Below are 120,487 nucleotides of genomic sequence, written 5' to 3'. Positions count from 1 at the left end.
CCATTTGCAGTTACAGAGAAAGACCCACCTCATCCCCAAGAACATATATATTCAAGGTGAGAGACTGCTTAGATTTCCAGTTTGGAGGCCAAGTTCACCTGCCCTGTCCTTTCCCAGCCAGCTCCACAGGCTCCATTGGCTGAACGGAGTTATTTTTCCCTGTGACTTCAGACAGAGCTGGACCCACCACTGTAAATAGTGGCTACAGGAGTTCTTTTCTCCAGGGCTTTCCCCTCCCTGTCTCTGCCTTTTATAGCCAATATAACTGTTTATTTACACACCTTTTGTTGTGGTTTTCTATTGTAACACCATTTTTCTTTCAAACTATTGTATTTAAAGTAAGTTTCATATAATGTCAACAAGTAATTAAATTATGTTTGAAAAGCGGCCATGTTCTGTACCGAAAGCTGTTAACGTTTTCCTCCTAGCTGGTAAAAGTAGGATTTTGCATGATCTCACTCCCTTTTGTTCTGTGGTTTGTTCTGCTGTTTGATGGTGTGAGTGTGTGTCTTGGGGACTGTCATGGATGCACTAGGTTTCATGCATTCTCGTTTCGTTGAAAATAAATATCAACCAAAGGAGGGTCGCCAGTAGCAGGTGGATTCATTGATCACAACGAGAAATCCCTGCTTGGCGTTCCTGCCACTCCATGTCACCCAGCTTCCCTCCATGTGAAACACCTGGATGCCCGCTCCTTACCCAGGTCCTCCTGCATCGCGTCCCTTAAAGCATGGGCTTGTCCTAGTAGAAGAGTCACTAAAAGGAATTGTGTTACCATTGCTTTATCGCCCGAGGGCATGTCCCAGCACCCAGCACTTCAGATACCCACACGTTTCACTTCCAATTCAGAATCAACCGCAGAATGAAATCTTAGAATCTTCACTGAGAAAGACAGCTACCTGTTATGGAGATGTGAGTTCTTTTTCTTTCTTTTCTATTTTTGTGCTTTTTTCTTGTTTTGTTTTGATTGTGACTCTCCATGGTGTCATCTTCTTGCCGAAACAAAAGCGAGATGGAATGAACTGCTGTAGACAAGTCATGAAGCAAATGTATTTCTCTCTCTTGCACTTCTTAAGTTCCAGCAATAATGAAGGGTCACCACTACTCAAAACCCAGATCCCGCTCCTTCAGTCCAGTGTGTGTGTGTGTGTGTGTGTGTGTGTGTGTGTGTGTGTGTTTTACTTTAAAATGAACCAAAATTAGAGTTATTTAAGAGATACAGACATCAGAAAAAAAAAAAAGCGCATAGGCTGTTGGCACCATAGCATTCACTGTGAACCCGTGTAACCAGGTATGAATATGCAATCTTGTTTCCAATCCTTTCTGATATACTTTTTTACAATGTTGTGTGTGATGACTGTTCAGGGTTCAACTTGTTTGTATCTAATGCAGCTTTAGGTGTTCGGCTGCCTTTCTGGCAGTTACGTGTACAGGATTGTAAATGGGAAAATGCAGTTGTATTTCCAATCTGCCTCTATGACGATGTTAAATTATTTCTGTTTTGCTGTGAACAAGGGGTGTACCCCTGGAGGAATAGAGTATCCTTTTGTACACATTTTGAAAAGCTTCCTCTGTAGTGATAGAACAAATAAATGCAACCAGTACTCTGTCTGCCCTATCCTGTGAAGCCCACGCTAGTCTGAGAGAAGGTCCTGCAGAGCTGCTGCCTGCTACAGACCCCCTCCGGGTCGGAGGAGACAGAGGTGGGCTTGGGGGCGGGTACAGTACAAGTTGGAATCATATGTGATCGTCTGCGGACGACGTTCCTGCCAGTGCATCAGTTCACTTCAGCAGACTGACACCCCGCCCCCGCCCCGGGCCTAGCTGTGCTGGGCTTAGGGTACTTGTGGGTTTGAGGGTAGGTAGAAGTCGTGAGCGGCAAGACATACATCCCTGGCTCTTCGTAGAGCAGTGCTTAATGCCGCATGCAGCAGGCCCGTGGCCTGGGGAGCCCAGAGGCAGTGACCGACCGCAGTGACCGCCTGGTGGCACTCTCCCTGCACAGCTGCACACTTAGGGCAGGGGCGCTTCAGCTCTGCTGCAGACCCGCACTGCTGCAGACACTCTCGGTGGTGAAAACCCTCTGGTCCTTTTGGACAACTAGCCAGACATCCTATGGGTTCAGGTCTACTAAACAAGATGAAGTGACTAAGTTTCCATGGTCCAACATTTGACCCAAATGGGGCGAAACTTTCATGAAATCCATAGACTGTACTGTTTCACATCAGGCTCTGGCACCAGGGGCTTTTCGTCAGTGGTGTTGGCAGCATCCTTCAAAGGAAGTTCTCACGGTGAATGCCTCCTTCGGTTACAGCACCGACAGTGCGCGTGAGTTCTGAAAGAGCGTGTGGCTTAGAGAGACGTGATGACACACCCATTGCCAGATCCATCCCACCGTTTCACAGCTATGTCCCGTCATTTCTCAGTGATCACAGGTCCAAAAAAGAAAGACGGCTTGCATTAACTCAGAAATGACCTAGGCTCAACCTAAGGAGAAAAAGTGACTCAGAAGTGTGGGGTTAGACCGTGAGAGTGAGGACGTGACTGTGTTTGTGTACATCTTACAAAGCCTAACGACTGTGTGTGGAAGGGGTGTGAGGGGAGCAGCTGCCTGCCCTCCTCTCTCCAGCCTCCCTGGTGCCCGTCGACCGAGCATGGTGGGTGGGGGCGGTGGCGTCCGTCCTGGATCCCGGGACGTGGCGACGCGTGAGGGTGAGTTTTCAAACACCCCCTTCGAGAGCCACTAGCAAGACGAGACTTCATTCCTTGGTTTTCACTACCTTTTATTCTATTTGAGTCCTCCTAAGAATGATTATTCTCAGCATGTCTTTCTGATGCTGTAAACCATCGTTCCCATTAACCTTCCTCTGGGCCCCTGCGAACTTGTAGTGAGTCAGTGGTATATCCACTCCATGCGCCCAACCCGGTGGGCCCCACTCTGGGGAGGCTGACCTGGAGGGTGTCACCTTCTTGAGGTGACGGTGAGGACCAGAGCGTTTCACCTCCACACCTGGGAGGGAGCGGAGTCAGCATCGGTCTGCCTGGTTGGCCCCAGGAGGACTACGCCTGATTCCAGGTGGACGCAGCAAGGTTCGAAGAGCCGGTGGCCGGCACGGAGGGCCGGGAAGGGGCTGAGTGGAGGAAGCGAGGTATGGACGCAGCTCTCACACCCGACACTGTTCCCAGCGCACCTGGAACAGCCTGGCGCGTGCTGGACGTCTCCCTCTCTGGTGGTGCCCCTGGGGCAGCCCTGGAAGTTTCCTGCACGCGGTTTATCATCCCCCACCCACCCTCTGAAAACAGCGGCTCACCTGCAGTCCAGTTCTATTCCTGATGAGTGCTGTGCTGTACTTTAAATATTAGTGTGAAATCTGGGGAGCTAAACATCAGAATTCGGGGTTCAGATGCCAAAGGTTTCTGATCCCATTTCCAATTAATTGGTCATCTTTGCTATCAAAATAAGACGTCTTGGTGGTTCTGTGACTCCTTGGTGAGGTTGTGCATTCTCATTAAAAGCACGTGCATTCTCAAGGAACAGGATCCCTTGGACATTGCCAAAAGTCTTGTTTTTTTTGTATGGCCACCTCTCAACTCCAAACACAGAGCAGAGCTCAAAACAGACATCTAGGAGCTGGACAATCTGTTGAAGACTCGGAACACGTTCTCAGACCACTGACACAGGAGTTCAATTCCTCCAAAGCCCAGGGCATCGCTCTGAACCCTGCTGGCCTTTCTCTGCCACCAGAACCCAGAGCAGCAACCCTGGGTGGAGCCCGAGTACTGCCTATGTAGCATTGATCTTCTCTGCCTTTCCCCAGAGAACCCAGGAACGAGGGGGAAATGGATTCCCTTGGCTCCTGGAATAACAATTCTGCCTCACAGCCAGGCTGCTGTCCTCCCACTGGCCTCTCCCAACATTAACCCAAATTCCCAGTTCCTGGCTCAAGGCTGCTTCTGGACTCCCTAAACCACGCCACCTTCCCCAAGCCCCAGGGCTTCCAAAACTCCCCCATGACCCTGGTTCTCAAAGGCGACTCAGAATCACCTGGCTGGTTCTTTAAAATGCAGTTTCCAGAGACTCACTCCTGACCGTTCTGGAGCTGGAGGTCTGCATGGAGCCCCCCACACCAGGTGTGGGACCAGCTCCCCAAGTCCGGATAAGCTGACTCCCCCCAGCCCCTTTGCTGTCAAGGCAGGTACAGCCTTCACCCTCTCCTCCAGCTCAATAACCCCCCTCTTTTTTGACAGAGGAAGAAAATTAATAATTATTAATAAAAAGAATAATTATTAAAAATTAATAATGTCTCTCTCTTCCCCCTCTTAAGTTTGAGACAACTCAGATATAGACAAGAGAGTCAGAGAGTAGGAAGTCAAAATCCTATCCGTGCTACCCATAGAAACCTAGATTAGAGGACATGGCTTCAGTGCATGGACCACAGCGGGCTTGCAAACCTCAGGCAGACTTGCTCTGCTGGATGCAGACAGGACTTAAACTCAGGCACCCCCTGAAGAGGCTCAGCCCCTACCCTGCAAGAAAGGGGAGGGGGACCAGAGCCCACATCCTGCAGGCAGCAGACCCCAGGAAAGCAGCAGAAAGCAAGCTCAGTTCCTGCAGCCAGACAAGTGTGGAAAGGTAGAGAACCAGGCGCAGGCGAGCCACTGGAGACAGAGAAGAGAGTGATGTAGTGGGAACCAGGGAGAGCGATGGGAGGACCAGGCAGCAGTCCTGGCAGGAGAGACACGGCTGTAACCTGTACAGCAGCGGGGCTGGAGCAGAAGCAGAGAGGGGAGGACATGAATCTCTGCCACTGGAATGCAATCTCCAGGAACAGGGACAATTTTTTACTGTCATATCCTCAGTGTCAAGAAGAGTACCTGGCACATAGTAGGTGCTTGCTATTGTCTGAATGTTTGTGTCCCCCCAGAATTCAGATGCAGACATCCTATGCCCCCGAAGGTGATGGTATTTGAATGTGGACCTTTGGCGGGTGATGAGGTCACATGGGTGATGCCCTTGTGATGGGATTAGCGCCCTTATAAAGAGGCTTCAAGGAGCTCCCTCACCCTTTCGAATGTGAGGACACAGTGAGAAGTCTGCCACCCGGGAGGGGGTCCTCACCCGACCCTGATCTCAGACGTCCAGCTTCCAGAACTGGGGGAAATAAATTGCTGTTGTTTATAAACCATTCAGTCTTTGGCATTTTGTTATAGCAGCTCACAGATGGAGATGGAGGTCAATAACCATGCATGCATAATCATCTACTGAAGATGATTAAAGTGATTGTACATGAAGGAATCATGAGGCGTTGACCCCAAGTCTCCGGTCCTATATGAGCAGTTAGTAGGGAGGCTGGGCAGTGGGATTGGCGAAGGAAGCTCGGTTTTGTTTAATTGAAGCCATTGGATGACAAGAGTAGGTCAGCTGTGAAGACAGGTCAGAGTTTGAGAGTCATGTGGACAACAGCAAGGAAAGCGGGATGGACACAGGAAGGTGCCCAAGGGGAGAGCCAGGTGGGAGGGTGGGAGACGCTTTGGAACTGCAGAGGGAAGAGGGCGATTGTTCCAGACAGGAGGAAAGCATGCTGAGTCCAGCACCTGGGTCTCCTCTATGAAGAAGAGGCCAAAAAGCAGGTGGTCAGGCAGGTGGGTTCAAGAGGCAAGGATGGGCGGAGGACGGCTGGGACCCGAGACGCTGGCAGAGAAGAAATGGGGACTCCCTGAAGCACGGGCCTCAGGCCTCAGCTGGGACCTGATGCTTCAAAAATGCCAAGTACTGGGCTGAACTTTCCTAAGGAGGAAGGTGAAAACCTCAGTGTGAAGTCCCCTCACTTTTTCTGCTTTTTGGCAAAGCCAAGGACGGGAACAAGGCACCATCCCTGTGCGATGTCTCCTGTGGCCACCCTTTTCTGGGGCCCTGGGCACCCCTGGGGAGCCGGCCCCACATCCCTCCCCAACTCAAGCAGCCCGTGCCCCCCTTCCCTGGCAGCGGGGTGCCGCCCCGGCAGAGCAGATGGGCTGTGGCTGCCTGGGGGATCGCAGGGCCGGAAGCAGATGCGGCCACCGTGGTCCCCTGCGCACAACTGGGACCCAGCCGCCTGGGGAGGACATTTGCATAATAAGGATAATTTGGTACCAAAGCTGTCCCCTGAAGTGAACTGCCTGGATCTCGGTACAGTTAACAAATTTCACTTCTTCTTTCCCATGTTTTGTCAAGCCAACTAGATACGACATTGAGTGTGTGACTTGTCCAAAGATGTCTTCTTTCTCCCTGCGTGAGTCAGGCCTCCTCCCTCTCCCCCGATTTTACTCTCCCAGGGTCCCCTCCCCGGCTGGTCCACGGCCCCTGTGGGCAACCCAGCAGTGCCCCCTGCCCAGGCAGAACCCCGCTCCCTCTCAGAGGGACCCCGTGGCAGGGCCCCAGGCTCCTGGCAGCAGCTCCTCCCGGACACCTCACCCCATCCCCACACCTGCGGCTGCATCAGCCCTCCCGCTTCCTGTGGGCAAGGGCAGGCGAGGCCTCACAGCAAGGGGGCGTGCGGTTTCAGGCCCTCAGTTCGATTCCCCTTTCAGGGCCCTCCTCCCTTCTGGGCACTGCCCTCCACAAAACCCGCCGTGGCTCCCCCTGCCCACACCCGGACCCCACCCCTTAAGGCATCACAATTCCTTTGCGAAGTTGCCTTTGAACCATCTTACAAGAAAGAAATCATACGTGTATATCCACTGCTACAAAAATAAAATAGGCACGGGTATGAGCTCAGGGGTCTGTTGCCATCACCGAGGGCCTGGGGGTCAGGGAGACGGGTCTGGGGTTCAAGTCCACCCCCTGCAGAATGGCATCCAGCCTGATCAAGACCTGACCCCCGGCCTCTCTCCAGGCTGCTTCCAACCTTCAAGGCAGCCTGGTACCCAGGCTCCCTCTCACCACGAGCCCGCTGGCCCTGGGATGCCCCCCGAGCCTTGCCGGCTGCTGAACTAGGCGTGTGACAAGGCTGAACCCTTGTCGCTGGCTAATTTTTGGAGTTTTCTCAAGGCTAGTTCTCTGGGCTCCTGGAGCAGCATGTTTAAGTCTGTGTCAGGGCCCTCACGGTGCTGTGTTAAGTGCCAACCTCCCCTGTCGGACTATGAGTCAGGGGTCTTACCTCATCACCCCCAAACCTCCAATCCAAGCTGGCAGGGTCATGCCCCTGTGGCCCCAGGAATGGCACGCGGCATGTAGGATGGACTCTTCTCCCCTGCGTCTGGAAGTCTGTGAGGTCTTATCTCACCCAAGATGATGGCCTGGACCCCAGCCCACGGCTCTTCCTTCTGAAGCCCCCTCGCATCTTTCCACTTGCTTCAGGGCCAGCGTCATCTCCCCAGAGAAAGGCAGGAGGCAATGGGACACAGGGCCCAAGCTCCCGGGGTCTCCAGGAGGGTCCTCTCTCGTGGGTCCTGGTGTTCAGGCCCTGGCAGGGGGGTCTCGTCCAGGGGACAGGCTGAGCAGCCCTGGGGGTGGGGTTGGGGGCTGCTGCTCAGACAGCAGCAAGGACTGAAGGCAGGGCAGCCAGGTTCCACTGACCAAGTGTGTCTCAGCTGAGTCAGGAGAGACAGAGGCAGAAACACTCGATTCAAACCAGGGAAGGCAGAAGGAGTGGAAGACAATTAAGTTTTACAAAAGAAGAGGAACAAAGGCCACAAACAGAACAGTAACAAATGTGGTGGCTACCGATCCAGCTGTATCGATCCTTAGTTTAAATGTCATTGATCTAGAAGCACCAATTAAAACACAGAGGCTGTCAGGGTGGATCCACAGACAAGACCCAACTACACATCGTCCATGAGAAGTTCACTTTAAACATAAGACGCATAGATTGAAGTGAAGGGATGAAGAAGGACACACCCTGCCAACACCAGTCGGAAGAAAGCAGGAGCGGAGCCTATACTGTGTTCAGACACAGCGGACTTCAGAGCCAGGGAAGTTACCAGGGGTAAAGAGGGCCCTGTGTCACGATAAAGGGGTCAGTCCTCTGGGAGGACGTAACAATTCTTAACGTGTATGCACCTACAAACAGAGCATCCCAATATGCCATAGGACCACGAGGAGAAATAGACAAATCCATTCACGGTTGGAGACGTCAACACCCTCCATCAGAAACAGACAGATCCAGCAGACAGAAAACCAGGAAGGACGGGGCTGATGGGAAAGACAGAAGGTGTTTGGGTGAAGAAAGGTGTGAAGGCACTTGGGGCAGAGGGACAGGTGAGCACGGGTCCGGAGGCCAGAACATGGCCATGTGTTTGGGGACGGCCATGCCATTGAGTTTGGCCAGAGGGACCCGGAAGGGCTTTTGGGGTCTGCAGCCTCCGTGGTGCTGAGGGGCCAGCCCACTGGGGGGTCCAGCAGGAAGGGGGGCATCCACACTGAGCCTGAGAAGGGCCTTCTCAATGCTAAGCAGAGGCTTGGGGAAAGAGGCAGGAAACGAGCCCCCGTCCTGGTCCTGGAACTGCCCGGCTGTCAAGGGACCTTGGAGGAAGGGCGGGGAGGGGCGTTATCAGCAGCTTCAGGTAGTGAAACGAAGGCCAGGGAAGCAGAGACACTCTTCAAGGTGACAGAGAGTCACCCTTGAACCACACTTCCTGACGCCCCTTATGCCCAAGGTACACAGTCCCTGAATGAATATTTCCCTGGGTCAGACACATAGGAAAAAGAATACTACTGCACAGCAATGCAGATAGTAATCCTGAAACAAAGGTGTCGCTATCCCTGTGCCCTAGAGACGATGTGAAAGAGGCTGAGAGGGTCCCCACCTGGCCTGGGGTCCCCCAGCTGGGGGGAGCTGTCACCACACTACGAGGCCGTGGGGCAGCTCAGACTCCTGGTGACCTGGGCAGGAACTCGCGTGCAACAGGATCGTGTTAAACCACCAGAAAGGAAAACAGGTAACAGTGTCTTACCCTGAGGATTACCTAGTCACTGCCACACACTCTGGGTGCGCGCCCAGCCCCACGCAGGCTGTTCTGAGAGATTAAACACAGAGCAGCCGAAAAGGCGCACGGAAACAAAGGCGCGCAGAAACAAAGAGCAATTCTGCTTCTCGCCTGTTTGCTTTGAGAAACAGGGCATCCTTTTCCACACCTGCAGCTTGGAAATGCCGGAACAGAGTATTGAGATCCTTCCCCAAAGAGAGATCCTACACAGAACGATGCTGTCCCAAACGTTAACTGCCAGCCACCCCCGGCGATTTAAACTTAAAATCATCAGAACTATATAAATTATAACATTCAGCCTGTCTGTTGCAATAGCCTCATTCTAAGTGCTCCATAAGCCACGTGGGACTTCTGGCTGCCATGCTGGACAGAGCAGATAGAAAAGCTTTCCATCGCAGGGGCAGCTCTGTCCCAGGGTGCCAAGCGGCCCCTCAGCGTCCAGCGTCTGGAGGGGGACACCTTAACCCCCTCCCCCGAGAAGACCATGGGCTCGCAGCTTGTTCCTGAGGAAGCCTGCCCTGGGGTACCGAATCCTGAAGGCTGCCGCCAATATTCAAATTATGCAGCAACTTTCACTTCCCCTTGGGGAATCAGGCCTTCCACTCTGCCAGCAGGGACACCGCATTCGCCTGAGACCATGTCCCTTTAATAAAGCAGGCTCGCAGGCCCTTCAAGGTGTCTCTGGGGTAGGGCTGCTCTTCCCCGATGCCCCACGGGATCTCCCAGACTTTCACCCTGCTTCCCCTGGGTCTGTGCCCCGGCGGCTCCCCCTGTGACCTCCAGTTCCCTCCTGGCAGTGGCGACCTGCAGAGCAGCCGCGGGAGGGTGGGATTTCCAGCAAATAGGGAAGGACTCTGACGCCCTGCTGGTAGATTCTTGCAGGACCATTCTCCTCTCAGGAGAAAAAGAGGAAAAAAAGGCAAATCACTTTCCTCTTGCTTCTGCTTCTCCTCGATAAACTGCTTGTCTCATTTCCTTTGCAGTTAGAGAAATGTTCCTCGTGAAAGCGATTTCCACACATCCACATGCTGTGCCACCCAGGCCTCCAGGAGGGATTTGCATGGCAGTTTCCTCCCCGGGTCTGGCTCCCCCATCCCTGGACTTTGGCTAAAGTCCTTGCATCTCTGTCGGAAGACAAACAACAGCTCGAAGCATCCAGCTCTTCCTTTGATGGTGTGTGCTCATCTCCGCTGGACTCCAGGGTGGGACGGGATGCACCTCTGGGAGCTCTGGAAGGTTTCCCCCGAGAACTGGGGGCCTCCCAGGGTGGACGGCGACCTCGTCAGCCAGCAGCAGCCTCCCGAAGGCCCAGGCCTCTCCGCGGCCCTGCTGCAAATGGACAAAGTCCAGGCCTCTGTGTGTGCTGGGGGGCTGGGGGCCCCTCGGTTAGCAACTCACTCTAACCTGCCTCCTCTGTAACAAGCAAGGTTGAACATACTCGTCCTGAGAGCAGGGGGAGGGGTTCAGGAGACGCTAGACGTCAAGAGAGTACGTGTGCACTGCCCTCCCAGGGAGCCATTCCGTGTGTGTGTGTGTGTGTGTGTGTGTGTGTGTGTGTGTGTGTGTGTGTTCAGTGTCTGGGCTGAGGACCTGGGGACTCTCTGGCAGGCGACCGAGCTGGGAAAGCACAGAGGCTGGAAGGGTGGAAGGAACCGACTGCCCGCCTTCCCCCATCTCCACCAGTTCACACGTCTGCTTGGCCCAGGAAAGAACAGGTCCCTTGGAAGGGACTCGAGGCTCTTTCTGTGTACACAGAAGCCAGCATCAGTAAAGCAATCCAGCTGGAAAGCTCCCAGTAACACTATAGGCCAGAGCATTTTTAAAAGCCAATTCAGTAAGCACAATTTGTTTTTAGTTTAAATACAAAAGTGAAGAAACTCAATATTTGAGTTGTGTGGCAAACTAGCTGAACATTCTCTAACATCTGAGTTGGAATTCCTTAAAATAGTATCAAACTTCAAATGGAAAGACAAATACCATATGATATCGCCTATATGTGGAATCCAATTTAAAAAATGATACCAATGAACTTATTTACAAAACAGAAATGGACTCACAGATCTCAAAATCAAATTGATGGTTACCAAAAGGGAAACGTGGTGGGGGGGGAGTGATAAATTAGGACATTGGGGTTGACACATACACGCACTGCTATGTATAAAATAGATACCTAATAAGGACCTGCTGTAGAGGAGCAGGTCAATACTCTGTAACAACTTATATGGGAAAGGAATCTGAAAAAGAATAGATACATTGTATACCTATAACTGAAGTACTATGCTACACACCTGAAACTAACACAACATTGTAAATCAACTATACTCCAATAAAAATTAAAAAGTAAAATAAAACAAAAAAGAGCTCACAAATGAAATTAAAAAAAAAATGTCAAAGGGCTGGCTGGATACAGGCAACTCCAGAGCCCACCCAGAGCCCCAAGGAAAGCGGGAGACGCGCGCCCCCTAGTGGTGAAGGCAGAGAGTGCAGCCGCCAACCCCCTGCTTCCAGGACCGGGTCTCACAGCACCTACCAGGGGAGAGCGTTTCTGCACCCTGAGCCCAGCTCGCCACTGCGACAAGGACAAACGGAGCCCTGAGGCAGTGAAAACTGAACTGGTCACTTAGCATGTTAAGGCTGGAAATGTGTTCTCTCAGTATCATTAGCTTATAGTTTGATGTTCAATACCCTTAAAATCCGTTATTCAGCTGTTATGCCCCCTGAAAGCAGTTCTGGCATAAACTCTGTCAACACCAAGCGCAGGAACCTCCCCCACCCAGAGGGGGTCCTCACTCTAGCCCAGAACCCTTCTAACTTGATGGGTGCTCCTCTCCGACCCCTACCTGGGATCCCACCTCGACCTCTGTGGAGCTTCCCCCTGGCCTGAGCAAGGGGTCTCGGGAGCTCACCTGCTCAGGAGCGATTCTTCTTTCCACTGGCCCTTAACCCGGGGCCTCCGGGTCCCTGGAACCAAGATGCCTGATGTCTGTAGGGAAGGAAATTGGCCTCTACCCAAGTAAGTTCAGTGGCTGAGTCTGCAAACTAAGCCAACAGTAGGTCAACAGGAGAAAAGGCACACAGTTTTATCTGGTGTTAAAAGTTGTACGTGGCACAAGGGCTTCATGGAAAGGAGAGAACCCCCCCCCCCCCAAGAAACAGTGAGGCTTGGGGGCTGTTGAACCATCCAGACAAAGAAAGATCAATTTAATGAGAAGGGCCGAGACCGAGGAAAGTGACTCGATGTGCGGGGCTGGTAGTTTCTGGAAAGGCAACGGTACATAAGGGTTGGCTAGTAAGGTTGGTGCGGGCACTGTGATATTGTGACTCATAAGAAACACATATATGCTTTTGCTCATTGACCTGAATCACCACGCACGTTTCTCCTATATGATTGGCCTTCACGCACCATCCCTGGCTCACAGATCCTGAAACACTTGGGCTGTCCTGAGTGATAAAAGCAACGGGATCAGCTCCAGAAAACCCTTCAGGGAAGGTGGCTTTTGGGGTCCCACCTAAGGATGGGGCTGGTTGCCAGGAGAACCAACCATGTTGGTTCCAACCAACCAGTTGGAACTTTCAGTCCTACCCCTCACCCTCCCCCCAATTTCCCAGGAGGAAAGAGGGGCTGGAGGTTGAATCTATCACAACAGCCAATGATTGACTCCATCCTGTCTGTGCCATGAAGCCTCCATAAAATCCCAAGAAAACGGGGTTCAGAGAGCTTCTGGGTTGGTGACCACGTGGAGGCTGAGGGGATGGCAGCACCCAGAGAAAGCATGGGAGCCTCACAACCTTTCCCCCACCTTGTCCTGTGCATCTCCGCCATCTGGATGTCCATCTGTATCCCTTATATCCTTTTATAATAAGTCAGTAACTCAGTCAGTAAATGTCTCTGTGAGTTTTGTGAGCTCTTCTAACCAATGAATCGAACCCAAGGAGGGGTTGTGGGAACCTCTGATTTATAGCCAGTTGGTTAGAAGCACAGGTAATAGTCTGCGTTTGGGACTGGCCCCTGAAGTGGAGGGTGGTCTTGTGGGACTGAGCCCTTCGCCTGTGGCATCTGATCCTGCCTCCAGGTAGAGTGTCAGAGCTGAGGTAAACTGTAGGACCCCCAGCTGCTGTCCGAGAAGTGCCTGGTGCTGTGGGAATTCCCCTGCCCCCAACATGCTGGAGTTGGGTCCAGGGTCTTTACGGAGGTGCCCACGTGCTTAAGAAAGGGCAACCCCACCATGTGGGGGGGATGGGAGAAAGTGCTCGGGAGATCCCGGCCCTGGAGCTCTAGCCCTCATGCGTGAGGTCTGTTGGCCTCCAGACGGCGGGCTCCTTTAGGTCAGGCCTCACGTCCCGTTCATACTTGTACCCCACTGTCACCAGCAACTGTCCCTATGTGTTTATTGAATAGATGTCTGTGAAGAAGGGCTGAGGCCAGACAGGAGGCTGCAACAATGCACGGAAACCCAAGGGTGGGAGACAACCTGCCAACAGCAGGAGATCGATTGCTGAGGGTTGTGTCCGACGGCCTGGGAACTGACTGCATTCTGGTCCTTGGAGACTGGGGGATCCCCAGAGCCCTGGAAACCGGGAGGCTCCCTGACGTTTACGGATTCTTGGTCCATGCTAGGATGGACTATTTGGGAAAGTGTGAACGTCAGAGCAAACCAGTGACCTCTGATGCCTGGCGGGCAGCCGTGTCCTAGAGCAGATCGGACCCTTGACATTCACGAGCAAATTTGCCTCAGGAGACTCGTGGGTTCCCAGCTTCACAAGGTCCTCCCAACATGCGTGAGGAAGACTGACAAGCCCGTGGTGTCCTTCACCCCAGGCTCACCTTGGGGCCGGGAGACCGGCCTCCGTATACAACGCATCCATTAGGATCCAGTGCAGATAACATCACCGCCCGTCCTGGCATCTGGGACCCTTGCAAATTGTCAAGATCACAAATATTTAACCCCATATGTAGGATTTGCTGGAAACAGGGTCGCATTCCTTGTATTTAGTAGTCATTCTAAAGGTAAAAGGGAAATGATAGCCCTTCAACTTATTTAACTCATTCTGCCTCACTCTGTTAATGGCACAGGCAACAATAAATAATAAACCGCTATTGTGAGAAGTCTGAAAACTGAAGAATTGAAGGAAGATGTTGGCTCTAAAGTCAGACTCACCTTGAAATGGGCTTGGATTCACTGGCTGAGTCGCTGGTGTGGTCACGGCAGCGAGGTGACCTCATCTCGCTAAGTGTGCCCCCTCGTGTGTCAGACAGTGACTATTCAGGAAAATGATCCAAAACGTGGGAAAAGCAAAGGACGGTGTGTCTTTTGAGGATCACACCGGGGCCCAGGCGCACAGATCCACCAAGGCTCACTTAATTCTCTAGGAGAGACTATTTGTGTTTAACTTATTATTTATGCTATTGCTGTGGATTCAGCCCAGGTTCTGGGAAGTTGTTTGTCCACTTGTGCATCTTGTCCAGCCCCCGATTGCTTTTGGTACCTTTGTACAGGGAGCAGAGCCTGAACCCCATAGCATCTCTGTGGGGATCTGTGCTCGTCAGCAAAGGTAGAGCAGCATCAACCTGGCCTACCTATTGCAGCCCTGATGAGCCCGCCCCACAGAAGGCGCTGGGCTCTCGGGAGAGCTCCTGAGAGGGGCCCAACAGCCCTAGGCTTCAGGGGAAAGCCACACCACCAAAATAACGGCAGCGGCAGCATGGTGATATACACCACAGATTCCAGGAGGAAGGGGGCGCCGCCATTTGGATTCAGGCAAGAGCAAGCATCACTTCAGTCCTGGCTCTGGGCACCTAAGTGTGGGACTTCACAAGACCCTTTCAGCTAAATGACAGACCTGTTCTTGAGTCACACCTCTCAGGACAGGCAAGGGCTCTTGTCAACAATGTCCAAGTTTAAAACCCTGTACGTGTTTCATTTAAGAGGAAGTGTGGAATCAACCTCACAGTGCAGCCCCCAGCAAAAACTCAGAACATTAATGTGGCAAAGCCATTAAATAAGTAGAGACCATTTAGGAAATGATCTGCTCAGGAGACACAGGGTAATAAACAGTTTTTCCAGTGGCATGTAGACCTGTGCTGTCTCAAACAGCAGTCACCATCCACATGTGGCTTTAACTTTAAATTAATTAAAATGAAATGAAATGAAACATTCAGGTCCTTAGTTACACTGGCCACATTTCAAGTGCTCAGTAGCACACATGGCCAATGGATTTTGTCTGGGACAGTGTAGACACAGAACATTTCCAGCATCACAGAAAGATCTTTGGGACAGCTGGTCTAGACAATGCAAGGATCTGGAAGGAAAGAAAACATGGGATGTGAGACCAGATGTGACGTGGCATGTGAACGGCAGCATGGTCCTTTGATGCTGTTAAATGTCATAGGGTATTTAGATGGATGTTTCCAAATAACTCACCAAGTATCTGCAAAATTTTTGAGTAATGTTTCTTCCCCACTGATATTTCTAGTTCCTCCTTTTCCAGGCTCAGGAGACTTTGGGCAAGTGGACGCTTGGCCATTCACCATGGGAACGCCTTTCTTCTTTGAAGAAAAGATGGCCTTGGAAAGCTGCCCTAGGAAAGCACGGCCCTGCGAGCTTGGGTCCTTATCTTCACAAGAAGCACTCTCTGTATAGCAAGAATAGAACAGAATAGAAGAGAATGAAGATCAAATAAGGTAAAGCGAGATAAAATAAAAAGCACGAGATGGTCTTCACTTTTCCGTCCTGCTCTCTGAGGACAGAGGTTTCTTCCTTCTCCTGCCCTGTGACGTCCCTCTGGGCGGAAGCAGGAAGCCTGAGGACCCCCCACTCCACCCCTGCCCATCCTGAGACCCTCCCCACGCCAGCGACTATTCTTGTACTCCATCATCTGTCTTGATGGCAAAGCGTTTCCTTTCACCAGCCCATTACGAATATTACTTCATCAAGTTTAAACAATATGCTATTTCATATACCACATTATAATTTATATTAATAAGTGAAATTCAGTTATAGAACTTCTTCTAATGTTTCACATGTAACTGGTACTGTGTACTTTTAAGCATGTCATTTCAGTTGGTTTTATCACAGTGCTACGAGTGAGGCACACACAGTAGGTACAATCAGACCCATTTTACAGATAAGGAGACTTGGTTCAGAGCAGTTAGGTCGCATCCAGAGTCATCACTGGGACTGAGTCGGGGTTAAAGCCCAAGACTCATTCCAAAGCCCCACTGAGATGCAAGTTGCCACTTTAAAACTTTATCTTTAAAAAGGCAAAATTTTAGTTCATTAAGATGCAGATCTTCCCCAAACAAAGTGCAACATTTTGCCACACAAAATGTGGTGGTGAAATTCGGTTGTGCAATTTCAGAACTTGCAATCCAGTGCAAAAACTCACTCCTAGGTCATTTCCCTCCGTGTGCATGAGCGCCAGAGTGATCTGAGAGCAGCAGGTCTAACCCTAAGTTTACAGGAAAGAGCTGTGATATAGCGAAACAAGAGAAAAGTCCATTAAAACACCGAAGTTTGCGCGGTCTGGTACATAAACAGATAGGAACCAAGACTAGAGAGGAAGAGGGCAAGGAGACCCATTTGCTGGGCATCTGGGAACAGGCTTTTCCTTGTAAGGTGGGCACGTAGGAGTCTCTCTCTGCGTCTCCCTCTGTCTCCGTCTCTCTGTCTCTGTCTCTCTCCCCCTCCCCAGCTCTCTCCTGTCTCCTGTCTCTGTCTCTCTCCCCCTCCCCAGCTCTCTCCTGTCTCTCTGTCTCTCACCCCCTCCCCAGCTCTCTCCTGTCTCCCTCTGTCTCTGTCTCTCACCCCCTCCCCAGCTCTCTCTCCTGTCTCTCTGTCTCTCACCCCCTCCCCAGCTCTCTCATGTCTCCCTCTGTCTCTGTCTCTCTCCCCCTCCCCAGCTCTCTCCTGTCTCTCTGTCTCTGTCTCTCTGTCTCTCACCCCCTCCCCAGCTCTCTCTCCTGTCTGTCTCTCTCCCCTTCCCCAGCTCTCTCCTGTCTCCCTCTGTCTCTGTCTCTCACCCCCTCCCCAGCTCTCTCCTGTCTCTCTGTCCCTCCCCCCCTCCCCAGCTCTCTCTGCTGTCTGTCTCTGTCTCTCTCATTTAACCATGTAAAACCTTCACATAACTCTGCTCCCTGTACGAAAGTACCCAAAGCAATCAGGACGCCGAATGAGAGACACACTGAGTCTGGATCTACGGCTGGAAAGCCAAGGCTGACAGAGGACTGAAAGTCAATAAAATTGTGAAGAACCCGGGAACTCTGCTCTAGAGCCTCAGCATAAACACTGACCTGGAACAGCGAAGTCGTTCTCCCTTCAGCCTGGAAGGACACAGTGCCAGGAAGTGCTCCTTTCACTGGGCGCATAAACCAGAGACCCCAAGATGGAGAACCTGCTGGAAACACCATCCATGCCCGGTTTCCTCCAAGAAGCATCCTGCTTGTGAGGGTCACGGGGGTAGGGGAGACCCGAGAGCAGGTTGGAGGCTGAGGGTGGGCATATCTAGCACCACTGACCAGTGATGACCTGAGGCCTGGGAAGTAGCAGAATCATCTTCCTATCAGCTTGTACCCTGTGAAGTTCCATGGTTTAGGTGGTCCAATGTGGTCCAAAGAGTGGTCCAATGTGGGCAATTGTGTGGGATTCAGCCTAGTGTAAGGCCTGCACGGAGGTATTGGTTCCCATCAATCTTTGGAATAATTTCTGTTAAACAAGAGAAGAATGACGATCTGAAGCCACATTTAGGGGAAGGCTCCAGTGACAGAGACTTTCCATGGAGGGTGAACTCCTACTTATAAATCTGCCAAATAGACTTATTCTTCTATTCAAAAAATAGAGCAGATGATGTTTATGATGAATTACAGTTATGTATGATGTTATCACAGGGGAAACTGGGAGAGGGTACAAAACCTGTACTATTTTTGCAACTTCTTGTAAGTCTGAAATTTTTAAATAGGAAGTATTTTTAATGAATAAAATAGGAGATGTTTTAATCAGAACAAAAAAAAAAGTGGGTGAGCTAGCAAGTTTCAAATAAGGAGTGGGATCCCTGAGTTTTTAAATAAATAGTAGCTATGGGAAAGACACCATGGAATCTATGAAAGCAAATCATAAGTCTTCCTTTTACTGCAAGGGTTTTAGGGGTAAACATATATGGTTAGCAGTGAAATTATGCATACTATTATATGTTTGAATTTCAGGCCACAAACTCAAGTGTGCAAGAAATATCATTTTACAGGCCTTATTGGTTACCTATTGCTATACACACCTTATCCCAAAACTTAGCAGCTTCAAACGGGAAACATTTGTTCTCTAACAGTTTCTGGAGGTCAGGAATGCAGGTGCAGCTTAGCTGGGTTTTCTGGTTCAAGGCATCCAACAAGTCTGGAAACAAGGTTTGCCTGGGCTGAGGTCTTGTCTGAAGGTTCAAATGGGGGAGATTCACTCAAATTCATTTATGGGATCGTCAAGATGCAATTCCTCTCGGGATGTTGGATGGAGAAACCCAGCTCCTTGCTGACCATGGGCTAAAGGTCTCTGTCCTTGCTGTGTAGGTCTCCACAGGGCAGCTCACACATGGCAGCCGTCCACCCACAGAGTGAGGCAGCAAGAGAGGAGTGAGCTAGAAACCAGCCCTTGAGAACTAATCATGGAGGTGACATCTGATCAATTTTGCTATGCAGTAAGTCCCCTACATGTGAACGAGTTCCATTCTGAGAGCCCATTCGTAAGTCCAATTTGTTCGTTAAGTCCAACAAAGTTAGCCTAGGTACCCAACTAACACAATTAGCCTAGGTACACACTAACAGTGCTATACAGTACCATACTGTAATAGGTTTATAATACTTTTCACACAAATAATATGTACATAAGAAAACAAACACAAAAAATAAACACTTTTAATCTTACAGCACAGTACCTTGAAAAGTACAGTAGTACAGTACAACAGCTGGCACACAGGGGCTGGCATCGAGTGAACAGGCAAGAAGACTTACTGACTGGTGGAGGGAGAGGAGGTGGGAGATGGTAGAGCTGAAGGGTCATCAGCAACAGGGGACGGAGGGCCAGCTGCAACTTCACTCATGCCTGACGTTGATGGAACGTATGTTTGCATCTTTGAAAGTTCGCAACTTGAAGGTTTGTATGTACTGGACTTACTGCATTGTATTCATGGTTTCCTGTAATCCCCCTCAAGGAGAGGGGGATTACAGGAAACCATGAACAAATGAAGTCAGGATCCTGGGAACTGCCTTGTAGTCCATCCACCAGAATCCACCTACTGGCCCCAGTGACTCTATCCTGACACCTGTAAGATACAGTCACCCCTTGAAAAGTCTCATCCCATTCAACTCAAAGTCCAAACTCTTATCACCTAAGTCAAGTCCAGGTCCAGATGTGGCCCCTGAGCAAGTTCCTGGGGTTCAAAATCTCTTGATCTGAGAGCCTGCAAATGAAAGAGACAAGCTGTCTACCCCATCACAACCTGAGTACAATGGTAGGAAAGCAGCTACCCACACCCTCACGCCAAATGGGGACCCGGGAGAGGCACTCAGGTGGGTGGCACTGACCCCGAGAGGTTCTGAAATTCCACCAGGCTAACGCCGGGAGGGGCTTTAGTTTCAAGGCCTGAGTACAAGATCCCGTGGCCCTGGCTCTGCCTTCCGAGTCTCGGGTTCTGCCCTCTGAGCCATCCTTCCTTTCTCATGGAAGGTACTGGCAGGTGAGCAGTTTCACCCGCCAGTTTTCTGCCGGAAGTGTTCGAGAGTCTGCCATCCACCTTCGTCTTTATTCGTTGTCCCTGTTAGTCTAAGCTGACAGTGTTTCCACCAAGACGGTTTTTCTCAGATACTGTATGAGCCTTCTGTGGATTTGGGTGGGTTGACCCCATCAGACATCTGAGGGATGTTGATGCCCTCAGACCATCCCTCCTGTTCCATGGCCCCTGAGCACGGCCAAGGGACAGAGGCCAGCCAGCTGAATGGGGAGGGTCTGTGGGGCACCAAAGTGTCTTTTGTGTGAGTGAGTATTCTGAACTTTTCATCCTTCTGAAGTGACACGCTCTGCTTTTCCTTGAGACATTTTCCTGACAATAAATCTCTTAATTTTAGCACCTTTGCCATCTGGAGAGGCTGAGGATTTTGAGAATCATCAAGCCCTGGTTCTGTTTTGTCTGATGGTTCTTCTATCGGTACCCAACTCTCCTCCTGTGTTTCACTATGAGCAGGAACCAGTTAGCACCTTCCACACTATGCTTGGAAGCCCCGTGTCTGGTCACAATGACGAGTTGGTCACTTACAAGTCCTGCTTTGGGGCTTCCCTGGTGGCACAGTGGTTGAGAATCTGCCCACTAATTCAGGGGACACGGGTTCGAGCCCTGGTCTGGGAGGATCCCACATGCCGCGGAGCAACTAAGCCCGTGAGCCACAACTACTGAGCCTGCATGTCTGGAGCCTGTGCTCCGCAGCAAGAGAGGCCGCGATAGTGAGAGGCCCATGCACTGCAATGAAGAGTGGCCCCCACTTGCCACAACTAGAGAAAGCCCTCACACAGAAATGAAGACCCAACACAGCCCAAAATAAATTAATTAATTAAAAAAAAATTCAACACCCATTTATGATAAAAACTGTCCAGAAAGTGAGCATAGAGGGAACCTATCTCAACATAATAAAGGCCATATATGACAAACTCACAGCCAACATCACCCTCTATGGTGAAAAACTGAAAGTATTTCCTCTAAGATCAGGAACAAGACAAGGATGTCCACTCTCACCACTCTTATGCAACATAGTTTTAGACGTCCTAGCCACAGCAATCAGAAAAGAAAAAGAAATAAAAGGAATACAGATTGGAAAGGAAGAAGTATAACTGTCACTGTTTGCAGATGACATGATACTATACATAGATAATCCTAAAGATGCCACCAGAAAACTACTAGAACTAATCAATGAATCTGGTAAAGTTGCAGGATACAAAATTAATGCACAGAAATCTCTTGCATTTCTATACATAAAAACAAAAGATCAGAAAGAGAAATTAAGGAAACAATCCCATTCACCACTGCAACAAAAAGAATAAAATACCTAGGAATAAATCTACCTAAGGAGGTAAAAGACCTGTACTCAAAAAACTATAAGACACTGATGAAAGAAATCAAAGATGACACAAACAGGTGGAGAGATATACCATGTTCTTGGATTGGAAGAATCAATATTGTGACAATGACTGTACTACCCAAAGCAATCTACAGATTCAATGCAATCCCTATCAAATTACCAATGGCATTTTTTACAGAACTAGAAGAAAAAATATTAAAATTTGTATGGAGACACAAAAGATTCCCAACAGCCAAAGCAATCTTGAGGGAAAAAAACGGAGATGGAGGAATCAGACTCCCTGACTTCAGACTATACTACAAAGCTACAGTAATCAAGGCAATATGGTACTGGCACAAAAACAGAAATATAGATCAATGGAACAAGATAGAAAGCCCAGAGATAAACCCATGCACCTATGGTCAACTAATCTATGACAAAGGAGGCAATGATATACAATGGAGAAAAGACAGTCTCTTCAATAAGTGGTGCTGGGAAAACTGGACAGCTACATGTAAGAGAATGAAATTAGAACACTATCTAACACCATACACAAAAATAAACTCAAAATGGATTAAAGACCTAAATGTAAGGCCAGACACTATAAAACTCTTAGAGGAAAACATAGGCAGAACACTCTATGACATAAATCACAGCAAGATCCTTTTTGACCCACCTCCTAGGGAAATGGAAATAAAAACAAAAATAAACAAATGGGACCTAATTAAACTTAAAAGCTTTGCACAGCAAAGGAAACCATAAACAAGATGAAAAGACAGTCCTCAGAATGGAAGAAAATATTTGCAAATGAAGCAAGTGACAAAGGATTGATCTCCAAAATATATAAACAGTTCATGCAGCTCAATATTAAAACAAAAAAAAGAACCCAATCCAAAAATGGTTAGAAGACCTAAATAGACATTTCTCCAAAGAAGACATACAGATGGCCAAGAGGCACAGGAAAAGCTGCTCAACATCACTAATTATTAGAGAAATGCAAATCAAAACTACAATGAGGTATCACTTCACACCAGTTAGAATGGGCATCATCAGAAAATCTACGAACAACAAATGCTGGAGAGGGTGTGGAGAAAAGGGAACCCTCTTGCACTGTTGGTGGGAATGTAAATTGATACAGCCACTATGAAGAACAGTATGGAGCTTCCTTAAAAAACTAAAAATAGAATTACCATATGATTCAGCAATCCCACTACTGGGCATATACCCAGAGAAAACCATAATTCCAAAAGACACATGCACCCCGATGTTCATTGCAGCACTATTTACAATAGCCAGGTCATGGAAGCAACCTAAATGCCCATCGACAGACAAATGGATAAAGAAGATGTGGTACATATATACAATGGAATATTACTCAGCCATAAAAAGGAACGAAATTGGGTCATTTGTAGAGATGTGGATGAACCTAGAGACTGTCATACAGAGTGAAGTAAGTCAGAAAAACAAACATCGTATATTAATGCATATATGTCGAATCTAGAGAAATGGTACAGATGAACCAGTTTTCAAGGCATAAACAGAGACACAGATGTAGAGAACAAACGTATGGACACCAAGGGGGGAAAGCGGCGGGAGGTGGTGGTGGTGTGATGAACTGGGAGACTGCGATTGCCGTATATACACTAATATGTATAAAATAGATAATAAGAACCTGCTGTATAAAAATAAATAAGAATTTTTTAAAAAGCTCCTTATGTATCCAAATACTAATCAGAAGGCTTAAATTAACACTTGAAGAAAAGATAAAGAATGGGGGAAAATGGAAGAAAGAAAAGAAAAAAATATTTTAATGTCTATTGAGCATGTCTCTGATTATCCTTATGAAAAATAAAACATAAAACATCAAGAAGAGACAAGGAGAGCAAATATTCTTAAATCCCAGTACCTAGAATTTTATATTCTTGATTTTTATGCTTGAACGACCCAATTTCAGTTGTTTCACTTTTTGACCCTGGACCTGTACATACTTTTATGGTTTCCTTAGAAAATGTGTTGGGCTTTTTTCTCAGGCAAAATTCAGCTTCGTCTTTTTAATATACTTTCTCCTGTTTCAAGTTGATAACTAAACTTAGAGGAGTTCATTTATCATAAGTGGATAACACTACTTATAGAATTTTATCAGGGAATTTGTTTCTTTGCCTTTAAAAAAAAGTCTTATTTTCTCTAGGACATGATAAAATGTGTACTATTTTTTACATAAATTAGCAAATTTAATATAATAAAGGAAATATTATACTGAATTCCCCATTTCTTAGGATAAATATCTATGAATTGATTTCTCAACTTAGGTAGAATTTTAGGAGAGTTTGGAATCGTAAAAGTTTACTTAGACTTTTAGGTCCCCTTCTTAATCTATCTGTTGTGTTGGCTGCAAGAAAGACAAGCCTCGCTCATGACTTAATCACATTGCTCAATAAACCAAGAGTTACCGAATTGGAAGGTATCACAGCCTTTTGTGTTGGGCTCATCCCCATTTGCCCTTTTGTCTGGTACTGATGACAGGCAGCTCTTTCTGTCCAATTCACTAACCTAAATTTTGCTGAATGAAAATACCTTAGAGTCCAGAGAGACTCACTTGACCCGAAGGGCATTTGTGAACTTCTTTCAGTGGTGAGCCTAGGTAATGTGTGACACAAAAAGAGACATAATAGATCACGTAGTGGAGTTGCGTCAGAAAGAGCCTCTGAGATTAGTTATACAGTAGGATTAAGTGTCTCCAAAATACTAAAATGGTTTAGGGAAAACAAATTGTTTTCATTTCTGTGTACCATTGCAGGCTGGATATTGTGTGCATTTTCCACTCTAATTTAGGCCAGTGGAGAGGAATAAATAATGAAGTCCTGACATATTTATTTTGCATCTACTAAGCTTATCCACTAAAATAGATTTATCTGCACCATTTCCCTTAAATTACAATTGTGCCCTAGTTTCATAGCAATTTCCTATATTTTGTGAAATTATGTCTCAAAAATTCATACATTCAGGCTGCCATGTCCCACAGGGTCAGAAGCATATTTATGGCCATGCCGTTTCTTCCAGATGTGAGGCCCCAACATTATCTGCATCCCAAACTCTGATAAAATAGAATTTAACCACTTCTGTGGTCATTGTTGTGATGTTATGCATGTATGTTGCTTTCTCAAAGATTCCTTTGTATAATGGGTTTCTGAGCATTCAGTTTCTTAAAATGCAGATGAAATCTGTATTTGTCTCACAGCTACTTTTTAAAGCAATTTTGATGGTCCTGCTCAATTTGGAGTTGGATGAATGATATTTGCTACAAATTCTGATTCTGAGAGGTTTACTTCTAAATACAATTATATGTATGTGCAAAACGGGGAGCCTTCCACCCTGGTTTTTAAAGATTTATTTTCTGTTTGGTCATCATCTTTTCAGGCTCATTTTCCATATGAAATGCATAATATTTTCTAAAAGGAATTTATGATAGGGTTTTCAGTTCTCACCCCTTGCCTCTTCCTTACTAGCAAACTTCATGGCTCCTCTAATTAAAAAAAATTAAAACTTTCATTATTCAACAAAGCCATGTTCAACACCTTAAAAATACTATTTCACTGAGTTTTTAAAAATTACAAAAAGAGTACATTATTGTTGTCAGATATGGAAATTGGCCACCTCCTCCAACCTCACTCCAAGAGGTAAGCAGTCTTAATGGTCACTGCATACCTTCTGGAGCATTTTTGCATTCCCTTGCTTACACAGAGACACATGATTTACCGTGCAACTTGCTCGTTTCAATGAACAATGGAGCCTGGAGCTCTCTTCCCATCAGTGTATATGCAGACATCGACTTGATTCTTAAAAACCACTACTAAAACCCCGTGGACCAGATTAACGATTCTCCATTGGTAGATGTCTGCACTAGTTTTCACATATTAAAATGTTTCCATGAACGTATTTATGTAATACGTACCTAGCAGTGGAGGCATTTCTAGGCAGCTGTGACCAGACTGCCTTCCTGCAAGGCTGGACTCACCTCTCCTCTCCCCCAGCAGTGTGCGCAATGCCTGCTCTCCAAAGTTTTACCAGCGCGGAGCACCATGGATATTTCACATTGCTGCTGGTGCTTTCATCATTTGTAGTCGTTAATTGTTGATTTTGATGCTTTTGCCTCTACGTATAAAGGTTCACGAATGGTGTGAAAGGTAGGAAACTTTTATTAACATGAAATATTTTTCCTCACCAAGTTTACTGCTTTTGACCCCGATTCCTCTCTCCTTGGGAGTAAGGGTGCCCCTCCCGCTGTTGTCAGCACTTTCCTGCTTGCATCTCTCTCCATCCCTTTATTGTCACCGTTCTTGTTTCACTTCATAAAGAAAATATCATTGAACTTTGCCTTTTTTACCTCATCTATGAGGCTTTGTTTATTAATCAAGTTCTTCCCATTTATTTTGAACCTGAAGTATTTAATCTTTTTTCTGACATCTTACTTAAAATGTTCTGTTATTAAGCTTTTGTTCTTTTTTTTCTTCATCCTTTTTTAAAAAGTCTTTTTTTCTCTTTCATTGGATTGATCAGGTTTCCCTTGCTTTTATTTTTCTCTGGTGATTTGGAGGTTTTATATCTCATTTCTTATCCTTGTCCTATTTCTTACTATCATTTTCACTTACATTTTAGACAGATGTATTTAAAATATATATACAAACATATACACACATATATCATATATATATATTAGTTTTGTTTTTACCTTAATTTAGATGGGATATATATTTAAATATGCATATATATTCATATATTACATGGTTAGATGTTTAATCAGTGCTGATTGAATAATAATTTGCCATTTATTCTAAAGGAGTGATTTAATATGAAACATTCATCAATATTCAGTCATCTACCCCAAGTATTAAAGAGAACATAAGAACATGATACAAGAAGTTAAATGCAATATTAAATACACACTACTCTGTGAGTTCCGAACTTCAATATCAACAATTTTAGAGACATTTTTAAATGAAAATTTATGTCAATAAAAGCATTATTGTTTTTAAGCATTTCTATTTTTATATACCTTCTCTTTTTTATAGTAAGTACTTACCTCTGACAGTGATTTTGGATGACAGAATGAGCCTGGGCTACAACAAAATGCCTGACAATGAAGCCTGGGAAAGTTTAAAGATCATTGTCACATTTGCTGCAGTACTGAGGTAACATGATGAGGAACTGTTTGCCCAGAAGCCGACATTGTATGAAGTTCACCAATTCCTGAAGCCAGATTCTTAACGTTAGCTTTAATGGTATAGAAATTACTTCCTACAAGGCTGACTAACACAACAATGTAAAACAATTATACTCCAATAAAGATGTTAAAAAAAAAAAAAAGGCTGACTGCATATATACAACACAGAGTTTAAGAGAACTCCTTAATTACAAATATGGCGCTGAATATACCATCTTTGGACCTGCTCTGTCCAGTGTGGCGGCCACTGGTCACATGTGACCATCTAGTATTTGGATGTGGTCACTTAGATCGAGATGTGATGTGAATGAAAAATACTCACTGATTTCAAAGACTCAGTACAAGAAAAAGAAAGTAAAATATATCATGAATAATTCTTACATTGATTGCATGTTGGAATGACAATAATTAGATATTAATTTCACCTGGTTCTTTTTAACTGTTGTTACTGGAAAATTTTAAATTACATATGTGGTTCTCATTATATATATATATTGAACAGCCCTGTTCTAGATGTCCTGCACCCATTCAACAGATGAAAGGCTGGGAAAAGTGTGATTACAAAGGAAAAACTATTCCCATGAGCTGCTGACATAAGGATTGCAGGAAGAGCATCAATTCTTGGTAGGGCCCCTGGCTCATTTACAGTAGGCGCTTTACAACCCCACGTGTTGCTTTACTGAATCATGTCCGCTCTGCCTGGAATTGGTGGGTTGGTTATCAGTTTATTAAAACACCAATAATTCTGCTTTGGCAACATCTGTGATTGTTTCAAGCCTGCTTAGTTTTACTTCCATCCCAAGGATTTCAGCAGGAACTTTAGCAGGGATTCTCTGAAAACACAGGAAACAGTTTCCTCTCTTTCATGAGACAAATGTCTACTGACACGATCTTCCTAGCAAAGGTGGAGCTGCCTTTATTCGGTCTATTAGCTTAGGTCCCAAATTCATCATGTGGCCCAGGAATGGGACCAGTGGCTGAACTTCTGACTCTGGATTCATTTCAGTTTTGCACTATGTTAATCCTATCTCTCTTTTTTTTTTTGACTGAAGTATAGTTGATTTACAATGTTGTATATAGCACAGAGGTTCATAGATATATGAATGTCTTTTCCCTTATAGGTTATTACAAAATATTGAGTATAGTTTCCTCTGCTATACAGTAGGTCCTTGTTGTTTATCTGTTTTATATACAGTAGTATGTATCTGTTAATCCCATACTCTTAATGTATCCCTCCTCCCTCTTCCCCTTTGGTACCATAAGTTTGTTTTCTATGTCTGTGAGTCTGCTTCTCTTTTGTAAATAAGTTCATTTGCATCACTTATTTTAGATTCCACATATAAGTGATATCATGATATGTCTTTTTCTGACTTACTTTACTTAGTATGATAATCTCTAGTCCATCCATGTTGATGCAAATGGCATTATTTCATTCTTTTTTTTTTTTTTTTTTTTTGCGGTACGCGGGCCTCACTGTTGTGGCCTCTCCCGTTGCGGAGCACAGGCTCCAGACACGCAGGCAGAGCGGCCATGGCTCACGGGCCCAGCTGCTCCGCAGCATATGGGATCCTCCCGGACCGGGGCACAAACCCGTGTCCCCTGCATCGGCAGGCGGACTCTCAACCTCATTCTCTTTTTAAAGCTGAGTAATATTCCATTGTATACATGTAGCACATCTTTATCCATTCCTCTCTTGATGGACATTAGGTTGCTTCCACGTCTTGGCTACTGTAAATAGTGCTGCTATGAACACAGGAGTGCATGTATCTCTTTCAAATTAGAGTTTTTGTCTTTTCTGGATATACGCCCTGGAGTGGGATTCCTGGATCGTATGGTAGCTCTATTTTTAAAGAGACCTCCCTACTGTTCTCCATAGTGGCTGCACCAATTTACATTCCCACCAACAGTGTAGGAGGGTTCTTTTTTCTCCACACCTTCTCCAGCATTTATTTGTTGACTTTTGGATGATGGCCATTCTAACTGGTGTGATACCTCATTGCAGTTTTCATTTGCTTTTCTCTAATAATTAGCAATGTTGAGCATTTTTTCATGTGTCTGTCAGCCATGAGCTATATGAGCTGTTTGTGTATTTCAGAAGTTAAGCCCTTGTCAGTCACATCATTTGCAAGTATTTTCTCCCATTCTGTAGGTTGTCTTTTTGTTTTGTTTATGGTTTCCTTTGCTGTGCAAAAGCTTTTAAGTTTGATTAGGTCCCATTTGTTTATTTTTGTTTTTATTTCTATTGCCTTGGGAGACTGACCTAAGAAAACCATTGTATGACTTGTGTCAGAGGATGTTTTGCCTATGTTCTCTTCTAGTTTCATGGTGTCATGTCTTAATGTTTAAGTCTTTAATCATTTTGAGTTTATTTTTGTATATGGTGTGAGGAAATGTTCTAATTTCATTCTTTTACATGTAGCTGGTCCAGTTTTCCTAGCACCACCTGCTGAAGAGACTATCTTTTTTCCATTGTATATCCTTGCCTCCTTTGTCAAAGATTAATTGACCATAGATGTGTGGGTTTCTTTCTGGGCTCTCTGTTCTGTTCCACTGATCTATGTGTCTATTTTTGTGCCAGTACCACGCTGGATTAAGGTAGAATTAAGAATAATAAGATGGAATAGACAATCACATGAAACAGTTGAAAAGAAAATGATTCTTCAAAGCAATGAAGGCAGAATCGAGCTGGATGGGCAGAGGAGGGTGCACAACTGTTGAGCAGTCAGACTTTTCAAACCTGTATTTTACTGTGTCATTCTCATTCTCTAACAAGATAGGTACAGACTACTCTAATTTCATAACTGAGACTGAACAAAGAGGTAGGCTACAGTCCCAACTAGTAAATGACAGAGTCTAACATGCCCATTTTGTGCCAAAGTCCACGCCCTTCACACAGATTCCACCCTAACAACTTGTCGACAACGTAGAGGCAGACTTGGTATTTTGAAACTGAGAAAATGAATTAGAATTTCAAAAGAACGGCAAATACCGTAAATTGGAATCGAATTTCCCAAAGAATACACATCTAAAGAACCAGAAACTATAAGTAGATGTATAACAAAAACATTTAAAAAGTCCTGACATTAAAAACTCAGATAAATTTCTGTATTCCTACCAACATTTTTAAGCATTAATATATAAACAAGTTACATGTGTTGGTAAAATGTGTGTGTGTATTTCTACAAAGGAAGTGTATCTTTCAATGACATAAAAAAAACAACAACAAAACAAAAAACAGGTAAATATTCCCTTCTCAAAAACAATGGCTAAAGACAGTGCAGCACAAAACACTTGGGAGGAAAGAATTCAACCCAAAATTATCATATTCAATCAAGAGAATATTCATAATGTAGAAATAGAAAGAAATCTCAAGTCTAAGTTTCAGGAAATTTCCTACCCAAATGCCTCAGAAACATACTGCAAATCACAAAACGCTGAGAGAAAGGATGCTTCTAACGTGGTATAACACAGAAGAAACGGCCAAGTGACTCCCTATCTCCTATTTTCTCTCCAGCTTTAAAATATCCTACTTGCTTATTCCTTTCAGGCTTAGAGTCTCACCTGAACAGAGAAGACCTTAATTCAGGAGGGGCCATTTCACAACCTAACAAGGACATGGCTCTGCCTAGTCCAAGATAAGCTGGGCCAATGGGATTTTTTTTTTCTCTTGGTCAAAATCTAAAAGAAGTACAGCTGATTCACTCTGCTGTACAGTATAAACTGACACAATATTGTAAAGCAACTATACTCCAATAAAATTTTTTTTTAAAAAAAGAAAAAAGAAGTTCTACAGAGGGACATGGCCCCATGGTGGGTGATCAATGGAGCTGAAAGTCAGAACTGGCAGAAGTTGCTGTCGAGAAAAAACTGCTAATAAACATTAAGACCAAGTTACAAAGTTAAATAAAACACTAACACCTCCTGGGCAATTGATGATAAATCTAAATAACTACAGTAATTGTAAGATCCAACTGGGTGGAAGTGATCTGTAAAGAAGATAGCAATGAATATGGTGAAATGCTTTAAGATTTTAAAAGATACAATAAAAGATTAAGAGATTTAACATCCAAATTCTAATAAAAGATAATTTCATATTTCAAAGGGAAAAACTAAAAGTTGGAGAAATAAAGCTTTTAAAAGAGCATAAAAATAGCAGACAGACCAATAATAAAAATTAAAACAATATATAAATTGCTTAAATTCATCTACTAAAAGTTTCAAATTCCATTTCTTAAGGTGAATTGTTCTCAAAACATTAGAACTTGAACGTAATCTCCAAGAGACCAAGGACTTCTGTCTGTTGTTCACTGGTCTACTTTCAGCGCCTGGAACACTGCCTGGCACCTAATAAATATTTTTTGAATGGATGGATGGATGCAAAACCTGTGTACTGTCCAATTGGCAGCTGGACAGTGTCCATGACCACCAGGTTCAGGTAAACAGGCACTTTGACTCAGTGCAGATAGGAATGCTACACAAGTACCACTGTTCCAGAAGACAATTTAGAACACATGTCAAAAGCATTAAAAATTGTTAATCCAAGAATTTTACTCAAGAAATGTATGTTTTTTAAAAAGATAACTAAGGCATTTAACATATTTTATTTACTATATACAAAAGGTGAACCTAAGGAACTGCCCTGAATGCTGACTAAATTATAGGCCCCCTCATGTCACGGAATCCCAGGCACTCACGTACGGGGAGATGCAGAAGTACGTCAATGTGGATGATGATGATGAGGGACTTTAAAGAAAACAGCTGCAAACGAAAAGGCGCAGCATAACCCCACTCCTGATAAAGCATCTGGAAGAAGTGATGCTGCAATGTTAACACTGTGTTCCTCAAAGTGGTAGGGTAACTGACTTTTATTTTCTTCCTTTTGTTCACCTCTATTTTCCAATGTTTCTACATAGAACATGCACTATTTGGAAAACAAAACAGTCCGTTTTTAAAACCTGGAAACATTTATTTCTGAACGAGACCAACCCTACAGGTTGTGAAGTAGAGCCAAATAAAATACTACTTTCAAACATCACCCACCCCCTGGAGAAACACAACATTCTTCCCCTTTCAGTTCTGCGGACCTGTCTCTGATGTTAGATTACACTTTGCTATTTCTGAACATGTTCTGATTAATTAGTCTTGGGGAGGAAAGAAAACCATAAGCAGTTACAAGCCAGGACAAAGTAAAAACGGGCACTTTCACTTTAGCTTTGGTTGAGATTTTAAATCTATTAAACAACACTAAGCAACACTCAGTTTCAAATGCAAACCACTGTACTAGCCAATACTAAGAATTATGTGATCCTCAGAAGAAACTTTCTTCAATAAAAGATACATGTAAGTCAGATACATCCTCATATACAAATCAGATTTTCGGTTTCAATTTGAGTTCACTGTTCATCCTATACATCTTGAAAAGACCTCTTAGGAACAAAACAAAAAAAGTACATTCCCATTTCGCATGAATAGGCTTACGTATCAGGTGGTGACTGGAAGGAAAATTGAGCTTATATTAACACAGTCTAAGTCAATCAATTGTAAAAGTTGAGCTACTGTTACTCTATTTTATTTGAGGTACAGAATTCAGAATATACCTTTGATGTACACTTAATCAATGTCCTATGCTAAAAAAATGGAAGACTGGGCTACAAAAATGCCGTCTTTTAATTTCAAGCGTCCCATTTACTTTCCACAACCGAAAGTCCTGTTCCAGTTTTCATAAAGCTCCAAATCTTCTGGAGACACACTAGGTCGCACAGTTCTGAAGGCATCTTCAAAGTCACTGTAAGCTATTGGTCGAACTTGATCCGGCGTTACCGTGGCAATGTCGGCAGCCTGTAAACTGCGAATAGGACCCAGAGACGCTTCCCTGCAGAGCTGCGTCATGTCAGCCCCCGAGAACCCACCAGAGTGCCGCACCACCAGGTCGACCTCCTCCTCGCTGAGGCAGCAGTGCTCCTCTGACATCAGATTAATGACTATCTGTTTCCTGGCTGAAGCCTCTGGGAGGGGAATATACAGCCTTTTCACCAACCTTCTCCGGGCAGCCTCGTCAATCTCCTGGGGCCGATTGGTTGCTCCTACCACTAGAATACGATCTTCAGAAGATGTGGCTGCTCCATCCAGCTGAACTAGAAATTCAGTTTTTATCCTTCTAGAAGATTCATGCTCGCCATCTCCCCGCTGAGATAATAGGGAATCGATTTCATCAATAAATATCACAGCTGGTTGCTGGCATCGTGCAACAGCAAACAATGCACGGACCATTTTCTCTCCCTCGCCCACCCACTTAGAAGTCAAGGAGGAAGCAGAGATACTAAAGAATGTTGCCCCAGACTGACTAGCGATGCACTTGCCAATCAGAGTTTTACCAGTCCCAGGAGGACCGAAGAGCAGAATTCCTTTAGGGGGTCCTCGTAAGCCAGTGAAGATGTCTGGCCGCATCATGGGCCACACAACTATCTCCTTTATTGTGGTTTTGGCAAATTCCACTCCTGCAATATCTTCCCAATTTACTGGCGGTCCCTGGTCCATAATCTCATTCATAATAAGTTCAATCATTTTGGGCTCCAAGTTCTTCAGACGCTCATCCACGGGATGTGCTGGGTCTGCAGCTCCTGCGCCATGAGGCTTATACTGTGTCCCCCCGCCCTGACCTCCCCCATCTTGCTTAGGTACAGGGGGAACAAACTTTCCAAATATCCCTCGGGATCTACTAGCTCCCAGAGACTTTTTGACACTACCATGTGAAGACCCTGATGCACGCTGGGGCTGGTGGTACTTTTTCTGCTGATCTACCCATAGCTGTTCTTTTGCAGTTTTAAAAGTAGGCAGGCCGCTCTCCTCTCTTTGGCCATTATCTTCCGTTTTACTAAAAGCCTTATTCATTACTGGAGTGGAAAGTGCATCAATGGTGCCAGAGCCATAAAAAGCTTTCATTTCCCGTGGATTTTCAAAGCCAGAAGGAAAACAAGACTGATTAGATGAGAACACACTTAGTCCTGTGTTGGCTTTCGGGAAGTTGTAATTTTCCTTTTTGACATTTCCAAACAATGGTGTGGCATGGAATTTTGCGGTGGCTGACTCACCGAAAGGTCCTGAGACCGTAGGACACGTCTTAGTGGTGTCAGTGACCAGAGGTGGCTGGGCATTCTGAAGGCACTTCAAAGGACTGCCCTCTGGGAAGTCTTTGGTCCTATCGGCACCATGGGCTGAGTTAGTTAATGGGTCACTCTCCCCAGAACCACCACAAACACTAAATTTAGGAAGATCAAAGACAGCGGCTGCTCTGTGGATGACTACTGACTCATCTGCAGGTGCCAACAGAGAGTCTCTGGATTTTCTGCCAGCGTGCATCATTTCCTGCACATTACTCATTTGGAACACGTTATTTATTGACAATCCAGACTTCCACTTGTCACTGTCAGTTTGCCGAGATCTTGCTAGAGTTAAAATGTTTTCTGCATAGTTATTCAAGCCAGTTTCAACACTGTCAGAATCAATAACTGCAGAATATTTCTCTGCATATATTCTGAACAGTCTGGCAGCACAGACCTGGGAGATCTCAGAGTTTGCCCATGCATACTGAATGCGGAGAATCTGTGCTCGGTATGCGTCTGCCTTCTCTCCTGATGGACACGTGCCAGACGTAATTGCAAAGTAATTCTTCTGCCATTCACTCAAGTGTACAGACCTGGAGCCAGAGACCTGCATTTTAGAGGTTCTATAACAGACGACAAAGATGAAAAAGATTCAGTATCCAGAAGGAAACAAAGACATAATACTTTAAACATACTTTTAAAATCTCTGCCTATCTGAAGGAAGGTACACTGGACTTTTCATTTATAAGGTAAATTTATAAGGAAAGATCGTTTATAGGGGAACATCTAGTTAACCATAGCTTTCAGGCATTCAAGATATAAAAGATTAAAGACTTGACTTAATAATGCTCTAGGGACTTCCCTGGTGGTGCAGTGGTTAAGAATCTGCCTGCCAATGCAGGGGAAACGGGTTCAATCCCTGGTCCCGGAAGATCCCACATGCCATGGAGCAACTAAGCCCGTGTGCCACAACTACTAAGCCTGTGCTCTAGAGCTGCAAGCCACAACTACTGAGCCCGCGTGCTGCAACTACTGAAGCCCGTGCACCTAGAGCCCATGCTCTGTAATAAGAGAAGCCACCACAATGAGAAGCTCGCGCCCCGCAACGAAGAGTAGCCCCTGCTCGCTGCAACTAGAGAAAGCCTGTGCACAGCAACGAAGACCCAATGCAGCCAAAATAATAATAATAATGCTCTATTATGCGTTAAACTGTTTTAGTTATATAATAATTTTTCCCTGTGATTAGGGAAAGGTTTAAATGGAGAGGATTTAAAATTAATCAGCAAACGAAAGGCAACATGGAAGAACAAGGGATCTAGAGACAAAGCAAAGCAAAACAAACCAAGCCAAGCTCCGTCCCTAGGAAAATCAGACGAATGATCTCACGGAAGCCTCTTCACGTCGCTGGGCCTTCAGTTTTATCTGTAAAATGAGAGAAGTCATTATGAGAATCAAGTCAAACAATGAACACGAAAATACCTAAAAATTACTAGTATAATCTCTACTGCACAAATGTAGAAACTGAGGCAGACAGCATTCAAAAGCTTGGTTGAGGTCACACAGCCAGTGAGCAATGGTGCCAAAATTCGCACACGAGCAGTTTCACTGCATTTAGTGTGCACTTCACCACATAAATGCCCCTTCATACTGCCACCAAAGGTCACTGCAGGATGGATCACAAATACGAACAACAGTATTTAGTCATATACTAAATGTTTTCAAGGATTTGTAAATGAGCACTTAAAACAGGATGCCTCAGAATCTCACAATTTCCCAATTTCACAGGAAGCATTAAAAAGTGAAGCTGTCATGATAAATGAAATGAGAACAAGTGTGTGATTGAAATGGTTTATTTTAGATTTTTTTCCTCATGTTACTTTTATAAGCCTCCTTACATTAAGTTAAAATGATTTTAACAGGACTGCAGATGGATGTATCATGTTGACAGATGTGTAGAATTTACCTGCCAATCCAGAAGAAAAATTTGTAAGAAAACTATGAAGCTTCCTAAGGGTATTGAAGTCAAGTAAAAACCAAGAACTATGTTAAAATTTACCTTCCAAATTACCTATAAATATAGCTTAATAATCAGCAGCTCTTTTGGTGCAAGACCCATGCTTAATACAGCTTTGTTTCTCCCATAAACCCTACAAAGAATCTGTCACATTGTAGGTAGGTGTTCATAAATCTTTGTAATTATTTTTGAAAAAAATAAACTTAAGGCCTAGTGAGATCCTAATTTGCTGAAAGCCATAAAACTAGAACTGACATCTCCTGACAAACAATTCATCCCTCTTTCCACTATTCCATTTTACCCTATTTTAATCTTTTATGCAACAGCTGAAATGAGAAATTGCAAATGAGGTAACTTGGAAACCATTTATCACCAACTTTCCTGTTACTATGAACATCCTGTTCCTCCCCACGGCTTCATCCCATTTTATCATCCGCAAAACTGGGATTCCTACAAAGGCTCAGACAGAGTTCTAGTCACTGTTCCCTAAATACCCTGCTCTTTCCTTTCCACCCTCTCCTGTTTGCTCAACATTCACCTCCCAAGTCTTACTTCGTCCTTTCAGCGCATTCACCCCAAAACTATGGACACAGGTAACCAAGGACGGCTTGGCCACGCCCGTCAACGGCACAGCCGGGTCCCGAGTACCACTTCCTACGTCTGTATCACTAAAGTTACTCGGCGGCAGCGATGCACGAGCTCCAATCCCATCTTCTGGGGTTTTCCCTGCCTGTTGTAGGACGTGGCGTTCGTCCAGACCGTACATGCTCCCCGCCATACTGACTGTCTCCCCGCACCCGGAGCGGGGCAGCCCCGGGGACAGCAGTCACCGCGCTGACAGGGCTGTGGACCCTGCGGCGCTCACGAGGCGGGACGGCCCACCGCCCGGGACCCCGGGTGCAGTCCCTCCCCTCCGGCCTGGCTCCCGGTCCAGGGCTCGCCCGGCCGCCCCCCCGCGGAGCCTCCGCGAGGGCGGCGCCCGCCCGCCGGGACGCCCCTCCCCACAGGCCGCCTCCGAACCCGACGCCGCCGGGAGCGCGCCCGCCGCGAGAACACATTCCCGGGCCGGTCTGCCCGTTCGCCCGCCAGCGAAGCCCCTCAGCCCTCCGGCCCCGCGCCCCGCCCGGGCCTCAGCCCCCGTCGCCGCCCCTCTGCAAACACCCGCCCGCCGGCCCCCACAGCCCCCACAGCCCCCCCACATTGCCCGCCGACCTGCAGCTTCCGAAAAGCGCGCGGAGCGCGTGCGCCTGCGCGCTGCTGCCGGCTCGGCCCCCGCTGTGCGTGCGTGCGTGCATTCATACGTCTGTACGAGCGTGAGCGTGCGGCGGGGCGGAGGAGCGCGGCGGGGCGTGAGCGCACGGTGGGCGGGGCGCGAGCGCACGGTGGGCGGGGCGCAGGGGCGGGGCAGCGCTGCTCCCCCGGGAGGGGTCCGAGCCCCAGGCTCGTCCCCCCCCAGACACGCCCCCAGGCACGCCCCAGGCACGCCCCCGAGGCTCCGCGGCCGAGCGCCCCTACAGGCGCGTACGTAGGTGCGCGCTTGCCCCTCGGGAGGGGCTCCTCCCCCACACACATTTTTAAACCATATCGGGGAATTGAAATCTGCATCTCGGTGCCGGAGCGTCCCTTTCCTCCCTGCTGCCCTGGGGACACGGTCCTGGAAGACCGGGAAGCGCGCCCTTCTTCCAGCGGACTGTGTCCTGGGGCAGGACGAGGAACGGAATAGCCCTCACAGCGGCCTACGGGTCGTTCGTGTCACCGCGTCACCTGGGAAATGTGGAGGTCTGATGGCGTGACCTGAGGGGGTCCCGAAGGACCGTCTTCCCACCTTGTCACCCTGCCGTCTTCCTCCCCGGCTGGTCGCCTCCGTGTCCCAAGGGCGCCCCCAACAACCCAGGGAACCAGCTCACACAACCCTGTTTAAAGCGAGAAGGAGAGGCCGGACTGGGGAAGAACCTTTCCCCTGGGAAAAGGAGGAGCCATTCCTCGGAAAGCCGCAGTGCCTTCTCTCCTTGGCTCCCGGGTCCTGTGGGTACCCCTTCCCCGGAAAGCGAGTGGCACCGGGCATGGAGAAAATGACTGTCCAGGAGCAATTAACAGCACATGACATTGAAATGCAAGACCTAAGAAGTGTGAGGCAAAACATTTAAGACCTTTCTTTTAAGATTTTTTAAAATGGGCACAAACTAAACAAAAGGGAATGATTGGACAATACCTTTTTAAAAATAGACAAGGGAAAATGACAGCTTACAATTCATCTCTTGGCTTAGTAATAAAAGACTTTTTTATTCTAATTCTTCATAATTTATTAATTAATTTGCTAATTATTATAATTACCCAGAATAAAAATAAAAGAAAATGAAAACGAAAACCATTATTATCTCAAGACCAGTTCAGTTGTATGCTTGCTAGCTATTTTTATTTATTTATTTTTTGTAGTACGCGGGCCTCTCACTGTTGTGGCCTCTCCCGTTGCGGAGCACAGGCTCCGGACGCGCAGGCTCAGCGGCCATGGCTCACGGGCCCAGCCGCTCCGCAGCATATGGGATCTTCCCGGACTGGGGCACGAACCCGTGTCCCCTGCATCGGCAGACGGACTCTCAACCACTGCGCCACCCGGGAAGCCCGCTAGCTATTTTTTTTTACTTGTATGTTTAGAAATCACCATATAAATAATCTTTGGGTAATTAGCAATTTTGGGGTTTTTTATCACCAAAATTTTAGTGATAGCATTTTGGAGAATTCATGTAGACCACCGTCTTATCCTCCTAAGAGTACTGTTCACATACTGAAGTACATTTATTGTTGCCGGTATTAAAATTTTTCCAACAAGTGACACTAGCGTTGCCACTTTACTTTTGTGTATTTGATAGAAAAGCATTTCCCAATCCGGCAGTTTTTTGTTCCTGCGTAGCTGGCAAAATCAAACTCAATTCCATACCCCCTCTGAACGTCAACCTCCTCCTCATCTATGAAACAGGAATAAGCATCTCTAACTCAGGATGCTATCGTAAGAGTTATGATTAATATGAGATCTAATGATTAAATTATCAAAGCAGGAGCTGGCACATTGCAGACATTCAACAGAAGCTGTGATGCTATATTTATTGCTACTATTAATGCTATTTGGGGGATCCAAACCCTTAAGCCATAGCAAGACTTTTTCTTCTTTTACAAACGGGATATTTTAGAATAATGTTATAACACTTTAGCATAATTTGTAGGAGTTTAGCACTTGAACTATGCAGGTCTTAAACTTTCCTTCTGAGACCATAGGTTGTTTTGTTTTGTTTTCTCCTGGGGAGAAATTTTTGAACCTGCAAGGGAAGAAGTTTTCACTTACAGCAAACAGAGCGCCAGTTCTTGGCGTAAGGGATTCTGGGAGCTGGCTGCTCATTTCCATATTCATGAATATTATAAACATGGTCTCCAACAAACGCCAATGCACACTTCAGTGATCTCATTTGTTTTTGAGCGGAGGGAGACTATGGCCCTAAATAATGTGCATCCCCGTGTACAAGGAGAGTCACTTTAATTTTAAAAGAGGTGTGTTTGTAGGTCCAAGGAGGTGGATGGGGTAGAGGGGATGTGGAAGCAGACAGGACAAGAGTAAATTCCTTCTTGGTGGGACTCCTGAGTGTGGCTAGACTCTGACTGATGTACAGCGTTAAGGAAGAAGGCAGAATGAGGATGGAGGACCGAGGGGATGGGTTCCTGCCTCCATCGGAGGAGTAAGGGGTGTGTGGACATGGAGTGACTGAGATATGCAACGCCAGCAAAAGGTTTTCCCTGACTGCACTGAATGACCCGCGAGGGCTCTGATGGGCTCCCTGGCATCACCATCATAAACAGAGCTGGTGAGTGGGGAGATGGGCCTCCCCTGAAATGGGGAGGGCAGAGCCGGGAAGGAACCATCTGCTTCGGTTGTTTTCCTCCAGAGCGTCACTGCCAACCTGAGTCCGTACTTCTGGTGCTTCCGGTTTGATACCATATGTTGTGAGTTGAATCGTATCCCCCCAAAAGACATGTCCACGTCCTACCCTCCAGTACCTGTAAATGTCACCTTGCTTGGAAACAGGGTCTGTACAGATGTAATCGAGTTAACACGAGGTTATACGGGATTGAGATGAACTCTAATACAGTGTGACTGATGTTTTTATAAAGAAGAAGAGTAGATACACAGAAGACAACCAAGTGAAAACAGAGGCAGAGGTGGAAATTATGCAGCCACAAGTCAGGCAACATCTGGGGTGCCAGAGGCTGGAATAGGAAAAGAGGGATCCTCCCTGGAGGCTTTGGAGGGAGCATGGCCCGGCTGACACCTTCACTTCCGGATCCTGGCTTCCAGAACTCTGAGAGAGTAAATTTCTGTTCCTTTTAGCAGCCCTAGGAAACGAACACAATGTATTGCTATGGCAGAGGGGTGGTGGAGTCAGCTTTCCAGAGTTCAAATCCTGGCTCCACTACTCATGATCTAATTCCAAGGGCAGCTGGGAGGATAAATGGACTTGACATCTGAAGGGCATTCAGACCAGAGCCTGGCCCCCGGAAACACCACCCAAGTGTCAGGCGTTGTTATCGCAGGGCGAGCCCTTTGCTCAACACGGGTTGCCCAGATTAGAGCTTGTCACTGAAAAATAACCCATGCTGATGGTGGTGTTTCTGCTTTGTAATTTAGCCAGATTCTCTTATTTTCATAGACTGTTGGAATCTCAGATACAGAAGAGAGCTTAATGGTCATGTACTGTAGGTTTCAGTCCCTTGGAGATGTTTCCTGCACCATTTCTCAACAGTTGACTTTCCTGTCACCAATGAACACCCACAGTGGTGGAGAATTTACTGCCCTGTAAGAAAACACATTCTGTTTGACGACTGACTGATTTTCACGTTGGAAAAATCTGTCTCCCTCTGTACCACTTGCTCTTTGGAGAGGCACAAAGTCCCTTCAAGTCAGAGTGAGTGTAAAATTTGAAGACAGCTACCAAGTAAGGCCTCTCTGTGTCTTTCCCAGTAGACATCCTGCGTTTTAACCCTCCTCATGTGACTTGGTTCCTCTGTGACACCCGGGGATATTGCCATCACTTACCTGTGGCGGGGTCTGGATTTGACTTCAACCTTCTGGGTGTTTTGGGATCCATCCAATTTGCATCTCTGCCTGTATCACACTCAACTGTCTCTGAAGTGGTAGTTCCAAATTTATCCAGTTTGTGCAAGCAAATTACTCTTACTGCTTTCTTATTAATTTTTTCTATTACTTATTACAAGTATAGGTGATGATACTGAAGAAATAGATTTCAATATCAAATTCAGTAAAAAAAAAAAAAGCAAAAAAAGATTTGATATTTAGGGATTTACATGATTCAGAGAAGCAATAAAACAATCCTTAGCTCAAAAAGTCATCGGGCAATTTCCATTCCTTGCCTCAAAAACAGGCTTTCTGAAGAAAAGATCAGCAATATTTGTTGCTAATTTGCTGAGTCTGTTGGACTCCCAGGTTAAGGGGCACAGGTGTGAAGTCGATGGATGACTGATACCCGCTTCCTCTGGGGTCTTCCTCTGTTTCCCCTGTGATGATCAGGGGGCCACCCAGTGACAAACTGCCTCTTCTTTTTAAAATTTATTATTTTTTAATTGAATTCTTATTTTATATTGTGGTAGAGTTGATGTACAATGTTGTGTTACTTTCAGGTGTACAGCACAGTGATTCAGTTATGTTAAGTTATATTCTTTTTCAGATTCTTTTCCCGTATAGGTTATTACAGAGTATTGAATAGAGTTCCCTGTGCTATACCATTGGTGCTTGTTGGTTATCTACTTTATCTATAGTAGTGGGTGTGTGTTAATCCCAAACTCGTAATTTATCCTCCCCCCACCCCCACTTTTACCCTTTGTTAACCACAAGTTTGTTTTGGAAGTCTGTGAGTCTGTTTCTGTTTTGTAAATAAGTCCATTTGTATCATCTTTCTAGATTCCACATATAAGTGATATCATACGATGTTTGTCTTTCTCTGTCTGACTTACTTCACTCGGTATGGTGATCTCTAGGTCCATCCATGCTGCAGCAAATGGCATTATTTCATTCTTTTTTATGGCTGAGTAATATTCCTGCTTCTCCGTTTTATCTGGGCTTTTCTACAGATTCCTCTTGTGACTGGCATGGAGTCAGCCGCCTGGCAGTCTCTGGTTTCAGGAAGTTTGGCTGTTTGCTGCACGTCAGGGAGGACGCATATGATTCCAGGAGATCCCTTAGGTCTGATACTATAAGAACTATGTATTTGGTCTGTGTCCCGGTTCCTGACACAGAGCTCCTAAATCCCTTGGGATCTGTGGGTAACAGGAACCTCTTTTGTTCTAAGGAGGCTACTCTTGGCAGGTCCCTAGAGAAGGTAAGGCTGGAGGCGGTCACCATGGTGAGAGGGTTGGAACGTTTAGCCCCATCCCAGCCCCAACCTTGGAGCAGGGAAGAGGGGCCAGAGACTGAGTGAATCACAATGGCCAATGACTTAATCAACCAGTGATTTACTGGAACCCCCATAAACATCCCTAATCGACAGGGTTTGGAGCACAGGTTGGTGAGCACATCAGGCTGCTTGGAGAGTGTGCCCTCTGGGAGGGCATGGGAGCTCCCCACCCCCTCCCAATGCCCTGCCCTATGCCTCTCTTCTTTCTGGCTGTTCCTGAGTTGTATCCTTCATAATAAACTGGTAAACGTAAGCAAAGTGACTTCCTGAGTTCTGTGATCTGTTCTGGCCCATTGTAGACCCTGATGAGGGCATGATGGGAACCCCCAGTCTATAGCGAGTCAGTCAGAAGTACAGGGGGTCCCGGGCTTGTGGTGAGGTGAGAGTGTCTTGTGGGACCAAGCCTTTAACCTGTGCAGTACGACACTCACTCCAGGCAGGTGCTGTCAGACAGATGGAGAAGTGATGTTAGAAAAGACTCCATGTCTTTGGTGCCAGGAGGGAAAACCCTTTCATTTGGTGTCAGAAGTGTCATAAGTAAAAACTGTTTTGTTGGTATCAAGAGGTTAGTTGTGTCCAGATTGATCTGGGATTTTCCCAGCACTAACTGGAGGTGCCTGTTATTGGGAGATGCTATCTGGTTCCAGTACCAGTGGTGGTCTGTGTGCTACATCATGACACTAGATTGAATATAGGCTTAGATGAAGATGCTGCACAGATGGATTAGGCTGTGTAATTCAGACCCTCAAAAACTTCCCCCCATTGGGCTATTTGGGGATTGTCTGGTTAGGGTCAGGGTCCAGGACTGTACCCTGGGAGGCGAAGGCGGGCTTCTCCCAGAAGGAAGTGAATGTCCTCACTGCCAGTTATCCTGAGAAAAGGCTCATCCCAGGGAGCAGACAGCACACTTGACAGCAGAGGGGGATGGGGAAGGGTGCTGCATTCCAGTCCTCATGCGGACAAGTCACTAGGCCTCTTGATGTCTCAGTTTCCTCATCTATAAAATGGGAAGAATAGTTGAGGACCTTAAAATAAGTATTAAATAAGTTAATATTACAAATATTTACAACGGTGCCTGGCATAGAGCACATGGCAGGAGGATGTGTGTTAAATAAACTGGGGGGAAGTATGTGCTCCTGTTTCTAGGCTGAGTGGTTTGGGGTCTGATGGCTATGTTATGGAGATGCCTAGAGAGGTCTGGAGGTGGGGTGAATTGTCATGAGTTACCTAGAAATGAGCCAGAAGTCGGGCAAGCTTCTATCCCTGCTGGGTCTACACCTGAGCTGATGTCTGAGAATCCCCGACAAAGTAATCCAGCCCGTTCAGAGAGGGGCTCTTCATCATTCAACTAACTTCCTGCCCCCTGTCTGTGCACATCTCCCAGCAGCAAACCTACTGTCATCTGCCGCCTGGTCTCCTGCCTCGAACTAAATCTCAGTCCTCACAAAGTGCATGTGTGGATGGGCTGGGTGGAGCTGCTCCCAAAAGGCCGAGGGCTGCATGGGTGACTCTGTGGCTCCATCTGGGGGCCCTGTGGTGATCTCAACTCAAGAGCACACTCAGGTGCAGACAACCTCACTGTAAAATGTAGGCACCTCAGCCCCGACGCAGTGGCCTGATCACTCGGCCTCCTACAGCTCCTAATGCGGGGGCCCCAGTGGGTCCCAGTGGCCCGTCCCCCATCCCCGCACCGTGCTGGAGGTCAGGTCTGCTCCACTGATGGGTAGAGAACAAACCACCTGACCAAATGAGATGGGGACCACATGGCATCTGACATATTTCCAGATTTCCGAAAAACAGATCATTACATCACAGAGATAACAGAGGTCTTTGAAATTCACATATCCATATTAATAATCCAAGGACGCATTCTGAGAGTGTTTTTGATAATTCTATAGTTTCCAAATGACAAGAACTAGTCTTGGGACTAAAATACACGTTTCTAAGAACAAAAATGATTTCACATAAAGATTGGTTATTTGGATAAAAACTGCATTTTCTTGGTATTTATGTGTAAAGAGCATCTTCAGGTGTTTATTAGTCATGATACCACAGGGCAGGTGCACTGATCAGATGAAGAAACCAAGGCTTCCAGAAGCCTTTTCCATCACACCAGCAGAACTTGCTCTCTGGCTGTGTCTTGGTTCTGAATTCATTTCTTTAGAAGTTGGAGTCATCTCCAAATAAAACTTGTGTATTGTTATTGCATCAGGAGGAGTGCCTGACATATACTAGGCACTCCATAAACATTTGCTGACTAAATGAATACCGTTTAAAAATATCCAAGAATGCCGCTCAATTTGCTACAATGTAGAACAGGATGCTTACCAGACACAATTACCGTTACACTTCACGTTGTTTATTAAGCATTAAGTCACATGACAGAACAATTTAAAGACCATGGATATAATCTCAAGTCCCATGATTATAAATCGCGCCGGAAAATATTTCAATAAGCCTTTACCACCACTGACAACTTCAGGGGCACAGAAACTGATGATTTTTTAATCAACAAAAGTCACAGCCAAATAATGAATAAAAGCTATATCCACTGGGGTTAACTTATAGCAAATATTTCTTCATTGATGAGAGGCTGAAAAGGTGTAATCACGAGGTTCTTTCTGGATAACTTTGGAGAAAGAAGCATGGGCCACATTCAGACTTGGTTCCATGGAGCTGGGATGATACATCTTTTCCTCTCATTCCAGTATTCAGATCACTTCAGGTTTTGATCTCTACAGGGAAAAAAAAGAACATGAATATATGGCTGTATTCAAAAAAATGCAAAAATCATTTCTGCCACTGAGATCAGCAAACACTACAAATCAGGCTTTCTTCCCCCGGGAGAGGCTTTTACCAGTACAACACTGATTACATGCAATAAACATTTGGAAGACTTAGCACTGTACATAACACAAAATAAAACGAAAATTAAGTTAAATACTTTTAATTGTTTACTGAGCTCTTAATATGTGCTTATGTCTCTTTTAGGCACTGTATAATGTACTGCTAGAAGAGGACAGGCTGCTAAATGAGAGAACAGCTTAGACTGTGTCCAGAGGACGTGGAGAGAAGGCGTTTGTCACTGCATTCATCAAAGCTGTAGCAGTGGTTACTGCGACCATCTCCATCTCCATCAGACTCTTATTCATCTTTATTTCCCCCAGATTTTGCACAGTTCCTGGCAGAATGGATGCCTGTTGGCTAAATGATTGAATAGATTAGTTTGATCATGCTGTAATAAAGTAATATATATATAATAGGTTATATATCACATTTAAAAAGTGATTTTTAAAGGATTCAACCGACTGGTTGATTGAATCAGGCTACTGTGGGTAAACTTGGCCAAAATACTCATTATCATCTTTTTCGTTTTCTCCGAGCTTGTACCTTTAACAATGAAGCAAATAACACCTAATTTTAAAATACTAAATAAAATAGTGTAATTGCACACACACACACACACACACACACACAAAATGGAAAAATTAGAACTTTGTATACTCCTCATTTGAACACAGAGAAGGAGTATACTCTTTCTCCAACTGTACAATGGAAAAGAGTTTGAACTGGAAGAAATGAGTTTTTATTGCCAATCTGGCTTCTCTATGATAAATTTTATTAATGTCAACTAGAATCTTGGTCCAATTTCCTACCTTTTGTCAAATAGAAATAGTTCCTTCTTTCTCTCAGAACTGTGACCAGTGGATTTGACATAGCCTTACATAAGCACCAGTAAAACCAAGGTGTTAAGATGTTCATCACTCTAATTAATCTGACCAAAACAACATACATGCATGGCGATTTACTATTGTATCCTACATTTTTAAAAAATTAAATCCTTTCATTTTTAGCTCTGCAATTCATAGCAAGTATAATGACTCCACAGTAATTGTGACTTCTGTTGGAAACGTGCCTCTGTTTCTGATCATTTTTCTGAGCTACAGTCTCTTTCTGTGTTGTTTGGGGCATATGGGAATAAGATATGATGAGATACACAAACAGAGGGCTGCAGAAATGTTCCTCAGCAGCGTTTGCCTGATGCAATTCTGTTTTGAATATATCTTATTCCCCTCCCCCACACACACACACCCACCACACACACTCATGCTTATTGCGGAGCAGTGGAATAATCTGGAACTACGGGCCTCTCCCCAACACCTTTCAGAGATGCTCAAGCTTGAACTGTGGCATTGCTCTGGGAAGGGTGGCCCCTCAGCTTACGAGCATCCGACCTTTAGGAAAGGGCTTTGCCGAGCCAGGAGGAGGACCTGGTGTTTCAGGACATGTCCTGACAGAGGAGGTGGGTCTCTGACCTCACAGGTCAGAAGCCTGGATGGACCTCTCACATAAACGTAACAGTATTTAGCTTTTGATTTTTTTGAGCACTGTAGTATCTCAGATATTCGCAGTTAAAATTAAGAGCCCAGAAGATCAAGTTGTATGCAGTCAGTAGACTAATCCCATTGCACACTGAAGTTCTGCATCCCCCGTGGGTGACGACAGATGGGCAGTGAGCAGGAAGAGAGAGAAAGAGAAGCAGAAGTTCCCACCACCTGCCTCCTCAATTTGCTACAATGGGGCGAAAGGCAAAAAGACAGAAAGCAAGACGGTGGACAAACTCTAGTGGAACGATTCCTAAGATAGCTTAATGCCGAGGCTCTGAAGACTCTTATGGTTCAATAGACATCATTCCAACCTGTTGCCAACACTGCCTTTGTGCAGATATTTTCCTTAGAAGTCGCCTGCCCACTGTCTTCAGGGTTCCTGTAACTGATGCCCAGTATTCTAGACATTTCCTTTCTCTGAACCATCATGAATTTGGTCCTAGCCAGCAGTCACGTCAAATTCCTTTTTGAATGTTTTCATTCATTTTCAGTTATCTACCGTTTGCCAGTTTAATGTATAAGCTTGTTGTGATCGTAAGTTGCCTCAATGCAAACTGAAGAAAGCTGAGGGGAAATCATAGGCATATGTGATTGACGGTCTCGAATAAAAGAATACAAAGCAGAAATCTATCAGAGTTACTAAAGCTTCACTACAGGCTATGTTCCTTCCACTTCTCCGGACCAGACAGGGCCTGGTTGTTGTTTTTTCTTTTTTAATGCAGAGTATTTTATTTTATTTTATTTAGCTTTTGGCCGCGCTGTGTGGCACGCGGGTTCTTAGTTCCCCAACCAGGGATCGAACCCGTGCCCACTGAATTGGAAGTGTGGAGTCCTAACCACTGGAGCACCGGGGAAGTCCCGATAGGGCCTGGGTTTAGCCCCCTCTTTATATGGTGGAGGAAATCTGGCCCCCGCAGCATGGCTTACCGCCTTTTTCCTCCTTCTGTGCTCCCAGCAGGTCGGTCGCCAGCCCTCGGATGTGCTCCCAGGCCAGCTGCACGTGGGCCGACTCCACCGTGCGTGAGCAGATAGCAAAACGCAGCACGAACTGGTCTCTCAGGTGACAGGGAACCAAGTGGATTTTCCTGGCACTGTTTATTCTTTCCAGAAGAGCTTCGTTCAGTCTGTTGGAGCCCTGCAGGGATTGAGAGAGAGGGGCAGTGCTCAGATCTGCGGGGACCCAAACACTCACCACCAAGTGAGGCCCGGGTGGGTGACACAGCCCCAGATCAGTGAGGGAGTCACCTCACCACTGGCCTTTCCTCTGCAATGGTAGAAAATTCAACTAAGTAATCATGACATGGCCCTGAAAGACGGCAGCCCTCCCACAAGACAACTTCTTCATGTTCTAGTGTGCTGTCAAAAGATGAGCCTTCCGTGATCCAGGTTTTTAAAGAAAAATGAAGATTCCTAGACATGTTATCTACAAATTCATGAGCTTAAAGAGCAGAACTGTTTAACGGCACCAGTGAAGAGAAAGCTTCAGAGGAATTCTCAACAATACAGTAAGTCCCCTACATACAACTTTCAAAGATGCAAACGTGCACGTCCAATCACGTAAGTTAGCTCACGTGTCTCGCGTACGTCGTCAAGTGCGTGCATCCTCTACAAGTGGTTGTGCGTCTGTGTACTTTACTGTACAGTACTGTCCAGTGTACGGTAGTACAGTATCTTTACTTCAAGCCCAGGATGTCTGCAAGCAAGCCTAAGAGCAGTGGTATACAGCCAGCTGTGTTAGTCGGGTGCCTAGGCTAACTTCGTTGGACTTACGGTCAAATTGGACTTACGAATGTGCTCTCTGAACAGAACTTGTTCCTATGTAGGGGACTTACCTGTATAGAAAATGAAGCGTAATAGCCAACTGCTTGCTAGGATCTGGGAAAACTGTCCATGAACTATGGACCAAAGGACCACTGGTGGATCTCCCTCTGGAAAGGAGCAGCCCAGCAGCCTTGGGCAGGGAGACGGGGGGCCCACGCCTCACACTAACTGGACCAGATGGGAGGCGTGTGTCACACAGAACTGGGAGCCGTCCCTCTCCTGCCCGGTCAGCCTCGTTGTTCCTCATAGCTACCCCAGCCCTCTCGGTCTCCATTCTGTTCCCAGGCAGTGACTCCACCCCCACACGCCTTATAGTTGCTGCAGAAGGGCCTGGAAGTGGGGCCGAGTCCTGGGTCATGTGACCCTCAGTGGGTTACACTGTTCCTGTTCTTGCTTCATCTCAAGGGCAGGGAGGATTGTGGGAAGGGAAGCGTCCTGGTCGTCCGGATGCCAGACACCGGCCTCGTGTCCGTGCAGGGCCTCCAGGCCGCTGGATGATGGCCTGCACGGGACTCCAGCTGATGCCCCGTGGACAGTGCATGAGCCAAAGGCCACTCAGAAACTGCTGACATGCACCGGGTCCAGACAGAGCCAGACCTGCTCGAGGATGAGGATGAGAAGGTGGTACAAAAGGATGGAATTTCACCAGGAAGTCTTCACAGGAGAGCAAACACCTGAAAATTACGTATGTAGGAAGTAAAAGCAAGTCACTTGGGAAAAATTTGCTTGCCATTTTCTAATGGATTGGACAAGATATATTTTCTACGAGCTAGAGGCAAAGAGCCCAGCAGAGAAATCCGTCTGAGATGTAACAACAGAAGTAACGGCAAAGACGGACTGAGCAGGTGCAGAGTGGGATCAGGGAGGCTGGCTGAGAGGAGGCGGAGGAAGGAAATTGATGCCATGGCAACAGCTTATCCACTTCAGGTCAGATAAAGACCACGCACACGTTGAGCCATGGATGATGGAGAGGACTTGACATCCAGAATGGGCAGCCACGGGGCAAAGAAGAGAATAATGAGATAGCAGATGTGGGGAACAGAAAAGTGAGCCAGGACGCCTGGATAACTTCCTCCCTGAGAAGAAAACTGGATTCGTGGAATGGAAGTAACAAGTTTCACAAAAGACATATTTCGCTTTCTGAAAAGCCCCTGGGCGGGAGGGCACACCATGCTGCCCAGGAGAAGAGTGGGAAGGGCACACACAGGTGGCTTCGGTACCCTTGTAAATGAGCAGGAGAAAATAAAAGCCTTGACTTTGACACATTTCACGCAGTGAAATAAGCCATTCACAAAAGACAGCATATTGACGATCCCGTGGATATGACTGTCCAGAGCCGACAGATGCATAGGGACAGGAAACGGGTCCGTGGACCGAAGGATGGAGGCTGGGGTGGCTGCTGGTGGGTGTGGGCTCTCTTTGGGGGAAAATGAAGATGTTCTGAAGTTAGCTTGTTGTGAAGCCTGTGCAACCCCGTGGATAGTCTAAAAATCATTGAAATGTATACTTTGTATGGACAAAGTGTATGTCACGTGGATTGTATCTCAATAAAACGGCTAAAAATTAAAGAATTTAAATCCTACAGGAACACTGGCAGTAGAAGCAAAAACAACTGATTGATGGCTAGCAAGTCAAAGCACACTTGCCCCCAACGCCAGCGCGGACGGAACTGCCCCATCCGGTCACCCTGGGGACTCTGCGCCAGCCTCTGCACACCTGTGCTCAGGCGTCTCTGAGTGACGCGCTGCAGGGACCTCACGTCTCCCTGCCAGCTCTTGTGTCAGGACTCTGCTCTCTCTCTCCTGCTTCCAGGCTTTTCCATGGCTGGTTCCTGCCAGCATTCAAAGCCCCAAGAATCGCTGAGGGGAAAGGAAGGGGGAGCGAAGGGCCACGTTTGGATGGGCAGCACCTTGCCAAGGCGACTGAGCCCGTGGTTCCTTCTCCTGCTGCCCTCTGTGGACTCGGACAAGAAGGCCTGTGGGTGGCGTCAACTCTGCAAACAGAAAGCTAGCCGGAGAGCAGGCAGGGCGTTAGGCCCCAACCCGGCATCCTTCACACAGGGCAGGTTACTAAGGGGCCTGTGCGTGCAGCTCCTCTTGGGGTCTTCGGAGCAATGTGGTCATGATTCCCAGCAAAGGTGGCTGAGGCCCTCAGGCAGCAGAATTACAGAGCCCCAGGGACCAGCAGTCCTCCAGCCCCTGTATAAGCACCGGCAGCCTGAGGGCCATGTAGGGGTCAGCGGGTCCCGGGTGGGCCCGAGACTGGCTTCTCACAGGCTCCCAGGTGATGCCCATGCTTGTCTGGGGACCATGCTAGGACCAGTGAGCCCGTGGGTGGGTCAGTCCTTGGAGGGTTCCAGTGGCAGGGATGGATGGATAGAGAAGATGGCAAGCATCCTCGGGCCGGGTCTACACAGGCAAGAAGTCTGAACACCAGTGAGAAGAGTAGGTGTCCCGGCAGGGAGGTGGGAACAGCAGGCTGGAAAATTCGGGGGGAATCCACGGTCTCTGGGGAGCTCGGGCGGGTTTTGGAGCATGGACATAACGAATGAGAGTTTCCTCTCTGTCCTACTCAAAGAAAATTCAGACAACTAAGTCGACTTAGACGTACCTTTAGCCGGAAACAGACCAGCCCCAGAGTGACTTCCGCACAGATTTCAAAGCGGGGATCCTGGTGCACCAAAGCCTCGAATTCGTGGGACAGCTGGACGTGCTGCAAAGGGAAGGGACATCTGTCTGAGTTTCTCATCACCGCTTGGTTCAGAGCTTAGCCACCTAAAACACCATATCAGACCACACGTGGAACATGATTCGTTGATAAGCTGTGGCCATTTTCCGCAGCACTGATGTCACCCACTCCCAGCTTTCCCCGTGCAGCTTGAGAAACTGGCTGCCAGGAGAAAAGGGCGGAAGTCTTCAGAGAAACACCCCTTGTCATCTTCTGCTCAGGGGAGCCTTTTCACCCCACCAAAGAATCTTTTGTAATTTTAGGATAAATGCTGTCAAGGGGGATTTAAACTTTCCAGAAGAGAAACAGCGGCCGACGTTGGCTGGCCAGCTGAGCGCTTCACCGGCCAGCTGTCGAGCTGACCCGCGACACAGGGAGTGACACCGCAGTCTCGCCCATTCTGCAGACCAGCAGACTGAAGCTGATTCCGATACCAGAGCTCCAGGTCTGCCGCTGTCTGTTAGGCCGCAGCACCTGCCACCGGAGGTGAGAACCTCATCCGTCCAGGGCTGCCTGCTCTCCCTGAACCCACCCCCTTACTAAACGTCTCGATGTTTACAGAAACCAAAAGCTGCTTCACGCAGTATGTGATCTGAGAGCCAGCTGGCCCGGGTCTCGGCACACAGGGAGCACGTCCTAAACGCCGGTATCCAGCGCGGGGTCACTGGCAGGGGCCCCGGGAGCGTCTGAGCAGAGATCGTGCCGCTCCAAGTGTTGGGACAGACACACCGTTTGAATGAGTGGTCCCCGGGCCCGGGACGAACTAGAGGGCTCCAGAGACTGTGCTGGCAGCGGTGCCCTCGAGCTGGGTCCTGAGGAGCTGCCCACCTGCCGGGGTGTATCCGGCTCCGGCCACTCAGTCCCCTCCTGGGAAGGCAGGGCCGGTCCCTCTCAGGGAGGCTTGCAGGGTTTTTCAGGAAGCAGCGATGTGATCACACCCAGCTCCCCCTGAGCTTCCAGCTGGAATCAAACCACCTGTGCTTTGCCTCCTTTCCCCAGAGCAGCTGCATCCTCCTTTCCCCAGAGCAGCTGGGCGAGAACTCGTGAACTCACGCACACGTCCCTCCTCGTTCGCTTCCCCACGGAGAGCCTCCAGGAGCGTTATGGCCTCCAGAGCAGCCTCGTAAGACAGACGGATGCTCATGTGTGCGGCGCCGCAGGGGCCCGGGGCCATGTGCCCTGTCACAGGGGAGGGCACACCTGAAGCTGCACTGTCACCAGAATGAGACACTGCAGGGTGCCCCATCCCCGTGATGTCTGAGGACCTCTGTCCTTCAAGGTGGGCCCACAGGTGAGGAAGGACAGCCGGATGGGAGCGCCTGGCTGGAAATCGGCAGGCCTTCTGTAGCCAGTTAAGGGAGGCCTCCTCTGGACTGTGTCCTCGATTGTTAAAAAAAAAAAAAAAAGCAGGGTATACACGCTACTCTATATAAAATAAACAAGAAGATCCTACTGTCTAGCACAGGGAACTCTACTCAATATCTTGTAATAACCTATAATGGAAGAGAATCTGAAAAAAGAATAGATATATATGTATAACTGAATCACTTTGCTGTGCACCTGAAACTAGTACAACATTGTAAACGAACTTTACTTCAATAAAATTTTAAAAACACAGGGCTTCCCTGGTGGCGCAGTGGTTGAGAGTCCGTCTGCCGATGCAGGGGATGCGGGTTCGTGCCCCGGTCCGGAAAGATCCCACGTGCCGCGGAGCGGCTGGGCCCGTGAGCCATGGCCGCTGAGCCTGCGCATCCGGAGCCTGTGCTCCGCAACGGGAGAGGTCACAGCAGTGAGACGCCCGCATACCACAAAAAAAAAAAAAAAAAAAATTAAAAAAACAAAGCAGGGTCGTGGGGCTTAGAGTCGATCCATGGTTCTCACAGTTTAGCGTACATCACAGCCACCTGTTGGCTTGTTATATAGAGGTTACTGAAACCCACTCCGAGAGACCAAGGTCGTGCATGTGCTTCTGGTCGGGGCTGTGTCGGAGGACATGCAGCCCACGCAGCCCAATCTCTCCCATTCTGGCAGTCTTCTGGAGAAAAACCTACTGCATCCTCATTACTGCCATTGTGGACTGGGCCTCACTGTGGGCCAGCGGTGGCTCCAGTGGCAGCTAACAGTGTTTGTCACTTCGACAGTCTCCTGGAGTGATAGCCTTCAGTCCCCGTGAAAGTGTCTAAAAGACCCAGAATCGTGCATTGAGCATCTTGTAAATGCCCCACTCTCAACAGCCCAAACTTCCCCTTAGAGTGGTTTATGATGACATCTTACTTCCTTTCTAAAGTCTAAGACCTCCCTAATGTCACCCGGATAAATAATGAAAACAAACTCACCTTGCGGATATAGGCCTGCAGTCCCTTGACTCCGTACATCCTAAAAACAAACCACATCTTCAAAGAGCGGAACCTCCGGCCCAGCGGCAGCTGCCAGTGCTGAAATAAGACACAACACGGCACATCCGTGAGGGCTATGCTAAGGGCTGCTTTCCTTTATGGCTCATGGCCTTGTCCTCCAGGGTCTTGAAGGCCCTGGAGGCCAAACCCTCTGGCTGCCATGCCCCATCCTGGATGGCAAAGCTGACAGCAGTGGAGTAAGCGGTCCGGCAGCCGGAGGCTGTCTTTACAAAGCTCTGAGATGCTCGTGCAGGGCACACGGGGGCCAGGCCGGTGCTAGGCTCGGGGGCCATCGTGAGCAGATGGGGGGAGGTGCGGGACTGCCCCACAGGGCGTGCGACCCTAAAATGTTTGTGTCACCCTACAATGCTGTCACTACCTCGCTGGAGTGGGGTAGATTCCCCGGGGGCAGAGGTGCCCTGTGCACCCAGCCTTTTCCCCTCACCCCCGACCAGACGTGAGTTCGGAGAAGAGGGGGCCAGGCTTGTTTGCCATTTGATTCCCAGCCCATCTCCCGGCTCACCGCAGCTGCCAGAGCAGCGCACGGCTCCTGCCTGGGGAAGGAGGCTTGTCACCAGAGCAGCCAGTTAAGAGGCTGTCGTCTGAGCGCTTCTTACGCCCTCTGACCCTTTGCTCTCCCACTGTCCCGGGGATGCCAGCTCCTGGCACACAGCCTGAGCACACGATGGAGGGACCGCCCCACCTTACAGAAATCTTCCAGGGGTCACGGGCAGCTTCATTTCCTCTTAACCTGAGACCTGCCATCCGTGGGCTCAGCAGAGCTCGATCTCTAGTTAGGACCCAGTTAGAGGGTGTCCTCTTGTGGGACCCTGATCCTGAGAGGACCGGGAGACTGCAGGGGCTACAGCCCATGACAGTGCCCCGCACTGCATTCACATCTTGCATTACCACGGACCTGGACTCAGGGAGACAAATCTCCACTTACCCTGTAGTCAGTGATAAGCCCTGGAAAAGAGAAAGAAAAAGGAAACAAAAAGGAACCATTAGACACCTCAGTTGATTACATGTCCAAGTCTTTTCCATCATCTCCTGAACCAGACATAAAACCCAGGGCAGGGCTGACTGCTCTTTGAGCCACTTCCCAAGGTAACAGATTCAAGAGCGGTGGGGATTCCAGAGAGCAAAGCGTAGAAGGACGTGCCGAATTACGCATGGATGGATGCCACAGCTGATCTGACCTGGGAAGCCGGGGACGCTCCAGCCACAGCGAGCCTCCTCTGGACGCCATTGGAGGATCAGGTGTCCAAAACGCATCTTTCTAATCCCCACCTGATTCTGTGCCCAAGAAACTTAGAAACGTAGAAACTTCTGTCTACGAAATTCTTTGTCCAGCGTTCTTTCCTCCGTACCATCCTTGGCTTTGCAGCTCTTGGCACAAGGGGAGACTAAAATGCAAACTAGTTCGTAACCCCTGTGAAGCCATTTGAATCCCAGATAATGAAACTGACTCGAAGAATACCCAGTGGGTATTTGCTCAGCGCCAGAACCCAGACTAAGATCTGAGAATACAGAGATGAACACCCATCAAAAGTTTGATTCTTTTTTACATTCTAATTGCTCTTTATACCACAAATTCACCTTCCCACGCATGAGTGAATGCGTGATGAGGGCTGTATATGATCTGATGCCAATTTACCACCGGGCACAAGGAGAAAGCTGAGACTTTCACGCTTATGTAAGTGCAGAAAGTGAACTCACATAGGGAGGCCTGGGAGGACCCCTGCATGGGAGACTTTGGTCCTGGACCCCAGTGATGAGAGGGAGGCGTCCCAGTGACCCACAGGAGGGACTGGGCTGCAACCTGGGGAGCTGCGGGGTGTCGGGTGAGGGGCAGTCCACGTGGGCAGTCCTGAGTGGGTTTTTTAATAGCTAAATAATGAAGAGATTTCTTTTTTTTTTTTTTGCGGTACACGGGCCTCTCACTGTTGTGGCCTCTCCCGTTGCGGAGCACAGGCTCCGGACGCGCAGGCTCAGCGGCCATGGCTCACAGGCCCAGCCGCTCCGTGGCATGTGGGATCTTCCCGGACCGGGCCATGAACCCGTGTCCCCTGCATCGACAGGCGGACTCTCAACCACTGCGCCACCAGGGAAGCCCAAGATTTCTTTATTGAAAAAAAAGGATCTTTTTAAAAAACACTCTAAACATATTCCATTTCAAATTACAGCAGGCTTAGCAGGAAAGTGAGATCCATCCAGATAAAATAGACGCTTATATCCAGTGGCCATAGAAGTTTAAAGTTGATTTTGGGTGATTTACTTGGTAAACACAAAATGGGTCATTGCTTTTGTTGATTCATAGATTATTTTAGGGAAAAATTACAAATAACTAAGATTGTTCATCTTTAACAGCCATAGCCAATATTTCTATCAGAAACTGCCTTTCTATAAAAGTGGAATAAAATTACACTTTTTAAAAATTCCTGGAGCAATGAACTTTACTGAGATGGCTTAAACTCATTCTAAGAATTCCTTCTTTTTTTTTTTTTTTTTTTTTTGCCCATGCCACATGGCTTGCGGGATCCTAGCTCCCCGGTCGTCGGGGATTGAATTGAATCCAGGCCCTGGTAGTGAAAGCGCTGAGTCCTAACCCCTGGACTGCCCGGGAAGTCCCGAGAATTCCTTCATTGTTTAAGAGCCGCATTTTGCTAACTGTCATGATGACTGTGGTTTTCATTATTCAAACATGAAATGCGTTTTTAAATAGAAGAGCTTTGGCAGCTGGTTCCTAATTTCTCATGGCTTTATGCCAACGCCATTTTTAAAAACTAGACTTTATTTTTTAGAGCAGTTTTAGGTTCTGAGCACAACTGAGCAGGGGCCGGGTGTTTGTATCCGATGCGCCCCATGGGACGGTGGGCAAGTTTAAGAGGGCAAAACCCAGGTCTGATCTTTCCGTGGAGACCGCGCGGGCTGGGGTCCGCATAGGAGGGAAGGGGCTGTGCCTCGACTTGTGTCACTACTGTTCAGCGCTCCTGCCACAGTCATCAAAACTGCCTCATCTTCCATCCAGCCCAGTTCCTGCTCAGTACGTGGAGGGTGGGGTCACGTGATCTCCGGTGTCCCTCCCATCACTAACATCCACTGTTGTCTAAGGAAACTCAACGAGACAGTGGCAGAAGTACCCAAAGACTTGGCCTGTCCTTCCCTCCCCGGGGTCCCCGGACCCCATGGTGGCCGGCATGGCACCTGCTGAAGAATGAGAGAATCCTCTCCCACCCGGAGGCTGAGTCCTATAGGGACAGACAAGCATGCAAATCACCGTCCCCAGCGCGTGGATGACAGCGGGTGGGCACAGAGGGACGGGGGAGAGTCTGTGCAGGTTGCCTCATGCATTGTATCTGATCAGGATCTCAAGTAGTCCGTGAGATTTGGGTTTTTTTTACTAGGAGACTTAATTTTTAGAGATCCGCATTTGTGTGTGGTTCCTGTCTCAGCCTTGCCCAATTTTCTCTTCCCTCCCCAGGCCCCTGGCCCAGCTGTTTCTTCCCCGGGTGCTACTGGTCTAAGCGATACAAACTCTCTTTAGGGCAGTCATCATTTCAAAGGCTCAGTGCAGGAGGTGCCCATGCCCGTGTTGAGGGCCCTGTGGCCCCTCCGGCCCTATGGGTGCCTCCCCCAACCCTGCCGCAAACAGTGAGGAGAAGAGGCAGGACCGCGTCGCCATCAGCGTCCCGCCTCAGGAAGCAGCTCGTCCTGGCTCTGCACCCGGCCCCCTAGGACCAGTCTGTAGGCATGACTCTTCACCTTGGCTCCTGGGTACCATGGATGCAGCTCTGATGGGAATGACTGGAGAAAGCAAGGCCAGTGGCTCACCTGAGTCCTGGTGGCTGTGCTTGAGGTACACGGGGTCCAATTTAAAGGCTCCGGTCAGGTCAGTTCTCTTTTTCACCCTGTTTTAGAGAACAAACCAAGGGGCTTAACGAGAAGGCGTCTCAGGTGGGCCTTCATGCCACCTGTTCCTTCTCCCGCCGGGTTCAGGCTCCCCTGCTCCCCAGTCCCCTCCCTGACACCCCACCCGGCACGCATGGCCCCCATCTGCACCCCCCATCCCCTGGCTCGGCTGTAGCACAGCATTAACCTCCAGAGCTCTGGGCCCCTGAGGTTGGGGGTATGGGGTATAATAAAAATAAGCCTTCGGTCTTTATTCCTGGTCCGACTAGAACTGCGCTGAGACCTGACACTGAGTCCGCATTTTCATTTAGTTAGGACTTCTGGAATGGCTTCCAAAAAACTGTACCCTTTTCTTCATACAAATCTACACAGGTTTTGCTATATTTATTCATAGTAACCTTACATCTTTTCTTGCTATTATAAAAGAATATTTCTTTTGAAAATTTTCCACGTGCTACTTATCATATATGCAAATAAATGCAACCTTTAAAGTGCTGTGTATCTAGAAATCTTGCTGTGTTCTCTTATTAATACTTTCTCGGAAGATTCTGTTCTCATTGAAGACACTCACACCATCTGAGAATCATGAGTTTTACGGCTTCCACTGTAATCCTTACTTTTACTTCTCTGTCATGTCTTACTGCACAGGTTAGGGAAGCACAAAGCTGAATAGGGTGTGTATTAAGGGAATTGTAAAGTTTTCTCCTGACGTTAAAGGCAGTTTTTCTAATATTTCACCACTAAGAATAGGTTTGCTGTATTTTTTTGGACGATTTTTTTTTATCAGATTTGGGAAGTTCTCTTCTGTTCCTCTTTTACTAGAGCTTTTGTTTTGCTTGGGTTAGAACTTTATCTAATGCTTTTTCCGTATCTAATGAGATGATAACTTTTTTTTCTCCTTTACTATTAAACATGGTCATAACATTTTAAAATCTTTTAAGATTTTTCAACCACCCTGGGATGTCTGGAATGAACACATTTTAGTCACGATATACCGTCTTTATTTTCCCCTTAAACATTATTGAATTTTATTTGCTAAAATGTACTTGGAATTTCCACATGTAATTTTGTGAGCTTGTCCTGTAGCTTTCCTTTCTCAGCTTCTCATCTGGTTTTGGGATCAAAGTGACACTGACCTCATGATATATGTCCCCCTTGCTGGTCTCTGAACTACACTTATAATTAGACCTATAGATGCCTTGACAGTTGGTAGAACCTGCTGTTAGAAGAATTTGGATGTTTCTGTTGTGTGAAATGTAACTATTGGCACGTAGTCTTTACAGCTATGAGACGTTTCAGGTTTTCTATTTATTCTTGAGTCAGTTCTGATGACATATTTTTTGTAGCTATTGAATATGTGCATTTGTAGGCAATTCTGGAATGATGTAATTCATAGTACTCTCTGACTCGTTTTTCAAATGCCTGCTGTGTCTGTGGTTTTGTCTTTCTTATATTTCCAGTTCAGTGAACTGTGCCTTCTCCTCTATTTCTGGTCCTTCTTTCTGGAGATCATCTATTTTATTAGGCAGGTCAAGGACCAGCATGTGGCTCTCTTGATCTCTGCTCCTGTTTCCTTATTTCCTAATTCATGTCTGTCTCTTCATCGTCATTATTTCCCTCCTTCTAGTTTTGAGGGTTTATTCTGTCGCTGTTTTCTGGCTTCCTCTGGGCCCTTAGCTAATTATTTTCTGGCTTTCATGTTTTCTGTTTAAGTCTGTTCTCCAAGTCCTGCTTTATCGCATGCCCATGAATTCTGTCACATCTTCATATTCATTCAGGTCCTACGATTTCCAGTTTCCCTTTGTTCATTGATCCATGGCTCCAGTGGGTCTGTGGTGGTTTGCTCTTCAAAATTTAGGTACCAGCTTTGCTTTTCCTTGTGAATTTTAACGATACTACAGAGAAGAAAACTTTATTTAAACAAGCAAATGGACGTGTGCATGCACATACGCAGACACACACGCTTGCACAGAAACACCCTCTCTAGGCACCAACGTCATCTCACCCCTGACGGGCCTCACGGTGAGGAAATCCTCTCCCTGTCACCGGACACACCCCTGAGGGATGGTCCTGACGGAGGAGGGGGCAGGGGACGCCTGTCCTGTGCAGAAAGCATGGCTTCTTCAGTTGTCTTTTTAAGAAATCTACAACACTGTGTGTGAAGGGCTCCCTGAATGAGGGCCCCTGTTACCGCTTGGTGCCAGAAACAGTATAAAGAATTCAAGATGCCAAAAGCACTAGGACCAAAGTGCAAAGAAACAAAGGAGATTCAGAGAAAACTGTGCTGTCACGCACAGGTTCTAGAATCACGTCTTACCATAACCAGAGTGACTTAAAATCTTCCCGAGTAACTGAATTTTTCAAAAAAATCCAATATAACAGGGGTGTACAAAAGGTATAAAACTAAAAAATTTAATTTTATTTGGAAAAAAATTAACCTTCTTTTTTAAAGGCAGAGTAAAACATGCCCTTGGTGGAATTTGAGGCTTTCTTTGGAGAAAATCTGATATTAAGGGACATTGCGGTCAGAGCAGAATGGTTCATATTTACATATAAAAGATTCAAAATACCCAAATGAACAATAAAGAACTTGTGAAGACAATAATGAAATCATTATAAAACGTATTTACTGGGCTTGTAATGAGGTCAAGTTTTTAAAACTTCTATTATCTTGTTCATTTTAATGTGTAGAGAATATAACCAACAAATTGAGTTTAAATTATGGACTAACCATTGATAAAATTTCATTAAACAAAAGACAGACCCTTATGATTTTGAGGAATACAAAAAAGCCAGTGAGAGCAAAAAAAAAAAAAAAAACAAAATCCATTTACACGTTGTTTGTTGTATTAGCAAAACCTTTAAACACATTTATAAAAGATTCACAACCTAGGGCTTCCCTGGTGGCACAGCGGTTGAGAGTCTGCCTGCCGACGCAGGGGACGCGGGTTCGTGCCCCGGTCCGAGAAGATCCCACATGCCGCGGAGTGGCTGAGCCTGCGCGTCCGGAGCCTGTGCTCCGCAACGGGAGAGGCCACAACAGTGAGAGGCCCGCGTACCGCAAAAAAAAAAAAAAAAAAAATCAGAACTTAGGACTGTTTGTGTTCTACTGTGTTAGGACACCTCATTTTTTGCTGCAATAACCTCTTAGAATAGCAAAATATATGTAGGTGTTCCCCTGGATTTTCACAACAGGGCAGAAAAGCCTCTGAGCAGACTCTTAGCCATCCTTCTCTCCCTGCTCTCTGTCACCAGGCCGCAAGGCTCGCTCACCTCCTCTGCAAACACGCAGGGGCCCCCAACCTGGGCCCAGCTTGTTCAGTGGACCCGCAGCTCGGGTAGGCAAAGGGGTAGCTGCCTTGACCCAGCAGAGGAACGTTGTGGTCCGTTCACTCTCCTTTGGACTTTAGGCTGTGTGTGCCAGGGCTAGAATCCAGGATTATTTTCAGTTTTCAGAGGGAAAGCGGAATCAGAGTCAGATTGAATGAAAGCGGACCTAGAATCAGGGCCCAGTTTTGCCTCACTCACACTAAAAACAGCTCTCGCTCTCCAGTTTCTCTGTATCCATCCGGGACAATTCCAGCGTGTTCTCTGCGCATCCTTCTGTCTACCTGTGTGTTTGTGAAATGGGTATTGCTTTGTGTGCTCGTCTTCATTTGCATCCCGGGAGATACCTAATTCTGTATCTGACTCTTTTTACTCAGTTACAGTTTTTGAACCTTCACCCCTATTGCATCAGACACAAGGCTCTAGCATGGATGGCTGCGTGCCGTCAGCAAACCCAGGCACATCTCAGAACTCCAGGTGCCTCACCTGGATGAGGGACGATAATTCCTATACCAGTAGGACTGCGATAGGATCAGGGGAGGTGGTGTATGAGAAAGTAAAAGGCCACCTACTAGCAGGTAATAGCTTGAGCGTAACATTTGTACTCGAAGCATCAGTACTGCTGTAAACCGAAGAATCAGGCACCCCTGGATGAGGGTTTAGGTGCCTTTGCTTTGCCCATTCCAGCAAGGGCAGGGGGAATTCTCTTCACACAGCCCAAGGACTTAGGTTTACATCTCACTTCTTCATAGAATCTGGTGCTGTGATTTAACTTGGTACATCATTGCTTCAAACCAGAAGTATCTGGAGAGCAACTATAATCTTTCACGTGTGCGTGCTCGAGGAGGCTAGTGCTCACAGGTGCACAGGGCCAGGCTGGCCACGGGGCTGTGCCAGGTGGGAAGGATGCCCCAGGATCCCAGATGGGCAGAAATGATGCACATTTATGTAAAAACACCAACTTTTAAATATGGGCAGCTTATTTAAAAGGAATTTAAACCTACATGGACCACAGGAAACCATCTTCAGTAGCTGTCACCTCTTCTGAGTTTGCTGTCGTGCACACGTGCGCCTCAGGGCCTTTGCACTGGCTGCTGCCCCACACCCCCACACCCACATTGTCTGGACCCTCCTCACGTGCCCTCTGTCAGATGCCACTTCACCAGACAGGCTTCTGGGCAATGAACAAAGGGGCCGATAACGGGGTCTCGCCCGCACACCCCCCTCTACCCCCAGCTCCCCACGCTTCTCCCCTGAACCGCTCCCCTCTGTCTTCCCAAGCCCTTCCCTGCCCTGCACCTCCTCACCCCATGGATCTCGGTTTGCACTGGACTAGACTTGATTTCATTTAGGTTCTCAGTTTCCTTTGGTTGTAGTTTATTTACTGAAAACTCTATCCCATGGCTGAGATTCCTCTAGTCCAGGAATGATAGTGCTCTGGTTTCAGTCCACAGCGCTCAAAACAAAATGCTTTCCAACTAAATCCTGACCTTCCCTTCTCCTTGTAGGTCTTGGTTTGGACGGGGCTGCCCCCAGTTGCAGATGCTGCTTCACTAGCGTCACCCAGGGCAACCCCTGGGGTGGGGGTCTGGGCGGGTGTGTGAAGGACCTTGTGCTGAGCACCCCACAAGCTGGGAAGTGCTCGACACACCCCTGTGGGCAAGGAGAGAGAACTTCTTTGCAGGGAAGGGGTGCTTGGCGCAGTGGGGTCAAAGGAAAACCTGCGTTTGATAAGAATCAAAAACTCAGAAAGTAGTAGGTGGCATAATTAAGATTCTAGGGTTTAAAGTAAGCTGACCTGGGTTAATTCCCTAAATTTTAGCCTTCTGGCTTTAACTAGTAATTTCTTATGAGCACTATTCTGGGCTGAATTTTGTCACCACCCCCCAAATTTATACATTGAAGTTCTAACCTCTGGTACCTTAGAAAGTGACTGCATTTGGAGACAGGGTCTTCAAAGAGGTAATTAAATTAAAATGTGGTCACATGCCTGGGCCCTGATCCCATATGACTGGTGTCTTTCTAAGAAGAGGAAATTTGGACACAGACATGCACAGAGGGACAACCATATGAAAACCCAGGGAGAAGAAGGCTGTCTACACGCTGAGGAGAGAGGCCTCAGGAGGAACCAGCCCTGCAGACACCTTGGTCTCGGGCTCCTAGCCTCCAGAATTAGATTTCAGTTTTTTAAGCCGCCCAGTATGTGGTACTCTGTTACAGCAGCCCTAGCAAGGTAATATAAACACAGCGCCCGAAATAGTAGACATGGGTAATTTTTATGTTAAAACACGAATCCTTCAAGATCAAATTCCATCAATCAATATTCATATCATCATTACCATATCTCCCAGATGTGTGAAACCACCTCAAAACCCTTGACAACCGCTCTGGCCAGGACCTCAATAGCTCAGGAGAGAGAAGGCACATCCTCTATTATAATTTAAATTTTTACTCCATTTATTTAGCCTTTCAAACCCACAGGCAGGTGGGAGGCTCCCACCCCTCAATTCCCCACTCCGAGGGGATAACTAATCACCCTTCTCTTTGGCAAAATTTCAAATACTGGAGGCTGCTCTTGTGTCTCGTGGCTCACGTGTAAGTTTCTCCTACAGGCTCGTAAACGCTCAGGTCCGTTTTCCATCTCCAAACGACGTGGCCTCATCCCTACATTTCCCGTCTCCTCCCATACATCACCTCCCCTCTGCCATATCTCCCTCTACGGGCTGGTCCTGAACAGAAGATGCCAGAAGGGACCCATCTGCGACAGATTAACACACACAGCCCCCAGCTCTGGCCGCAGCTTCCAGCAGCCTCGGCCGTCACACCAGGCTCTGGGAAAGGCCACGGATAAAGCACGTTTTCTCTCATCCTTAACTTGCTCCCTGGCTTTCTGGATGCAAAGGCAGATGCTACATTTATTGTATTCAGCCTTATCACATCTCAGCTTTGGGCTCATACATCAGTGGGCCCTGACAGCTGCAGTCTCCCCGTCTGGAAGAGGGGGCAGCCTCTTTGCAAGGCTGCCTGGGGGGGCAGTGACTTCGGTTAAATTGCGTGTGATGACGGCAGCCTGCACGGACGGGGGCTCCTTGCACATCCATTTTTGCTATTACTTTACCCAGGAAATGAATGGAACATCACGGCTTACCACAAGCCCCTCTGGGGTCACCTCGCTCCATCCCCCATCAGCCGTCAGCTGGTCTGTCCAGGCTGGCTCTGTGGCTTTTCTCTGCCAAATGCCTTAGCTAAGGACCCCTTAGCTGCCAGTTAACTTGCTCTGAGGCCAGCACCCCCCCTCACAGAACAGAGGCCTTGGGGACCCCTGCCGGCCCCATGCCAGCTGGGTGCTCTGGACCCACAATCCACCCGTCAGCTCCCTCGGACAGTGTTTGCACCCGACCCAACACCCCAGCAAAACAGAATTACATCTCAATCCGAATTAAAGTTTGAAAAAAGGGAGTTTTGACACGCTGCATAAACTAGCCTTAAAGTGTTCCGATCCAGGTAAAATGGACAAACACAACCACAAGAATATTAACATTCATAAAAGCTGTATCTTTTATCAGTTCTTATTAACATTTCAGAAAAACTGTAGCCCAAATACGAATGGGTTTTAAAATCATGTACCAGAGTTTGGGTCAAAGACTGACAAAAAAGAGAATTTGATTTAAACAGAAGTGAAGCACTGAACATGTAGTTTATCTTTAGACAGAGTTCAAGGGAAACTGATTATTTGGTGAACTGACTTTAGCCGGATTACGTGAGAGCTGGTTTCCTCACCCTTCTAAGGTGGAAAACCATTCACTTAATTACACAGTGAACAATTTTGCACAAAATTCATGCAAGGCCTCCTGATCTCAAGATTCATTAACCACCTTCTTACTCTAAAAAACTCAGAAGAACTAGTTTCTAGTAAAATCCCTTTCCACTCCCAGTCATCATGATTTCTTTAAATATTATCAATGTAGTGAAATACCAGCCACTTTCATTTTGGAAGTCTGGAATTCTTTTTTCTTGCTCTAGAGATAACCAGTGTGATGCCGGTACTGCCGGTAAGAATTTTCAGGGAACTGATTAGAAAACAGAATTGCTTTTATTTTGCCTTAGCAAATGCTTTTAGGCATATAGACTTAGATTTATTAAACATTTACGAATAAAAACATAGAAGAAAATGATTTAGAAATATGTGCTAAGGTTACTAAGCACTGTTTTTTATTAATGCTAGATAGATTAGACCAGAGATTTTCTCTGTTATCCTCTTTTCTTGTGCCAATATGTTCTAGATAACAGCATACAACAGGGTAAGATTTAGCAAGCATTCCACCCATGGCTCAGAAATGCAGGCAAGCAGTAAGTGATGTATGTGCTTCGCCAGCAATCGCACCTCACCTGCCAGGCTTCTTTCATATAAACTATTCTAAGGAGCAGTGTAATTGCAGGGTAATTGACATCTAATGAACAGGGCAACTTACCACATGGCAGAACAGTCAAAATTCACCAAAAGCCATTTGTGGGGATTAAAGTTAAATGAATCCGCATACTGCCAAGGAATAATAACAACAAAAAGAAAACAGTTGTTAATGTTTAGCTATAAAACAAGACCTTGTATACAGTAATTAACAGTTTGCAGTCTCAAATGAAAACCAACATGACCAGACAGAGGAGAAGGGAAGCAGCTGAACCGTGGGGTTTGGGGCTCGAGGGCACTCGGGAAGTTCTGGGCAGCCACCGCTCCTACCTGAGCCTCTTTTCTTTCATTTTCAAATCCTGTCTCGTGAAACGTGAAGCTAATGTAGATCTGATTCTGGGCTGAAGCGCAAGGGGAGGAAGAGAGCTTTGGAGCCAGAGAATCGGGGTTGGCTTCCGGGCACAACCGCCTGTCCATGTGGCCTGGATGGGAGTTCTGCTTCGTGGGGAAGGCGTGCAATCAGAGCCACAAACTCTCCAGTGCAGCTCCCGAGGGTGACGCAGAAACCGTCCAGTGCAAACACTGAGACTGTCGCTGCTCCGTGGTTGTAAAGCCAGCCAGGTCGCTGGCCCAGGGAACCACGTGATGAGAAAATGGCTACTGACCTCCTGCAGCTCTGGTTAAGCCGGGAGACCTGGCAAGAGAACAGTCCCTGGGCCATATGAAAACGACCGCCAGGTAGCCCTCAAGCTGGCTCCCCGCTCAGAGGCGGAGGGAAGGGACAGGCTGAGCCGGGCTGGGATGTACCTCAGGGGAGGGTGTGCCCTGCAGAGAGACACCCACAGAACCAGAGCGACGCTGAGGTCCGCTGGACGTGAAGGGTACCAGGTTGCCGACTGAAAAAAATGCACAACCTAGAAGTTGAGTTATGCTTTTTTTGGCGGACTTTCCGAGAACTTCAAGCCCAGAAGACAGCATCTCAGGTAGCTCTGAGGGACTGCTCTGAAGAGGCGAGCGGGGAGCCAGGATCTAGAGGGGTTTTTGCAACAAAGACCAGGTAGTGGGAACATCAAAAGATTACTGTTAATTAAAGAAAACCAGACATCTCAAGTTAAGGAATTTAGCTCTTTTCTATGCATCTATGGGAAGATGCAAGAGTCTGGACTCACTGAAATCATCCCTTTGATGGGCACCTCGGCTACCTGGGACCAGTGTCCTGTGCTTTCCCATCGTGAGTTCCCTCAGGGCTCACTTTCAGGGCGGCTGTCATGTGATGGCTTGATGGCTACACCATCCTTTGTCTACTGATATGGCAGCAGCCTTTTCTACAGGAATTTATAAGTGAGGGATTGGAATGAGATAGTATCTAGAGCCTTCTTATTATGTATGTGTTAATCCTAATTTGGTGTAGGGCTATCACATTTGGATCAAGGGATGCATTTCGAGGACCCTGGATAATTGAAAATATGCAGAATTTCAAAGCATAATCGGAGCCTGACCCTGACAAAGGTCATGGGAAGTTTCTATCATCATGAGGAGACCCACCCTGGCAGCAACACAGACACAGTTCATATCTGGGGGGGCTCGCCTGCTTTGAAACTGTGGGTCCCAATTCATTTTTAATTGGGGAGATTCACAGTTCTACTTTCCCACATAAAATGAGATGTAACTCACGGCTTATGTTGCATGCTTTCAAATTTGCAGTCTGAAGTCACATAACATTTATCCACATTTCAAACTACTGGACAATTCGGAATAATCAAAATTTTAATTCACAGGTGCCATGTCAGGCAACTGGACCGATCTGGCCTGGGAAATACTTTATGCATAAGTTTCCTCAGCTTTATGAACTAGCAAAGTTCTCAGAATTTAGGTATCATGAGCAGCAATGGGAAAGTGAAAATTTCATGGCTAATCTTCAGTAATCAGGCTCAGCCCATTTTTTTCATTTAATGGGTTTGGTTCTTTTACCCACATTGATGTAACAGATCAACAACGGTTCCCGTTTATCTAAATGTTTTCTCCTTTATTTCTAAAGACACCATCCACATTCACCGTACTCATAACAGTAACAGGGTCCCTTCCTGGATGCCAGTGGTAACAACTGCCAACAGCTGGCTCTAGGTTCAAGTTCAAGTGTCATCCCATTTTCAAGTAGAAAAATGAGAGATTTCAACCACCGAGACTGGCCAAGGAGGGCAGTCTGCGTTTCCACTGAGCCATCACAAGTGGCGAGCTCTTAAGATTATCAGAGCGCCGGCTCTTGGCATATCCTCTGGCTGATGAACAGGACCTGGGTCCACCTGGAGGACTGATGAACAGGACCTGGGTCCACCTGGAGGCCACACGGCTGCATCAATAATTGAAGCAGAAGGATGGCAGCGGCCATGGCAAGGCCCCAGCTGGGAGGAACCTCGTAGTGGGGGAAGCTTCGAAGTCTCCCCAAGGCTGTGGGACGCCTCTTCTCCATCCCAACGAGGGAAGGGAGAGGGGGTAGCCAGGAGGGGCCGACAGGGAGATGCGTGGTCACCAACGGCAACCTCACCTGTCTGCCCGCTCTGGGGGAGCAGATTCATTTCCCTCGAGGTTCCAATAAAAGCAATATTGAGAAAGAGACAGGAAATGACAAGTTTCATTTGTTGATAACGAGAAACAGAAGGTGAAAGAAGGGGCTTTGTTTGCTAGGCATTTTATTAGTTCCCTCCTGGGGGCTGATCTGTGTAAACGTCTTTCATTACCCACTGTGACATTTTCTTCCTGCTGATGGAGAGGAAGGTTCTTATCTGCAGGGAAGGACCGGACCAGACAGGATATTGCACTCCTTATCTGCGAGCTGACCAGCAGGCCCTCCCAGCCCAGGGACCAGTGGCCACAGGAGGACAGATGGCAATGACTCATTGCTGGGTATGAAATCCTGTCTGCTGCTGATAGGATCTCACTGCAGCCCCACCACGGGGGTGGTCTGACAATTGGACACCCCCATGAAAGTGAAACCTCGAGCTGTGGGTTCATGGAGAAGAGAAGAGGGTAAGGGGGACAGATCGTGAGGTTCTACACCTGATACTCAGAGTTAGAAAAGACCAGGCCTTGGGAGGGGCACATACATCGCACATGAATACTTTGCCCTTGGTCCCTGGAGACCATAGGGACAGACATTCCCAGTGATGTGTATCGTCACACACAAGACCACAGGACCGCAACAAAAGGTATTTACATGGTACAGAGATTTATTCTTCACTTCCTAGCACCAAACACCCACCTAACTAGCTACCAGCCGTGAACTATAGAGGCCAGTGTGAGCTTCCCGTTACCAGAAGTTCTCACGTACTACACCCCTTCCCAATATTTCCAGAGGTCTCTGGAAGCTCTATTTACCCCCCGAGGGTTCATCTAAGCCCTCGCACACATTCAGTGATCAATAAGTAATTATTGAATGAACGAGTGAATAAATGGATGGATGTGAGGGAGCTATAAACCAGAATGCACCTTCATTCATTAGTGATAAAGGCATTATTCATCCCAAAGAGGGGAATTTTGTACTCTATGCCTCTGACACCCACTTTGCTGGTGTTATGGTGTTATGAGAATCCAAATTAGTCACTAGAAAATCGATCGGCGGCAGGCAAGAGAGCAGAGGGAGGTTTGGAGTGATGGTCTCTCCAGGCCGTGGTGAAAAATGATAGTGGTGTGGAATGCGTGCATAGCTTGCTGTATTCAGACGCTGCTTCTCAGCCCTTGAAATATGGTTAACTTCTCTGATCCTTAAAACAACCCCTCAAAGGAGGCATGATTACGAAATCCATCTTGTGAGGTGGGGAGAGGATACCAGGCTGCCCGAGGGGACATGGCTGGTCCTAGGGCAAAGCCAGGATGCAAACAGGCTGTCCAAGGCCCAAGACCTTGCACCTTGTGAGGTCAAGGTCTCGAGAAAGCCCTGCCTCTGAGCATGAAGCCATTCCTGGCCTCCTCTGATTTATTATCCTCTTCCCCCGCTCACTGACAAAGTCTGCCACCCTGGACCCTTCATGGCATGTACATCTGAGTCCCTGGCAAGGAGGAACTTCCTGCCCCGTGAGCTGCCGACAGTGAAACCCGGCTCCAGCCTGAAACAACTCATCACTTAGTGTTAACTCTGCACCCTGCAGAAGCAGAGCATCTGTCAATCGTTTTGGTGGCTGTTTCTCTAAAGCAGCAGATGCTTTAGCTGGCATTACAGGCCATGTTTTCCAAATTCTGAAAGTGCTCAGGACATTTCAGCGCACTGGTGGCTGTTTTTTCCATCTCAGTGAAAGTGAACAGCATGCTCAGTTGCGTGATCAGAACATGACTATTGATCCAGAGCACATGGAATTGCAGGTTGTTTTTAAAAAAATTATCCCTTGATCTGAAACTCATTCAGATTTTATTTTCTTCCTAAACAGTTCCCCACCGTTTGTAAGCTCAACTCTATCCTATCATGATAGCTCTGCCCAGGATTTGCAGACGGAGAAATAGTGTAAACGTCAGGTGTATTTTGAGAAGACAAGGCTGTATGATCGGGAAGGTTCTCACCCCTTGTCACAGGGAAGTGTAACCTCCGCTCATCACAGAAACTGGTTTGGAAGTCATTTGCTGAAATGAACCACAGTAGTAAAAATTATAAATGTCACATCCTTGTAAGGAGAAGTCACCGGTCACAGGATACCTTTCAAAAACACTCTTGTGGAAGAGCATACTCACCTCCACTCCATTCAGAAGATGCCGGAACTCGGGGCAGATGAAGGCGCTGCCCGCGTAGGCAGCGTCCACATGCAGCCACACGTCCTCCTCGCGACCTGAAGCCCAGAAGCGACCTGTGAGTGCTCGGAGGGCCGCCCTCATCCCGGGGTCAGAGCACCTGTCCCAGCCCAGCATCTTCTCAAATACAGTCTGTCAAGAGCATTTGTTGGCCTGATGTCTGCATCCCTGACAAGCAGTGATGCTGAGGCAGAGGCCGTGTGCTACTGGCCCCGACGGTGCCTGGCACGGGGACCAGAGCTCAGAGAACGCATGGAGGTGAGGGGAACCCCTGACCCTCGGTGTTGACCCTCACGCCCAGCAGAGCCCCAAGGAACCAGCCTACCCCACACCAGCAGCCCGTCCACCCACATCTACTCCAGGTAGGTGCCGTGCTCTGCCCTCCCCACCTCACCCTTGGGGAACTTTCTCCTCGATTCTCTTGGGTCTGAAGTCCTTCCCACAAGCATCTCTTAAGGCTGGGACCACGCAGTCCACACTGGTCTCTCCACCCCCCCCAGGAAGTTCAGTCACCAGCTTTACGCTTCCTGAGATCATTCTCAGCTCCCTTCATGAATGAGATTTTTGTGTTCCAGCCGCACTGGAAAAGTCTCGCGGGAAGGGCACCTGCCTGACTTTGAGCTGGGATAGAGTCCTGTCTAAATGTGGTCCCTCGGGACTTTCCTGGCTGTCCAGTGGTTAGGGCTCCGAGCTTCCACTGCAGGGGACACAGGTTCGATCCCTGGTTGGGGATCTAAGATCCCACATGCTACATGGTGCGGCCAAAAAAAAAGTAAAATAAAAAATAAATGTGCTCCCTCGATTCGAGCCTATCTGGGCTCCACTCCCATCTCCAGCCACCCAGCCACCGTGTGGTCTTACTGCCCTCCTGCAAGCTCGTTCCCCTCTTAGCAAATGGAGATGAAACAGCACCCAGACCTTGAGGGACAAACTAGGTAACACTCATATGTGCCCATCACGACACTAGGACAGACTCGCTCCTAGAGGAGCGACGGGATCCCCGTAATTATTTCCTGCCTCCGTGCTGTAGACTGCCCACAGCCGTGAAATATGCAATCAGGAGAGGTTGCAGGTCTGCAGCAAGGGGTGGGCGTCCTTCCCTTCCACGGGCGGAGCTGCCCCAGGAGCACCAGATCAGGGCACCCTGGCAGGGGTCCGTCGGCACCTGCATTTGTGCTGGTGGATGGATTCACGGTTCACTTTTGCGTGCGTGAGGCTGATTGATCACACACGACGCTATGAGGAGTGAGGAGTGGTTCTGAGCTCTGTTGATAAAAGACAGAAGAGGCAATTCAAAGCCTCGATTCAGTTTGATCTTCGGGATGGAAGGGATGAAGCCTTTGGTTGGATCAGGATCAAATGTGTCCGGGGGTGGTGATATCACCACAGAGGATCACGCTGAGTGAACCTAAAGCACGTCTTACGGGTTCATCGCTGCACTCAGACCAGCCTCCCCAGGCACCCGTGGAGCCCCCCATGGATGTGGCCATGAGCCAGGAAGGGAGAAAGGGGATCAGGAAAGGACGGGACGGCTGTCACTGCTGCAGCAATGCTGACATCTGTTCTGTTGCTGCTACAGCTCAGACCCGCTGAGGGGAGGGAGACGCTTCAGACGCACGTGCAGGATAGACACAAAATCTCAAGGCAGGTCTGTGGTCTCCTCGGGGCTGTGGGAGCTGCTGAGGGAAGCTGCATTTTCTGATGGAGGTGCTTGGGTGGAGTTTGACTGTGTCTGGCTCAGGACTGAGCAGCGAAGGGTCAGGCAGACAAGGCAGGAGGGACACAGCCGTGAGGGCTGGAGGAGGGGACGGAGTCTGGGAGCTGCAAACGGGCTCTCCTTCCCCCTCGGCCCTCACCCTGAGAGAGGGATGCTTGTAACACAGTAAAACCCACACCCCCTTACTTTAGCCGGACCTACCCCGGGACAGATGGAGGAGAGGAGATCTGACCCTGAACCCCCAGGACGGGGCTGTAACGATGCCAGCCCCCAAGGCTCTGTCACTCCAGAAGGTACGGGAGATCCAGGAGGGGCAGTGGGTGGGGAATGATGGGGGGCCGCTCAGGGTTTCGAAAGCGGGGCACCAGAAAGAAGGTGGCAGAGAGAACTAGCCTTACCCCAGAAGAGCTCTGGCCTTTGCCCTCAGCTCTAGGGAGGGGACCTCTAGCCCCTGGAAGGCCTGTCCTGAGAGGAGTTGCGGCCCCCAGACGGCCATTCCATGTCAGTCCTGAGTCCTGAAGGACTGGGAACCAAAGGTATGAGCTGGATATCCAGGAGGGGCTGGGGAAGGAGGGCAGCTTCCCGGCCAGTGTGTGACACAGCCCAGTACAAACCCTGACACCGAAGGCTCGGCAAGCTTCCCTGGCAGGGAGGGCCCGCTCTCTGGGCCTACTGTCACGCATCAGGGCTGGCGGGGGGGACCCAGGGTGACTTCGCAGGAGAGGACGACCCGAAGCCCCAAGTTTGGACCCTTCCCCACTCTGCCCCAGGCACCTCCTCCTGCCGTAAACCGTAACCACAAGGATGCGCTCAGGTGTGGAGCGTCAAACCAGAGGGCAGCTTTGGAAGCCCTGACCCTGGAGCTGGTGTCAGGACCAGGGACAGCCTTTGAGGGACTGGATTCCCTCTAACCGTGTAGTTGGCCTAAAACCCCTGCAGGAGGAACTTCCAGACGCCCATGGGGAGTGGATTCCCAATGGGCTTCTCTTCTCTCCACGGGGAGGGGAACAGCCTCGAGCACCACCTCTGCATCCCAAGTCTTACGTGTGATCGGCTGACAGCACGACCTGCCTTCCGTGCCCACCGAATACGGTGGGTATCTGTAGGGGTCAGGGGTCACTGAGACCCCAAGGCCAGAGCACAGGAGTCACATGGCCCAGGACGAGGCCCACCCAGTACGCAGGCAAGGCCGCCTCGACGGGGAGGTTTCTGATGCGTCCAAGAGGGAAGGGGCAGCCCCTGTGCCTGTCGGGCCCCCACTGCCTTGCCTGTTTCCTTTCGAGGCCCCCGTGGACAGGAGCAGACAGGCCTCTGGCACCATCAGCTACAGACCCGCCAGGCACCCCTCCCCCTGCCACAGCCCTGGGACCCCCGCTTCCCACTTTCACACTGCCTGCCTGTATACCTGCAACTCTCTGCTTTCTTTTCTTTTCTTTTTTTTTTTTTGCGGTACACGGGCCTCTCACTGCTGTGGCCTCTCCCATTGCGGAGCACAGGCTCCGGACACACAGGCTCAGCGGCCATGCCTCACGGGCCCAGCCGCTCCGCGGCACGTGGGATCTTCCCGGACCGGGGCACGAACCCGTGTCCCCTGCATTGGCAGGCGGACTCTCACCCACTGCACCACCAGGGAAGCCCTGCAACTCTCTGCTTTCTGTTTCTCATCCTGTTCTCAATAAAATCTGCCAGGAAATTCCACGGACCGGTCCAAGAGGACCAACTGAAACAGTCTCTCTGGCAAATTGTTTGGAAAGGAGCTAAACAGAAAGTGTCTTTCCTAAAGCAGCAGTTGGGAGAAAACCGAGTTTTGACCTGCTCTCTTGGTCACGCAGTGGTGCGCAGATACATAATCTGAATTATCTTAATGGTGTAGTCCAACCGCACGGGAGAACAAGGTGGGCCTGGTCCTGTCTGAAGTTAAAGGATGCTAAATATTTGGCGACTCAAGTAAATGACGTCAGAGAAGGGGAAGCAGGCGAAAGGCGCTCATTCACTGTCAAGTCACCACCGATGATTAGTAAGAGCATGGCTGGTAATGAACAGAATTGCCCAAATCGGCTTCGTGGATAAACCTCGGCAGCGAGTGGAGCGCTGTGGCACTCGCCACGCCTGCCCAGAACAGCCTCGGCTTCTGGCACCGTACGCATCCCCGATCCAGGTCTTCCCATGGCCCCCAGGCCCGAGCGCAGGGGGAGCCCCTGGACATCAGGACAGCCGGTGCTGGGGCGGCAGGACCCTGTGGGCTGTGCCCGGCAGGTGACCCGGCCCTCTAATCCCATGGCCCCGGAGTGACATCAGCCAGCCGCGGGCCAGGACGTCCAGCTCCCGACCTGACATCTGAGTCCAGGGGCTCAGCGCCTTGGCCTGGGACCAGGGTTTGCAGTCCGTGAGGCCACCGCTGCAGCCACGACTGGCTTGTCCCTCCTCCCGGCTCCCAGCCCCCGGCCCTGCGGCCCCACCTCCGGCCAGCTACTCAGACAGACATCTGCCACGGTCACAGTGGCGGAGCCCATGGGAACGGGCCAGGCCACACCAGCAGCCACTTGACCCACCAGCCACCGGCTCCACGTCCCCTCAAAGCACGAAGGCTCCTCTCTCGCTCTTTTTTTTTTTTTTTTTTTTTTGCGGTACGCAGGCCTCTCACTGTTGTGGCCTCTCCCGTTGTGGAGCACTGGCTCCGGACGCGCAGGCTCAGCGGCCATGGCTCACGGGCCCAGCCGCTCCGCGGCATGTGGGATCCTCCTGGACCGGGGCACGAACCCATGTCCCCTGCATCGGCAGGCGGACTCTCAACCACTGTGCCACCAGGGAAGCCCTCCTCTCTCGCTCTTGTCTCGCGCCCTCTCCGTGCATTAACTCATCCACTCAGAATCCCATCACTTTACAATAAATGTTTCCATCTCTACTTCGCAGATGGAGACGCAGCTCAGAATTGAGGCACACGGCTTCAAGGGTGGCCCAGGCTGCACCACGGCTGCCTGTGACGCAGCCCTGCCCAGCACATTCCATCAGACTTCAGTCACACCGGGGGAGAGAGGGTCCACTCCCGCACCCCGTGAGTGTGGTCCACAGGCAGACCCAGGTGAGGAGAGGCAAGAGCCTGCTGGGGCTCCACAGACGGGCAGTGAGCCAGGTCCCAGTGGGACAAGCCGCAGCTCGGCCATGAAACCCCCAGACCCTTCCGATGACTCCTGCCACCCGGCCCTCCCCTTCCCGGGGCAGCAGCTCGGCCTGCAGCGGTGGGACAGGCCCTCCTGCCCCGAGGACAGAGGAGGGGAGGGTCACAAGCCAGGACCCCTGCCTGAGGAAAGGCTTTCTGGCCACAGAAAACCTCCTGGGCCTGCTGAGCTCCCAGGGCCTCTGCTTAAAGAAGCCTCTTATTCAGGGCTCACCTTTGAATGCTCTGAATTCTTGTCTCGGAGAAAACCTCAGTGCTCCAGTGAGGGGGAGGTGAGGGGGCCCGGCAGACACACGAAGCACACACTCTTCTTGGGAGAAATCCAGTTTTTTGATATTGATTTGCTTAATCACTTTAATGTGCTCAATTATATTCAGGAATTCCAAAAAGGCAAAAAAAGATGCTGGAAGACCTACTCCAAGGACAGAAAATTCTCCTGCCATCACACACATGACCCTCTGAGAGTCTGAAGAGCTGATTCCCCTCAACTGGGGGCAACACAGCCTTTGTAATCTGTCATCACTGTTATAGTTTTCTTACCAATAGCGTGTTGGTACAGCTAAGCTTAGCTTTTGTCCAATTAGCCCAAATTCCGAGTTTATGGGGTTCAAGCTAAGGAGGTTTGTGTCACTGTAAACACGAGAAGAGTTTGGCAAACTATCCTGCAATAAGTTTAACGATGTTAATATTATATTAATATATTTTATTACTATATAATTATATTACATTTTATATACTACATTATGATATGAAGTTAATATTATGAAGGAGAGACCAAAGAGGCAGTCTACTGAAGTCCCCGGATACTGAGCCCATTTTCCAAAGGAAAATTTTAATCAGATACTTACAGATGGGACCCACTTCTAAGAGGTTGTCAAAAGAGCAGCAGGATGTGGTCCCCAGCGTGGCCACCACCTGGAGAGCAGGAAGCAGAGGTCCTTTCAGCCCTGCATCGTAGTCACTGCCGTACCCTACACACACACACAGCTACCACCCCCACCCAGATGGGGCCCACAGCCTGAATACACATGCTGGCTGAACGTGTGCTGGATGGAGAGGTGAGTCTGTGGATATGTATTTACTATTTGCATGGAAGCATCATAACAGGTTGAGAGAAACAGAGCTGGTAACAGAAAACTAGGCTGTGAGATTACAAAGGGCACTGGCACAGATTTCCCAGGATGCCGAGGGACAGGAAGGAAGGCCCAGACCGTGTGAACAGCGTTCCCTGTTATCCGCTTTATTGATACAAGTGTGTATATCGACTATAGGGATATCATTCCTTCCATGAAGTAGGGAGCCTGGATTTTCTTAGCTGAGTGTGTGTGTGTGTGTGTGTGTGCGCGCGCGCGCGCAGGGCAAGCACACGGAATGATGCACACGGAATGATGCGCACGTCATCGGCCTGGCTGGGGCTGCTCCAGACCTCGTGCGATGCTGCTTCTGGACCAGCCTCCGCGTCAGCTCAGAGTTGGACCAACGGCATCACTCACTGGTGTTCACCTGCTGCCCTTCTCTCTGAATGAAACTGTTCCCAAAGATTAACTTCAACCCTCGAAAGATGAAGCTTTGCTCTCCTAAGGAAATTCACGAGAAAGCCCTCCCGACCCTGAAAATAATTCTTAAAGGGTGTCCCGAGAAAGCTTTGAGAACAGTTGGTCACCCAGCTGGGAGACGTGGCTGGGAATTCTCTGCCGTCTCACTTCTGCTCCCTGAGCGCCCTGCAGCTCTGTGATCACACCTGCGCGCCTGACTTGTAAATTCCCACTCACCAAGCTGTCTCTCCCTCCTGACCCATGAAATCTTGCAACCAGGGTCTACGTCTTATTTCTTTGTGTTGCTAGGAACTCACATTTTGCTAGCACAGAACAGGGGCTGAAACATTTGCTGCATGCAAACGCTCTCCAAATGATCAAAAAGCATCTTATGTTTCCAAACCAAAGAGCCTAATTGATTTACAGTGGCGGGCACAGTCTGGATAATGAAATTTCTCTTTCCATGTGATAAGGCTGTGAAATTTCATTCAATCTGTGTGGCCTTTATGGAGCCCCCAGCAATGCTCTGTGCCCTGAGAAGAGAGACACAGGGGTCGGAAACACACAAGCTAGGAAACCTGAGAACCCAGCTGGAGGCCTCTCTGGTGCATTTCCCCTGCGACCACCTGCATTTGACCTGAAAACCAAATGTGTCTTTCAAAGAGAGTCAAAGTGCTCTGGCCAGGGGGGCATGGGTTCCGCTCTGTGATGGCTCAGCTGATACAGTCACCTGGGCCGGAGAGAGTGTTACTTTGCTATTCAGGTGTGGCAAGACCAACAGGTTGGGAGGACATTGCCAGTAAAAAGATAGCTCGTTATACCCATGGGGAGAGGGGATGCCATGCCATGCAGAGCCACACAGGGAAGCATCGGGGTCAGTCAGGAGGCAGAGGGAAGGGAAAAGGTGGGCGGGAACTATGGGTTCCCTGCAGAAAGGAACAGGTGAGGCAGAGCAGGCAGGCTTAGGATTGACAAGTGTGAATTCTTTCAGATGATTTCAGCAGGCTGTGAGGCACAGGGACTGCCCTGGTTGTCTGGTCCTTGGCTCTGGGGGGATCGGGGAAGGAGAGGTGTGGCCTGGAGTGTGAGAGACTCGTAAAGGGGAGGTGGGCAGGGCTTGTGGGCTCCGGGTGGCTGGTTTGCTTAGGAAAGGCTCACTTGCCTTTCAGCTCTCCAGGAACTGGCTAGACCTCCAGGGTCAGCAAGGTCCTTAAGACATCCAGGCATCACCAACACAGAAAATAAAAAGGCAAGATGAATACACAGACATTGAAGCTGAGCATTTGGGGCAAAAAGGCCGGGGCTGGAGGCCCAGTTCTGCATCACACTGGCACCTGCTGGGTTTTTGTTTTCTCATTTTCAACACAAATGCACTAGACCAGGACCTGCCCAGACCCTAAGGTCTGCGGGTGTAGACCTTCTAGCCTCAACGTTTCCCGTGGCTTCTCAGCCCCTTTCCTCCCTGCCTCTGTGCCCATCCCCTCCCTGGTTCAAGTGCCAAGCATTCTCCACATGTTTCATCTTGACAAGATAAATGACTTAGTGGGACTCCAAGTCAGTGAGCGATTTTTCTCTGGTGTTTGCAATATATAACTGAATACTAAAATGCTTTGTCTAAGGGGCCTAGTTTGGTAGGTAGAGCATGGAACTCTTAAAATGCTATGTCTATGTCATAAACCATGTAGCTTCAAAAAACCAAAGGATGATTAAACCTTTTTAATATCACTTGTCATTTATTTTCTCAATTTTAAGAGTCTCTTAGGAATGACGCTTCTGTAGTTCAGCAATTCCTTCAGTTTCATCTCATTTTCCTCAGCTAAATTCTAATGGAAATAAACGCCATACCTTCTGTTTTTAAAATTACACCTAAACATTAAAAATTATTAAATTGTTGTTAAAATTATTTTCCGTTAATGTGTACACAGGAGTGTGTCTAGAACGATTCCACCAAATATTAGTACTGCTTGTCTCTTATGATGAGATTTGGTTAATATAAACCGTATATTCTTAGCTTTTCATGTAGTTGTTGATGTTTTTGTTCTGAGCATGGAGCATTCTGTAAAAACAACAAGAAAATGATGCCCAGTCCTAGGAGTGGCCTCAGGAGAGAACACGTCTCAGCCAGGCCTGGGAGCTTTGCAGAGATTATATCCAGCCATCACGACCCTCCTGAGCCGGATGCCTTCAGGGACCCCTACTTTACAATTGGTTTAAGTGAGCCTCCTGTGGCGGGGTCAGGGGTTGGTCCAGGGACACGCAGGCAGGAGCAGACCACAAGGTGAGCCCAGGGGCGTGAACTCTGGTCCTGCCGCCTAGAGAACGCAGCACGCTGGACCGTGCCAGAGGCCCTTCCAACCGACCCCAGCCCTTTGCGGCTCACCGGGCCGCACGTGGGCGGCACGGGGATCCAGGCTCTCGCGAGGCTGTTCCAGGCGGGCCGGAAGGGGACGGGGTTGGGGGGGAGCGGAGGGGGGAGGGGCGGGCCCTGCGTGCTTGGTGTTCTAGTGGCTGTGAGTCAGCTTGTCCTCACTCTCAGACACCGCTTTAAAGCCCAGCACCTGCTCCGCTCCGGGCTCTGATTACCCCAGTTCAGCTCAGTGATGCTAACCTGATTACAGGCGCTCTGCAGGGGCCTAATCACATTTGTGCAGGGGGAGACAGGCGGGGCCTGTGTGGGCGCCCCATCTCTGAGAGCCCGGGGCGGTCCTGCTACTCCCCGCTGTCCCCTCCCCTCCTTCTCCGCCGCCGCCCTCACCATGGGCCCGATCTGCTCTAATACAAGCCCTGCAGGCTCCGCCCTCCCCCTCGATCCTGACCTTAGCAAGTCAGGAAGGCAAACCATAGAGACGAGAAAGGGAACATTATTACAAGCCACAGAGAGTTTGTGGAGGGACAGTGATTCTGATTTCCAAGTTCAAATCTGCCCAACGTACCCCTGATCTGAGCGGCGGGTTTTGACTTTGAAGGGGCTGCAGCCTCTTTGCGAAATCATGAAGGAGGTGGTCAGAGCTTGTGGGCTCCGAGTGGCTGGTTTGCTTAGGAAAGCCTCACTTGCCTTTCAGACCTCCGGAAACTGGCTAGACCTCCAGGGTCAGCAAGCTCCCTAAGACATCGAGGCATTCAGGGTCCACAACTCAGGGTCGGGCACTGAGTTACGCATGTGCAGAATGATGACCAGCACGCGTTCGTTTCAATGGGAGTAAGAGAGCCACATGGCAAAGCTCAAGCTACCCTCCTGCCCGACCCAGGCGGCCTTCTCTCTGCAGCTTCACAGACCCTTGCCTGCCCCTTTAAGATAACAACCAGCTGCATCTCCTCCTGCATCCTATGATGTTTCACATCTCTGTGCCTTACAGTACTGTTTTCTCTCACAAGACAGGCACGTGCCCGCACGTCCTCCAGGACACTGGCCTTATGTGTTACCTCTTAGCAAAGGCTTCACTGACACCCACTACATAACTCATTGTACCCTCTACCCCTTGTCCACATGCACAGAGTCCTCATCAGATAAGATCAAGTATACATCTGTCTCCCTCCAGGAACATTGCAGGAGGAAAGGGCCACGCCTCTCCACAGATGCCCAGGGCTGGTACAGGAAGTGCTCTAAGGAAACAGGCACGTTACGCAGGTCAGACTATGAGTTCTGATGAGCTGTGAAACCCTCTGCTCTGAATCACAGGACTTCGAACACAGCTCACATTTACCTTGGCGCAAACGACTGTTCCCTTAATGCCTCCACTTTAGCAAATAAGATCCTTGAGGCCCACCCCCCTTAATCTCAGCACCCACAGGCCCCGTACGTGGAGGGTGTTCATTTGTCAAACAAGTGAATGACTTAGTGAATGAACATGGAATTGTTGCCTGTTCCATCACGAGCAGCTTTGAAATGCAATCAGTGGAAGTATCTGGCACCTGCTGCTCCTAAGGCCATGCACTTGTCACCTTTTGCATGAGAGAGCCCACCATGGAGATCGTAAAATGTAGTCGATGGACGTGCAGATGCCTCTTAAAGGACACACACGGAATGTTCCAGCAGAGGTCTTGGCCACCCTGAAGAGCTCACAAATGATGCTTATTTCAAAGTCCTCATAAACACAGAGGCACAGAGTAGCAGCCAAAGTGGAACACGGCACTACCTCTGAAGCCCCACCGCAAGATGACGAGAGTGTGGACAAGAATGTCACCTGCCACATCAGTAAACAAAGGATGTTGTGGCCATCACGCCATCAGCACTGCAGCCTCCCGCAGCTGTGCACCCTAAAGGAATTCAGGATGGAGGAAAGCCTAGATAGTCAAGGTGCATATTGCACTGAGCCCAGACCCTTGTATGCATCTTCCCATACATAGAAAAGCGCTAAATTCAAAACCAGATGTTTAAAGTACAGTCGATACAATCTCTTCTAGAAAAATAGAAGAGGAGGGAACCACTTCTCCAGTCTTTTCATGAAGCCAGTGTTACCCTAACATCAAAACCAGAACAAGACTATAAAAAAGGAAAGCTACAAACCAGTATTACTCATGACCAGAGAAGCAAAAATCCTAAAAATATTAGTAACTGGAATCCAGCAATATACAAAAGGAATTACACGCTATGAACAAGTGAGATTTATTCCAAGAATGCAAGGCTGGTTTAATATTTGACATTCAATGTAACCCGCCTTGCTAACAGACTAAAGAAGAACACCACATGACCACATCAATCAATGTAGAAAAATCATCTGACAAAATTCAACACGAATTTACGATAAAAATTCTCAGAACTCTAGGAATAGAGAAAAACTTTCTTAACCTGGCAATGAACACCTACCAAAACCTAAAGATAACATCTTACTTAATGGTGAAAAACTAAATACATTTCACTTAACATTGGGAACAAGGTAAGAATGCCCAGTCTCGTCACTGCTATACAAATAGTACTGGAAGTTCTATCCAGTGCAAAAAGGCAAGAAGAAGAAGTAAAAGGCATACAGTTCATAAAGGAAGAAGTAAAACTGTACCTATTTGCATATAGCATGATTATCTAGATAGAAAACCCCCAAGAAATCCATTAAAAAAAAAACCCTCTTAGTTTAGCAGGGTTACAGGATACAAGATCAACATACAAAAATTAATTCTATTTCTATAAGCTACAACAAACACATGGACATCAAAATTAAACATTCAATACCATTTACAGTTGTTCAAAAATAATAATTCTGTAGGTATAAATCTAGCAAAACATGTACAGTCTTATATGATGAAAGAAATTAAAGGAGATTTAAATAAACAAAGAGATATATCATGTTCATGGCTTGAAAGACAACATAGTAAAGATTTAAATTACCATATAGGGCAAAGGGAAAGTCTCAAGAGACATTTTAAAAATATTTTTAACTCAATGAAAATGAAAATACAACTTATCAAAATTTGTGGAATGCAGTGAAAATAATGCTTAGAGGGAAATTTATAGCATGAAATGCATACATATACTAGAGAAGAAAGGAAATTTTAAATCCATAATGTAAGCTTCCACCTTAGGAAACTAGAAAACAAAGAGCAATTTAAGTCCAAAGAAACTAAAAGAAAAGAAGTAATAAGAATTAGAGTAGACATCAGTGAAATTAGGAACAGAAAATCAATAGAGAGAATCAACGGAACCAAATGCCGGTACTTTGAAAACATTGATAAAATTGATAAACATCTAACTAGGTTAACTAAGAAAAAAGAGAGGACACAAATTACTAACATTAGAAATAAAAGAAGGACCATCACTACTGATCCCATGGATGGTAAAAGGGTAGTACAAGAATATTATGAGTAACTTTATGCCCACAAATTGGAAAACCTGAATGAAATGGATCAATTGCTTGAAAGATGTAATCTACAAAAACTCACATAAAGAAAAATAGATCCTCTCAATAGGCCTATACCATGGCTTGAACATTTCTGTTCCCCCCTCACCTCCGCAAAACCCTTGAAACCAGAGTTGTTTGTATTAGGAGGCTGGGCCTTTGGCAGGTGCTTAGGCCATGAGGGTGGGGCCCTTGAGAACAGGATTGGTGCTCCTGTAAAAGACACCACACAGAGCTCCCTTGCCCCTTCTTCCATGTAAGGACATGGCAAGAAGTCAGCTGTCTGCACCCAGGAGAGGGTCCTCACCAGAGCCCACCCTGGCACCCTGATCTCAGACTTCCTTCCTCCAGAACTGTGGGAAATAAATTTCTGTTGTTCATAAGGCGCCTAGTCTGTGGTACTTTATTATAGCAGCCTGAACAGACTAAGATGGCCTGTATCTATTAAAGAAATAAAGCCAGTAAATTAATAGCCTTCCATAACAGAAAGCATCAGGCCCAGTTTTGTTCACTGGTAAAATCTACCAAATATTTAAGAAAGGAATTAAACTAGATATAGAAAACAAACTAGGGCTTCCCTGGTGGCGCAGTGGTTAAGAATCCGCCTGCCAATGCAGGGGACCTGGGTTCGAGCCCTGGTCCGGGAAGATCCCACATGCCGCGGAGCAACTAAGCCCGTGCGCCACAGCTACTGAGCCTGCACTCTAGAGCCCGCGAGCCACAACTACTGAGCCCGCGTGCCACAACTACTGAAGCCCGCACGCCTAGAGCCCGTGCTCCGCAACAAGAGAAGCTGCCGCAATGAGAAGCCCGTGGCACCGCAACAAAGAGTAGCCCCCACTAGCGGCAACTAGAGAAAGCCCGCATGCAGCAACGAAGATCCAATGCAGCCCAAAATAAATAAATTAATTAATTTTAAACAAGCTAGTGGTTACCAGTGGGGAGAGGGAAGGGGGAGGGGCAGGATAGGGGTACGGTATTAAGAGATAAAAACTACTGTGTATAAAATAGATAAGCAACAAGGATATATTGTACACAGGGAATTATACCCATTATATGGTAATAAATTTTAATGGAATATAACCCGTAAAAATGCTGAATCACTATGTTGTACAACTGAAACTAATATAATACTGTAACTCAGCTATATTTCAGTTAAAAAAAAGAAATTAAACAAATTCTCTACAGTCTCTTCCAGAAAATTGAAGAAAAGGGAATGTTCCCTAACTCATTCTGTGAGGCCAGCCTTACTCTAGTTCCAAAATCAGATAAAGACATTACAAGAAAGAACTGTAGACAAATATCTCATGGATATAGATGTGAAAATTCTCAACAAAATATTAGCAAATTGAATTCAATAATATATAAAAAATAATAACCAGGTGGGATTTATTCTAGGTAAGCATGGCTGATTCAGCATTGAAAATCAATTAATATGACCTATCATATCAAAAGGCTAAACAAGAAAAAAATCACACAATCATATCAATAGATACAGAAAAAGTATTTAACAAAATCCAGCATCCATTTATAATAAAAAATTCTTAGCGAATTTAGGATTAGAGTGGAATTTCCTCAACTTGATAAAGAACATCTATTAAAAACCTGAGAGCACACTTAACAGTGAGAAACTACAGGATTTCCTGGTAAGATCAGAAACGAGGCAAGGATATTTGCTTTCACCACTCCTATTCAACACGATGCTGGGAATTCTACCTATAACAATAAGACAAGAAAAGGGACTAAAAGATATACAGATTGGGAGGGAAAAATGAAACTACCTTGGTTTGAAGATGACATGATTGTCTATATAGATACCCTACCCCCTCACCCCCAAAAAAAACCCCAAATCAAAATCAAACCCAAAACCTCCTGAAACTAATAAGCAATTATAAGAAGATACAGAGTAAAGGATAATATACAAAAGTCAATTGCTTTCTTATATTCCAACAATGAAAAATTTGCGTTTGAAATTAGAAACACAATACCATATACATTAACACCAAACTAGAGAGAGAGAGAGAGACAGAGAGAGAGAAATGCTTAGGTAAAAATCTAACAAAATATGTATAAGATCTATATGAGGAAAACTATAAAATTCTGAGGAGAGAAGTAAAAAAAAATCTAAATAAATGGACAAATATTCTATGTACATGGATAGGAAGATTCAGTATTGTCAAGATTTTGGTACTTCCTAACTTGATCTCTAAACGTCCATTCAAAATTCCAGCCAATCATGTTATGGCTATTGACAAACCAAGTCTAAAGTTTATAAAGAGAAGCAAAAGACCCAGAACATCCAACACAATATATATGTATATATTTTGCCACGCGGCTTGCGGGATCTTAGTTCCCCAACCAGGGATTGAACCGGGCCCTGGGCCCTGGCAGTGAAATTTCCGAGTTCTAACCACTGGACCACCAGGGAATTCCCTACCCAACGCAGCACTGAGGGAGAAGAACAAAGTCAGAGGGCTGACGCCACCCGACTTCAAGTCTTACTCTAAAGCTACTGCAATTCAAGGCAGTGTAAAATTTCAGAAAGAATAGACCAACAGATCAATGGAACAGAATAGAGAGCCCAGAAATAGACACACACAAATATGGTCACCTGATCTTTGACAAAGGAGCAAAGGCAATTTAATGGGGAGAGGATAGTCTTTTCAACAATGGTACTAGAACAACTGGACATCTACATGCAAAAAAAAAATGGATTTGGACACAGACATTACACCTTTTACAGAAACCAGAGCAAAATGGATCAGAGACCTAAATGTAAAACTATAAAACTCCTAGAAGATAACACTGGAGAAGATCTAGAACATCTTGGGTTTTGTGATGAGTTTTTAGGTACCAATGACATATTCCATGAAAATAAAATTGATGAGATGGACTTCATTAAAAATAAAAACTTATTCTTTGTGATAGATACTTCAGAGAATGAAAGGACAGGTCACTGACTTGGAAAAAAACATTTGCAAATCATACCTTTTGATAAAGCACTGGTGTCCAAAATATACAAAGAAATCTTAAAGCTCAACAATCTGAATCTTGTTGATGTCCCTACAATTACTTGTTTATGCTCCTGATTCCTCTGGGAAGTCCTCGAATCAGGATCAAATTGTGTATTAAAATCATACCCTCTGTGCCTCTCCCAGCCTACATGGTAGATATTCAATAAAGGGCGCTAAATTTGGATCGCTCATAACAATTTTTTGGATAAAAAAGCTTGTCTCAAAGATTAACTCTTAAAAAGTAGTGGAAGTTATTACTACATGGCCCCTAGAGTCTGTTGAACCTAGATTGCTCTACAACTAGGAAATACGCAGATACTGACAGGTGTGCCTCAGAGCATGGAATCCTGGGTACACAGGAGAATCTGGAAGTTGCTGTGAAGCGTCTCCAATGCCTGGTCCCATCCCCAGAGAGGCTGGAGCAGGGTCTGGGCATCAGCATTCTTTATAGCTCCCCAGATGACCCCAAAGTAGAGCCAGATGACCTCACGGGGTTAGTGCCACAATCACAGCCTTTCAGCTGCCATCACACCTGACGTCCCAGTCCAGACACCGGCTGATGCCAAGATCACACCAGGCTTGACAGCTCCCAGCCTCCAGTTGTAACAGCAACTGTTTCTTCCCCACTGGAAAAAGCCCATCCGTGCACAAGAAAACTAGCTGCTATTTGGCTAGTTAGATATTTTAATTATATCCTATTTATCTGTATTTTAATTAGTCACTGCTTGCTTGCAATACACCTCTCGCAAATGACGCCTCTTAGCATCTACTGAGGACACCAATCTAGGTGGAAAGTGTGTTTTATTTTTAATTCGGCTCACTCGGATGTCCGTCATGCATCCACCATGTCAAGGGGCCACCCTACGGTGTCATTTTTAACAGGAAGCAGAAGCAAGACTTCTCGGCTTCACAGCATCCTGCAGGCTGGGTTCTCTGGTGTTACTCGTTTCTGAGATCCACACAAGTGGAAGGAAAAATAAATGGAGTTTTGCTCCAGCCACCCTCAAGGAGAGGCGGGCTGACCTGAGCACCACCTGGCGTGTGACCACCGCGGCAGCCTGGAAAGTGGCCCTGTCACCGCGGGCCCACCCCCTGCAGGGCCCAGACACCCCCGTGGAGCCACACAAACTTACGAAGAATGGAATCAGGCCCTCGGCCTTGTCTCTCTCCAGGGCCTCCTGCAGGGCAGAAGCTCGCATGGCAAACTTGCCATCGGAAGGGATCGCTTTTAATTTCACTCCACCAATCAAGCCGGCTCTTTCCACGGAGGAGTGCGCCTGCAAGAGAGCGCAGGGGTAGAGTCTGCAGCAGCTCACAGCCCTCCTGCCCCCCACCTTCCGGCCTGGAGCTGTTTCAGGTCCTGAGGAATCTGCTTCCCAGTTTAATGATTCAGACACTTAGAGCGAGAAGTGCCCGGCAGTACTGGGGGTGTTTTCATCCATTGGTTTGAATTCTAGTGAAGCAGGGAACGCCCATTTGAAAGCCTAGTTGGGATAATGACACGTGATGGTGTGTCCTTAATAAGGGCACTCAGTAAGCTCCGGTTCCTACTCTTTCCCTCCGAGGCTCTAAAATCGTCTGTGAAACGTAAGACAATTCTCGGAAGTAGCTCTCCTCGCGGTTTGTGTGTCCTCTCTAACCTCAGGTGAGGAGTGAGGTGATCAGGTTATTAATTTACAACCAGCACCTTGACCCCGTGCTCCCGGGGGCTAAGGCTCTCCTGAAGTGTAGGTTCCATTCAGGAGGAGGTGACAGGCGGTGACTGTCTCAGAGGCCACATCCTTGCTTTTGCTCCCTTGCTGCCCATTCTGCTTCCCTAACTCCTACAGGACTCCCCAGAAAGCACCACTGAATAAACAGTGAACCCCTAAAGCCTCACATAAGGTCCCGCTCCTGGGGAACCTGCCTGAGAGCTGAGGAAGAATTGCGTCCTAGAGCCCATGGCCGTCCGGTGGATGTAAGGAACCCACCCGACTGCCGTCACCTAGGATGGTACTAGCCATGCACCATCCTTGGGAGAATCTAGAAGCAGCACAAATCACTTCTGTAGGGCGAAATTCCCTCATGGAAACCCTATTGGGAAAGGCTACACCCTAACGTTCATAGCAACTTATCTCAGCCTAGATTCACTGAACACCTACACGTGCATTTTCTTCAAGTCTCCTCGTGTCTTTCTGGGAAACCAGGGAGATAGAAATAGAAGTGAGTAGTTTTCTTGATGTGCAGGGAGCTCTAGCGCCTAGAGCTAGGACACACACAGAGACAGTACTCCTGATTAAGCATCAAAATATAGGTGCTGTGTTGATTTCAGGCTACACGTACTTATTAACTAGAACAAAGTTGTCACAGTTGAAATGCCTGCCTTAAGAAATTCCTTACAAATATTATGTCAGCAGAGCTAAATCAGCTATTCCTTGTGGAACCAAATCCTTCAGTGGTACCACTTTTCAGTGCCCCCTTGCTACACTTTCACTCATGGGGCTACTGCTCAATGCTCTTGCCTCCTGTTCCTTCTCACACGATTCGGTTTTGTTTTTGTTTTTAACCGTTTTGAAGCGGGCTGGTCACTGGAATTGACCACATGCTCGATGCCCCTATTTGCAGAGTTCTCGAAACCTTACAAAGCACCGCTGTGCCCTTCATCTTAGTTTAGCCACCAGCTGGTAGAGCAGCATTATCAGGGGACAGGCGCTTTGGGCCCTGTTTGATAGTTAAAAATAACGGCTCAGAGAATTGGCGCGATGAGCCTGAGGTCACAGAATTTGAAACAGCAGAGCTGGGATGCGAGCCCAGGTCTCTGAGCCCACGTCCCACGTGAGTCTCCACAGCCCCGCTCTGAAGGCAGCCAGATGACCTCAACACGAGCAGGTGCAAGTGGGGTCACGGTGACCTCATGGTCCATTTATTTTCTTTTCAACTTGATCTACTAAGTTCCCACCTGCAGCCCACACCTTGTCTTCAGCATAGGTCTCCCTGGGGAGCTGTTCCTGGATTGGAAATGATGCTGCACAGCTTGGTTGGGTTTTGACTCGCTACCACACCAATCATTCTGCCTTGTGAGGCTCCATGGGGCTCCGGGCAGCCACACCCACCTGGTCAGATGCGTAGGCCACCAGCTTCTCCATGATGGCGGCCTGTGTCAGCCCCGGGGAGGCAGCCTGCAGGCGTCGTGTCGCTTTGGTCCGAGCGGCCAGCAGGGCCACCAGGGTGGCTTCACTGGCACTTCCCTAAATCAAAGAAAAGGTCGAAATGGGCTTCCAAGTACAGCCAGGGAATCATCTTAAACTTGGGAGATGCAATTTGGGGTCCCCATATTTTCTTAAAAGATGCATCTCAAATTGCCAAGTTCACTCTCCTTTCAGCGGGAAAAGGCTGCACACCTGTGACTGCCACTGCAGCTCTTATTATCAATTCAACGTTGCTCTGTCTGTTTTTCATAAGATAACCTCCCGCATGTCTGAGCACTCAGCACGTACCAGGCATCACCGGGCCCACTTCACAGGCACTTTCCCGCGGACGCCTCCTGGTCTACCCAGGAGGTGCTGGCCCATTTCCCCGGGAAGAGGAGGAGATGGGGCCCAGGGCACAGCTCTCAGCCCAGCTCTGTGTGCACAGCAACGTGGACAGATAAAGCTGTATGTTTCTATAAATGGGATTCCTCTTCTTTGAGACTCAAAAATTGCCTTGCAGGATTTTCCTCAGTCACTGATGGTACAGGTTGAAGTGTGTCCCCCAAAATTTCATACATTGAAGCCCTAACTCCTAGTACCTCAGGACATGACCATATTTGGAGACAAGACCTGTAAAGGGGTCACTAAGTTAGAGGGTCCCTGATCCAGCCTGGCTGATGTCCTTGTAAGAAGAGGAGCTGAGGACGTGCACACACACACACACACACACGCACGCACGCACGCACACACGCATGCAGGAGAGGCCACATGAGGCCACAGGGAGGAGATGCCCGCCTGCCAGCCAAGGGCAGAGGCCTCCGGGAAATCAGCCCTGTTGCCACCTCGACCTCAGACGTCCAGCCTCCGGACTGTGAGACAATCAATGTCTGTTGTTTAAGCTGCCCCGTCTGTGGTTGTGTGTTGTGGTAGCCTTAGCAAGCTAACACAACGAATGTCGACAACTTATTTTGGCGAAGTAGTCAAGAAGGATGCAAAATTCACTCTTCTGAGGGTGGGGGGAGGTGAAAGAGAATATGGATTCAACACCCATCGTGTTAGCCCAGCTAATTTGCAAAATAATCCCATTTCTAAATTTTATCATCTTAGGGTGGGAAACTAAGCCCAGAGAGGGTAACTTGCCCCAGATCAGCAGCTGGGGAGTGGCATGGTTAGGAGTGAGCCCACATCTGCCTGGTGGGAACCTCCCCACATTTATAATCAACTTTCCTGTTCCCCCTGCTCTTGATCACAGAATCTTAGTAAATCCTGGAAGAAACCAGGAGCTGAACAGTATTACCATTAGAAAGAAAAAATTTTAAAGGTAGAGTTTTGTTGACTATGAGAAGGTTTATAAGATTTTAGGGGAGGGGGACAGAGATAAGATGGTGGTGTGGGAAGACACAGAGTTCACGTCTCCCCACAGCTAGGGTGGATGCTGGTGGGGGACCTCGACACCCACGGAGATGGGCAGAACCCCCAAGGGAACCAGTAGCACGTGGGGGGAGTGAGGAGGGAGGAGAAGCGGAGGCTGGACAGGACCAGTGCCCCTGAGGGGTGGCTGAGGGGGGGAGGGGTTCCCATGCCTGGAGGGACCCTTGCAGGGGCTCAGATCAGGGGGGAGTGCACCCAACTTTTTCCCTGCCCAATCGGTCGGGGAAGTCTGCCTGGCTCTCGGACCAGGTCCTACGCCCTCAGAGGTCCCCTCCGGGCTGGGTTGGTCCTGGGGACGTAGGAGGGAGGCCAGAGAGAACAGGAGAGGCAGGCGGGAGGGTCCCACCAGGAGAGGAGCGGAGGGCGTTTGCTCCGCCCACTCGGACTCAGGGAGCCTGCTGAGCTCCCAGGCTGCTGCCCCGCCCTCCAAAGCCCCCTCCAGGCCATGTGGGTCCCGGGGGCATAGGAGGGAGGCCAGGAAGATCAGGAGAGGCAGGTGGGAGGGGCCCTCCAGGACCGGAGGAGCAGAAGAGGAGTGGAGGGTGATTGCCATGTCCACTCGAACCCAGGAAGCCTGCTGGGCTCCCAGGTGGGGTCCCCCGCCCTCTGAGAACAGAGGCTGGAGGCACGTCTGAGCCCCTTCTGTTCTGTTGAGCCTAAGCCCCCATCCCCCCGGCCTTTTCCAGCCCTGTGGGTCCTAAGCATAGGCCCCGCCCACAGCCCAAACCTCGCCCTTGCTTTGGCCCCGCCCTCCACAGCCAAGGCCTTTTCCACCTTTTATTCTCCTCTTTTTTACTATTGTGGTTCTGTTTTAGCTTCAGTTGTTTCATCTATATTTTTAATTTTTTCTAACATACCTGTTAGTTTCCTAGTCTAATTTTATTTTTTACTTTGTTATCATTCTCCTCTCTCTCTCTTTTTTTCTTTTGGCCACCCTTACACAGCTTGTGGGATCTTGGTTCACAAGCCAGGGGTCGGGCTGAAGCTCCTGCGGTGGGAGCTCCGAGTCCAAACCACTGGACTAAAAGGGAACGTCAGACCCCAGGAAATATTCATCAGAGTGAGGTCTCCAGGAGGTCCTCATCTCAGCACCAAGACACAGCTCCACCCAACAGCCTACAAAATTCAGTGTTGGAAGCCTCAGGCCAAACAACCAGTAAGATAGGAACACTCCCCCACTCATTAAAAAAAAAGGGAAAAAAAATGAGACAGCAAAAAAATATGTCACAGAGGAAGGAGCAAGGTAAAAACCTACAAGACCACAAAAATGAAGAGGAGATAGGCAATCCACCTGAAAAAGAATTCAGAGTAATGATAGTAAAGATGACCCATGGGCTTCCCTGGTGGCGCAGTGGTTGAGAGTCCGCCTGCCGATGCAGGGCACATGGGTTCGTGCCCCGGTCCAGGAGGATCCCACATGCCGCGGAGCGGCTGGGCCCGTGAGCCGTGGTCACTGGGCCTGCATGTCCGGCGCCTGTGCTCCGCAGTGGGAGAGGCCACAGCAGTGAGAGGCCCGCGTACAGCAAATAAATAAATTAATAATTTAAAAAAAAGCAAAGAAACTGTGATTTTATATATATATATATTAATATATATTTTTCAGCCTTAACAAAAAAAGGGGAAACCTTGTCATGGATAAACCTGGAACATGGATAAACCTAGAGGGCATTACGCTAAGTGAAATAAGCTAGACAGAGCAAAACAAATACCACATGGTATCACATATATGTGGAATTAAAAAATATTAAAAAAAATATTAACAGGGATAGTTATAGCTAAAAGGGTCATTACACACTTCTAAAGGAAGTTTCACTAAATGTAGTCAGCATTAAGGAGATGTGTTGACAAGAAGAATTGAAAATAAAACTCGAAACAAACAAACAAAAAATTGCCCAGTGAAATAATCGTCAGTCCAGCATCCATAAGTGTCATGGCTTGGAGACCGGGACAGGAGAACGAGCCGATCTCCAGGCCTCTGTGGGAAGCAGATCTGGGCCGAGGTAGGGGCAGGGGCAGTCTTGCTCCGAGGACAGTAATGATACCTTTGCTTTCCTGCCTCAGACAAAGGTTGCCATGGCAAAGCCGCTAGGAGGCAGAAAGAAACACGGTGAGCGCGGCCGCTCGGCTGTGAACGCTGGGAGCAGAAATGTCCTTTCATCTTCTGGGTTTTCAAGTGTCACCCCATACACGGCGGGAAATGGGCTTTTCTTCCATGAGAGCTTTCAAACCCAATTAAGAGACCATTTTCATGGCCCCGTTTGTCCAGATCAAAGGATGATTTGCCGTTTGATGCAGACGCCCGTCACGGTGCCGACGCCCAGCAGCTGTGATTACGCCTCTGAGGGGCTCCCCCCGCATCCCCGCATCCGGGCCCCCCGTCTGTCAGCAGGCTCAGGCGCTCCAGGACCTCGCAAATTACAGACAATCAGCCTTGTCAGTGGGAAGGGCGGGATTCCTGCCTCATACTGGGTGGGTGGGCTCCAAGGGGGACTCAATTGAATCCTGGGCTGAGTGATGTCAGAATTATTCCTATAACCAAATGCCAGGGCTTCTGCTGTTTCTGGAAAACGGGATTGTCTTTCAAAGAAGAGGTAATTTAAAGATGGAGCCCATGGCAGCATGCCCACCTCTGCACACTCACCCAAGCAAAGGGTCAGGGACAGGCTGGTGGAACACTCGTGGGTCCAGCTCACATGTGCCCCAGCCTTGCCTCTAAATAGCTCCTGCCCTTGGGTCCCATGCGTGACGTTCCTGGGCCTCGGTTTCCTCATCTATGAAAAAGGTTGTTGATAATCCAATCAAGCCTGATAAATATTTGGAGGTTGAAAAATGAGCACATTAAACACAAGAAATAAAACTAAAACACAGGCTAGCTCAGAGTGGGTGTGCAATACAAAGTGGCTATTACTATAATACACACGCCTTGATTGACAGGGTAGTTGTTAAGGTTTTTGAGAAGTATCAAACTAGAGGAATCAGCTTGGGCTGCTGAAAAGGATTGAATGTGAAATTATTTTAGTTATAATCTCCAGTGACCCAGAAAAACTTCTTTGTTTGGTTTTGATTTTTGGTGGAGCATGTGTGGTGAATATGGACTCAACCAGGGGAGCCCCAGCAGAAAGCTGAGGATCTCCTTAGGAGATTGTTAACCTTCATCCTAAAGGGTGTCCTTTGAAATATGATTTACAAGAGTGAAAGATGTGACACAATGTATATACTGCATCTCCTATTTATATAAATTGTGACACATCATAGAAAATCATGCAATAATAATATTCTCAGAGACTATTTAAACAATGGGAAATGCTCACAATAAAATAGTAAGGAAAACACCACACAGAAAATCTGTATGATGTGTTGCATTATCCCAGTTTTGTTTATATTATGTACACATATATGTACACACACACACACAAACACATCGGTATTAAAATGACGCTGGGAGGAAGCTGCCCCTAAATGTTTCCGCATCTCTTCCCTTTTTCTAATGGATGTCTAGTTTTCATAGGTAGAAAGGGGATGACACTCTTAAGTGGAATAACGGAACCAAAATTGACATCGAAGGCAATCAATTGGCAGTGTGGAAAATGGAGACGATGATGTGGAAAAAACCGTGGGAAAGTCCCCAAAAAACACATAAGAGAAAATGACAAAAAAAAAAAAAAAAAGAAAATGACAAAAGAAAGTTAGAAATTATGGAAGAGGTACCCAATCCGTGGAAAATGGAAGCTCCTGAAAAACAGTGAAGTGGCCCAGAGGCAATGACTAAAATGTCCCCAGGTGAGGGAAGAGCTGAGTCTCGGATTAATAGGGCTTCCCAGGTGCTGGGGGTTGGGGTCAAGATGAACAGCACAAATGGAAAAAGTAGATCTTGGCAAAATGTGTGGAATTACAAAGAAAAAGTAAGTTTACTGCAAGGGTCCATGTTGTCATGAACTATCAGATCACCCCCAGGCCCGGAACTGAGTCGAATAGAATTCAACACCAAGAACCCCATCGCAGCCCCTCTCTTGCTCTTACTATGGCCACTTTCTGTTCTGCCCACAGCCGGGCTCCGCTCTCCATTGGCAGTGGAGCCCCAGAGCATCAGGACCCATGTGCTGGGGACTGGAACACCTCCCCACTGCAAGGTGAGATGCAGCTGACTGATGGGGGGCGGGTGGGGGGTGGTGGAAGGGGGCCATGTACAGCAGTCCCCTCCCTAAAGCTGGAAGCAGCTGAGAACTCAAATCTTTGTGTGTGGTTTTTCCAAGGTTGCCCAGGTTGCATCACCTCTGACCAGCAGAAAACTGTCCAGGGTGGCTGAAATGTTTGCAGTTGTGAGAAAAATCATCGTTGCCGCTACGTCTAAGTCCCGTTCACAGCATCGCAGGGAAACTTTGCTTACCCATGGCTGATGCTTCATTCTCATCAGCCCCACTCAGAATCGCTGCTGTAGGAGGGAAAGTGCTGTAACCAAAGAGGTGAGGTAGGAGGGGGCAGAGAGAGTGGGGCTGATTCATATGGGGTGACACAGCAGTTATCCTCTCATCAGTCCTACTGATAAACGGGTCGGTGACGCTCTCAAGCGTAATCATTACGCAAGAGCATCTGTGCCTGATCTTCCCAGCACCACCTGGAGCCGGCAGAAACCACCGGGCCCCCGTCGATCTGACAGAGGGAGAATTCTTCTCCGGCTTCAGCGAGGACCGTGCAGCAGGCCCATTTGCCCTGTTTTTCCTAGAGAATCTGCCAATATCATCATCATAAACATCTTCGAAACCATCCTAATCCTGGGAGCATTCCATAATCCCTACATGCCAGAATGACACACAGCCAACTTCATCATCAAAACCCTCCTCCTGACCATCGCTTTTATGAATCCGAGCATGCTAGCCAGGACTCCAACTGAACCAACCTATATCATACCCCTTATGAAGAGCCTGTCTGCCACTAACACCTGCCCTGTGCTGACGTGTCTCACTACCTACCCGTCAACACCTCAGGCATCCCACCATAAACATAAGAGATCTGACAAAAGAGTTACTTTGAGAGAGTAAAGAGGCCGTGGGTCACAGCCCAAGGCTTATTTATCAAAGTGCATGTCAGCATCTCTGCATCAGAATCACCTGACATGCAGGTTAGAATGCTAATTCCTGGGCCCGCCTAAGACTTGTTGAATCTGAATCTGTGAGGGTAGAGGAAGACTCCCTCCCTGAGCCTGAGCCTGTGTTTGGGAGAATAAGGCCTCCCAAAGAGGTCATGCTTTCATCCTGGAAGCTGCGACTCTCTACCTGACAAGGAAGAGGGACCTTGCCAATGTGATTAATTTAAGAACCTTGACAGGAGGGGAGGGGGGATTATTTTAGATCATCTGCATGGACCTGATCTAATCTCATGCATCCTGAAACATGAAGAACCTTTCTCATCTGTGGTCAGAGGGAGAGGTGGACATGAAAGAAGGGTCAGAGAGCTGCAACACAGCCACCTTGAAGACGGAGGAGGCGCCATGGTCCAGGAATGCGGGAAACTTCTAGAAACTAGAAAAGACAAGGACAGAACCTCCAAGCTGTCAACCCTGATTGTAGCCCAGTAAGATCCACCTTAGACTCCCGACCTACAGAACTGTAAGATAATAGGTTTGTCAGAAAACAAACACATGGGAGTTTAAAAACCCTGGTCGGCTGAGCAGCCTCGGGCCTGGAGGCTGGGGCTCGCATCCTGTCACATTTGGCCACTCCGGCAGGTGACCTCACACTGAGGCATCCGGGCCTCAGTTCTCATCGTTGAGTGGACAGAATCACAACTGCCATGACAGATTCTTAGAGAGAAGACGGTGTCTGGAAAAGGAAATTCCCTCTTCTCCAAAGTAAAGGTTGCTTTCCCTGGGAGGAGCATCCCTCTTCCCTACTAGAAAGGAAGAAAGCCAAGAACTCCAAGTTTTCTTAGTGGCGTTTGTGCCGCAGGTGTTCCACTGTGACTGTCATTGTGCGCGTCCTGTCCCCGATGGGCCCTCTGGCACGTAGTTGCGCTCAAAGGTACATGTCAGGTGAAGAATGAATTAAATCAGCGCATAGAAAAGGCAGCCTCTTTAGGTGAACGGTGGGTTCCCATAGGTGCAGCCGTTTCTAGTGGCCTCTGCCACTGAGGATGGCCCTGAGTGGCGGTCACACGGGTGTAGGCTCAAACCCTGGCTCTAGAACTTACCAGCTGGGAACCAATGGGCAAGTTCCCTGACTGCTCTGAGCCTCAGTTTCCTCACCTGTAAAATGGGAATCTTCAAATGGCCCCTAATCATAGCGTTGTGAGAACTGAGTCCAGGCCTGGGAAGCGCTCCAGCACATTGGCGGCCAATGGGGAACCACGCAAATCTCCACTGTTGTTTTTTGCTTGTTTGTTTGTTTGTCTTTTTGCGGTACGCAGGCCTCTCACTGCTGTGGCCTCTCGCGTTGCGGAGCGCAGGCTCCGGACACGCAGGCCCAGCGACCACGGCTCACGGGCCCAGCCGCTTTGCGGCATGTGGGATCTTCCTGGACCGGGGCACGAACCCGTGTCCCCTGCATCGGCAGGAGGGCTCTCAACCACTGCGCCACCAGGGAAGCCCTCCACTGTTGTTTTTATTGCTATGCACCAGCCAGGCGATAGCCACCACTCTGCCCACCCTAAAGAGGGGCCTGGCTCGGGGATCCAGATCCAGAGCTTTCCTAAGGCTCAGCCCTGCTCATTCTCCAGAAGAAACATGAGGACACAGGAAGCTCAAGGGCCTCTAGCCCACCTGCTGCTGTCCGCCTTCCGGGAGCCCACGGACCCCAGAGGTGGGACCCCCGCCCTCTGTGCCTTACCTGGATCACTCCGCCCCCTTCTCCAGCTTCTCCAGCCAAGAACACCGCAGGCAGCTGCAGCATCTTCCCCAGCCAGTCCATCATCACTGTTTCCAGCTCTGTGCACGCTGGGCTGGCAGCCTGCGGTGGGAGGTGGGGGTGAGCCATAGGCTGGCCGCCCTCAGCTTCCCGCCAGCTTGGTGTCCAGTGGAGTGACAAACAGGGAGGCTTCCTTACTCCCCTCCTTTTGATGGGTCGATTTAGCAAAAAGTTCTCAACATTTTCAAAAGGCCTGTCCCTGGGGGGGAACCCCTTTGAAGGTGGGCTCTCCCATCACAGATTTCCCAGAGAAGCAGTGGCAGAGGCTGGACTCCTGCCCCACAGCGACCCCAAAGCATCACTGAGGATCACTGCGGGGGAACTTGGTGCTGAGAGTGGCACACGTGACCTTCTGCTCCGCCCCCCCGACCCCGGCACCTGGAGGCATGGAAGGAGCCACCATCCCCGGGGCCCAGGGCGGCCGCTGGAAGTCCAAGGTCACTGCCTGCAGGGGTTTGCATGTCTCTACATGCCTCACCCGTAGGCACGGGTCCCTGCTGACGTCACTTCTGACTCTGACGTCACCCCTGACTCTGACGTCACCCCACGCTTCTCCAAGAGAAACGTCTAAGGGCTGGGGCCAGCAAGTGCCCAGGTCTTGCTGAAAATCTTCCACTGAATCCCACCCAGACTAAACTCTCCCAATCCAAGATGCTGTTCAAATGCCCCCAAAAGGTGTCAAACATGCTCTTTGACAGTGACTCGAGGAGAATGCCTGGGCAGGAAGGCAGTGATCGTCACGATGACCTGCTCCCCAGCCGCACTGGGCCCACACAGGGAGCTCATTCAGCCACCTGTTTACAGAAGGAGCCAGAAAGCCTCCCTGGTGGACCTGGTCTACAGTCACAGTGGGAGGAGTGAGATGGGCTGAGCAGAGGAGGTGCAGCCCCGGGAGCCCCCACAGGCCCCTGATCCTGCCTTCCGCGCTCGGGGTTCGGGGGGGGGGCGGCTTGGCCCCAGACTCTGCCGGAGGGTGGACGGACCTCCCGTCCGTGTGGGTCTCACTGTGGTGGTTCGAGTGCTCTCCAGCTCCCCATGCACTGCTGGCCAGCCCCACACGGAGGGTCCCACTCCATCCTGGCCAAGCCCGGCTCCAGGCATGGGGACCTTCCTCACTGTGCAGAACCCGGGGCTCGGCCAGCACACCTTAGAGACAGCAAGGAAGCCCTCCAAGGCCCCAGACCATCAGACTGTCCTTGGGAAGGACAGACATAGTTGGAAAGATGCTATCATCGCCTTGGATGGCTCGGCTCTGGAGTGGCAGAGCTGAGTGGAATCTGCTGCGGTGTCTAATGTAAGGAATGTCCTTGAGGGGAGGGTGTGCTCAGCCCGGACAGAGGAAGGTCCCCGAGGCCACACAGGGCGGCCCCAGGCTGCTCTCCGCCGAGAACTGCAGCGGGACCTGGGGGTGACCCTCCGACCCTGCTCCTTGGGGCGCCGAGGCCCACCCCCCCAGCAACTGCGGACCCCAGGCTAAAGAGGAGCAGTGGGGGGTGGAAGTGGGGAGCTGGGGGCAAGGGGGAGGTGGCAGGGGCAGCAGGCAGCTCTGCTCGTGCGTTCAGGAACCCACATCTCCTGCAGGCCTCAGGCAGGAGTCGTGAGTCCGCTTGGCTCCAAGGCACAAGCAAGTAGGCAGGCACTCTGGACCCAAAGGGCCAAGAGCAGACGCTGGCCTGGGGAGAAGTCCCAGCGTGTGGGCAGCCCTGGGGTCCTGGGCGCAGTCAGCAAGAAGCCCTCCTTCCGAGCGCTCTGCATTTGGGAAGGCAGGACTCTCTCCCGTTATGCTGGGCTGGGGTCTCTCTCGGGACGGCAGGCGTGGCCGAGAACAGAGGGGATGGGAGGAGGGCAGAAGTGTTTCTCAAACTGCAGATTGGACAGAGATCCCTGTTCTGCCTGGGAGACATGCTGGGGCTGCAGAGGCTCCAGGGCCGTGGCTGCGGTTTGGATGCAAGCCAGGTACCTCTAAACACACCGCTGTGCAGAACCGGCTATTGCATGTGGACGTGACTCCCCCGCTCTTTCCCCAAATGCCCTCATGAGGCCCCCCCTCCAGGGCTGAGTCCACCTCCCTCCTGCGGGGGCACCGCCACCTGCTCACCGGCGGAGTCCTGGCTGCACGTCCCCGTGCAGGGCCCCCAGGGCGCCCCCGCCGACACTCACCCAGGAGAAGCCGATGCAGCCGATAGCCCCACACAGCATGTCCGCGAGCATGGCCGGGTACGAGCTGGCCGTGGGGAAGTAGGCGAAGAAGTACGGGCTGTGCCAGTGGGTCACCTGTACGGGACATGGCGGTCACTCGGGGCCAGGGAGGCCGGCCCCGGGGGCAGGGGACCCAGGGCGCTGGGTTTGCCATGGTCAACCAAGTCTCTCAGAACAACCCTGCTTTAAATCCTGGCCAGGAGCACGTGCCAGTGAGGGGTCTGCCCCTGAGGCCCCATCTCTTCCAGTTACGAGATTGTTTTTCCTGAAAGTACTCCAAAAACTAGTCTATATCAAAAAGAACAAAAGAGGTCTGATTTTTGAGGTTTCTTTAGCCGCCTTACTGCTGCCCCCTCACTCTCCCATACAATCGCTTCCTTGCTAATGGAGCAAAGCTTCCGGGTTCCACAGTCTCCCTGTGCCCCCGTCACGGTCTGTAGTGTGTGTCCCCAAATTCCTGTGTTGAAGCCCTAACCCTGTGCGATGTGCCCGGGGCTGGGGCCTTTGAGAGGTGATGGGTAGGATGAGATGGTGAGGGTGGGCCCCCCTAACCTCACCCCCGCAGGGAGGAGAGGCCAGGATGAGGACCTCCCAGGAGGGGAATCTGCAGGAACCTTGACCTCGGACGCCCAGCCTCAGCCCCGTGAGAAGTGGATGCGCTGTCCAAGACGTTAGCGGTGGTGTTTGCAGCTGCAGAACAGCCAGGACAGCCCGGGGCCTGCCATTTAACCACACTCCTGGGAGGGATTTGATGCTGCGCGGCTTCTCGTGTTTGCACAGACAACCTCCCGGCAGGTGAGAACTGGAATCCTGTGCTCCGCTCAAAGCACAAATGTCACGGGAACTCCAGGGAGGACGAGAGAGGGGAGCTGGGCTTGAGGGACTTATCAGGGAGCTGAGGCCGGAGGCCCAGTACCCCGTGGGCAGGGGCTCTGCACCCTGAGCCCCAGGTCCTGAGATCCCAGGCCCCGGGGTCCTGACTGCAGATGAGAGGGTAAGGCTGAGGGGCTGGCCCTCCTGCCACAGCAGTGAACATGCTTTTAGGCGAGTCCTGGGCAGGGAACATCTCACCACGCAAGCATGAAACCGCAGTGCAGTTTCTTTTGAACTGGAGCTGTCTGCTCCCTTCCAAGTGACTCTTGTGGACACAACTGTCCTGGGTCCTCCCCACTCCTGTCTGCGGCCCCTGGCGCACCCCACACCGAGGCACACTGGCCTCAAAGAGGACGCAGCACCACACAGCCCATATTCTCACGTAAAATAAAGGAAACATTTCTTTCACACGTGTGATCTCCCCTCTGCTGAACACAAAATAGTAAGAGTGTGCTTTATTTGGAGCAATTAACTTACTTGAAACCAGCCTCCAGGGGTTCACTTCCTCAACAGTCATGTGACGACTCTCTCACCTACCAGGGTCTCAGGGTAGGGGTCTAACCTTGTAGGAGAGCAGGACCCCATGGGGCCTTCCCAGGACAGACCCCTCCCCCATGTCCTCTGCTGTGGCTCCTCTCTGAAGTACCCAGATAACAGCATCTGATGCACATATTTCCTGAGTTATTTTACCAATGCTAAAACCCTCACCAAATGGAAAAAATTAACTACCTGATGACCATGACCACATAGCCCCCAGACCTACTGGCGCCTGAGAATTCCCATTACCTCACCATCAACCAATCAGAGAACTGTGCACTAGCTGATGACTTAAACGGGGACTCCCCTCCCTCACCTGGCCTTAAAAATGCTCTGCTGAAACCCATCAGGGAGCTCAGGGTTTTTGAGCATTAGCTGTCCAGGACTCCTTGCTTGGCACCTGCAGTAAACACTGCACTTTCCTTCACCACAACCTGGTGTCAGTAGGTTGGCTTTACTGCATGTGGGTGAGCGGACCCAAGTTGGTTCGGTGACAAATTGCAGGGCTGGGGGGAAAGCACAGTCACTGCCTTTGGAGCCCACACAATCTGGGTTGTAATCCTGGCTCCGTCACTTACTAGCTGTGTGACCTTAGGCTGATCACCCAACCTCTCTGGGCTTCAGTTGCCTCAGTTATAAAATAGAAATAAAAAAGTTTCTATCCAAGGAAATGGTTGTGAGGATTAGGTGAAATAATTCATACGAATTGCCTGACGCCCAGTCAGTATCAATATTAAGTTAGCACTAGCCCTCCTGTTTTCCGATCTTGGACACAGGCTTACCCCTGGCATGATGATCTTCTCGACGTCCTTAATGATGTCCTCAAATGTTTCTGGCTCCTGGGGGGCAGCAGTGGGGAGCAGGGGGCGCAGGTAGCCAGGCTCCACGTCGGGGTACACCTGGCGCCCCTCGACGCCCTCCAAGTAGTCAGCCACGTAATCCACCATCTCCTTCCCTCTCCTGCGGAACTCATGTGCATTCATGGTGACCGGGCTTCCTCAGAGGCAAAACCTGCACAAAGAGAAAAGAAACAAGTCTGCAAACATGATGAGGTCTCACTTGGAGCAGGGCAGTTCCAAGCAAGCTGACAGCTGGGGCTGCCTGGGTGGAGACCCGAACACCCTGGAGTCCACCAGACCCCAAGCCAGCAGCACTTTCCTTCCTTGTCTGGATGGGGTGGAAATGACCCTGGATTTGGAGATGGCAGCAAAGAGCCTATTGTGCTATTCGCCAGCTACTCAGCTGAAGACAATGCCATGTCTCGTTTTTTTCTACCTGCATCCGTGAAATGGACCAGGGCACACATGAATGTCTATGGTCCCTCCCAGCTTTAATAACAAGCCTCGGTCCAAGTCCTACCTTGCTCTCTACTAGCTGTGGGACAGAGACTCTCTGAGCCTCTCTCTTTATCTGAGAAGAGCACATGACAGTGTGCTGATCTCTCCAGAAGCTATGAAGGCAATCGCATGGCCTGAGTACAGCACTCAGACCAGGGCCTGAGCAGCACAACCCCCATCAGTGAGTCTGCTTTCGTTATCTTGACTCCATCACCAGATGGAGCCGCACCCCTGCATACAAGCTGCTTTTCAAAACTCGCACTTTCTTGCCTCATCACATAACAATGTACAGATGATCCTGGTGCCCTGTGGTAGTAACATTCTATAAAGTCTCCACAAATTAGCAAACACTGGCCCTTTCCCGGGGAAATGCAAGGTTACATTCCTGTGCGTTTCTGGTCACATTTTTTTTTTTTTTTTGCGGTACGCGGGCCTCTCACTGCCGTGGTCTCTCCCGTTGTGGAGCACAGGCTCCGGACGCGCAGGCTCAGCGGCCATGGCTCACGGGCCCAGCCGCTCCGCGGCATGTGGGATCTTCCCGGACCGGGGCACGAACCCGTGTCCCCTGCATCGGCAGGCGGACTCTCAACCACTGCGCCACCAGGGAAGCCCTCTGGTCACATTTTTGTCAATCAATCAATACATAATCTTTTTTATGTGTTTCTTGTTAAGGACACTTTATTTAATATGCACTGACTCATGAACTTCGGACTCCTGGCCAACAGCTCTCTGACTCATGGGTGAAGCTTATGAGACAAACGTGATTTCTCCCTAAGGCACATCGCAGCCTTCTTGCATGTAGGACCCCTAGAAGGCACTTCAGCACTATATTTGGGGGCCATTTAAAATAGTCAAATAACCAAGAATAACACAAAAATGTGGCACTAAATAGGCCCGCTTGTTGAAACAACCAGGCAGAGCATTGCCTCGTTAGATTCTGCTGGGAACAAGTGCGTTTGGGCAACTCAAATGTATCACCCATGAGTGAGCACGAAAGTACCACGACTACTGATGTGGGGATTATGAATGAATTGTAGCAAAGAGTGACACCTGCATACAGAAAATCTGTGAATGATAAGCATAGACTGTATTTTCAAAACAGGAAACTTGGACAACACACAGAAAAATATTCATCAAGAATTCCACCACTCGGGCTTCCCTGGTGGCGCAGTAGTTGGGGGTCCGCCTGCCAGTGCGGGGGACATGGGTTCGTGCCCCAGTCCGGGAGGATCCCACGTGCTGCGGAGCGGCTGGGCCCATGGGCCGTGGCCGCTGGGCCTGCGCGTCCGGAGCCTGTGCTCCACAACAGCAGGGGCCACAGCGGTGGGAGGCCCGCGTACTGCAAGGTAAAAAAAAAAAATTCTGGCACACACACTTCTAGATTGTTTCTTATATTTAGGAGACAATTGTGTGCTGAGCCAGGGACGCATCTCTGAATTCCTCCCATAGCTCAAAACTTCATAAGTCAAGAGTGATTTTCCTATGGGAGTAAGTGCTGGGGGGCGATTCTACCTCCACTGTCATTAGCATAGACCCTGATCTTGATATCATGTTCCCAATACTTCTTCCGTGGCTTCCCACTGTCTGTACTACTTTGCTTTGCTTTGCTTTGCTTTGCTTTGCTTTTTGACGCTTTTAATGTTAAACACGCCAAGACAGGTTTTGTTCAAGACTATCGCAGTAGGGGAGGGAGACTGTCTCCCGATATCACAAGGGCCAGTGGGGATGTATAGCCGACAGGTAGGGTTAGGAAACAGATGGGACATTACTAAGAGCAGCTTGGCTGGGTGTCCAGGTGGAGGAAGGTGATCTGGACTGTATCCCAAGGGTAGAGGCTTCCTCGACAAACCAACGTCGCATGATTCTCTGTTACAGCTGGGCTCAACTCACTGAAGTGGGGACCTACTCAGGAAGAGGGTTCATTGGAGCCTGACTGGGTTTGACCAAGGAGGAAGTCTTCATCAAAGGGAATCAGCTTGACAGTATGTCTCCTCTCTCAGAATTCTCTCCACTGTTCTTTGTTCAGATGTTCTCCATGAACAGCATGGAAGCCATCCCACGGAAGGTTCCAGGTTTCCTCAAGGTCAGTGACTGGACCAAACCCCCATTTCCATATTATTGTTTGGGGGTAGTGAATGCCCCGGCGACAGGGACTGGATACAATTCAAAATCATAGCAACAGCGAATGCTAAAATAACAGCATGAGAAAAACCAAAGTGAGTCTTTGAGTTTCCATTGCACCTTTGTGTTTCATAAGCTGCAGGTCAAGGAAGCTTATCATTCAAAACGTCACGCCCAGATTTTCCAAAGGCTCTTAATGCAAAGCTATGAAGCTTTATACATATAGCTTCAGGTTTATAATTCCCTGGGTCTGCAGGCTTCGAAATGAATTTTTCATTTGGAATGACTCTGATTATGTCAAACGTCGCACATAGAGTGCAACTGGGTCTTACCTCAAATTGAAGTATTTTTAGTTGACTTGATTCAAATTCAACCAAAATTGCATCAAATGGCAGATCTTTTTGCTAGCTTGTTTTTTTCACAAAGCAATTACGAGTACGTTTCCCACGTTGATAAACACTTTTCTGTTGCATGATTTTTCCCGATTGCATGGTGTTTCACAGTGCGAATGTGCTATATTCAGGATGTGCATCACTACTGTTGAACATTTACATCATTTCCGGTTCTCACCTATGTTAGTGGGAAGAGTTGGCGTAGCCCAATGGCCAACCCTTCATGATCAAGAACTAAAAGGCTCTGCACAGCCTGACAGGGATGCCACTGCAGTAAAAACCTCATTTTCCTCAACTGAAAACAAACACCGTAATAAAGTTCTACCTCAAATAATTTTTTTGGTGATAATTAGGTAAGTACGTGGGAATGGCTAAGGAGGAGAGGCACAAAATAAGCATTCAACACATGTTAGTTGTTAGATTTTCTATAAAGCACTGAAATATACAACCTCATACTTTTATTTTTGCACACTTTATTTTGTGTTAAAATTTTCTTTAAAAAACATTTATCTTATAATTTCTTTAGAACAAATTATTATAGAGATATGTATTTTAGCGTGTTAAGATTATATGGCCAAACTTGTCCCCAGAACATATTTTTACCAAATTACTCTTCCACAGGGAGTGTGAGAGAACCCTAGTTTTATACTAGGGTTCGAGATACATATTAAGATTTGCCAGTCTGGCAGGCATTCATGATTTCATTTTACTTTGATTAATGAAGTTAAATAGTTTTCTCACACTTCTTTGTATTTCTTTTTTTATGAATTGCTTGTTAATTGCCTTCTTTTCTGCTAGGGTGTTAGATGTTTTCTTATTTAACTGAAAGAGCTCTAATATAATAAATACTTGCACCCTAAGTGTGTGATATATTTTGCAGACATTTTCCTTATCTTTATTTGACCTAGTTTTGCTTTTAATTTTATTTCGACCTATAAGAATTTTAATTTTTATGCAGTCACATCTCAGGATCTGTTTCTTTGTGATTTGTTCCTTGTGTATGACTATTTAAAATGCCTTTTAGAGCAAGTATTCGCGCGACCTCTGTTTGCCCTATTAAAGGGTAGCACCTGCACCGCACAGGCTGAAGCCTCAGGGGAGGAGCCGTGCAAAAATTAAGAAAGTTGCTTGGGTTCCTGGAGTATCAGCTGCTTCCTTCTAATGGGAATGCAAGAGTACGATGGCCAAAACGGGCTGCCTCGTGAAAAAAATAAACTGACAGACACACCAACTTGCCCCCCCAAAGAAATACTACCAAATTGTAAGATAAGACCTAATTATTATTTTCGAATCATTCTGTCATTTATTTGTCAATTCTTTCCCACAAAGACCTTTCCAGAAGGCTTTTGGTGCAAAGCCACAGAGAATCTTGTGTTCATTTTGGAGCTGTCTGATATTTCATGCCTCCAAGCTGGGCAAATATTGGCTGAAAGATGTAGATGATGATAAAGGTTATGACTGATATCTTTCCAGGCCTTGAAACGGCGCCTGTTGACATAATCTGATCGTAGCCCCCGCCAGCAGCTACAGCCACGGTACTTTACGTGCAGCCCCTGTGGGACACGCAAGTGCCTGGCGAACCCCACCTGCTCGGGGAGGTATGAACCGCACTGCAGGCCCTTGGACCTCCTGGCTGACCTGGGGGTCATTCATTTTTGTACTTTATCATTCCACTGACATCCTTTGCTAGGTGCTGGCTTCTCCAAGCAGAGTCCTCAACTCTTTATTTTGCTTTCTCGGGACCAATCAGACCCTGGGCCACAGTTAGCACTATGAATGTTTGCTGAATGAGGAATGAATAGATGAATGAGCGCATGAACCAGCGAAGGAACGGAAAATCTTTTTGTCCTCGGAACGTTTTGTTTCTGACATATGGTATATTAGATCCTACTCTCTACCTTTAAGCCAACAGCCCATCACATACCTGCCACAAAAAAGCCACAGGGGACAATCACGGCTCAAGAACAATGGGCCCCTTCCTCAGGGAATCCTGACCCGGTCCCCGCCACCCTGGGCCTCTGGTGTTCAGTTCATGCTGAGCCTCTAACCCCGAGTCAGAACTGACTCGGTTTCCCCAGTCTTGGCCCCGGAAGTTCATCTTGGATCTGGGCTTCCCTCTGCTCTGGCCCCAGCAGTCCCTGTGGTCCTGGATGGAAATATCCCCCTCTCTGGACCCCTGGAACCCTACCTTTGACACAGGTGTTTGGCAAGAACCCAGCCCAGGCTCTAGCTGATGCTTCCCTGGCAGTGGAGGTGGTGGGACTGGTGCCCATGGCCTCAGTGCAGAGCTTGTGTGGTGACTGCACATCAGCACTGTCAGCAAAGGGCCAGCCATGCCCAATGTATGAGGGTCTGAGTGAGGCCACCCCTCTGGGGGCACAGAGGACCAGAATCAAGATGCTTTGTGCCTGCCCATGGTCCTGCCTATCGGTACAGACAAGCGCTGCTCCTGTTTCAAACCCTGGGACATTGGGCCCTTCACTCAACATTTCCTGCTTTTCCTTCTCTATCTGGATAAAAAGAAAAGTGTTTACATTTTCTTTTTACGCTATTCCAGGAAAAATAAACTGTAATTTACGTTTCAAAAAACACTTCTCGCTCTGGGACTGTGAGGCCTTGTCTCTTGTTTTTAACCTCAGGCACGTAAGTATCAATCCAGGCGCAAAACGAAATTGGCTGATTTTCCCCTGAATCGACTGGTTTCTTGATGAACATCTTCTCTGTGGGCACAAAGAGCATAAATAAACCCAACGGGAGAAACGTTTCTAACAGGGACGGTCAGGAAGGGTCTAACAATGAGAGCTTTCTAACAATAAGGATGGCAGTCTGGGGCTTCCCTGGTGGCGCAGTGGTTGGGAGTCCGCCTGCTGATGCAGGGGACACGGGTTCGTGCCCCAGTCCGGGAAGATCCCACATGCCGCGGAGCAGCTGGGCCGGTGAGCCATGGCTGCTGAGCCTGTGCATCCGGAGCCTGTGCTCCGCAACGGGAGAGGCCACAACAGTGAGAGGCCCGCGTACCACAAAAAAACAAAACAAAACAAAACAAAAACAGTCTGTTAACTTGCCTCAAAACAAAAACAAACAAACAAAAAAAAACCCCACCCCTCTAAGACCTTTTGTCCCTCTTAAGACTCTAGTTAACAGCGATGTATTTAGGAGCCTTAGGGACAGGGGTACCCGGGTCATTTGTGCAAAGCTGCAACTTGGTCAGCCTTGCCCAGAAGGAGCTGGCACCGCAGAGGAGACAGCCAGCGTCACAAAGGAGGTGGATACCTCTGCCCCTCAACCTCCCACCAGAGCCTCCTGTTGGCAAAAGGCTACCAGGATCCAGGTGTCCTGGGAGCTGGGGAAACACAGCCTGTGGGGGTCTGAGGGTGGGCCAGGGAGAGATAGGAATAGAGACCCAAACTGGGTACCCTAACTCACTGCATGCGTTATTACGTCTGTGCTATTACTGCCCTCATTTTACAGGAGGAAGAGGTGTTTAGGCTCTTCCCAGGTGTGAAGCCAGTGGTGGCAGAGCTGAGGCAGAGCTCATGTGTCCTGCCAAGCAGTCTGTTCCTTAAGCCAAAGTGCTGCCACTTGTCACTGCAATCGTTAGCCCGGTACCTTGTAGAACACATGTGCATGCACACGCACACGCACACTTACCACTTTCTTCCACTCATACAATTGCTTTACCTAAACTGGGGTGTTCTCATTGAAATACAGGCTGTCTCACTGGTTTAAAAAATGGTCAGCATTACGAGTAATAAGTGCTGGAGAGGGTGTGGAGAAAAGGGAGCCCTCCTATACTGTTGGTGGGAATGTAAATTTCTGCAGCCACTATGGAGAACAATATGGAGGTTCCTCAGAAAACTAAAAATAGAACTTCCATATGATCTAGCAATTCCACTCCTGGACATATATCCAGACAAATCTCTAATTCAAAAAGATACATGCACCCCTATGTTCATAGCAGCACTATTTACGATAGCCAAGACATGGAAATAATGTAAGTGTCCGTCAACAGATGAAAGGATAAAGAAGATGTGGTACATAGATACAGTGGAATACTACTCAGCCATGAAAAAGAATGAAATAATGTCATTTGCAGCATCATGGGTGGACCTAGATATTATCATACTAAGTGAAGTAAGTCACACAGAGAAAGACAAATATCACATGATATTGTAACCGAAAGTGAGGTCCAGCTGCTCACCACTCAAAAGCCAATAAAGAGGCCAGGTTGGTGGAAAGCAAAGTTTGCTTTATTTTGCATGCCAGCAACCGGGGGGCTGGGGTGGGGGGAAAGTCAGCTGTCCAAAGGCTGACTCCCTCCCTCCTACAACCAGTGGGCAAGAGCTTTTATAGGTTGAGGGAGCGGGCTACGTGCAGAAAGAGCACAGGCAGCTCTGACAGGCATCTTGAAATTGGTCATCAGTGGTCTGACCAGCAGACCACTGTTTTAGGTACAGTTAATCTTCATTTTAGGTACAGTTAATCTGTTTTAGGTACAGTTAATCTTCATTTCCAGGGTCGGTTTGTTTTCATTTCTTTGAGACCAGTTCTCGGAATTGTGGCAGCTTATGTCATGGCTACAGCCTGGTCATCACGTAGTTAACTTCTTCCACCTGGTGGAGGTTTCAGTATCTATAAGACAGCTCGCAGGACATGGCTCAGAATTGTATATAGCCCTTTTAGCCCTTAAGGAGGAACCAAAAGTCCTTGACTATGCTTAATGACTAAACTATTATGATTTGGTCTCCTTTGTTTTCCTCTGTTTCTGCGTTTTCTCACTTCTCTGATTAAACTTACTCTTTGGCTAAAGTTTCTCCCCAGATGAAAGTCAGGCTGAGGACATGGGGCAAGGACCGTAGGGTCCTGTCCCATTTCAATATCACTTGTATGTGGAACCTTAAAAAACGATACAAGTAAACTTATCGATGAAACAGAAACAGACTCACAGACATAGAGAGCAGACTTGTGGTTGCCAAGGGGGAGGGGGGTGGGAGGGGTGGATTGGGAGTTTGGGATTAGCAGATGCAAACTATTATATACAGAATGGATAAACACCAGGGCCTACTGCACGGCATAGGGAACTATATTCAATATCCTGTAATAAACCATAATGGAAAAGAATATTTTTTAAAGAGAATGTATATATGTGTATAACTGACTCACTTTGCTGTACAGCAGAAATTAATACAACATGGTAAGTCAACTGTAGCTCAATACAATCTTTTTTTAATGGTCAGCATTTATATTAGCTTACATGCACCAAGTGCTACGTCAACTCTTTGCATATGCTCTAATTAATCTTCATAACAACCTTCTTGGGACTATTATCACCCCCTGAACAAATGATAAAGGCTGGGGCTCAGAGAAGCAGGACCCAGCGCTCTGACCTCCGACCTGCCACGTCCTGAACGCACTGGACTCAAACACAGGCGCAGTGCATCTCCAACAGCTTTGGGGTTTCCCGAAAAAAAAGTACGACGAACCCTCCAGATGAGAAACTTGAAAAACAGGTTTCTCCCTGAGCTTCCAGGAATGATTGCCCAGATGCTCCCTAGAGGCCACCTCCACAGGCGAGGCAACGTCCACGTCCACGGGCGCCTCCCTTGCTCCTGACAAATGGTAACTAGGAAGAAAAGGGGCTCGCAACATTTTGTGAGATGTGTACCCGTGGCCGGGCCAGCTGACTTCCGAGCCTCCATCTTCTATTGGTAAAATGACCATAACACTAAGTACTACAGAGAATTCTAAATAGGGTACAAAATCACTTATATGGTTGGCGGTCCATGCCATGGCAGCATCTCTAGGGAGTTTGCTGTCAGAGGGGAAATCTCACAGAAGCCTGAGCAGACAGGCAGTGGGTTTTCCCCGGTCAGGGCCGGAAGCACCTCCTCTCTGGCCAGCTGGGTCTGGATTACAGAGGTTCCCTGCTACACTGTCAAAACAAGATTCTTCCCCGCTGCAATCCTCAGCTAGTGATCTTCCTCCCAGCAGCCTAGAAAGAACACGGGTTAAGGTCAGAGAGAACAGGCTCGAGCCCTGGCTCTGCTGCAAGAGGCTGGGCTGCTGTCGGCTGCCTCCGTGGCCTCTGGAGTCTCAGTTCAGCCCCTTGTAACAGGGCAGCAGATGCTGCAGGCAGGAGCCACTCAGGACTGTAAAGCTGTCTGTGTCTGGCATCTGCGGATCCTGATGTTAGGAAAGAAGCAGGTCGGATCATCATGAGGTCAGACAGAGCACCAGGGCAGCAGGAGAGAATCGGGGGATGGGGAGGGTGGAGGCCCACCCTGGACCCAGATCAGACTTCAAGGGGAAAGCCTTGCTCCTCTGATATGCGAGGAACTTTGCGTCTGTTTCCGATCCGGTCCCTGATTAATAGACAGTCGCCATCTCAGTATTTTCCTGGCCAACAGCTCTCCATGGGGTGGAGGCATGAAGAAATTTATACCATGATTTTCAATTTTACTCTCGTGGGAAGATAGTACTATTTCCACTCACATCCCTGCAAACGGATTGTGATGGATTATAAAGCTGGCTGAAAATTTCACAACTTAAGCAATTTCAAAAGTTGATAAATAACAGTGACATTAAACTAGTTGATATCATTCCAATTTACCCCTGAGCTCAGACCATTCCAACAGCTGGCATCAGGCTCTGTGTATCATCCGGTAGCCTCTTTTCACTTATTTTCCCCATAACCCTAATTACACTGTGCATAATTACGTTAATATCGTGCACATATGTACCCTTATCGATACCTGCCGGTTTCGCAGGGTCGCCTCCCGCGTGGATTGAGGGCCATTGGCTGTTGCGAACAGCACTGCCGAGGGGAACGTGGCCGTGTGCTACCCGTCACGGCGCTTGTCACTTTATCCCCCTGTTGACTTCGTCCCTCAAATATACTAAGTCCCCAGTGGAATCCAGAGGTGCGAGTTTCACGGTTCTTTTACGTGTTGCCAAATTTCTTTCCAGAAAAACCAGAATGATACAGAAATGTCACCCACCGTCAGGCTGGGTAGGCATGACAAACACCCGCTCTCTGCTAGCTTTTATCATTCGCTCACAGTTTCAATTTAAGCTTAAAATTTTATCACTTTTATCATTTTCACTCATGTTTGCTCTCCTGCAACACTTACATAAGAATGCTCAGTAATTTTAATTTGAACTTTCCTCCTGTTTCCATTTTAATTGGGTGTCAGACTAGACCTCCTCCCCCTTACTTTATTTCCTCTTTCTTTTCCTCAATCATTTCCCCGCTTTCTCTCATTGAAGTCACATTAATCGTTGATAAAAGGTCACAACCCTCTGCCTTTTCTATAGACTTGAGACTATTAATTGATGTCCTAGTTGGCTGCTTCTTTCCACGACAGCCGGGATGCCCCGTGACCACGACACATACGACACAGCGAGAGTAAACACAGGACACCTGCCGCTGTGCATCTAGGCAACATCTCTAGCACATGCTTTGGGGAGTCTCCGCTTTTCTTCACCAGTCAGCTCAGCAGTAAATACTGACTCCTGGATTCACTGTGAACACGTACCCCTTGGGCATGGCTGCAGGCCTGTCACCCGCATGGCTAAGAAGCCTGCATCTGAGGCTTCCCCCAGGCCAAATCCTGAGAACACTTGGACCTTGGTGGCCACATCCGATGGTCCAAGAAACCAAATGAATCAGTGTCGCCTGACCTTCTGCTAAGCTTACCGTATGCCTTATGCCCTTAACACTCTCATCACCCCTGCCAGTATTATTACTGCTGTTTCACCAAGGCTCTGAGGGTCTGGTGCCCCGACGGAGGCCAGAGAACCAGTAATGCGAACAGTGGTGCTGGCATTTCTGACTCTGAAGCCAGCCTCCTCCTAACCCCCGTGGCCGAGAATCCGGGGCACACCCGGGGTGCCTGCCATCTGTGCCCTCACACAGCCCAAGGGGTCAGAGCCCACAGACCCCAGGGCCCCCACTTGGGCTGGGGAGGCAGTGCCTGGCACCCAGAGTGTGGTCGGGGTCCCACCTGATCACCACACCCAGAAGAGGACGCTCCAGGCACGGGCACCAGGCCCCCGCCTGGGCTGGTCCCCACACAAACGGAAACAGGCAGAAGCTGAACAACCCAGGAGCAGCGCTGCTGCCCCGGTTCCTCCAAACCCTGACAAATGCCGGATGGTGACCGTCCACAGGGCCTGGGGGTAACCCTTCATCTCTGTTCTCTCTGTCTTCACAGCCGCTCTGCAGAGAAGCAAAATTATCCCCACTCTAGAGATGAGGAAACAGGCTCAGGGAAGCAGGGGCTGGACCAAGCCACACAGCTCAGGAACAGTTTCACACGTGGGTCTGTGCACTCAGAAGACCAGACCACTTCCCCTTGGCGTGGGGTCCCCCACGACTCTCGCTTACAGGGAGCCTAGCCACTCAGAGAATGCACGGGGATTTGAGCTTTCCTCGGAGGCCGTGTGCCAATTCGCTGCCCCTGTAGGCCCCCAGCATCCTCCTGCAGAAATGCCGATGAGACCCAGAGAAACCTTGGGACCGCTCTTTTAAAATATCGAGGGAGTCTAATTTTCCTGGGGTCTCTCCCCAAACTTACTTTAAGCAAACTGGCGTTGTGCAGCAGCCCACCTGCCATGGGCCCAGGAGAGACAGAAAAGCCTGCTGTGAACGTCATGATTTTTTTCTCCTTCAGATACACTCAGATGCCCCTCATCTTGCCTGTGTGTTCACTGTTCCAGGGTGACCACTGCCCTGGCCACTTTGTATGCCGCGATTGTCCCCTTTGTTTTGGTTCTTCCTCAGAAGGAAAATACTGCTGATTTAAATGAGAAACCAACTGTAAAGACCCAAGTCTTGGAACCCTTCAGAGAAATACGATGAAGGGGAAAACCCAAGCCACCTGCTTGAATTTCCCTTGGAAACTGGAGGGAACAACATACTCAGGGCAGATGGACCCCTCTCCCACTTTCCCACCTGCAGTTTACTTGCTTATTAATAATGTAGGTCCCATTAGTGACCACCTACTGTGTGCTCTGCCTTCGTAAACATCAGACCCAATTGATTTTTACAAGCATCGTGCAGGAGGATGTCCTTCACAGCAGAGGACCAGAGGGGTCCATCTTCTCCCCCCACCCCCGCCATCTCCCGGCCTCTGTGGGCTCCAGATGCACCATGAACCAGCCTGGAAAAGAATTTCCACTCGCTCTGTTATGTTGCTATTATGGCTCAGAGATCATGGGCTAAAAAACCCTCGGAAGTTTCTGATTCTTTATCTGACTTGTCACTTGGACACGACACACACAAAAGCAGGGGATTTAGGTTGACACCTCTTTTCTCAGAAAGTCCCTCCAGTATGCCATACCTGCACAGCGCTGGACGCTCACCCCTCCCAGCTGGCCTGAGGAGACCCACCCGGCTGCGATCAACAGGTGAACCTCCTGTCCCCAAAGTCCCCACACCGGAGGGGCGCTGCCACCAGGAGCTGGCTTCCCCCACGAGTCTGGTCCCCCAGGCTCTGAGGACAAAAGAGCGGTACTCACAGGCAGCCCGAGGTGCTCGTTCTCTGTCTGTCTCTCTCTCTCCTCCTCGGTGACAGTTAAAAGGCACAGAGGCTGCGATTGCCATTTATGTAGACAGAGTGTCCGCCTCCCCGAAGCCAATCAGAGCGGCCTGCTCGGCTTATTTACCCGGCAGCACGTCCCACCCCCACCCTCCTGCTTCCCATCCTCCACAGGACGTGAGGGTCGGGCCGGGCAGAGCAGGGCCCAGAGACCGTGGAGCCTGCAGGGGCTGCGGGCCTAGAAGACAAGGGAAAGGGGCTCTGTGTCCCAGTGCCCTGTGCCACACCCAGCCTGGGGCCAGTTCTCCTGGGGTCTCTGCAGGTAACCTCTGAGCAGCGGAAGGCTCCAGGCTCTTTCATGGGCTGAAGAAGGGCTGGCCTGGGCAAGGCAAGCGAGGAGACTCGCTCTGTGCCAGCGCTGGGCCACGAACGTTGTACCCGTACCCGCTCGGGGCTACTGGGACCTGCTGTGCCGTGCAGGAGGCTGACCTGACCGCAGGAGGCTCCGAGTGCCAAGCCCATGAGCCCAGGCAGAGGGAGAAGTAGAGGCGGGCAAGGATTTGAAACCAGGTTCACTGGATTCAGAGACCCTGTTCCCTGAAGCCGACCAGCATTCAAAACACAGATTTCCTCAAACCTGCACTTGGGCTTCCCTTCTCACCCACCTGGCCGTGCAGGCTGACCCGGGGCTCAGAGCCTGGAAAGGGGACCTGCAGGGAGCCCCCCCAGGCCAGCAGGGCACGCAGATTCCCCTGCTTCCAACACTTACACTCACCCTGGACACACACACACACATACACACACCACAGGGCACATACGCACATGCCATACGCACGTGCACACGCACACAGCCATGTGCACATGCACAGGAGCACACACCATCGTAAACGTACACGTACACACAAGGCACACACAGACACACAACACAGTTTCAGGGCCTGCGGCACAGCCACGAGCTGGGAACTTCCCACGGAAAGCCATTCCCCCCTGGCTTTAACGAAGCAGCATCTCTTCAAAGGAGCATCTGCCCTTTGAAGCATCTGTGGAGCTGGCAGGGGCTGAGGCCCCCGCGACGGGTGGGCGGGGCCGGTGGGGCGGGTGGGCGGGGTCTGCGGGGACCCAGGCGCGCCCCGCGCAGCTCTTCCCTCCCTCCACCCAGCGAGGACCGCAGGCTGGTGCGGGGATCAGGCCCTTCCGTGCGGGGCCGACCAAGCTCCGAACCACGTCGCCGGGGGCCGCAGAGGACCGCTCACCCCCCAGCACCGCTCTGCTGGACGAGAGGCCGGGGAGGGAGGGGGCGAGGTTGCAGGGATGGCCAGAGCTGGGCCGGGCGCTGTGCCTGTGCAGGGCTCCAGCGGGCTCTGGACGCGGTGCCCGAGGCGCGGGGCCCCTGACCCAGCACAGCGCCTGGCCCAGCGCAGACCCTAGGTGAACCCTGCATCTTTCGTGGAGGCTGTGCAGAGGGGGTAGAGGTGTGATGATGGAACTCTGAGAGAGGGGCTGTGAGAGAAGAACGGAACTTTCCGTTTTGTAAAGAGTGACAGTGATAATAATTAGCATGTATAAAGGTTCTTTTTCAGGCATTCCTACCACAGGATCACTCAGGCCCTCACAACTCTCATCACAAGGTAGATTATCATCATCTGCAGTTTACAGATGAGGAAACGCAAGCCCAGAGAGGTTTGCCCAAGGTCACACAGCTAGCACGTGGCTGAGCAGCGAGTCCCTCACCAGGCCAGCGGGCCCCCATGCCGGCACTGCCAGGTGAGCTTGCTGTGTGGCATCCAGGGTCGGAGGCAGATGGTGAAAGAATAAGCAGAGAGAAAGCCACAGTGGCCAGCTGTGACGAGGGCTGCAGAGCCAAGCCTGTGAAGAGGGAGCAGCCTAGAGGGGAGCCCGCAGCTCAGGGCCCGACTGCCCTTGGGGGGACATCCAGTCCTTGAGGGGTCTGGGGCAGAGCACTGACGTGCCTGAGGGCTTAAAAGTCACACCAGCTGTTGCTTGGAGAGCAAATTGCAGGGGAGAGAACAGATAGATTTGAGATTTATCTGGAAGTAGAAACAAGGAGATGTGAAGTGGTCTGAAGATGCGGCACAGGGCTGAGACATCAGCCTGCAGATTCCAGCTTGGACCTCCCTCCCGGACCTGCTGTGTGACTGTGGACAGCTGCTTCCCCATCCCAGGGACAGTGACAAGCTCTGACTTAGGAACAGGACACCAGGAGTGGACCTAACAAAACCTTACAAAAGGTCTGCAAGACTTGTATGAAGAGACTTACAAAAGCCCATGGGAGGACCTTAAAGAAGAGCTGAATAAATGGAAATAAATGCCCAGTCATGGATAAAGAACCCAGTACCATAAACATTTCCATTTCCCTCAAACTGACGAACAGATTCAGTAGTATTTTAATCAAAATCCCACATAGATATTTGACTCTAAAATATGAACGGAGAAGCCAAAGTCTGAGAACGAACAGCATGCACTTGAGAAAGAAGAATATTGCAGTCTCGCTCTATACTTATGAGACAGATGAAGCTGTGAAAATGTAACAGTTTTGATGCAAGGATAGACATCTGGCCAATCCAACAGAACAGATAGCCTAGAAAAAAATCCCACAAAAGATTTGGAAAATGGACATATGTGGAATCACAGAACCAGTGAGGAAGAATAAACTATTAAATGGTGCTAGAACAACTGGCTGGCTACTTGGAAAAAACATGATCTTGAATCTGTTTCTCACCCCATGTACAAAAATAAATTCCTGATAGATTAAATCCTTAACTGTGAAAGGCAAACTTCTTAGGACAACAGAGAAGTATATTTTTATTACTGTGGAGAGGAAGGATTTCTTAAATGATTCACTTAATCAGCTAACCATAAGAGACTGACAAATCTGACTACATTATTGTTAAGAATATCTGTTCTTCCAACTGTGGAAACTAGAAAGACAACTTCTAGGGTAGAGGAAGGGATTTGAAATGCATATCGCTAATTATGAGTTAGGGTCTATAATATAAAAAGACCTTTTCAATAAGAAAAAGATAATTCAGTAGAAATACAAGCATTTATCAGAAATGGAAAGGAGTCTCATAAATATGTGAAAAAGTGATTTTTCTTGTTAGCAATCAAAGAAGATAACTGTTTATTGCCAACATATGAAATTGCAATGGATTCTGTAGGTTTGATCTTTTTTTCTGGCCACCTAGCTACATTCTCTTAGAACTTTTAATAACTTATCTGTTAATTCAGGTGGGTTTCAGCGTAAACAGTAAGTATCCTTAGTGAATTGTGAAAATGTTGTTCTTTCTAGTCCCTTTACTTTATTTTTCTTGCCTTATTACACTGTCTAGGACTGTGCTGTCCAGCGTCAGAGCCATGAACCACATCTGACTATTGAGCCCTTGAGATGCAGCCAGTGCTACTGAGGAAATGAATATGTCAGTTAATGTTATGTAATAATTTAAATTTAAATCTAAAAACTGAAGCAGTGTGGAAATTTTCCCCATTACATAATTTGAGTGCAGGACTACATTTTACTTTGTTGTATTACATAATATAGGCTATTGTAGTGCACATGTATTTTTGATTTTGTTAACGTGGCTGCTAGAAAACTTAGCATTTCAAATTCTGTGCGTGCCCAGCACTGTTCTAGGGCCTCTGGGACAGTGGTGATGGAGGTAGTGAAAGTCTCATCTCATTGACTGTAGAAGGGATCTTCCAACACTCACTATTGACAACAGGGTTTTATTGGGTACTCTTTATTAAAAAGTTTCTTCTATTCCTATTTGTATAATAAATAGATGTTCAATTTTGTCGAAAGATTTTCTTCATCAAAGGAGAAAATCTTATGGTTTTCCTCCTCTGCACTGTTAATGTGATGAATCACATTAAATTTTCTAATTTTCAAGTATCCTTTCATTCTTGGAATAAAACTATGGTGTATTAACATTTTGAATAGAATTTTTTCTCTGGTTTTAGTGTCAGATTCTATGGTATCATAGACTGCTCTGAGGGTAATTTCTTCTTTTTTGATTCTCTGAAACAGTCATATAATTTTGAAATTTGGAATTGTCCAGTCACTAAAAGAGTATAAGAAATCCTACATAAAATCATTTGTCCCTTCCTGTCATTTTTGAGGGAATATTTGATACTAACAAATCCATTTTTTATTACTATAGGACTATTTAAGATTTCTATTTCTCCTGGAACCCAATTTGATATTATTTCATCAATTTTTTTAGATTTAATGACAAGAATGTTTTTTATGATATACTCATTACCTTTTTAGTTTGTTGGATCTATAATTATATCCCCTTTTATTATCATATTTTTTTACCTGTTCCGCTCTCTTTTTGCCTTTAGTTAATATTGCCAGAACTGTGTCTATTTTATTAGTCTTAAAAAAAAAATAGCCCTTGGGCTTCGTTGATCCTCCCTCATCTACCTTTATTTTCTTTTTCCCTAATTTATCCTCTTTGTCTTTATTATTGAGTGCATTCAGTGATCTTTATCCTGTTGTTCTTTTCCTAACATCTTTAGTTGAGTGATTGTCTCATTACTTTTTGGCCTTTTTTACTTTCTAATATAAGCATTTAAAACTATTTTCTTTCTTCTATATACTTCTTTCAATACATAGCTCAAGTTTTTAAATGAGCATATTTCATTATCATTTTTTCTAAGTATTATTTAACTTCTATCACATTTTTAAATTGATTCATGAGCTGTGTAGTACCTTTCCAAAAATTTCCAGACACATATAGCAATTTTTACTTATCTTTTTCTTGAATTATAATTTCATTAATTGAATTGACTTGTGGTCAGAGAGCAGCTAGTTCTCTAGCAGCAGTTCTCTGATCGACATTGAGACTTGCATTACAGCCTGCTACATCCTGAATTTTTATAAACATTCCATGTGCTCTTGAGAAGGAAGTGTATTTTCTAATTACTAGGTGGAGCGTTCCATATACGTCCAATAAACCGAGATTGTCGCTTATTGAAATGCTTTAAATGCTTTAAGTCTTCACTACTGTTTCTGTTCGCTTGCTCTACCGCCCATCTTGCTGCCATTGCTGGAGACGTGCTGAAGTCTCTTATTATGCTGGTGAATTTGGCAATTTCTCCCCATAGCCGTACCGAGGTTTGCTTTATACGTTCAAGGCTTTTCTGTTAGGTCTGTATGTGTTTAGAACTGCATTGCTTCTTGGTGGACTGAACCTTTTATCATTTTATAAAGTAATGTTACGTAACAGATTACTTGTTAGTTCCCTTGTTGCAGTGTGAATCACCCCTGTTCTCCCTCAGCTGTCGGAGGCTGGGGGCGCAGTGAAGCTCAGGGCTCTATTTCTTCGCACATTATTTAGGAATTTTTAAGTCTGGAAGTCATGATTTAAATTTTCAGCAGCACCAACATTTTCCTGGTTTCAAATGTCATAAATCCACGCTGAGGACACACGGAGTGACAGCTCTCTGGGGCATCTCTGTCCCACACCTTCATCCAAGGATGAACTCTTCCAGACCTGTCATCTGGCCCCATGACACTGTGTCGCTCGGCTGACCCGGAGCCATCCGAGGTCCTCAGGGCAGAAGGCCATCAGGGGCTTGCCTGCTCAGGCTTCCCTAGAAGACCACCCCCTCTGAGCCCTCACCCACTGCGGGAGCCCAGAGCCCCCTTCCCTGTGTGCAGCCCTGCACTTTCCACCTCCCACCCTCTCCATCCCCCCATCGACCCCATCAGCTGCCCTGCATCTCCTGTCTGCTCCCTCCACAGCCTGCTCCCTGATCTCCAAGGGGCTCAGCTTAACCCTTCCTGTGGTGCTCACTACAGGGCGAGGGACAGGGTAGGTGCTTGAAATAGGCACCACTTTCCCAGAATGGCAGGGCGGAAAGCGCCAGGTGGTACAGCAGGAACGATCCAAGTTCTACCTCCGTGGTCACGAGCTGTGAGGTCTTGGACCACCTTCCTCACCTCCTCTGTCCCAGTTTTCTCCCTTGTGAGATGAGGATACAATAGAGGCCAAGCATGTGAATCCCAGCACATAGCAAACAACCACAAGTTATTGCTTTAACTCCAGCCTGATGGAGAAGCAAAGGTTCCTTCTCAAGAATTGTATCTTCTGATGGGATTGTAATGAGCCTGCTAGACTGGCAGGAGAGATCCTTTAATTCTCTCAAATCCCACTGCACAGGTAGACTCTGAATTTACCTGTGGGGAGACTACACGTGTCATGAAGGGAGAGCATTTGCAGAGTCACAGATGTTAAGAAGGTAAGGGAAGAGTTGATATTTATTCAGCGTCTCCCATGTGCCGGGTATTTTCCATATGTTATGAGAGTCGGGGCTCACCAGAACCTGACAAGGTGGGTACTATTAAAATCCCCATTTTAGAGAGGAAGAAGTAGCGGCTCAGAGGCCCCCACCACGCGGGTGGCAAGCGGTAGAGAGCAGAGGAATCCACACGTGTGTCCTGTGTTTGCTGTGTTGGCGGTGGCCCCGAGATGGTCCCCCGCCCCCGCCTTATCACACATGGGTAAGTGTGAGCACCTGTGAGCACCAGCATCCCTCCCCACAGCGTGGTGCCTGTAGCCCCACAGACAGCATGTACATAGACCCTGTTTTCTCCAGTCTCCAAGCGAGTTGGCCTTCACGCCAACACCCGGCACTGGGGCAGCAGAGTCAAGGTCCAGACGGTGCCGTTTCCAACAATCATAATCGATTAAGTAGAAAGCCAGGACTTACCTGCTAGGAACTCGGGCCCCGCTGGGTCTCGGCTCCTTGCTGAGATTTGCCAGCTCTGGGGATTGAGGAGAACGTGAGAGAGCAGCTGAGGAGGTGGGCTTAGCCCTGCAGTCTTCTTGCCACTTCAGATCCACAAGGCCTAGCTTGTTCAGCCACATATGCTGGTTAAATATTAATTTCTAATGGTGATAAAGGTCGAGGATATCTTGAGAAACCTACAGAGAACAGATCGTCTCAGGGAATTAAGGAAACTATCCTCTACTCAAAATGTATACACATTTACTTCTATTTGCTTTTAGCATTTTATACTTTGAGATATTTACCTTTAGAGCTTTCCTCCATCTGAAATTTATTTTAGGGTAAAGTTCTA

At 48.3% G+C, this 120,487-nt stretch overlaps 2 protein-coding genes across 2 annotated transcripts; both read right to left on the bottom strand.

The window, feature by feature from the left end:
- Positions 1-31,239: 31,239 nt before the first annotated feature.
- FIGNL1 (fidgetin like 1) lies at positions 31,240-36,680 on the bottom strand. Its single transcript, XM_082661940.1, has 3 exons — positions 36,609-36,680; positions 34,725-34,804; positions 31,240-34,005 (listed from the first exon to the last, which is right to left on the bottom strand). Exon 3 carries the CDS (start codon positions 33,993-33,995, stop codon positions 31,965-31,967), a length of 2,031 nt encoding a protein of 676 aa, XP_082518066.1. The 5' UTR covers positions 33,996-34,005; positions 34,725-34,804; positions 36,609-36,680; the 3' UTR covers positions 31,240-31,964.
- Positions 36,681-44,208: 7,528 nt separating this feature from the next.
- Positions 44,209-120,255, bottom strand: DDC (dopa decarboxylase). Its single transcript, XM_082661882.1, has 15 exons — positions 120,118-120,255; positions 100,776-101,004; positions 98,545-98,658; positions 96,307-96,426; positions 87,977-88,111; positions 86,018-86,161; positions 75,353-75,419; positions 69,553-69,647; positions 64,898-64,965; positions 57,021-57,097; positions 54,133-54,152; positions 53,127-53,225; positions 50,674-50,775; positions 47,170-47,377; positions 44,209-44,589 (listed from the first exon to the last, which is right to left on the bottom strand). Exons 2-15 carry the CDS (start codon positions 100,974-100,976, stop codon positions 44,576-44,578), a joined length of 1,464 nt encoding a protein of 487 aa, XP_082518008.1. The 5' UTR covers positions 100,977-101,004; positions 120,118-120,255; the 3' UTR covers positions 44,209-44,575.
- Positions 120,256-120,487: the final 232 nt, after the last annotated feature.

The sequence above is a fragment of the Grampus griseus genome (genome assembly GCF_964374135.1).
Source record: "Grampus griseus genome assembly, chromosome: 9".
NCBI classification, from domain to species: domain Eukaryota; kingdom Metazoa; phylum Chordata; class Mammalia; order Artiodactyla; family Delphinidae; genus Grampus; species Grampus griseus.
The sequence above is the reverse complement of the archived record's forward strand: the minus strand, read 5'-3'. Positions and strand labels throughout refer to the sequence as shown.

Excerpts from the sequence above, each read along its gene's own strand:
- FIGNL1 (XM_082661940.1), bottom strand. The coding sequence starts at position 33,995 with ATGCAGGTCTCTGGCTCCAGGTCTGTACACTTGAGTGAATGGCAGAAG.
- DDC (XM_082661882.1), bottom strand. The coding sequence starts at position 100,976 with ATGAATGCACATGAGTTCCGCAGGAGAGGGAAGGAGATGGTGGATTAC. Across the intron at positions 98,659-100,775 it reads AGAAGATCATCATGCCAGGG|GTGACCCACTGGCACAGCCC; the intron begins GTAAGCCTGTGT and ends TGTCCCGTACAG. Across the intron at positions 53,226-54,132 it reads GGCTTATCACTGACTACAGG|CACTGGCAGCTGCCGCTGGG; the intron begins GTAAGTGGAGAT and ends GTCTTATTTCAG.